Source organism: Pseudophryne corroboree, chromosome 8, assembly GCF_028390025.1.
Source record: "Pseudophryne corroboree isolate aPseCor3 chromosome 8, aPseCor3.hap2, whole genome shotgun sequence".
NCBI classification, from domain to species: Eukaryota; Metazoa; Chordata; class Amphibia; order Anura; family Myobatrachidae; genus Pseudophryne; species Pseudophryne corroboree.
This window is the reverse complement of record NC_086451.1, coordinates 40281023-40425201: the sequence shown is the minus strand read 5'-3', so window position 1 is coordinate 40425201 and position 144179 is coordinate 40281023. Positions and strand designations below refer to the sequence as shown.

The following is a 144179-nucleotide window of genomic DNA, read 5'->3' as shown; positions in this document are numbered from 1 at the left end:
ATGTCGTTGGAGGCAGACTGGACAACATTGAGAGAACAATGGAGAAGATGTCAAACAGTCTGCTTGAAATGCAGAAGGCTCATGCCGACAGCACGGCCAAAATGCTACAGGCCAGAATAGACGATCATAGGGAGACGATGGACATCCTTCACATTCTGGCCCAATCCATGAGCCGGATCGTGGAGAACACATCATGCCTGGCACACAGCAATACCAACATGTCGGAGAGCCATCGACAATCCTCATCCAGCCAACAGCTCATCGCAACAACACTGCAGATGATCTATGATAAGCTCCCAGAACCAGCTCATCAACACGCTGGTGATCCACCATTTCCGCCGTCGCAAGCCACAAGGACGCCTCGTACCCTTCCTCAACTACCATCCCAGTACAGACAGTCACAGATGTACCAGGGATATACAGGGATGTACCCCACCCACCAGATGCCTCCACCACCAGCCGCAACATCTACAGTCGCATGGGCACAGAGGCCCAGTCAACGCACTACCCAGCCTCCCAGGACATCGACGCCCCACCAGGAGGAACACCAGGATCCGGACAGACTTCCACCATAAGCCCGGTCGTATTGTTTTATTTACTTATATGTTTTTCATGTATCCCTTTCTTCCCCTCCCATTAGTTTTTTTTTCTTTTCTTACTATTGTTTTATCTGTGTTGGGCTTCCCCACCCGTGACCGGGTACTACCAAGGAGCTTTGTGTAGGCATACATGCGCGGGCATGTATGCGGGCGCGTGTGGTAACGAATGAAAGCTCCTTGTGGCTACATGTATGATGGGCCAAAGAGCTATTCTGATACCACTTTTTTACCCAAAAAATCCTTTTTGTAATGGTGTACAATAGGCTTTCACTGTTGTGTGAATTTACTATTCACTAGTGTGTGTTTTTGGCTTATTCATAGGATTGGGTGGAAAATTGAAGTGGACGGCATAAGTTCGTGTTGTGCGTACCAAGGTGAGTAGAGCCATGTTTCAATGTATATATTCAAGAAACTTTGGACCGCCAGCCTTTGTGGAACCACACAGCCCAGCAATGGGTCATGCTGGGCTGTGTGGTTCCACAAATGTTAGCGTGTCAAAGTGCTGACCACTGACACCACTATTCCACTTTGGACCGCCTGCCTTTGTGGAACCACACAGCCCAGCAATGGGTCATGCTGGGCTGTGTGGTTCCACAAATGTTCTTGGGAAAGAAATGAACCTGACTTTAGTGTCTTTACTTAATATACTTTTTTTCTTTTCCCCACAGATATCTATCTACACAAGAAAAGAATGCAAAGAAGAACAAACTACTTTTTTGTTTTATTAACTTTCAATTTTTATTTCAAAAATAAAATCCAATTTTTCTTCAATAAATTTTTAAAAAGAGAAGTTTTCTGTGGTTTTTATTAAAATTATTTGTAATGCAGTTGAATTGTACATAAGTAGGTCGCACATGGAACATCAGGGGAACTGTGTTGTCTCTTCACATCCACGCCACTTGGGAAGGATACACCGCAAGACCTGTGGAAGAGAACAGTATGAGGTTCCAGCTATTGGTAAAGTGTCACCCTGGTACTGAAAAGAAGAGGTACAATCAACACGACACAAGCAGTTTACAGTGGGCTCAAATGCAACCCTCCGGCACTTGCGTAACTCATACTTGCCTACCTGACCCTCTCCATGAGGGAGAAAATGCTCTGTTCCTGGACTTTCCTGGTAATGTATGATTGCCATCACCTGTGGTGAGCTAGTTAATTGATAAGAAAGGTGTTTCACCACAGGTGATGGCAATCATACATTACCAGGAAAGTCCAGGAACAGAGCATTTTCTCCCTCATGGAGAGGGTCAGGTAGGCAAGTATGGCGTAACTACACATCCAAACATTCCCTGACAAGCATTGGTGTATCAGGGAATGTTTGCATGTGCAGTTTTGCAAATGCCGGAGGGCTGCACTTTGGACATGCCGGGGTAATTTTGGACAAGAGGGAGTTTAGGGAAATACATCTCACCTGAGGGGGGGTTGTCTGCTACATGGCGGAGGGTCAGGTCCACATCACAAGTAGGTCGCCCATGGAACATCAGGGGAACTGTGTCTCTTCACATCCACGCCACTTGGGAAGGATACACTGCAAGACCTGTGGAAGAGAACAGTATGAGGTTCTAGCTATTGGTAAAGTGTCACCCTGGTACTGAAAAGAAGAGGTACAATCAACACGACACAAGCAGGTTACAGTGGGCTCAAATGCAACCCTCCGGCACTTGCGTAACTACACATCCAAACATTCCCTGACAAGCATTGGTGTATCAGGGAATGTTTGCATGTGCAGTTTTGCAAATGCCGGAGGGCTGCACTTTGGACATGCCGGGGTGACTTGGACAAGAGGGAGTTTTGGGCAATACATCTCACCTGAGGGGGGTTGTCTGCTACATGGCGGAGGCTCAGGTCCACATCACAAGTAGGTCGCCCATGGTAGAGTTGGATAAAAGGATATTTGATATATATATAGAGTTGGATATTTGCAGAAACCCAACAACAGGAGAAAACGGGGTAATGAGTCGTCAACAGGACTAAACTTTAAAAACAGGCCTGGGAAGGTACATCAACAGGACGGAAAACTCTGAAATACATGAATAAAGAGGTTTTTTTTTTAATATTACAATGTCTGTTTACACGATAATACAAATGTATACTCACAGGCAACAGAAAAAAAGTTTTGGAACACTGTCCGCCGGGAATCATCTCCTTCGTCCATACCCACCGGTAGAGCAGAAGAACAGTTCCCGCATCGGAAAGCACTGCGACAAAGAGTCACCGGCAAACGGTTTGCGACACATGTTGTGTAAAATACAACATGCATTTACCGTGCCGCAAACCTTCGCCGGGTGACCTCACCGCTAACCGCAAAGTTCCCACCATTGAATATAATGGAGAGGCTTTGTGATGCGCTGTCTGACAGCTCAGAAGTGCAGCAAATCAGCAGAGTGCAAGGACGTTGTGCTCGCTGATTGGCTTAAGAGACCTTTCAGTGACAGCAGTCACGAAGGGGTCTCTCTGCATTCGGGGAAAGTGGTCCCATGTGTAAACATGGGTCCCCTTTCAGTCCGCTGGCCCGGGTTTGTCGTGTTATTTTTTTGCCAAGTACGTGGATTTATCTCTGGACACTAGAGATCAGATCAGGTGCGTGTTATTTATTTCACAGGTACCCCGGATCGACGGAGACTGTGGCAGTCGGCGGGTCAACATAGGTAAGTATGTGTGTGTTGGCAGCTGTGTAATAAAGTTTTACTGTCGAGGTGTGTGTCTCCTGTTTTTATTTGGGTATTTTTTTCCAGTAGTACTACAGGTACCAGCGGTCCCATTTTTCTCCCACATGCTGGTACTTGTGGTTCTCCAAGTACCAGCTTGCGGGGGAGGCTTGCTGGGACTTGTAGTACTACTGGAAAAAATAATATTCTTTCACATTTCTCAAGGCTATCAGCCTCCCATCCGCAGCTCTTGGATGGGGCGGACAGCCTCGGGCTTCACCCCTGGCCCTTGGGTGGTTGGGGGGGGGGACCCCTTGATTGAAGGGGTCCCCACTCCCCCTGGGTACCCCGGCCAGGGGTGACTAGTTGGATATTTAATGCCACGGCCGCAGGGCGCTGTATAAAAGTGACCCCCGGCTGTGGTATTATCTTTCCAGCTAGTGGAGCCAGATGCTTGTGTAAAAAATACGGGGGACCCCTACTCTTTTTGTCCCCCGTATTTTTTGCACCAGGCGCAGAGCCCGGTGCTGGTTTTAAAAATACGGGGGATTCCCTGTCAATTTTTCCCCCGCATTTTTAGAACCAGGACCAGCTCGAAGAGCCCGAGACTGGTTATGCTTTGGAGGGGGGACCCCACGCCATTTTTTTCCTGAATTTTACCATTTAACTAAAAAATAAAATAAAATAAAAAATTATTTTAAAAAATATATAAATAATACTTGTGCCTCCAAAAAAGACAAACCAAGTACCTAATCCCTCCTAATATAAATAGATATGCTATTACCAAAAAAAAAAAAACACCAAAAAAAACATGTTTTAAATTCTTTTTATTAGTTTCACCCACCAAAGTGTGGCGGATTGAAAATGACGAATTTGCTGTCTAAAAGCACTGTTGTCGAATTTCCAAACTTGAATTGAATATACTTTTGTCGAATTGCAGCATTTGTACCATTGCAGAAAAGTCGAATTTGACAAAAGTCGAATTTCCAAAAGTCGAATTTTGAATGTCCGTTTTTTGACGTAAAGTACTGTATTGCATTGTCGATTTTTTTTTTTTGGGCGAAAAAGTCCCGAAATTCGACAATTTCGGGAATTCGACAGCAATTGCATATACCCCTATAGAGGTTAAGCTAACTGGTCTATAGTTACCAGGGTTATTTTTAGTTCCCATTTTAAATAAAGGCACTACCTCAGCTATGCTCAAATCCTTTGGTACCATGCCTGATCTAATTGAACTATGGAAAATTAAGTATAGGGTTTTGCTAGCTGTGCCCTAAGCTCCATAATAATGCTCAGATGAAAACCATCTGGGCCTGGTGATTGATTAATCTTTATGTTGCTTATGGGCCCTACAGACTTAGTGATGTGCCGCTGAGCTGCCCGACCACCGATACGGCAGACGGGCGACCCGGCGGTGGGGGGGCAGTGACGGGGGGAGTGAAGTATCTTCACTGCCCCCGTCACCCAGCTCCGTAGACGTGCAGGCAAATATGGATGATCTCGTCCATATTGGCCTGCATGCACAGCCGACGGGGCACCAGCGATGAACGAGCACGGAGACGCGCATCGTTCATCGCTGATGCCTCCACACTGACAGATATGAACGTTATCTCGTTCCTTAATGAACGAGATCGTTCATATCTTGCAGTGTTATCGCCCAGTGTGTAGGGCGCATTAGTCTCTTCAGGACTATTTCCTCACTTAATTAAGCATCAAGCCAAGAGTCATTGCCTTCACTATCGTTATGCACTACTCTCACCGTCTGATCCTCCCTGGTGAATACTGAGAAAAATAAAACCAGTTCAGTATTTCCGCTTTTACTTTATCATCATTTATCAAAGCTCTCAGTTCATCTTTTAATGGGCCTACGTTCTCCTTCTTTAACCTTTTACTGTTTATATATTTATAAAACTTTTTAGGATTGGTTTTACTCTCTAAAACAATTTCCTTTTCATTTTTAATTTTAGCTGCCCTTATTACTTTTTTGCATTCTTTATTGCATTCCTTATAATAATGGAATGACTCCTTCCCTCCATTAGATTTAAATGTTTTGAAAGCATGCCTCTTATTAGCCATTGCTTCTTTGACCTCCTTATTAAGCCACATTGATTTGTTCTTAGTACTTCTGCGTTTACTGCACATGGGAATAAATTTGTGAATCTTGCTATTAAGCAACCCTTTTAATGCATCCCACATTTCCGTTGTGTCTTTACCATGAAACAAAACTTCCCAGTCAATGTCGTTTAGTGCCTGTCTCAGCTTATTGAAGTTAGCTTTTCTAAAGTTTAATGTTTTAGTTGCTCCCTTATAGCTATGTTTCTTGAAACTGATGTCGAATGAGACCATATAGTGGTCATTGTTTCCCAAGGTCTCCCCAACTTGTCACAACTGAGGGCCTGAGCTGACGGAAGGCAGCCTCAGTTGTAGGGGCTGAGATGTACCGGAACCTGGGAGGTTGTATCAGACCCCTGGACATGTAAGTAACATGAAGAGAAACCGCCCGAAGGCGTGACCACGACAACTTGAGTAAAAGTCAATGATATTTATTTATGACAAACTCCATGCATCACAGTAGCAGTAAAAAGTAACATAAAAATCAGCAGAGAAATAATAATACAGTTCCTGGGTACTACAGGGTGGCAGGGGCCACAGAGCTCTGGTGGTATGAGACAGTTCTTATTATCTGCAAGTTGGAAAGTCCTTACCAGGCTCAACTGTAGCAATGAGGAAAGCCCAGGGTCGTACCAGCTGGTGTTCCAGGGAAAGCTGGACTGCTGTAGATAAAATGCTGCTGTGGGTACTGGTTAGAACCAGACAGGTGTTGGCACGGAGTGGATACTGGCTGGAACCAGTTAAATAATAAATAAAGCTTGAGAGCGATGCAATGTAGATGAAATGTAGAATTTGAGAGCGGAGAAATAATAATACCGGTGGAGAGTGGTAAACTGCAGAAAGGACACCGGCCCTTTAAGAGAAGCTGTACACTGCTGGAAGCTGAGCTGGAAGCAGGTGATGTTGTAGCTGGAAACAGGTGAGTCCAGAATGGATCGGAGAGTCAGGCTACACCGCAGATGGAATGCTGGTGCGGGTCTCTATAGCAGAAGTCTGGAGACAGGAGCTGGAACCTGAAAGACATTCACAGAGGAGAGACAAACTGGAACTAGGTTTGACAACCAAAGCACTGACGCCTTCCTTGCTCAGGCACAGCATATTTATACCTGCAGCAAGGAAGGGGTTGGCTAGGCAATTATGCAGATTAACAATACAGACAGCAGATTGGTGGAAATGATCAGATGACAAAATCCAAGATGGCTGCGCCCATGCAGACACTTGGAGGGAAGTTTGGTTTGTAATCCATGTGAGAATTGAAACAGCAATGGCGGCGCCGGCCACAGGAGACAGGAGACGAAAGACTGATGATTGCACATCTAAACCACGCGGGCACAGCGGAGGCCGCGGCTGACGTAATCGCCACTCTGACACTCTGTATGCAGGAACTCAGGGACAGCGGCGGAGGCCGCGGGAGACGCCATTCCAGATGTAACATGGCGCCGCGGTGACCGCGTCTCAGAGTGACAGGAGAGGATGCGGGAATGTGCACATCAGGATAACAGATGGGATCCGGTCCTGGAGCGCTGAGCCAGCCTTAGGAGGCATCTGATAGGTAAGAAATGGCGTCCAGATACCCGGATCGTGACAGCACCCCCCCCCCCCCCTTTAGGAGTGGCCCCAGGACACTTCTTTGGCTTTTGAGGAAACTTGGAATGGAATCTCCGGACCAAGGCAGGAGCATGGACATCAGAAGCATTGGTCCATGAACGTTCCTCAGGGCCATAACCCTTCCAGTCAATAAGATACTGAAGTTGACCGTAACGGTGACGTGAGTCCAGGATCTTGGCTACTTCATACTCAACGCCTCGTTGAGTTTGGACTTTCGGAGTTGGAGGAAGTGAGGAATGAAACCGATTCAAGATTAGCGGTTTCAACAGGGAAACATGGAATGTCCTGGGTATTTTTAAGAAGGGAGGCAACTGGAGTCTGTAAGCAACAGGATTGATGACTTGATCAATTTTAAAAGGACCGATGTAGCGAGGTGCAAACTTCATACTGGGAACTCTTAACCTCAAATTCTTCGTGGATAACCATACCCGATCACCCACCTTGAGAGCAGGAACTGCTCGACGCTTCTTATCCGCAAACTTCTTGTACCTGAACGATGCCTTGAGCAGAGCTGATCGTACGCTCTTCCAGATATTGGCAAACTGATGCAAGGTGATATCCACTGCGGGAACAGAAGTTGCTGGAAGCGGTTGGAACTCAGGGACTTTAGGGTGGAATCCAAAGTTGGTGAAGAATGGTGTTGAAGAAGATGAAGAATGATACTGGTTGTTATGACAGAACTCGGCCCAGGGAAGTAATTGAACCCAGTCATCTTGAGAGGAGGACACATAGATGCGGAGGAAGGACTCCAAGTCCTGATTCACCCTCTCAGTTTGACCATTGGTCTGAGGATGGTAAGCCGTGGAAAACTTTAGCTTGACTTGGAGGACTTGACATAAACTTCGCCAGAATTTGGCTGTGAATTGAACTCCTCGATCTGAGATAATTTCTTCTGGAAGACCGTGGAGTCGAAAGATCTCTTGTATGAATACTTGAGCCAACTTGGAAGCTGACGGAAGACCGGTAAGAGGAATGAAGTGTGCCATCTTGGTGAACCGGTCAACTACCACCCAGATGGTATTAAACTTGTTGCACATGGGCAAATCTGTAATAAAATCCATCGACAAATGGGTCCATGGTCGACGGGGAACAGATAGTGGAACCAGTTGCCCCGCAGGCGACTGGCGGGATACTTTATGTTGAGCACACTTTGGGCAAGATGCAATAAACTCCAAAACGTCCTTTTTCAGAGTTGGCCACCAATAGGACCTAGAGATAAACTCCAGGGTTTTTTGGATACCTGTATGTCCGGCAAAGCGGGAAGCATGGGCCCAATGCATGAGCTTCTTCCTTAGTGTCGGCTTCACAAAACTTTTCCCTGATGGGGGCGTAGAGTCCATCCCTACCGTGGAGAATGCCAACGGATTTATAATAGGATGCTTGTCTGAAGACTCTGACTCATTTTCTTGCTCCCATGAGCGGGAAAGGGCATCGGCCTTGCGATTCTGAGAGCCCGGACAGAACTGGAGTTTAAAGTCGAACCTGGAAAAGAAAAGTGCCCATCTGGCCTGACGAGGGTTGAGACATTGTGCGCCTTTCAGATATAGAAGGTTCTTGTGGTCTGTAAGGATGGTGATTGAATGAGAAGCTCCCTCCAACAGACATCTCCACTCCTCTAGAGCGAGCTTGATGGCTAGCAACTCCTGGTCGCCAATGGCATAGTTGCGCTCCGCTGGGGAAAACTTCCGTGAGAAGAAACTGCAAGGATGTAAATGGCCATCTTTAGCCCTCTGAGATAACACCGCTCCTACTCCAACGGAGGAGGCATCCACCTCTAAGATGAAAGGAGAGTCGATGTCAGGCTGTTTCAGGACAGGCGCAGAGATGAACCTCTGCTTTAAAAGATGAAAAGCTTGCATGGCTTCTTCAGACCACTTGGATGGGTTAGCACCCTTCTTGGTGAAAGCAGTAATAGGCGCCACAATGGTGGAAAAGTCTCGTATAAACTTTCGGTAATAATTGGCGAACCCTAAGAACCTCTGGACCCCTTTGAGGGTTAAGGGTACCGGCCAATTCTGGATTGCTTGTAGTTTCTCAGGATCCATCTCTAGTCCGGAACCGGACACAATGTACCCTAGAAACGGAATGGACTTGACTTCAAAGACGCATTTCTCTAATTTGCAATAGAGATGATTGACACGGAGACGGGACAGAACCTCCTTTACCCAAAAACGATGTTCCTCTAAATTGTTGGCAAAAATGAGGATATCATCTAGATAGACCACGACATGACGGTATAGAATGTCTCTGAAAATCTCATTGACGAAATGCTGGAAGACAGCTGGAGCATTGCTCAATCCGAAGGGCATGACAAGGTACTCATAATGTCCGTCACGGGTGTTAAATGCGGTCTTCCACTCGTCACCCTCACGGATCCGGATGAGATTGTATGCACCTCTCAAGTCCAGCTTTGTAAAGATGGTAGCTCCGCTAACTCTGTCAAAGAGCTCAGTAATCAGGGGTAAAGGATAGCGGTTCTTGATGGTAATGTCGTTCAAACCTCTGTAGTCGATGCACGGCCGCAGACCACCATCTTTCTTTTTTACAAAAAAGAAGCCTGCGCCGGGTGGAGAAGAAGAAGGTCGAATGAACCCCTTTGCTAGGTTCTCTTTAATGTATTCCTCCATAGAATGCGTCTCAGGCAGAGACAACGGATAAGTTCGGCCTCGAGGTGGAACCTTCCCTGGAACGAGATCAATCGGGCAGTCCCATTCTCTATGAGGAGGAAGGATATCAGCAGAAGCTTTACTGAACACATCCGTGAAATCTTGATATGGAGGAGGTGGAACATCAGATGACCTGGGGGAGGAAGAACAGACAGGCAACACTTTAAACAAACATGTCTCAGCACAGGAGGGACCCCATGCCAGAATTTGCGTAGTCGTCCAATCAATTGTAGGATTGTGAAGACGGAGCCATGGAAGGCCCAGGACCACAGGATGTGTGGCTCTTGGAATCACTAAAAGTGAAATAAGTTCGGAATGAAGAACTCCCACTCTCAGACGAACTGGTAGAGTTCTTAGAGCAATAACTGTATCAAAAATTTTACTGCCATCCACGGCAGTTAAGGAAAAGGAGGAAGGAAGTCTCTCGGTGGGTAGGGACCACCGTTTAACATAGGCTTCGGTAATAAAGTTCCCAGCTGCTCCGGAATCAAGGAGGGCAATGATGTTCTGATAACGTTGAGCAACTTGAAGCGAGACTGGGAGATTACAATCTTGAGGAGATGGAGAGGAGATCATTACTCCTAGCCGGCCCTCTCCTTGGCGAGCTAGGGTCTGGAGTCCTGGACGTTTGGGACAGGCATTAATGGTGTGAGACGGAGCTGCACAATACAGACAGAGAGACTCAGAGAGACGTCTTCGGCGCTCAGCAGGAGTTAAACGGGAACGGCCAATTTGCATGGGTTCATCTTTAGTTGGTGACAGTTGGCGAGGAGGAGGAGCAGAAGATTTTGGAGCAGATGATCTTCCACTCTCAGTTGCTCTCTCTCTGAAACGTAAGTCAACTTTCGTACAAAGTGAGATTAGCTCATCTAACTTGGAGGGTAAGTCTCTGGTAGCTAACTCATCTTTAATACGCTCGGATAAACCATGCCAGAATGCAGCATACAGGGCCTCGTCGTTCCATGCCAGTTCAGATGCCAGAATCTGGAACTGTATAAGATATTGTCCTACAGTACGTGATCCCTGGCGTAAACGGAGAATCTCAGACGAAGCTGAAGTTACCCGGCCTGGCTCGTCGAAGATGCGCCTGAATGTTGACACGAATGCAGTGTAAGAAGATAGCAGGGTGTCGGACCTCTCCCATAACGGTGATGCCCAGTCGAGGGCTGAGCCACTGAGAAGAGAGATGATGTAGGCAATTTTTGTACGGTCACTGGGAAAATTGCCAGGTTGTAGCTCAAACTGAATCTCACACTGGTTGAGAAATCCCCTGCAGAATCTTGGAGATCCGTCAAATTTTGCTGGCGTTGGAAGATGAAGACGTGGAGCAGAAACGGGTAAGGTGGGTGGGGTTATAGTTGGAGTCACGGTGGTTGACGCCCCAGATGCGCCTGATCCACGGAGAGTTGTCTGAATCCCATCCAGCCGAGTAGAGAGATCCTGGAGACAGCGGATGATGTGGCCCTGTGCAGCCTCCTGATGTTCAAGTAGGGCTGCCAGTTCTTGCATCGGCCTGGCCGCTTGATCCTGGTCTCCGGCTGGATTCATTAGGTCAGTGCTTACTGTCACAACTGAGGGCCTGAGCTGACGGAAGGCAGCCTCAGTTGTAGGGGCTGAGATGTACCGGAACCTGGGAGGTTGTATCAGACCCCTGGACATGTAAGTAACATGAAGAGAAACCGCCCGAAGGCGTGACCACGACAACTTGAGTAAAAGTCAATGATATTTATTTATGACAAACTCCATGCATCACAGTAGCAGTAAAAAGTAACATAAAAATCAGCAGAGAAATAATAATACAGTTCCTGGGTACTACAGGGTGGCAGGGGCCACAGAGCTCTGGTGGTATGAGACAGTTCTTATTATCTGCAAGTTGGAAAGTCCTTGCCAGGCTCAACTGTAGCAATGAGGAAAGCCCAGGGTCGTACCAGCTGGTGTTCCAGGGAAAGCTGGACTGCTGTAGATAAAATGCTGCTGTGGGTACTGGTTAGAACCAGACAGGTGTTGGCACGGAGTGGATACTGGCTGGAACCAGTTAAATAATAAATAAAGCTTGAGAGCGATGCAATGTAGATGAAATGTAGAATTTGAGAGCGGAGAAATAATAATACCGGTGGAGAGTGGTAAACTGCAGAAAGGACACCGGCCCTTTAAGAGAAGCTGTACACTGCTGGAAGCTGAGCTGGAAGCAGGTGATGTTGTAGCTGGAAACAGGTGAGTCCAGAATGGATTGGAGAGTCAGGCTACACCGCAGATGGAATGCTGGTGCGGGTCTCTATAGCAGAAGTCTGGAGACAGGAGCTGGAACCTGAAAGACATTCACAGAGGAGAGACAAACTGGAACTAGGTTTGACAACCAAAGCACTGACGCCTTCCTTGCTCAGGCACAGCATATTTATACCTGCAGCAAGGAAGGGGTTGGCTAGGCAATTATGCAGATTAACAATACAGACAGCAGATTGGTGGAAATGATCAGATGACAAAATCCAAGATGGCTGCGCCCATGCAGACACTTGGAGGGAAGTTTGGTTTGTAATCCATGTGAGAATTGAAACAGCAATGGCGGCGCCGGCCACAGGAGACAGGAGACGAAAGACTGATGATTGCACATCTAAACCACGCGGGCACAGCGGAGGCCGCGGCTGACGTAATCGCCACTCTGACACTCTGTATGCAGGAACTCAGGGACAGCGGCGGAGGCCGCGGGAGACGCCATTCCAGATGTAACATGGCGCCGCGGTGACCGCGTCTCAGAGTGACAGGAGAGGATGCGGGAATGTGCACATCAGGATAACAGATGGGATCCGGTCCTGGAGCGCTGAGCCAGCCTTAGGAGGCATCTGATAGGTAAGAAATGGCGTCCAGATACCCGGATCGTGACACAACTATAGTGTTTGATATAATGTCCACATTATTGGTAATAACTAGGTCCAGAATAGTTTCACCCCTAGTTGGGTCTTCGACTAATTGAGTCAAGTATTGATCCTTTAACGTATTTAAGAACCTGCTGCTCCTAGTTTTTTATACATAAATCACTACTCCAATATATATCAGGATAGATAAAATTCCCTAACACTAGGATGTCCCCCATTCCCGCTGCTTTTTCAATTTGCTGCAAGAGTTGTTCCTCGTCATCTACGCTAATATCCGGTTGTTTGTAGAACGTGCCAATGAGTAGTTTCTTTGCTTCTGTGCCTCCACTAGTGATCTCAACCCATAGCGACTCCACGTTATCTCCAGTCCCCTTGTAAATACCATCTATTAAATTTGGTTTTAGAGATGGCTTAACAAAGAGACATACCCCTCCTCCCCTTTTGGTAGCCCTATCCCTCCTGAAAAGAGAATATCCCTCCAAATTCACAACCCAGTCATGAGAGTCATCCCACCATGTTTCCATAATACCTATAATATCGGGTGTAGTACGGCTGACCGCCGGTCTCCTGACCGCCGGTCAGCTTACCGACGCCAGGATCCCGGCAGCATACCGACGCCGGGATCCCGGCGGGGAGGGCGAGTGCAGCAAGCCCCTTGCGGGCTCGGTGGTGACCTGCGGTCGCCACAGGTTCTATTCCCACTCTATGGGTGTCATGGACACCCACGAGTGGAAATAGTCCCTGTTGGTCAGCATGCCGACCATCGGGACAGTGACCCGTCGGGCTGGTGGAGGAGGTCATGTGACTGTCGGTCAGCTGACCGGCGGTCACATGAATACCACCCATAATATCATACTGGGACTTTGATACAAGCCATTCAAATTCCCCCATTTTACCTGATAGGCTTCTTGCGTTCGCAAGCATACATTTTAGCGTAGCCTCTCCCTTACCTGTTTGTTTTAATGGTATCTTATCAATATTTACAAGTGCCTTTCTAGAATTACCCTTACCGACTGTTATTCTTCTCCTCCCTCCCTTTCCACCCCCATCATACTTAATACAGCCTTCCTCACCACTATCTCTATTTGACCTATTAAGACTTTCTAAACCCCCACCCACATCTGATATTTATGACGTGCTACCAACTACTCCACAGAGACCATAAATGGGTTCAGGACATGCGATAGGTCGAGAGGTAGAAAAGATGGACATAGACAAAAGATCAAAATGTAAAAGGTCAACAGTGCTTAAGGTCGATGGGTTCAAAAGGTTGACAGGTTCAAATTTTCGACATGACAATGGTCGATACACATATGGTTGACACAGGTTGTTGTTTATTCCAACTTTTTCATCCTTCACCATCCACGTGAACTACGCTGGGAATGGTAACCTGTGCCGGGCACATCGAGGCGCCTTGCCCAAAACGTGGCAAGTGGAGGTGATACACTAATAGGGGTCACATATGGTCAAACATACAAAACGACAAAAAAGAAACATGCCTCAACCTTTTTTTGCGTCGACAACTTCCATGTCAACCTTTTGCATGTGTTGACCTTTTGTACCCATCAACCTTTTCAAGTGTATACCTTTGTCATGTCGACCTTTTGACCCAGTCCTTTTGACCCATACGGGGTCAACCTATTGATAGTCTACTTTGACCTAATGATCCACACCCACCATAAACACCTAAATAACAAAAAGAGAGTAACTGTGTAGCAGGGTTGCCGATATTCTGGCTGCCTCCACTCGGCGCTGCAGAGGACGGTGCAGGCTGGCATAATGCGGCATAGGGGCATGGCGGGGGCGAGACACAGTGAAAAAGGCAATATAGGGGGCGTGGTGTTCATGGTCATGTCATCGTAGCCACACCCCCACTATACAATACCACTATTACAGGCACTGTACAGTGGGGGGCAGGGCTACAATGATGCGATTCAGCACAAATCATGTCATCATGTCACCTCAGACAGGGCTGTAACTAGGTGTGTGCCAGTGGTGCTTTGCACACAGTGCATATGCACTGTAGGCGCACCATCTGGCAGCACCACCCGCACGGCCACTCAATAGGAATAAATCTGCCAGGAGGCGCCCACCGCACTGCAACACCGCACTAGAGAAGAAACTGGAAATAAACTACAGCTCCCAGCAGCCCTTACTGCTGGTAGCTGTAGTTTATTTCCAGTTTGATCACACAGGGCGGGATGTATTAACATACATCGCCACCCATCGCAGCGATGTTGATCGCATATGTACTAACATATGCGATCAACATCGCAATGCGGTGACGGAGGCCCCCCGCGATACCTGTGAGGTGGTCTGCGGGGGGTCTCCGTCACCTACCTGGGCTTTCCACAGTCACACTCCTCCCATGCTGGGAAGCAGCAGCAGGCCTCCTCCTCCCCCCTGCAGTCTCCGGCTGTGTTGCTAGGGGGAGGAGGAGTTTGCCTTCCGGGTCCAGGCATCCAGGAGGAAGGTATGCTGGGGGGAGGGGGGGAGGCATCAGCGAGGGGGGGGGGGGTTGCGGCTGCCGATAAGAAACCTCATGGGCGAAAACGTGGCGGCCGGGTGTTAGTACATACGAAAATGCGATAAAACCCCTGAAAACAGCGTTTTTATCGCATTTTCCCTTTAGTACATCCAGCCCTCAGAGTGGGTCCGGCCATGTGATGCAGCCCCGTGCAGTTGCTGTTGTCGGCCGTCACTGCAGGAAATCTGGAGAGGAGACACAGACAGCCCTCGCTGCTGGGAGCTGAGCTCTCAGGGTGTCAGGGATTGGAGCCAAAGCTCGGGCAGAAGGAAGAGACAGAAGGTCCACACTCTGGAGGGCTAGAGATGACAGGGAGTGTGTAAGTCATACTTACCTATGTAATACCCTGTTCTTGTAATAAGTTAATTTGAGCAGTTAATAGAATGTTAATATAACTATAAAATATTAATATTAAAATATAAATTAAAAGTAATATATTAAAGGTTATGTTACCCTCACAGAGGGCAAAGAACTTATGAAGCTGTTTATAACCCTCATGGAGAGTAAATGGGACAGGCCGAGCAGTTAACGGCCCAGGGGTTAGACGGGCTCGTGACTTTCAGACTTGCTTATTAACCTGACTATAGGGGAGCTCTGGTCCCCTATAAGCCTAAGATATAGTCGGCGCGTGCAGGAAAAATAACGGCGGGACTGATCCGGGCATTTGAACAGAGCCTATAAAAAGAATGAGAACTGAAAAGGAGTGTGTGTGGTGCTGAGGTGATTGCGGGATACGGAGGTGCGGCAGCTGTCCCTGGCACAGTGTGTGGTCACAGAGCGGGCCGGTGGGATGTCCTGGCTGTCGGCGGAGGAGAGAGTGAACGCCGGAGCTGTGCTCCTGTGACCGTCAGAGAGTTAAGTAAAGAGAGAGGGAGCTTCAGCCGGTGATCGTGACGGAGAGACACCCAGACACATACCTGAGGCTGCCTCCAGGGATCCCGTGCAGCACAACGAGTCTCCTGAGATCTTACTGAAAGAGGAGGTCCGTGAGGTGACGACATAAACAGAGGAGGTACCTTGGGCGGACCGATTGGGAAAAAACGCCCTGGGGACACCCTGAGGGACGTAACAAAGGAAGAATCGGCTACCCTGCCCTGGCTAACAGGGACCCGGTGTATGTGAGTGACAGGACAAGGGAGAACGGGAGGTAGTTCATTGAGACTCCGTACCAGGTCAGAGGCGGGCACAAAGCGGAATAGAGAGGCAGTGGATTAGGAGAGCAGTACACTACAGAGAGTTATCAAGGTCAACACTAAAACTCTGATAAATTATAAGCTAGAAAAGGAAATACCTAGATTTATCAGTACAGTGCCCTAACGCATGAGAACTGGTGAGACAGCATTCACAGCTAACTCTCCCTGAAGGAACATTGCTGCAACACCTCACGACTCGACATGCATTTAATCCATGAGTGACAGATGAGGGATATTACTAACATAAACTGACTGTCAGTAAGAAAAGGAAAATAATAACCAGTGAGGAGAAGCAATAATAGTTAACTGGATATAATATTGTAATTTTGTTCGGAGTGAGATTACCTCTGCACACACAGATTTATAGTTATAAAGCCGTTCCCTTGCTATCTTGACACGCTGCTGTAGAGTCAGTGAGCCTTCCTTGCACATTGTAGAAAACTACAGTAAAGGAAACAGAAAGAACAAAATAATTTACATCAGCTTTCTTCAGGTGTTCTTCAAGGTAACCAACCCAGTACAGAGTAGACAAGAGAATTACACATTTTAAGATATACATACGACAAATAATCTAATAAATCCTACAGCTACTGAACACTTCCTAGTAGTCAAAGTTATTTAGATGACAGTAACTGCTGAGGACCGCAGCACCCGCGCATATTGGATAGGATACGAGGAATTATTAGGAGTATCTATTCAGGAATAACTCTACAATTTAAACAAGGATTCCATTCACTGAGCTTCACCTGTAATGCATTAATGCTTAAAAGACTCCATGTGCACCAACTGAATGGCCATAGTTCACTGCGCAGTATAAATACTTAAGGGTTATTAGACTATTTAGTATAGAGTATAGAATAGATACAATTGCAGATACTCAAAAGTCTTATTGGTTACAACATTGTATTGTATCTGGCACACTGCAAGGGTATTCAGGAAAAAATATATGTGGGCTTGTTTGTGGTTGATACCTTAACCTTTCTTTTACCCTCAAGGACCGAGATCTTCTGGGATGCCTAATATGCAGTAAAATAAAGCAAGAACGTGTATTCATTTCATTAAGTGTATGATGGAATGTTGTTGCATGGTACTATGATAAAAAATGTATTGTATATAATCGAACTGTATTCAATGCCATCTATTGCCTTCTATGTTTTATTATACCGTACAAGTATATGAGAGTCCTGTTATTGGGAAATAAAATACAGGTTTGTTTTATTGATAATTCATTGATTGATCCCTTATTCTTGTGAAGAGGACGAAGGTCTTAGATAAGAAGGTACGATTCTCAGAGCCCATTATACTGTACTAGTAGTTGCCCACAACGTGTAGGGAAGAAGACAGGAGGTCGGTACCGTAAGCAGTGTGTTGTTACAGAAAATTTGGCGTCTGCGAACAGGATAGAATGTCGCAATCACCGGAACATCAGACTCCGGCACCAACATCCACCCGGATGAGATTGCCCGCGTCACCTGGTCAATCTCCGGCAGGTCAGAACCAAGGGATGGCATCACCTATTACGATGCCATATTACTTTGGCGCTTCATAACTTCCTACTTACTCGGGAGACATGCGTACCCCAGAAACCAGTCAGCTGAAGGAGTTTAGGAATAAGATGCGTTCCATGTTTAGATTGTACCCGCTGAACGAGGTACAGAAAGTGGAGATAGTATTGGGACAGTTAAAAGGTTCTGCGCTGCGTGAGGCAGAGGCATGGACGGAAGAAGAGAAAGAGACTGCGGAAGGCATCTTGGAAAAATTGGGGTGCATCTTCGCCCTAAAAACAATTTCCAATTTAAAAAGTCGACTATACGCTAGAAAACAAAGAGGTGGCGAAACTTTACGGGACTTTGCGTTGGGATTGCAGGAAGCCATGAGGGCAGTTCAAGCCTTAGACCCATGTGAAGTACAACAGGCTGATGAGACATTAATTAATCTCTTTATCGAAGGGGCTCAAGGGGAAACCATTCAGGCCCAAATGAGAATGGTGCGGCGTCAACAGCCAAAGTGGTCCTTTTCTAAGTTCAAAGAAGAAATCCTTCAAATTCTTGGACTAAATTCCTGTGAAGATGCTGAGTATGAGGTGTCAGTTGAGTCAGATGAAGGGATAAAGGAAACAAGATCTCACACCAAAACTGAGGTGGTATTGCCTAAGGCAGTCACTCAACAGGCACAAGCTCCATCCAATCAGGATCCAATTGGGACCCTAAACTCTAAAATGACGGAACTTACCTTGCACCTAGCTAGAATGGATCAGAAACTCGAGGAGTTGAGTCAAGGCCAAAACGTCGGACGACGTCGGGAATGGCGACAAGATAGGGGTGCCAGAAATCGTTCTCGATGGGATACACCAAGGGGAACAGGTAGACGTTCCACCGACCAGTTTGACGCTCAAGGACAGCCTATATGCAGGGGTTGTAGGCAAGGTGGCCACATTGAGAGAAATTGTCCCAATGAAGCTTTAAACGAGGAGACCCCGAGGCAGGGGACCGACCCTCGGGAGGAAATGTACCAATAGGTCCGACGTCGCAGGAGTGGTGGCCAAGGTATGTCGGTGAGTGTCCTCGCCTGAACATTCAGATCAATGGTGTGGAGATGGCTGCTCTCCTGGATACAGGATCTCAAGTTTCGACCATTCGACTTCATGAATTCCTCCAACATTGGGAAGAGCAAAACATAGTCACCCCACCAACTACCTGGTTACATCTATTAGCCAGTAACGGACAACCTATCACATACCGTGGTTACTGGGAAGCCGACATGAAAGTGGGTAGAGCAAACTTAATCAGACAGGGATGTTTAGTGACAACGGTTCCAAATGACTTTCTGCCCCCAGTCATTCTCGGGATGAATGTCCTCAGAAATTGTCCCGATGAATTAGTCGAAGCCTTGCGCATAGAAATGAAGACAGCAGCCCCGCGGGAGCAGAGGACACTTCAACAGACTGTTCGGCTACTGGAGGGTCAGAGGAAATTCACAAATGACAGAGGGGAGGTTTGAAAGGCACGAATTGCTGACCGACGGCCTGTAACGTTAATGTCCAACTCAGAACATGTAGTTTGGTGCAAAGCTCGGATTGGCCCTGGCGGACAAGGCTATGATGCCCTCATAGAATCTTGTGACTCAGATGGTCAGCAACCATTTGTAGTAGCCCGGACATTGGCAAGGGTAGAGAAAGGTCGAGTACCCGTTCGCATCTTGAATCCTCAAAACTACCCTATACGACTCTTTCGACACTGCATGGTAGCAAGGGTGTCTCAAGTCAATTTCCAAGATGTATTGGAGGAAAACATACCATCGGCACATCAAGGAGCCACAACCAGAAACGTCTCTGCCGCCGAAAATGAGGATCTTTGGTGGAATGAAATCCAAATAGGTGACTTGAACATTTCCCAGGAGCAGCGAGCAGGGGTGCTACAACTGGTACGAGAGAATTCAGGGGCTTTTAGTCAGAACCCTTCTGACTTTGGAATGGCTGAAGGGGTGTATCATGCTATTCATACAGGGAGTACTCCGCCCATCAAGGAGAGACACCGACCCCTACCACCAGCCATGTATCAACCCGTGCGAAAAATTATTTCAGATATGAGAGCCGCAGGTGTCATCAGTGAGAGTTACAGTCCATGGGCAGCTCCTCTAGTTATCGTCAAGAAAAAGGATGGAAGTCTCCGGTTTTGCGTGGACTATCGCAAATTGAATGCTGTGACCCATAAAGATGCCTATCCGTTACCAAGAATAGAGGAGTCATTGACGGCTTTGAAGACCGCGGCCTACTTTTCTACTCTAGACCTCACTAGCGGATATTGGCAAATTCCGATGGCACCGGAGGACCGGGAAAAAACTGCCTTCACCACGCCAATGGGGTTATTTGAATTCAATAGAATGCCCTTTGGACTTTGCAATGCGCCGGCTACCTTCCAACGTGTTATGGAGCACTGTCTGGGACATCATAACTTTGAAATGGTCCTGCTGTATCTGGATGACGTTATCATCTTTTCAAGGAGTTATGAAGAGCATCTCAAACATCTAGAGGAGGTGTTCAAGCAACTCATCAAATCAGGATTGAAGCTTAAACCAGCAAAATGTCATCTACTCAAACCAGAGGTCCAATATTTGGGACATATAGTCAGCGCTGAGGGTGTTAAGCCAGATCCAGAGAAGATATGTGTCGTACAAGAGTGGCCTATACCAAAGACAGTGAAGGATGTCCGAAGCTTTCTTGGTTTTGTGGGTTATTACAGGCGATTTGTACAAGGTTTTGCTAAACTGGCAGCTCCGCTACAAGAATTGCTGCGTGGCAAGTCTGGTCAGGAAAGGAGGAGTTCATCGTTAATCCCCTGGGGTGAAGATCAGCAACGTGCCTTCGAGTTGCTTAAGACATCTATGGTCACTGCTCCTCTACTCGCCTATCCGGATTATGAAAAACCTTTCCAAGTTTATACAGATGCAAGTCATCGGGGATTAGGAGCTGTGCTATCACAAATGCAGGATGGTCGTGAAAGGGTAATAGCATATGCCAGTAGAGGCCTTCGCAAAACAGAGCGCAACAACGAGAATTACAGTACATTCAAGTTAGAGTTACTTGCTCTCGTATGGGCCATCACCGAGAAGTTCAAGAACTATCTGGCTGCTTCTCCCGTCATTATTATGACCGACAATAATCCGTTGGCTCACCTGTCCAATGCACGGTTGGGAGCACTCGAGCAACGTTGGGTATCTCGCCTAGCCAACTTTCAATACACCGTCAACTACCGTAGCGGAAAGATGAATGGGAATGCCGATGCCTTATCCCGCCTACCCATTGCCGACCTTCCCGAATAGGATAAAGACGACATGGAGGAGGTAGAGACCCCGGTGTTCCATCTCGGGGGTAAAGTATGGGTTGGGACCTCTGGTTCAGTCTCTGTTGATGCTCCTACACAATCCGAAAGTCATCATCTGGGTTTTTCTGCAGGAGAATGGAAAAAAATTCAACAAGAGAGCCCAGTTTTGAATGAACTGATGAGTCTTATTCAGCAGAAGCGCTACCTGAACAAAACACAGCGATTCGAAGCTGATCCAGAATTAAATTATTAAGACATCGAGATCGCATCCGGATAAAGCAAGGGCTGATTATACGTAGCAGCCTTGACCCCAATACACATCAAACCATTACACAAGTAGTAGTTACAAAACGTCAGGCGACTCTTCTGCTAGAGGCCTATCACGATAGGTCTGGACATTTTGGTACCCAGAAAACCGAGTCAATATTGCGAAAAAGGTACTTCTGGATCGGGATGAGGGAAGATATTGAGAAATGGTGCCGTGACTGTGTACCTTGCAATATCAAAAGGTATCCGGACAACAGTCAAAAAGATCTTCTGCATTCTATTAAAAGCCGGCGTCCCCTGGAGATCGTCGCCCTAGATCATGTGAAATTTGAATCCAGCAACACTGGGTATCAATATGCGCTAACCATGACGGATCATTACAGCAAGTTCATTGTTGTTGTTCCAACCAGAGACTTGACTGCAAGAACCACGGCCGAGCTCTTTTTAAAACATTTTGTAAGACCATATGGGTATCCTGACCGAATCCTGACCGATCAGGGCCCCGCCGTCGAATCACAGCTGTTCAATGAACTGTGTACTCTATACGGCTGTCTAAAAGTTAGGACAACAGCCTATCACCCACAGGGGAATGGGTTATGTGAAAGAGTAAATCGAACCATCATTGGAATGCTCCGAAGTCTATCCGCAGAGAAGCGTACTCAATGGCCTACCCTTCTCCCTGAACTTACCTATTTATATAACAACACCGAACACTGTTCCACTGGGTTCACACCCTACTACCTAATGTTTGGCAGGCAAGGCAAGCTGCCCCGAGATTTGGAATTGAACCCCGTTGTGATCGACCCTGTAGATCCTCGAGTTAATTGGGTACAGGAACACCAGCAGAGAATTGAAACAGCCAGACGTATTGTGGAACAAAGGATGGAGGCAGCTCACCAATGGCAGGAGAAAGCTTATAACGCCAATGCTCGTCCCCTTCCGTTACATGAAGGAGATAAGGTTTGGTTGAAAAAGAATCATCGCTATAGCAAACTTGATGCCATGTGGGAAAACGTTCCATACATCGTGGTTAGTGTTCCAGCCGGTAATATCTACACATATCGAATTCGTTGTGGTCAAAAAGGACCAGTCAGAGTTGTATCCAGAGATCAATTAAAACCCTGCACAATGGAAGCCACGAGAGTAAAGGAAGACGTGGTGGTGACAGCCGAATCACCAATCACAGAGAATATTCCACTACATGACCCTATAGAGCTCCTGTTGTTCATGGGCGGCACCGGTCCACAGAGTTCAGCAAGAAGTATGGTCCCAAAAACCAGGGTAGAGAAATTGTTTGAAGACAATGACTTTTCTTGTGTTGAGGATGGTCATGTCAATAATGGGGTACTTACCCCAACAAATAGAAGATCAAAACGAAGTACTAAAGGTATATTACCTCTAAGATATCGTGATTAAGATACTTTGGAACATACTGGTACTTATTGTGTTTGTAAATGTATACATGAGTTGATCCAAGTACAAATTTATAGGATGCGTGGGGACACGCATAGTTCCAGAGGGGAAACGTGTAATACCCTGTTCTTGTAATAAGTTAATTTGAGCAGTTAATAGAATGTTAATATAACTATAAAATATTAATATTAAAATATAAATTAAAAGTAATATATTAAAGGTTATGTTACCCTCACAGAGGGCAAAGAACTTATGAAGCAGTTTATAACCCTCATGGAGAGTAAATGGGACAGGCCGAGCAGTTAACGGCCCAGGGGTTAGACGGGCTCGTGACTTTCAGACTTGCTTATTAACCTGACTATAGGGGAGCTCTGGTCCCCTATAAGCCTAAGATATAGTCGGCGCGTGCAGGAAAAATAACGGCGGGACTGATCCGGGCATTTGAACAGAGCCTATAAAAAGAATGAGAACTGAAAAGGAGTGTGTGTGGTGCTGAGGTGATCGCGGGATACGGAGGTGCGGCAGCTGTCCCTGGCACAGTGTGTGGTCACAGAGCGGGCCGGTGGGATGTCCTGGCTGTCGGCGGAGGAGAGAGTGAACGCCGGAGCTGTGCTCCTGTGACCGTCAGAGAGTTAAGTAAAGAGAGAGGGAGCTTCAGCCGGTGATCGTGACGGAGAGACACCCAGACACATACCTGAGGCTGCCTCCAGGGATCCCGTGCGGCACAACGAGTCTCCTGAGATCTTACTGAAAGAGGAGGTCCGTGAGGTGACGACGTAAACAGAGGAGGTACCTTGGGCGGACCGATTGGGAAAAAACGCCCTGGGGACACCCTGAGGGACGTAACAAAGGAAGAATCGGCTACCCTGCCCTGGCTAACAGGGACCCGGTGTATGTGAGTGACAGGACAAGGGAGAACGGGAGGTAGTTTATTGAGACTCCGTACCAGGTCAGAGGCGGGCACAAAGCGGAATAGAGAGGCAGTGGATTAGGAGAGCAGTACACTACAGAGAGTTATCAAGGTCAACACTAAAACTCTGATAAATTATAAGCTAGAAAAGGAAATACCTAGATTTATCAGTACAGTGCCCTAACGCATGAGAACTGGTAAGACAGCATTCACAGCTAACTCTCCCTGAAGGAACATTGGCCCTCATTCCGAGTTGTTCGCTCGCAAGTGAATTTTAGCAGATTTGCTCATGCTAAGCCGCCGCCTACTGGGAGTGAATCTTAGCATCTTAAAATTGCGAACGATGTATTCGCAATATTGCGATTACACACCTCGTAGCAGTTTCTGAGTAGCTCCAGACTTACTCGGCATCTGCGATCAGTTCAGTGCTTGTCGTTCCTGGTTTGACGTCACAAACACACCCAGCGTTCGCCCAGACACTCCTCCGTTTCTCCAGCCACTCCTGCGTTTTTTCCGGAAACGGTAGCGTTTTTTCCCACACGCCCATAAAACGGCCTGTTTCCGCCCAGTAACACCCATTTCCTGTCAATCACATTACGATCTCCAGAATGATGAAAAAGCCGTGAGTAAAATTCCTAACTGCATAGCAAATTTACTTGGCGCAGTCGCAGTGCGAACATTGCGCATGCGCACTAAGCGGAAAATCGCTGCAATGCGAAGATTTTTACAGAGCGAACAACTCGGAATGAGGGCCATTGCTGCAACACCTCACGACTCGACATGCATTAAATCCATGAGTGACAGATGAGGGATATTCCTAACATAAACTGACTGTCAGTAAGAAAAGGAAAATAATAACCAGTGAGGAGAAGCAATAATAGTTAACTGGATATAATATTGTAATTTTGTTCGGAGTGAGATTACCTCTGCACACACAGATTTATAGTTATAAAGCCGTTCCCTTGCTATCTTGACACGCTGCTGTAGAGTCAGTGAGCCTTCCTTGCACATTGTAGAAAACTACAGTAAAGGAAACAGAAAGAACAAAATAATTTACATCAGCTTTCTTCAGGTGTTCTTCAAGGTAACCAACCCAGTACAGAGTAGACAAGAGAATTACACATTTTAAGATATACATACGACAAATAATCTAATAAATCCTACAGCTACTGAACACTTCCTAGTAGTCAAAGTTATTTAGATGACAGTAACTGCTGAGGACCGCAGCACCCGCGCATATTGGATAGGATACGAGGAATTATTAGGAGTATCTATTCAGGAATAACTCTACAATTTAAACAAGGATTCCATTCACTGAGCTTCACCTGTAATGCATTAATGCTTAAAAGACTCCATGTGCACCAACTGAATGGCCATAGTTCACTGCGCAGTATAAATACTTAAGGGTTATTAGACTATTTAGTATAGAGTATAGAATAGATACAATTGCAGATACTCAAAAGTCTTATTGGTTACAACATTGTATTGTATCTGGCACACTGCAAGGGTATTCAGGTAAAAATATATGTGGGCTTGTTTGTGGTTGATACCTTAACCTTTCTTTTACCCTCAAGGACCGAGATCTTCTGGGATCCCTAATATGCAGTAAAATAAAGCAAGAACGTGTATTCATTTCATTAAGTGTATGATGGAATGTTGTTGCATGGTACTATGATAAAAAATGTATTGTATATAATCGAACTGTATTCAATGCCATCTATTGCCTTCTATGTTTTATTATACCGTACAAGTATATGAGAGTCCTGTTATTGGGAAATAAAATACAGGTTTGTTTTATTGATAATTCATTGATTGATCCCTTATTCTTGTGAAGAGGACGAAGGTCTTAGATAAGAAGGTACGATTCTCAGAGCCCATTATACTGTACTAGTAGTTGCCCACAACGTGTAGGGAAGAAGACAGGAGGTCGGTACCATAAGCAGTGTGTTGTTACACCTACATTCTGGCTGCTCTCTGCGGGAGAGAGCAGCCAGGTCGTCTCAGAGGGCGGGCAGGGGAGGCTGTGACGTGGATGAAGGGGTGGACCGGAGGCGGAGCGGAGTCACGATGACACTGCCTTTAAGCCACGCCCCCACACTGTAATGCCGCGATCACCGGCATTACACTGCAGGGGGCGTGGCTATGATGACGCGATTCAGCAAGAATCGCGTCATCAACTGCCCGGACCGCCCACTTTACACACTAAGTGGGCGGACGGGCAGGGGGACCCCGCGAATCGGGAGACTTGCCTGCTCTTCCGGGGGGCCGGGAGGGTCACCCGATTTTCGGGAGCCTCCCGGCCATTCCGGGAGAGTAGGCAAGTATGGTGTAAGTCTGTCACTCTCTTCCTCAAATCCCTTTGTATAACTCCTTCATCTCTACCTCTGTATAGCACTCTCCCCTCTCTATCTCTCTTTCTCTATAACACTCTCCCCTATTTTATCTCTCCCCCTGTATAACACTCTTCCCTACCTTATCTCTCTCCCTGTATAACACTCTCACCTATCGTATCTCTTCCCCTGTATAACACTATCCACTATCTTATCTCTACCCATGTATAACACTCTCCCCTATTTTATCTCTCCCCCTGTATAACACACTCCCCTACCTTATCTCTCCCCTGTATAACACTCTCCCCATTTTATCTCTCCCCCTGTATAACACTCTCCCCATCTTATCTCTCCCCCTGTATAACACTCCCCCCATCTTATCTCTCCCCCTGTATAACACTCTCCCCATCTTATATCTTCCCCTGTCTAACACTCTCCCCTACCTTATATCTCACCCTGTATAACACTCTCCCTATCTTATCTATCCCCCTGTATAACACTCTCCCCTACCTTATCTCTCCTCCTGTATAACTCTCTCTATCTTATCTATGCCCCTTTATAACAATCTCCACTACCTTATATCTCAGCCTGTATAACACTCTCCCCATCTTATCTCTCCCCCTTTATAACACTCTCCCCTACCTTATATCTCACCTTGTATAACACTCTCCCCATCTTATCTCTCCCCTGTATAACACTCTCCACTACCTTATATATCACCTTGTAAAACACTCTCCCCATCTTATCTCTCCCCCTGTATAACACTCTCCACTGCCTTATATCTCACCTTGTATAACACTCTCCCCATCTTATCTCTCCCCCTGTATAACACTCTCCACTGCCTTATATCTCACCTTGTATAACACTCTCCCCATCTTATCTCTCCCCCTGTATAACACTCTCCACTACCTTATATCTCACCCTGTATAACACTCTCCCCATCTTATCTCTCCCCCTGTATAACACTCTACCCTACCTTATATCTCACCCTGTATAACACTCTCCCCATCTTATCTCTCCTCCTTTTTAACACTCTCCAATACCTTATATCTCATACTGTATAACACTCTCCCCATCTTATCTCTCCCCCTGTATAACACTCTCCCCATCTTATCTCTCCCCCTTAATAACACTCTCCACTACCTTATATCTCACCCTGTATAACACTCTCCACTATCTTATCTCCTCCCTGTATAATACTCTCCCGTTGTATCTCTTCTTCTGTATAACACACTCCCCATCTTATGTCTCCCCCTGTATAACACTCTCCACTACCTTATATTGGGTGTGGTTCATCAAATCAACAGTGTCTAGGTCGACAATGTTTAGGTCGACCACTATAGGTCGACAGTCACTAGGTCGACATGGATGGAAGGTCGACAGGGTTTCTAGGTCGACATGTGCTAGGTCGACAGGTCTAAAGGTCGACATGAGGATTTTTTTTTTTGGGGTGTCGTTTTCTCCGTAGAGTGACCGGGATCCCAAATTAGTGCACCGCGTCCCCTCGCATGGCTCGCTTCGCTCGCCATGCTTCGGGCATTGTGCCTTCGCTCCGCTACCGCTTCGCTCGGCACACTTTACCGTTCCAATCGTAGTCCACGTGGATCGTTAAGTATGAAAAAATTCAAAAAAAGAAAAAAAATGTGAAAAACTCATGTCGACCTTTAGACCTGTCGACCTAGCACATGTCGACCTATAAACCCTGTCGACCTTCCATCCATGTCGACCTAGTGACTGTGGACCTATAGTGGTCGACCTAAACATTGTCGACCTAGACACTGTCGATCTTCAGACCGGATCCCCTTATATCTCACCTTGTATAACACTCTCCCCTTCTTATCTCTACCCCTGTATAACACTCTCCCCCACCTTATCTCTCCCCCTGTATAACACTCTCCCCATCTTATCTCTCCCCCTGTATAACACCCTCCCCATCTTAACTCTCCCCCTGTATAACACTCTCCTCTACCATAGATCTCACCCTGTATGACACTCTCCACTATCTTATCTCCCCCTCAGTGGTGTAAGTTCGTCACAGTCGCCCGGAGGCAAGATAAATATTGGTGCCCCCCTATTTCCTATATTAAGATAAATATATGTATGTATGTATGTATGTATGTGTGCATATATATACATATATATATATACGTGTGTGTGCGTGCGTGCGTGCATGCGTGTGTGTGTGTGTGTGTGTGTGTGTGTGTGTGTGTGTGTGTGTGGAGTGTTCTGAAAAAAATTATATACTGTATTTATTCATTCAATTGTCTTTTATTTTAAATCAAACATTTCTTAGCAGTCATACCCAGGATTAGAAGCCATGACCTGTTACACTGACAGCAGACACTTTACTGATGGAGCTATTTGCTCCTGTAGAGGAAGCATGAGAATTCTAACTATATGAAGTTACGTGTAATTGTCAGAGAAGTATCTTCATATAGTTAAAATTCTCATATTTCTTATACAGGAGCAAACGGCTTCATCAGTAAGGTGTCTGCTTCCAGTGTAATAGGTTGTGGTTTCTAATCCTGGGTATGACACTTGTAAAATGTGTATATTCAGTATAATAAAGTGGGTTTGATTTGTAAGGTGCAGGGACCAGTGAGGAAGTCGGCCACTGAAAAGACAGCGGCAGCTATTAATTAACTTAATTCAATGGTGTCACAGAATGGAAGAAGAGGTGCCCCCCTTCAGAGCAGGAGCCCGGCGGCAGATGACTCCGTTGCCTCCCAGAGTTCTGCCGCTGCTCCCCCTGTATAATATTCTCCCCTGTTGTATCTCTCCTTCTGTATAACACTCTCCCCAACCTTATCTCTCCCCCTGTATAACACTCTCCCCATCGTATCTCTCCCCCTGTATAACACTCTCCCCATCTTATCTCTCCCCCTGTATAACACTCTCCCCTACCTTATATCTCACCCTGTATTACACTCTCCCCATCTTATCTCTCCCCCTTTATAACACTCTCCCCTACCCTATATCTCACCCTGTATAACACTCTCCACTATCTTATCTCCCCCTGTATAATACTCTTCTCTGTTGTATCTCTCCTTCTGTATAACACTCTCCCCATCTTATTTCTCCCCCTGTATAACACTCTCCCCATCTTATTTCTCCCCCTGTATAACACTCTCCCCATCTTATCTCTCCCCCTGTATAACACTCTCCACTACCTTATATCTCAGCCTGTATAAATAACACTCTCCCCATCTTATCTCTCCCCCTTTATAACACTCTCCCCTACCTTATATCTCCCCCTGTATAACACTCTCCCCATCTTATCTCTCCCCCTTTATAACACTCTCCCCTACCTTATATCTCACCCTGTATAACACTCTCCCCATCTTATCTCTCCCCCTTTATAACACTCTCCCCTACCTTATATCTCACCCTGTATAACACTCTCCCCATCTTATCTCTCCCCGTTTATCACTCTCCCCTACCTTATATCTCCCCCTGTATAACACTCTCCCCATCTTATTTATCCCCCTTTATAACACTCTCCCCCACCTTATATCTCACCCTGTATAACACTCTCCCCATCTTATCTCTCCCCCTTTATAACACTCTCCCCTACCTTATATCTCACCCTGTATAACACTCTCCCCATCTTATCTCTCCCCGTTTATCACTCTCCCCTACCTTATATCTCCCCCTGTATAACACTCTCCCCATCTTATTTATCCCCCTTTATAACACTCTCCCCTACCTTATATCTCACCCTGTATAACACTCTCCCCATCTTATCTCTCCCCCTTTATAACACTCTCCCCTACCTTATATCTCACCCTGTATAACACTCTCCCCATCTTATCTCTCCCCGTTTATCACTCTCCCCTACCTTATATCTCCCCCTGTATAACACTCTCCCCATCTTATTTATCCCCCTTTATAACACTCTCCCCCACCTTATATCTCACCCTGTATAACACTCTCCCCATCTTATCTCTCCCCGTTTATCACTCTCCCCTACCTTATCTCTCCCCCTGTATAACACTTTGCCTTACCTTATCTCTTACCTGTATAACACTCTCCCCATCTTATATCTCACCCTGTATAACACTCTCCCCTACCTTATCTCTCCCCCTGTATAACACTTTGCCTTACCTTATCTCTTACCTGTATAACACTCTCCCCTATCTTATCTCTCCCCCTGTATAACACTCTCCTTCCTCCTCACTCCATCTGTATAACTAACTCTTCTTCCCCATATCTCTCTCTGTATAATACCCTCTCCTTTCTCTTCTCTCCCTCTGTATAACACCCTCTCCTTCCTCCTCGCTCCCTCCGTATAACACTCTTCTTCCTCGTATCTCTCTCTGTATAACACTCACTCCTTCCTCTTCTCTCCCTCTGTATAACACCCTCTCCTTCCTCCTCACTCCCTCTGTATAACACTCTCGCCTTCCTCCTCGCTTCCTCCATATAACACTCTCTTTTTCCTCATATCTCCCTCTGTATAACACTCTCTCCTTCCTCTTCTCTCCCTCTGTATAACATCCTCTCCTTCCTCCTCATTCCCTCCATATAACATTCTTCTTCCTCGTATTTCTCCCTGTATAACACCCTCTCCTTCATCTTCTCTCTCTGTATAACACCCTCTCCTTCCTCCTCTCTCTCTGTATAACACTCTCTCCTTCCTCCGCGCTCCCTCTGTATGACACTCTCTTCCTCGTCTCTCCCTCTCTATAACACTCTCTCCTTCCTCCTCGCTCCCTCTGTATAACAGCGCCACCTTTATCCCGGATTGGATGCTCCACCCTCCTGCAGTGTCTCCAGGGAGAGACATGATGACATGGGGGTTTGCATAAGAGGCATTCCAGCTCCCAGTGCAGCAGCAGCCCAGCAAGTCTGGAGTCAGACCTCCGGTGACCTTTTGCCCACCTGCCGTCAGTCACAGAGCTTGGGTTGGTGAGTGATGCTTAAACAAAAATGTTATTTTATATTTCTCTAATTGGCGGAATGTGTAAAAGGGTGCGCTACCTGGCGTAATGTGTAAAAGGGGGCTCTACCTGCTGCAATTTGTAAAATGGGGATCTACCTGGTGTAATGTGTGAGAGGGGCTCTACCTAGCGTAATGTATAAAAGGGGCTCTACATGGTGTGATGTGTGTAAGTGGCGTTACTGTGCGGCATAATTTGAGTAATGGAGACTACTGTGCAGCGTAATATAAATTGGTATATTTTTGTGGTCAAGTCCCTTCCCCATTAAGCCATGCCCCTATATTTTTGACATGCGCCTACGACGTGCACTGGACCTGTTTTAAATATTGGCGGACAGGCGGCGATGCTGCTTCTTGCACACAGCGCTAAAATGTCTAGTTACGGCACCGGCCTCAGACCGTCCACTTGTGCTCTAAGGTTGCGGGGGCTGCGCCGCTTTGGGAGACTTGCCTACTTTCTGGAGTAGGATGACGAAGCAGTTTCACCCGATTTTCGGAAGCCTCCTGGCCATTCCGGAAGGGTTGGTTCTATATTGGAGTGGGAGAAGGGACCTTCTGACGTATCTAGGGGAGGAGACACGTCACCAGGGGGAGGAGCTACGGGCGAACAGGGTACCCAAAAAGTACCCTCGCGGGCTCGCTTCGCTCGCCACGCTTCGGGCTCGGTGGCTCGCTTCGCTCGCCACCTGATTACTAAAGGTAATAGTTGGTGGCGTGGATAGTAGAGGAACTATCCCGCTGGCATAGCTCCTCCCCCTTGCGTCGTAACCCCTCCCCCTTACGGAAAAGGTCCCTTAGCCCACTTGATTCTAGCATCTACCATTGCGGAAGGGCAGGCAAGTATGCTGTGTAGGTGCAGTAAAGACCTGAATGCTAAATTAAATACATTTATGTTTATTGGTATGCTTTAAAATGACATGTACAGTACTGTATCTCAAAAAAGGTGAAATATATTACAATATAGAGAGTGTGAAAGAAATACTGTATGTAGAATATGTGTATTAAAATGGATTACAAACCCTGTGAGCACTGCATGTTTCCGAAACATGTAATTTGTGTTTTTTTTTGTATACTTCCTTTAATAAAAACTTCTGTAAATAACATTTCCCTGCCGTGTGTGCAGAGCCATCCATAGCAACGCATACAATACATGTGAGTGACACACAAAAGACCATGTATAGAGGAGTATTCAGCCTTTATTGCACAGAAATACACAGAGGAAGCAGGCAGCGCCCACAAGTTCTGTATCCCATTTCCATACCTCCCAACATGACCCTCTCCAGGAGGGACACAATGCTCTGCTTCTTGACTTTTCCTTAATTTATGATTGCCGACACCTGTATTGAACAGGGTAATGGATAAGAAAGGTGTTTCAGAACAGGTGATGGCAAGCATAAATTAAGAGGGAAGTCCAGGAGCAGAGCATTGTGTCCTTCCTGGAGAGGGTCATGTTGGGAGGTATGCATTTCAGTACACAAATTCTATTTTCTTTCACACTCTATATTTTTATATATCTCACCTTTTTTGATACACTGTATATATCATTTTAAAGACTACAAATAAAAATGTATTTATTTTCTTTAGAATGTAGGTCTTTGGTGCACCTACACAGTTACTCTTTATATTGTGTTTGTGTTTTATTATACTCAGATACCACACCCACCATTCAGCAGTTCATGCATGCAGAATAGACTGGGTGTCGGCTGTGGATGCTCCCAGCTCTGTTACTTACCATGCAGCTGGACAGACGTAAGTACAACTTATAACTATTATACTGGGGTTTCTAATGGGGGCATTCTGTGGGATTTATACTGCACATGGGATGGTGCAAATAAAGTCTGGAAAAGTCTAAAATGTTAGTGCTGCTTAGGAATAATATATCTTATCCAGAGTATGACTTGTGTATTGTATTCCAATGCACTCCCACCCTGTACCAAATACTCTATCACAAGCTTATCACTTAGTTTACTATTGCAGTTATCTGGGCTGACTTAATTACAGTATCTCAAGGGGTCATGTTGGAATGTCAGAAGTCTGTGCTTTCCTTATAACTCTAATTTCGTTCAGAACAGAAACTGTTTCAGAACCGTGAATTTTATTGACTCTAAACTTAATGATAACTGACTGATTTATATAAAATTCCTGTGCTTCATTTCATTTTTTAATCATTTTTGTTGCATTGTTTGTGTAAAACACAAAGCCAAACAAGGATTACTAACAACTACAACCGTGATTCCAGTTACTTTTCACCTGGGTGCCCCCTGGCAGTCAATTTGCATTATTTATACTCCCAACACTTGCAAAACAACACATTTGTGCTGAATTTTAGATAGGAATGTTTAAGTGTAGTCTTACCATACTATCCCTTTAAACTGGGACACTAATTACACAGGTTCTGTGGCTGGCTGACGTCAAGCTTACATTTCACTTGGTTTTAATCAGCCACAGAATTTATGTAATCCATGAGAGTCCCAGTTTAAAGGGATAGTATGGTATGCCTATTAAGTGTAGCACAGTAGCGGATCTTGCCACGGGCAAGCAGGACTTTTGCCCGAGGCGCCGCCTTCCGGAGGGCGCCGGCGCCATCCGGAGGGCGCCGCACCATGGCAAGATCCGCTGCTGCTGTGCTGTGCCCCCCGCTGCCCGTCTGTCCCGCTGCCCGCTGTGAAGGGAAACTAGCCGCTACGCGTCTAGTTTCCCTTCGTGGGCTGCCCGCTGTGAAGGGAAACTAGACGCTACGCATCTAGTTTCCCTTCCTGGAGAGGACCTTAACTGTAATGATGTGCGGTGCGCGTTGACGTCATCGCGCACCACACAGCAAAGGTCCTCTCCACGAAGGGAACTAGATGCTTAGCGTCTAGTTTTCTTTCGTGGAGAGGACCTTTGCTGTGCAGTGCGCGATGACGTCATCGCGCACCGCACTTCCTACTACAGTACAGGAGGCGTAATTGACCACGCCCCCTGCATGAAGCCACACCCCCTAATGCCGCCCGGGGCGCAAGAAGCCCCGGAACCAGCCCTGGTGTAGCTATATATAAAGGCAATATGTGTGCTAGACTTGAAAGAAGTGACACAAGATTAGAGTAAATTTACCCATACTTTCCTACTTTTGAAAAAGCATTTCAGGGAGACTGTGAAAGTAACACCTATCAGCGCGGATATTTACTGCTACATCTGAGAGTTGTGTCATAAACATGACTTACCTCCAAATGTAAATCTGAGCCCCAAAGTTAGTAAGTTCTACTAGTTGAAGAAATGACACTGATATTTTGCAGGATTTGTTTGTGTATTGTGCTTTACAAGAGGTTCCATATACTGTAAGTGGCTACAAATTTAAAATGCATGTAGCTATAGGGATCACTGTGCCTTATAACCAATGCAGGGAAATGGCACCGATGAGCCCATCTGAACGTATGTATCTCTTATTATTTTTTTTTTTTTTTTACCCAAGAATATAACGGCTACATAATGGGGATAAGGCGTAATCAGGGAGATTGCTGGTCTATTCAGGGAGTCGGGGAGATTGCTGCTATTTCAGGGAGTCTCCTGCAGAATGAGGGATGGTAGGCAACTACAGTATGCTGCATAATGGGGGGTAAGGGGCAATCAGGGAGATTGCTGGTCTATTCAGGGAGTCGGGGAGATTGCTGCTATTTCAGGGAGTCTCCTGCAGAATGAGGGAGGGTGGGCAACGATGACTTTACCTTGATGTTCACTTTACCATTACAGAGTGTTTTTCAAGTAGTCCTGAAAGCCACAGCAAGTACACCTGGGGGTACTAGTACCCTGGGTTGAGAACTACTGAACTACACCACTGCTATTTGCCATATTGATGCCGGCATTAAAAAAAAAAAATCACATGACCGTTTACTGCTTATCAAAAACCAAAGCAGAGATTCTTCCTAGACGTATAACATTTCATTTCCTGTAAGAGGAACTGTATTTTTAAGTTAATAACGTGGAGGAAAATAAAGACACCTGATCTATTTTGCACAGTTTATCATAACACTACTTAAGTGTAGGTAATTATTGTATTCACTGTGCAATTGAATAAACCCCTTTATGATATGCAAATGTTAGTATGTAAAGGGCAAAGCGGATTCCATTTCTGGGTGTGATTTAATCCCAAACCAAATAAACTGAAAGATCACTTTCATCTTTTGACTGTTTGGCTTTTTGTGGCAATGTGTATCTATGGAGCACTGCCGCTGTAACCAGAGAACAGAATTTCCGGACAAGGCCGGTCCCATGCCAGCCCTTTCAGCCTCCGAGTCTTGAGCACACAAGCTTGTACTGAGTGCAAACAGTCACTGATTATTAATGTAGTTCATTTGTCAGACGCCATAGTGCTGGCTTGTGGGTGTAACAGGACTTACATAAAACAGGGACGTACAAGCAGGGCCGGTTCTAGATCTCGAGGCGCCCAGGGTAAGAGTTTCCTTTGGCAACCCCCCCCCCCCCCCCCCCCCGCCCCAACAGGCAACGTAGGGCTAGTATGCGCCGGAGGCGCGCGTCAAAAATAAGGGGCGTGGCTTCATAGGGAAGGGGCATGGCCACAGAATAGTACCGATTCACATTACACCACACAGTAGTGTCCGTCAGTCACATTACACCACACAGTAGTGTCCGCCAGTCACATTACACCACACAGTAGTACCCCTTATACCATGTTAGAACTCCTTACACACATTACACCACAGTAGAGAAGAGCCCCTTATACACGTTACGCCAGGTAGCCCCTTATACACGTTACGCCAGGTAGCCCTTTATACACATTGCGCCAGGTAGCCCCTTATACACATTGCGCCAGGTAGCCCCTTATACACATTGCGCCAGGTAGCCCCTTATACACATTGCGCCAGGTAGCCCCTTATACACATTGCGCCAGGTAGCTCCTTATACACACTGTGACAGGTAGACCCTTAGACACATTGTACTTATTAAGTGCCCCTCCTATGCAATGCCCTCATTAGTAATGCACCCAGTGGTAATACCTCAGTGTAGTTGTGCCCCCTGTAGATTTGTCTCCAGTAGATGTGCCCCCTAGTAGCGCCGCTTACACACACACACAGAAAAAAAACAGCAACACACAATACTCACCAGCCCCGCTCCTGCTTTCCGACCGCTACTGCTCCGTCTCTGGCCGCCTGCTCCTCAGATCTATAGGAGAGACGTCATGGCGTCTCTCCCATAGCACCACACAGACACTAGAGGTCAATTAGCTGTGGTGCGGGAGGGCCGGGCGCCTGTGGGGTGTCTGCGGGTGCATCTGCAGGCCGCAGTGTCCCAGGCACCCACCCAGCTTTCCCGCGCCTAAAACCGCTCCTGCGCACATGGTAGACAATAAATGGTGACATGACTGGCTTGCAATCTATTGGCAAAAGGGCACAGGAGAGACTGCGGCTCAGAGTGAAAATGGGGATGGTGGGCCAGGGGAGACTCGCACCACACACCCTGCTCCCTGAACCCAGAGTATACTTGCATGATGCCAGCAAGCAGGTCCCTCCTCCTTCACCACTTTCTCTTCCCAGTTGCGTCTTCAGAAAAAAGGCACTGTACCAGAGCCATTGCTCGCATGTGAGCATACTCCATCTTCTCGAATATCACTAAGAAGTTGGCGCTGTGGAGGTGGAGGGAAAAACTTGCCAGCACCAGGCCAGATGTGAAGGGACCCGTTGCTAAGAGGAGGGGAGCCGCTGCACACAGGCCCCCCTTAGACATTAATACGCCTCTGTGCTGGAAGAAGAAGTGGTTATCTGCGAGTGTCTGAGAGGCAGGACAGAGGGAAAAGGGAGCATGGGGCCGCACTTCTGGGAGCAGCGAGACGGGAGTAGCAGAGTCATAAACAGTGGCGCACGCAGGGGGGGTTTCCGAGTACCTGGAAACCCCTCCTGAAGACCTGATTTTTTCATTTTAGAGACGGAGACAGCTGTGTCTCCGTCTCAGCAATAGCCGCGGCAGCGATCGCGGAGCTGCTTTAACAGAGAGCTCCATAGCTCTCTCTGCATAGTGCACACAGGAAGAGAAAGTCCGGAGGGAGCTGTTAGCTGCACATTCTCAACCACAGCAGCTCCCTCCTTCTTAGTGCTGCTGGTCTGCTCTACGCCCCTGGCTGGTACTGTATGTATAAATGTGTAACTGTATGTAAGTTTGTGCATGTATGCATGTACGTTTGTGTGTGTGTGTGTGCTGGTATATGTATGTATTAATGTGTGATATATATATATCCCCTGCTACTTTCAGCGTATTGCACTTGGGTGGTCATTCCAAGTTGTTCGCTCGCTAGCAGTTTTTAGCAGCCGTACAAACGCTATGCCGCCTCCCACTGGGAGTGTATTTTTGCTTAGCAGAAGTGCGAACGAAAGGATCGCAGAGCGGCTACAAAATTTTTTTGTGCAGTTTCAGAGTAGCTCCAGACCTACTCAGCGCTTGCGATCACTTCGGACTATTCAGTTCCTGTTTTGACTTCACAAACATGCCCTGCGTTCGCCCAGCCACGCCTGCGTTTTTCCTGGCATGCCTACGTTTTTTCGAACACTCCCTGGAAACGGTCAGTTGACACCCAGAAACGCCCTCTTCCTGTCAATCACTCTGCGGCCAGCAGTGCGACTGAAATGCTTCGCTAGACCTTGTGTGAAACTACATCGTTCGTTGTAATAGTACGACGCGCGTGCGCATTGCGCCGCATGCGCAGAAGTGCCTATTTTTTACCTGATTGCTCCACAGCGACCGAAATCTGCTAGCGGACAACTCGGAATGACCCCCTTGGTGCCTTACTATTTAATCATAAGCACAGGAGAAAATGTACATGCAGTACACACACACACACACACACACACACACACACACACACACACACACACACACTAATATAAATCCTTACACTCATAACTTAAGACATAAATGACAATAAAATTGAGAAGTAGGATAGTAATTAATATAATAATAATAATTAGCGAGAGAAAAGAAAACGGCAATGAGAAAAGGGCACGCTCCAACAATAGTAATAGACAGGACTGTAATGCAGTAATTTTACTGTTCCTATTACACTGTATAAAGTGGTTTGGGCAGGAGATTCAGGAGGGGAAGTGGCTACACAGGACTCATCAGGGGGCGAGGCTACACAGGGCCAGCCCAGCCAGTGAGACACTGCTGTTTATAAGATACAGTACTGTAATAGAGCGTGGAGGAAAGCCTGTGTGCAGTGCAGGGATGTGCGCTGAGCTAAATGGCACTTTCTACAGTCAAAACTCTGGCACAAACGTTACTCAACACAGGAAAGGTTCTGCCTCACCCCACCACACGTCACTGGTGCAGTGGCAAAACTATATAGAGTGCAGGGGATGCAGTTGCTATGGGGCCCAGCGGCTAATGGGGGAGGGTGGGGGGGCAAAAGGCAACCCCAATGCACCCTTTTTTTCTCTTAATTTTTTTTTTATATTTAATTACTGTTGCCATGCCGGGTTCGGGGCCAGCAGTGTAATTACTGGTAGGGAGGAGGACGGCTGAGGGACGTGTACTAATTGTGCATATATACTGTCACTTCCGTCAGCCGCGCACCGCCGGAGCCGCTACTGCAGGTGCAGCCACGCTTCTGGATTCTCTAGAACAAGCGGCTCACCTCCCTCCTCCCTACCAATAAGTATACTTGCTGGTAGTGCCCCGAACCTGGTGTGGCAGCAGTAAGTAAAAATAAAAAAAAATGAATAAAAATAAATGAAATTAAATAATAAATACATTTTAGAGAGTGAAGTGGGATGGCCTTCAGGACCCCCTCAAGCCAATAAGCCTCATTATAGCTGCATCCCCTACACCTTGTATAATTAGAGGATCCAGCCATGTCTGTCCATCTATGCACCCTCCCGTCCATTTGTCTAAACCCCATATGGTGCTCTATCTGTCCATTTGTCTGTCTATGCCACCTCCTGTCCATCTGTCCGTCTATACCCCAACATTGTGCTCTGTCTGCTCGTCTCTCCCTCTATTTCTCCTCCCATCCATCCATCCATGTGTCTATCTATGTCCCCTCCTGTTCATCCGTCTATACCCCCATATGGTGCTCTGTCTGTCTATGCCCCCTTCTGTCCATCCATGCCCCCATATTGTGCTCTATCCATTTATCAATGCCACCAACATCTGTCTGTGCCCCCATATGGTGCTCTCTGTTCGTGTGTCTATGCCCCCTTCTGTCCATCCATGCCCCCATATTGTGCTCTATCAATGCCACCAACATCTGTCTGTGCCTCCATATGGCGTTCTGTCCGTCCGTCTGTCCACCCATGCCCCCGTCCGTCCATCTCCCTTGTCCGATTCGTCCATCTATGTCTCCACCCACGTCCTGTGCTGTAGTCAAGTAGTGTCTCTCTTGCTCTCTCTCTCACCCCCCTCTCTACCTAACACACTCTCTCGCTACTCTTTCTCTCTCTCTCTCCCTGATATTGTTTCACTCTTTCTCTCATTCCCTCTTTTTTTTTTTTTTTTTAATGAAAACCCTCCTCTATCTAATCTATCTAATCTATCTAATCTATCTCACTCCTTTGTCTTTCTCCCCCTGGCACCCTCTTTCTCTCTACTCCCCTCTCTCTACTGAGATTTTGCTATGGAGCCCATAAAGTTCTAGTTATGCCCCTGCCGGTATCCGGACTCCAGGTCGACAGCACAAAGGTCGACGCCAATTGGTCGACACACCTTAGGTTGACATGGACAAAAGGTCGACAGGAACAAGGTCGACATGAGTTTTTCACGATTTTTTTCTTTTTTTGAACCTTTTCATACTTAACGATCCACGTGGACTATGATTGGAACGGTAAAGTGTGCCCGAAGCATGGCAAGCGAAGCGACGCGGTGCACTAATTGGGGTTCCCGGTCACTCTACGAAGAAAACGACACCAAAAAAAACATAAAAAACTCATGTCGACCTTTTTCCATGTCGACCTTTTGTCCACGTCGACCTAAGGTGTCGACCAATTGGCGTCGACCTAAGGTGTCGACCTTTGTGCTGTCGACCCTCAGTCCCAGACCCCCCCTGCCTGTGTGTCTATGTGACTATGTGTGACTTAAATGTGAGTGTTTATTACTTGCATGTGAGCTTCTGTTTGTGTGTGAAGTGCATGTGAGCATCTGTCTGTGTGTGTGACTTGTATGTCAGGAGACCGTAGGTCAGTAAACCACAGGGGTGGTAACGGCCGGCTTTGTACTGGTTCTCACAGCCTGCTGCTGCCGTATTGGGAATTGTGCCTGTATTTAATAATCATTAGCTACTCTGTGGTGCATGTACAATAAATCAGGGGTGTTGAATTGATGTGGATAGTGACCAAAGGACACGCAGAAAGTTCTACATGAAACAGTAAATATTTGGAAATGGATTAAAACAATTTTCCTCTTTATTCAAGGTGCACAGCCATTTACTCATATACTTATTATATTAAGGACTGAACTGAGGTGGAGTGTGCGCCTGTGTGTGTAATACAGTCAGAGCAAGGGGAAGAGTTTAATACATTGCAAGGGTGAGGGAATGTGTGTCAGTGATGCGGGGGTGTGTGATGCAGCGCAGGGGGAGGGAGTGTGATGCAGCGCAGGGGGAGGGAGCAGAGCCGGCCATAGGCATAGGCAAACTAGACAATTGCCTAGGGCATTTGATATACCTAGGGGCATCAGCATCTTCTGCTGATTAAAATGATATGCAGCATGCCTATATTCTATGTGTAGCATTTCATATGCAGATACAGCCACAGTCTCACACAGTATATAGGCATGCTGCATATTTTAATCAGTAGAAGCTGCTTGTGCATCCCAGCCACATAGCAATGCAAATAAGATGCATTTTCATTAAAAAAAATGTGCCCGACATTAGCATTGAGGCAAGATTTATGAGGACACATCTGTATTCAAGCAGAGGCAGAGGTCACAGTGTTAGTGGCAGTGTGAGTGCTGTGTGCATGTGAGTAGGTTGGTTGTGCAGTAGTGTTCGGAATATGTGTAAGGAGCATTATGTGTGTCATGTAAAAATGCATTAATAATGTACAACATATGTGTAAGGGGCACTATGTGTGTCATTATGTGTATAAGGGCATTAATAATGTGCAGCATATGTGTAATAGGGTACTACTGTATGTGTATAGGGGCACTAATAATGTGCAGCAAATGTGTAGGGGGCACTATGTGTGTCATTATGTGTATAAGGGCATTAATAATGTGCGGCATATGTGTAAGGGACATTACATGTAAAAGGGCATTAATAAAGGTTGTCATAATGTGTAAGGCGCATTATGTTTATAAGGACATTAATAATGTGTCTCATATGTGTAAGGGGCATTACTGTGTGGCATTATGTGTATAGAAAGGGCACTACTGTGTCGTCTAATGTGAATAAAGAGCAATAGGGTGTAGTGTAATGTGAATAAGGAGCAATTCAGTGTGATGTAATATGAACAATGGGCTCTACTGTGAGGAGTAACGTTTATAAGGTAAAGTGACACTACTGTGGGATGTAATATGAATTATGGACACTATCACATGATCAAATGTGAATAAAGTTGCAGTACTGTGTGGTGTAATTGGAATTGGGGTTACTATTGTGTGGCCATGCCCCTTGCCAGCAAAAACACACCCCTTTTTGGGCTGTGCACCAAATGTGCTAACTGTTCCTATTTAAAATATAGGGGGTACAAACCCCAAAATAAGGACTGCTGTGGGTGAGGGGTGATGGTGCTGGGAAAGAGGTGCAAGGTCAGAGGCGGAACCAGCGGTGGTGCTAGGGGGCACCAGACAAAATCTTGCCTAGGGCATCATATTGGTTAGGGCCGGCTCTGGGAGGGAGTGTGATGCGTGAGTGTGATACAGCGCAGGTCAAGGGGAGGGGGCGTGGTACAGCGCAGGTCAAGGGGAGGGAGTGTGATGCCGCGCAGGGGGAGGGAGTGTGATGCCGCGCAGGTGGTGGGAGTGTGATACAGGTGTCACGGACTCCGTGCCCAGCTGGCTCGTGAGGAGTACTTTTGCCAGCCTGTTTCTACATTCAGTGCGTATAGTGGGAGACTATAACTGTACATTATAGTATGCCGCACACTACCTGCAGTGACTATGGAGCTTTGCCTTGCCTAATGTGGCGGACATTAACTGGACAGTATATGGTTAATCTCTGACCTGTCATTTACTAGATACATTACAGTTTGCTATATGCCTTAGATGTGAGAAATAATCCCTCTTCCTATATAAGTATTGTGCCTATCAGTGAACAATATCTCTAGCCTGATATGTGTGTTATAGAATGTCTGAGTGTTTATACATAGGTATTGAATATTGGGGGTCATTCCGAGTTGATCGCTCGCTAGCTACTTTTAGCAGCCATGCAAACGCATAGTCGCCGCCCACGGGAGAGTGTATTTTCGCTTTGCAAGTGTGCGAACGCCTGTGCTGCCGAACTCTGCAAAAACATTTTGTGCAGTTTCTGAGTAGGTCTGAACTTACTCAGCCCTTGTGATCACTTCAGCCTGTCTGGTCCCGGAATTGACGTCAGACACCCGCCCTGCAAACGCTTGGACACGCCTGCGTTTTTACAAACACTCCCAGAAAACGGTCAGTTGCCACCCACAAACGCCCTCTTCCTGTCAATCTCCTTGTGATCGGCTGTGCGAATGGATTCGTTAAATCCATCGCTCAGCAATGATCCGCTTTGTACCCGTACGACGTGCCTGCGCATTGCGGTGCATACGCATGCGCAGTAATGAATTGATCGCTGTGCTGCGAAAAACGCCAGCGTGCGATCAGGTCAGAATGACCACCAATATATCTAGCCTGATATGTGTGTTCTAGAATGTCTGAGTGTTTATACATAAGGTATTGAATATGGGCCCTCATTCCGAGTTGTTCGCTCGTTATTTTTCTTCGCTTCGGTGCGATTTGTCGCAAACTGCGCATGCGCAATGTTCGCACTGCGGCTGCGCCAAGTAAATTTGCTAAGAAGTTTGGTATTTTACTCACGGCATTACGAGGTTTTTTCATCGTTCTGCCGATCGTAGTGTGATTGACAGGAAGTGGGTGTTTCTGGGCGGAAACTGGCCGTTTTATGGGAGTGTGTGAAAAAACGCTGGCGTTTTCGGGAAAAACGCGGGAGTGGCTGGAGAAACGGGGGAGTGTCTGGGCGAACACTGGGTGTGTTTGTGACGTCAAACCAGGAACGAAAAGGACTGAACTGATCGCACTGGAGGAGTAAGTCTCGAGCTACTCAGAAACTGCTAAGAATTTTCTCTTCGCTAATTTGCGAATCTTTCGTTTGCAATTCTGCTAAACTGAGATTCACTCCCAGAGGGCGGCGGCTTAGCGTGTGCAATGCTGCTAAAAGCAGCTAGCGAGCGAACAACTCGGAATGAGGGCCATTGTGTTATAGTTTGTAATACAATGTTTATTTGTTAGTATAAAATGTGTGAGACTGGGACATTCCACAAAGCCAGCCTCAGATTACCAGCACATACACCCCCCTCATTCTCCCCCACAATGGATTCCAAAGCCATTTTGTAGACCTAATTAAATGTCCATTGTTGTGGAAGGGCCCTTACCAGACGTGCAGGCACTGATTTTATCAGGGATTAAGGCTATACCTGGACACATTTACAGGCTGGATTGAAATGTCATCCAATCCCTGTAAAGGGCTGATCTGTTAAAAGCAGCTGCTTCATTTACCAATGCAGTTCATTTGCTGGAGGCCATTTGTTGGCGGTGGAATTGCAGTTACTTCCAGCAGCGGTGGGCCCATCCCCAAGCAGGAGAAGCCCACAGACCAGTGACCCAGTGTACCCACAGGAGGTGGATGGGCTGACTGGTAGCTGGTTACTACCAAGATTGGTAGGCAACTATTGGGCCAGATCAGCAAGACGTACCAGGAGAAGCTATCCCATCTAGGGGGCCCAGCAGTGTCTCACAACCGTGGAATGATTCAAGCCAATATACTCCCAGGAGGTGAGTATGGCCCTCATTCCGAGTTGATCGCTCGCTAGCTGCTTTTAGCAGCAGTGCAAACGCTAAGCCGCCCCCCTCTGGGAGTGTATTTCAGCTTAGCAGAAGTGCGACCGAAAGGTTAGCAGTTCTGCTATTAAATATTTTCATGCAGTTTCTGAGTAGCTCCAGACCTACTCCTGCAATCACTGCAGACCATTTAGTTCCTGTTTTGACGTCACAAACACGTCCTGCGTTCGGCCAGCCACTCCCCCGTTTCTCCTGGCACGCCTGCGTTATCTGCTGACACGCCTGCGTTTTTTAGCACACTCCCGGAAAACGGTCAGTTGCCACCCAGAAACGCCCATTTCCTGTCAATCACTCACCGATCAGTAGAGCGACTGAAAAGCGTCGCTCGGCCTTGTGTAAAACTGCATAGGTTTTTGTGAAAGTACGTCGCGCGTGCGCACTGCGGCCCATACGCAGAAAAGCCGATTTTTAGCCTGATCGCTGCGCTGCGAACAACGGCAGCTAGCGATCAACTTGGAATGACCCCCTATGACTGCTAAGGGGGGGAAGGGTTTCTGAGTGTGGTTTTGCCTAATTAATATATTCTTAACTGTATTGATATTAATGCTACCTGTAAATATTGTAGATATTGTGGTTACTGGTTTACATTTATAGTTAGGGGGAGATTCAATTGTTTGAAATGTCAGTTGGGTGTCTGTTTTTTTTTTTTTCCTGTCTATTAGATAGGAAATAACAGACACCCAACTGACATTTCAAACAATTGAATCTCACCCTTAAGTCCTGTACACACTGGCCGATATATCACGGGTCCATCGGCCAGTGTGTATAGCCGATACGTCTGTGAACTCCGTCGTTCACAGACGTATTGCGTCGGCCCCGCAGCACAGCCGACGGCCAATATATCTACCGATATATTGGCGCGTCGCTGTGTGTGTACGGCGGTCGGCCGACCGCCCGTACACATGCTGCGGCGGCCGGCGGTGATTGACAGCTGAACTGGGCATGCGTGTGAACACGCCCGCCCAGTTCATGACGTCAGTCCCCGACGGATCGGGCAGTGTGTATGCTCAACACACTGCACGATCCGTCCAAAGATATATCTGCTGATCAATTGATCTGCAGACAGGGCCAGCTCCAGGCATGTTCGACTAGAGTGGCCGCGCGGGGCGCCACCCTTAATGGGCGCCGCCATAGTTGTACCTGGAGCAGGCCCTGTACACTGCAGCTCTCCCCGCCGTCCCCGGCCTTTCACTGTGTGCGCGCGGCGCCGGCGTCTGATGTCAGAAGCCGGCGCCGCCCAGCACGCATGGAGCGCTCGGGAACAGACAGTCGGTGCCCTCAGACAGCAGCACTCCCCCCGCCCAGCGCCTCTGCAGGTTTTGTGGGGATCATCGGGCACTGTGTGGGGGCACATCTGTCACTGTGGGGTCATATCTGTCACTGTGTGTGTGGTCATATCTGTCACTGTGTGTGTGGTCATATCTGTCACTGTGTGTGTGGTCATATCTGTCACTGTGTGTGGTCATATCTGTCACTGTGTGTGTGGTCATATCTGTCACTGTGTGGGCATTTATGTATCTGTCACTGTGTGGGGGCACATCTGTCACTGTGTGGGGGCACATCTGTCACTGTGTGGGGGCACATCTGTCACTGTGGGGGCATTTATGTATCTGGCACTGTGGGGGCATTTATTTCTCTGGCACTGTGGGGGCATATCTGCACTGTTGGGGCATTTATTTCTCTGGCACTGTGGGGGCATTTATTTCTCTGACGTCCTAGTGGATGCTGGGAACACCGTAAGGACCATGGGGAATAGCGGGCTCCGAAGGAGGCTGGGCACTCTAAAAAGATTTATGACTACCTGGTGTGCACTGGCTCCTCCCACTATGACCCTCCTCCAAGCCTCAGTTAGATCTTGTGCCCGGCCGAGATTGGATGCACACTAGGGGCTCTCCTGAGCCCTTAGAAAGAAAGTATATATTAGGTTTTTTATTTTCAGTGAGACCTGCTGGCAACAGGCTCACTGCAGCGAGGGACTAAGGGGAGAAGAAGCGAACTCGCCTGCTTGCAGCCGGATTGGGCTTCTTAGGCTACTGGACACCATTAGCTCCAGAGGGATCGACCGCAGGCCCAGTCCTTGGTGTTCGGTCCCGGAGCCGCGCCGCCGTCCCCCTTACAGAGCCAGAAGCAAGAAGAGGTCCGGAAAAACGGCGGCAGAAGACATCAGTCTTCACCAAGGTAGCGCACAGCACTGCAGCTGTGCGCCATTGCTCCTCATACACACTTCATACTCCGGTCACTGAGGGTGCAGGGCGCTGGGGGGGGGCGCCCTGAGAAGCAATAATAACACCTTGGCTGGCAAAAATTCCACAATATATAGTCCCAGAGGCTATATATGTGGAAAATACCCCTGCCAGAATATGGAAAAAAGCGGGAGAATAGTCCACGGAAAAGGGGCGGAGCTATCTCTCACCGCACACTGGCGCCATTTCTCCTTCACAGATCCGCTGGAAGGAAGCTCCCTGGCTCTCCCCTGCAGTCTACACTACAGAACAGGGTAAAAACAGAGAGGGGGGGCACTAAATTTAGGCGCAGTATATAATATATAGAAAAAGCAGCTATAGGGGACATAACTCAGTTAGTCCCTGCATTATATAGCGCTCTGGTGTGTGCTGGCATACTCTCACTCTGTCCCCCCAAAGGGCTTTTGTGGGTCCTGTCCTCATTCGGAGCATTCCTTGTGTGTGTGTGCGGTGTGTCGGTACGGCTGTGTCGACATGTTTGATGAGGATAATGATGTGGAGGCGGAGCAGATGCCTTTAGAAGGGATGTCACCCCCTGCGGGGCAGACACCTGAGTGGATGAGCTTATGGAAAGTAATGAGTGCACGTATTGACTCCTTACATAAGAAAATTGACGACATGCCAAATGTGGGACAGCCGACTTCTCAGCTCGTGCCTGCCCAGGCGTCGCATGGGTCGTCAGGGGCTCTAAAACGCCCGCTACCGCAAGCAGACCCAGATGTCGACACTGATACTGACACCAGTGTCGACGACGATGAGTCTAACCTGATGCCCACTAAGGCCATTCACTGCATGATTGAGGCAATGAAAGAGGTGTTACACATTTCTGATATAACTACAGGTACCACTAAAAAGGGTATTATGTTTGGAGAGAAAAAACTACCCGTAGTTTTTCCCCCATCAGATGAATTAAATGAAGCGTGGGCTTTCCCTGATAAAAAATTGGTAATTCCTAAGAAGGTACTAATGGCGTTCCCTTTCCCGCCAGAGGATAGGTCACGTTGGGAAACACCCCCCAGGGTGGATAAAGCGCTCACACGTTTGTCTAAAAAGGTGGCACTACCGTCTCCGGATACGGCCGCCCTCAAGGAACCTGCTGATAGAAAGCAGGAGGCGATCCTGAAGTCTGTATATACACACTCAGGCATTATACTTAGGCCAGCTATTGCGTCAGCTTGGATGTGCAGTGCTGCCGCTGCGTGGTCAGATAAACTGTCAGAAAATATTGACACATTAGACAGAGACACGATCCTGTTAACCATAGACCATATAAAAGACTCAGTCTTATATATGAGAGATGCACAGAGGGAAATCTGCCGACTGGCATCTAAAGTAAGTGCATTGTCCATTTCTGCTAGGAGAGGCTTATGGACTCGCCAGTGGACAGGAGATGCAGATTCTAAAAAGCACATGGAAGTGTTGCCATATAAGGGTGAGGAATTATTTGGGGATGGTCTCTCGGACCTAGTTTCCACAGCAACGTCTGGGAAGTCAGCATTTTTACCCCATGTCCCCTCACAGCCTAAGAAGGCGCCGTTTTATCAGGTTCAGTCCTTTCGGACCCAGAAAAACAGGCGTGGAAAAGGCGGGTCCTTTCTGTCCAGAGGCAGAGGTAGGGGAAAAAGGCTGCAACAAACAGCAGGTTCCCAGGAGCAAAAGTCCTCCCCCGCTTCTTCTTCCAAGTCCGCCGCATGACGGTGGGGCTCCACAGGCGGAGCCAGGTACGGTGGGGGGTCGCCTCAAGAATTTCAGCGATCAGTGGGCTCGCTCACAGGTGGATCCCTGGATCCTGCAAATAGTATCTCAGGGGTACAAACTGGAATTCGAGGCGTCCCCACCCCACCGGTTCCTAAAATCTGCCTTGCCGATTGCTCCCTCAGACAGGGAGGCGGTGCTAGCGGCAATTCACAAGCTGTATTCCCAGCAGGTGATAATCAAGGTACCCCTACTTCAACAAGGCCGGGGTTATTATTCCACACTATTTGTGGTACCGAAACCGGACGGTTCGGTGAGACCCATTTTAAATTTAAAATCCTTGAACACGTACATAAAAAAATTCAAGTTCAAGATGGAATCGCTCAGGGCGGTTATTGCAAGCCTGGACGAGGGGGATTACATGGTATCCCTGGACATCAAGGATGCTTACTTGCATGTCCCCATTTACCATCCTCACCAGGAGTACCTCAGATTTGTGGTACAGGATTGCCATTACCAATTCCAGACGCTGCCGTTTGGCCTGTCCACGGCACCGAGGGTATTTACCAAGGTTATGGCGGAAATGATGATACTCCTTCGAAAAAAGGGAGTTTTAATAATTATCCCGTACTTGGACGATCTCCTAATAAAAGCGAGGTCCAAGGAACAGTTGTTGGTGGGAGTAGCACTATCTCAGGAGGTGCTGCACCAGCACGGCTGGATTCTGAATATCCCAAAGTCACAGCTGGTTCCGACGACACGGCTACTGTTCCTGGGTATGATTCTGGATACAGTCCAGAAGAAAGTGTTTCTCCCGGAGGAGAAAGCCAGGGAGTTGTCATCTCTAGTTAGAGACCTCCTGAAACCAAAACAGGTATCAGTGCATCGCTGCACACGGGTCCTGGGAAAGATGGTGGCTTCTTACGAAGCAATTCCCTTCGGCAGGTTCCATGCCAGAATCTTTCAGTGGGACCTGTTGGACCAGTGGTCCGGATCGCATCTTCAGATGCATCGCTTAATAACCCTGTCTCCAATACAGGACTGGGTCCTGGTGACCACGGATGCCAGCCTTCGAGGCTGGGGGGCAGTCATACAGGGAAGAAACTTCCAAGGACTATGGTCGAGTCAGGAGACTTCCCTTCACATAAATATTCTGGAACTAAGGGCCATCTACAATGCCCTAAGTCAAGCAAGATCCCTGCTCCTACATCAGCCGGTGCTGATCCAGTCAGACAACATCACGGCAGTCGCCCATGTAAATCGACAGGGCGGCACAAGAAGCAGGATGGCGATGGCAGAAGCCACAAGAATTCTCCGATGGGCGGAGAATCATGTACTAGCACTGTCAGCAGTGTTCATTCCGGGAGTGGACAACTGGGAAGCAGACTTCCTCAGCAGACACGACCTCCACCCGGGAGAGTGGGGACTTCACCCAGAAGTCTTCCAGATGCTGGTAAACCGTTGGGAAAAACCACAGGTGGACATGATGGCGTCCCGTCTCAACAAAAAGTTAAAAAGATATTGCGCCAGGTCAAGGGACCCTCAGGCGATAGCTGTGGACGCTCTAGTGACACCGTGGGTGTACCAGTCGGTTTATGTGTTCCCTCCTCTGCCTCTCATACCAAAGGTATTGAGAATAATAAGAAAGCGAGGAGTAAACACAATTCTCGTGGTTCCGGATTGGCCAAGACGAGCGTGGTACCCGGAACTTCAAGAGATGCTCTCAGAGGACCCGTGGCCTCTACCGCTCAGACAGGACCTGATACAGCAGGGGCCCTGTCTGTTCCAAGACTTACCGCGGCTGCGTTTGACGGCATGGCGGTTGAACACCGGATCCTAAAGGAAAAGGGTATTCCGGAAGAAGTCATTCCTACGCTTATTAATACCAGGAAAGATGTTACGGCAACGCATTATCACCGCATATGGCGGAAATATGTTGCATGGTGCGAGGCCAATAAGGCCCCAACAGAGGAATTTCAACTAGGTCGATTTCTGCATTTCCTGCAAGCAGGAGTGGATATGGGCCTAAAACTAGGCTCTATTAAAGTACAGATCTCGGCTCTGTCGATTTTCTTTCAAAAAGAACTAGCTTCAGTACCTGAAGTTCAGACATTTGTGAAAGGAGTGCTGCATATTCAGCCCCCGTTTGTGCCTCCTGTGGCACCTTGGGATCTCAACGTGATGTTGAGTTTCTTAAAATCACATTTGGTTTGAGCCACTAAAAACCGTGGATCTGAAATATCTCACGTGGAAAGTGGTCATGTTATTAGCCTTGGCTTCAGCCAGGCGAGTGTCAGAATTGGCACAATTATCATGTAAAAGCCCTTATCTGATTTTCCATATGGATAGGGCAGAGTTGAGGACTCGTCCCCAATTTCTCCCTAAGGTGGTGTCAGCGTTTCACCTGAACCAGCCTATTGTGGTGCCGGCGGCTACTAGTGAATTGGAGGACTCCAAGTTGCTAGACGTTGTCAGGGCCCTGAAAATATATGTTTCCAGGACGGCTGGAGTCAGAAAATCTGACTCGCTGTTTATCCTGTATGCACCCAACAAGCTGGGTGCTCCTGCTTCTAAGCAGTCTATTGCTCGCTGGATTTGTAGTACAATTCAGCTTGCACATTCTGTGGCAGGCATACCACAGCCAAAATCTGTAAATGCCCGTTCCACAAGGAAGGTGGGCTCTTCTTGGGCGGCTGCCCGAGGGGTCTCGGCTTTACAACTTTGCCGAGCAGCTACTTGGTCAGGGGCAAACACGTTTGCTAAATTCTACAAATTTGATACCCTGGCTGAGGAGGACCTGGAGTTCTCTCATTCGGTGCTACAGAGTCATCCGCACTCTCCCGCCCGTTTGGGAGCTTTGGTATAATCCCCATGGTCCTTACAGAGTTCCCAGCATCCACAAGGACGTCAGAGAAAATAAGAATTTACTCACCGGTAATTCTATTTCTCGTAGTCCGTAGTGGATGCTGGGCGCCCATCCCAAGTGCGGATTGTCTGCAATACTTGTAAATAGTTATTGTTAACTAAAGGGTTATTGTTGAGCCATCTGTTGAGAGGCTCAGTTGTTTTTCATACTGTCAAACTGGATATAGTATCACGAGTTGTACGGTGTGATTGGTGTGGCTGGTAAGAGTCTTACCCGGGATTCTAAATCCTTCCTTATTATGTCAGCTCGTCCGGGCACAGTGTCCTAACTGAGGCTTGGAGGAGGGTCATAGTGGGAGGAGCCAGTGCACACCAGGTAGTCATAAATCTTTCTAGAGTGCCCAGCCTCCTTCGGAGCCCGCTATTCCCCATGGTCCTTACGGAGTTCCCAGCATCCACTACGGACTACGAGAAATAGAATTACCGGTGAGTAAATTCTTATTTTCTCTGGCACTGTGGGGGCATATCTGCACTGTGAGGGGGCACTGGCACTGTGTGGGGGGACTGGCACTGTGTGGGGGCACATCTGTCACTGGGGTCATATCTGGCACTGTGGGGTCATCTGCACTGTGGGGGCATTTGTGTATCTGGCACTGTGGGGGCATTTGTGTATCTGGCACTGTGGGGGCATTTGTGTATCTGGCACTGTGGGGGCATTTGTGTATCTGGCACTGTGGGGGCATTTGTGTATCTGGCACTGTGGGGGCATTTATTTATCTGGCACTGTGGGGGCATTTATTTATCTGGCACTGTGGGGGCACTGGCACTCTGTGGGGGCATATCTGTCACTGTGGGGTCATATCTGCACTGTGGGGGCATTTATGTATCTGTCACTGTGGGGGCATTTATGTATCTGGCACTGGGGACATTTATGTATCTGGCACTGTGGGGGCATTTATGTATCTGGCACTGCTGAGGGGCATATCGGCACTGTGTGGGCATTTATTTGGCACTGTGGGGGCATTTATGTATCTGGCACTGCTGGGGGGGCATGTCACGTGTAGCTGGCACTGCTGGAGGGCATGTCACATGTATCTGGCACTGCTGGGGGGCATGTCACGTGTTGCTGGCACTGCTGGGGGGCATGTCACGTGTTGCTGGCACTGCTGGGGGGCATGTCACGTGTTGCTGGCACTGCTGGAGGGCATGTCACGTGTATCTGGCACTGCTGGAGGGCATGTCACGTGTTGCTGGCACTGCTGGGGGGCATGTCACGTGTTGCTGGCACTGCTGGGGGGCATGTCACGTGTAGCTGGCACTGCTGGGGGACATGTTACGTGTTGCTGGCACGGCTGGGGAGCATATCATGTAGTGTTCCCGCTAGGCGTCTGTGGCTAGGCAATGTGTCTCGGTGCTCTACCTGGCGCAATGTGTCTCGGTGCTCTACCTGGCGCAATGTGTCTCGGTGCTCTACCTGGCGCAATGTGTCTCGGTGCTCTACCTGGCGCAATGTGTCTCGGTGCTCTACCTGGCGCAATGTGTCTCGGTGCACCTTCCCCACGAAGCAACGCCCCTAAATTTTTGCTGAGCGCCTTCGGCGCGCACTGTCCATGCTCTGGCATGTGGGAAGGTGAGCACCAAGCATTACAGTATGTACATAATTTCGCCCTCCTAACTTAAAAATGTGCCCTCCCTGTGATCAGCACCCTGCCCTAAAAAGTGAGCACTATCATGTGTAGCTGGCATTGCTGGGGGGCATATTGTGTGTAGCTGGCACGGCTGCGGGGCATGTCATGTGTAGCTGGCACGGCTGCGGGGCATGTCATGTGTAGCTGGCACTGCTGGGGGGCATGTCATGTGTAGCTGGCACTGCTGGGGGGCATATCATATCTATCTGGCACTGCACATTATGTGTATCTGGCACTATACTGGAGACGTGTGTAAGGAACACTACTGTGGCTGTTAGGTGTAAGGCTGCTAATTGTGTGCGTAGAGGGGGTGTGAAAATATATTTATAGACTGATAATGTACGAGGCCACGCTCACTTTTCCAGGAGGCCACACCCAGGGGTTTGGGGGGGGGGGGGGGGGCGCTTTTATATTTTCTCGCTCAGGGTGCAGGTAGACCTGGAGCCGGCCCTGTCTGCAGATATATATTTCCAGTGTGTACCCACCTTTAGTGTTTTATGTATTAAAGGGGGTGGTCTTCTGTATGCCGGCGGCCGGCCAGCCGTAGTGAATCCATTAAAGGTGCCTTTTGTACCTTGCTATTGCGTTGCTTACTGTGTGATCGCTGAACTCATAAAGGACCCAGGGTACCGTGCGAGAGCTGTGACACTCTGCCTTTCTCAAGCCGGTGTAGGGCGATAGGTAAAATATCACACATATTGGGATCCTCACAACAGGTCAGGGGTAGGGAGTGTGATGCAGCGCAAGGTGGCGGGGGTGGGAGTGTGATACAGCACAGGGGGAGTGTGATGCAGCGCAAGGTGGAGGGGGTGGGAGTGTGATACAGCACAGGGGGAGTGTGATGCAGCGCAAGGTGGAGGGGGTGGGAGTGTGATACAGCACAGGGGGAGTGTGATGCAGCGCAAGGTGGTGGGGGTGGGAGTGTGATACAGCACAGGGGGAGTGTGATGCAGCGCAAGGTGGAGGGGGTGGGAGTGTGATACAGCACAGGGGGAGTGTGATGCAGCGCAAGGTGGAGGGGGTGGGAGTGTGATACAGCACAGGGGGAGTGTGATGCAGCGCAAGGTGGAGGGGGTGGGAGTGTGATACAGCAAAGGGGGAGTGTGATGTAGCGCAAGGTGGAGGGGGTGGGAGTGTGATACAGCACAGGGGGAGTGTGATGCAGCGCAAGGTGGAGGGGGTGGGAGTGTGATACAGCACAGGGGGAGTGTGATGCAGCGCAAGGTGGAGGGGGTGGGAGTGTGATACAGCACAGGGGGAGTGTGATGCAGCGCAAGGTGGAGGGGGTGGGAGTGTGATACAGCACAGGGGGAGTGTGATGCAGCGCAAGGTGGAGGGGGTGGGAGTGTGATACAGCACAGGGGGAGTGTGATGCAGCGCAAGGTGGAGGGGGTGGGAGTGTGATACAGCACAGGGGGAGTGTGATGCAGCGCGAGGTGGAGGGGGTGGGAGTGTGATACAGCACAGGGGGAGTGATGCAGCGCAAGGTGGAGGGGGTGGGAGTGTGATACAGCACAGGGGGAGTGTGATGCAGCGCAAGGTGGAGGGGGTGGGACTGTGATGCAGCGCAGGGGTGTGATGCAGTGCAAAGGGAGGGAGTGTGATGCAGCGCAGGGAGAGGGAGCGTAATACAATGCAGGCTGTGGGGGTGGGAGTGTGATGCAGGGTAGGAGGTGGGAGTGTGATGCAGGGGGTGGGAGTATGATGCAGGGCAGGCTGTGGGGGTGGGAGTGTGATGCAGTGCAAGGTGGAGGGGGTGGGAGTGTGATATAGCACAGGGAGAGTGCAGGCCAGTGGGAGGGAGTGTGATGCAGCGCAGGGAGAGGGAGTGTAATACAGTGCAGGCTGTGGAGGTGGGAGTGTGATGCAGCGCAGGGGGTGGGAGTGTGATGCAGGACAGGGGGTGGGAGTATGATGCAGCGCAAGGGTGTGATGCAGGGGGAGGGAGTGTGATGCAGGGCAGGGGGAGGGAGTGTGATGCAGGGCAGGGGGAGGGAGTGTGATGCAGGGCAGGGGGAGGGTGTGTGATGCAGGGCAGGGGGAGGGTGTGTGATGCAGGGCAGGGGGAGGGTGTGTGATGCAGGGCAGGGGGAGGGTGTGTGATGCAGGGCAGGGGGTGGGAGTGTGATGCAGGGCAGGGGGTGGGAGTGTGATGCAGGGCAGGGGGAGGGTGTGTGATGCAGCACAAGAAGTATAATATAGTGCAGGCTGTGGGGGAGGGAGTGTGATGCAGTGCAAGGTGGAGGGGGTGGGAGTGTAATACAGCACAGGGAGTGTGTGACTGTGATTCACGGCAGGGGGAGGGTGTGTGATTCACGGCAGGGGGAGGGTGTGTGATGCAGGGCAGGGGGAGGGTGTGTGATGCAGGGCAGGGGGAGGGTGTGTGATGCAGGGTAGGGGGTGGGAGTGTGATGCAGGGCAGGGGGTGGGAGTGTGATGCAGGGCAGGGGGAGGGAGTGTGATGCACGGCAGGGGAAGGGTGTGTGATGCACGGCAGGGGGTGGGAGTGTGATGCGGGTCAGGGGGAGGGAGTGTGATGCGGGTCAGGGGGAGGGAGTGTGATGCGGGTCAGGGGGAGGGAGTGTGATGCGGGTCAGGGGGAGGGAGTGTGATGCGGGTCAGGGGGAGGGAGTGTGATGCGGGTCAGGGGGAGGGAGTGTGATGCGGGTCAGGGGGAGGGAGTGTGATGCAGGGCAGGGGGAGGGTGTGTGATGCAGTGCAAGGTGGAGGGGGTGGGAGTGTAATACAGCACAGGGAGTGTGTGACCAGGGCAGGGGGAGGGTGTGTGATGCAGGGCAGGGGGAGGGTGTGTGATGCGGGGCATGGGGTGGGAGTGTGCGGGGCATGGGGTGGGAGTGTGCGGGGCAGGGGGTGGGAGTGTGCGGGGCAGGGGGTTGGAGTGTGATGCAGGCAGGGCCGGACTGGCCATCTGGCACTCCTGGCACATGCCAGAAGGGCCGATGGCCAAGTGGGCCGATTTGCCCATCCATTTAGAGACTGGGCTGGCCTGGCAGCACAGCCTCCTGGGCGGCACTGTGCTGAGCGGTGCGTCATTTGCATAGTGACGTCATGACGCGACCGAGCGGCGAGTATGAGCGGCGCGGGCAGGGGGAGCTGAGTGGGCGGAGTTCCATGTGCTGTCGCGCTGGGTATGAAAGGCGCGCGAGGGCCGGGAGCTGAGCAGCAGGTCCAATGCTCAGATGAAAGTGTCTGCCTGCCTGTGCTCCTGCATCCTGCTCACCATGTGCACCGGCTCCTGCCTGCTCCACTCACCTGCCGGGTGCACAGCTTCCAGTCTCATTCCAGGCCCGCACACCATTCTGGGAGCGGCCGAGGTGGTGGGAGAAGACGAGCGAGGAGCATTAAAAGAACAAGGAGCAGCAGACCCAGCGCGGCGGCACGCAGCCGCCTGCCACAAGCATCCAGTCTGCATGCCTGAGCCCCTGTCCCAGCACAGCAGACAGACAGCTGCAGCATCAGCACTGCAGGGAGAGTGCTGCCCCCCAGCCAGGGTGAGTGCAGGTGTAGACATGCCCTTGTTGACTCTCTCTCTCTCTCTCTCTCTCTCTCTCTCTCTCGGTCTGTCCTCTCTGCGCTCTCTCTCTCTCTCTCTCTCTCTCTTTCTCTCTCTCTCTGTCCACCCCACTTTCTCTCTGTCCTCTCTCTCTGTATCCTCACCCCCCTCTCTTCCTCTCCCTGTTCTTTCTCTCGCCCTCCGCCCCCTCCCTTCACTACTTTTGGTATAATTTGAATTAGGGTACTATTGTGTGGTCATGCCCCTACCCAGTGAGACCAAACCCTATTTTTCGGTGTGCGTCTGTGGCGCGCACTCTCCCTGCCTAAGGTATGGACAAGGACACCAATGGTCTTTATCTACTCAGGGCACCAAAATATATACTTACTTACAGCTCTGCTTTGGTATGCACAGATGTGTCCTCCTCTGTGGTCAACCCCACTGGCATAACTACTGCCCCTGCAGACCCCGCCGTGGCGTGTAATGGGCATTGTGGTGTGTGGCATAATGTGTCACAGGCATGACGGTGTGTGGTATACTGAATCACAGGCATTGTATGTGCTATAATGTCTCGGGGGCATTGCAATGTGTAGCATAATGTATAACGGGCATTGCGATTCCTGTCATAATGTGTCACAGGCATTACGGTGTGTGGCATAATGTGTCGGGGGCATTACAGTGTGTGCATATTGTGTCATGTGCATTATTGTGTGTGGCATAATGTCTAAGGGCCATTGCAGTATGTGACATAATGTATACTGGGCATTACTATAAGGAGGAAAAATGACAAATAATGTAAGGGGCATGAATCAGGATTATTTTTCTTTCCTGTGGTGGCTAACGTCTGGGCGTGCAGGTTGCAAAACTGGGGTATAAGGTAGTCTTTCCCTGCAATATCACGCCCCTTTATGCAAAGCCACACCCACTTCAGCATGGCCACGCCCCCTTTTTTCGGCACGCGCAAATTCATCCATTTTCTGATAGCACTTGTGGGGGGGCATCAGAGAATGTTTTGGCTTGCGGGAGAAAAATTTCTAGTTATGCCGCTGGTCAACCCCCTGCCCTAAATAATTCCTACAGTGAGGACTACTAATCCTCTACATCAGCTAAGGCAGGCCTTGGTCAATTGGGGAAATGCATTCCCTTTTCTTTTTGTGTGATCTACACCAATGAAGTCTCCGCTTTACCTAACAGAACCGTCCAAATGTCTGACTTTGGCACATGTTGGAATCCCCTGCAAGACGAGCTTTGTTGTGTGTATTTTAATAGAGAACGATGTACGCTTGTATGTTATAATATTAATTATATTTGTAAGAGCATAGACTAAGTAGGAGGAGTCACGAATAGTAAGGGGAGGAGTCAGATGCTGGCATCGGGGTGGGCCTGTCTGCTTAAAAAATACCAGGGCCTATTTTTGCTCCCAGTCCGGCCCTGGATGCGGGGCAGGGAGTGTGATGCAGCACAGGGAGAGTGTGATGCAGGGCAGGGGGAGGGAGTGTGATGCAGGGCAGGGGGTTGGAGTGTGATGCAGGGCAGGGGGTTGGAGTGTGATGCAGGTCAGGGGGTTGGAGTGTGATGCAGGTCAGGGGGTTGGAGTGTGATGCAGGTCAGGGGGTTGGAGTGTGATGCAGGTCAGGGGGTTGGAGTGTGATGCAGGTCAGGGGGTTGGAGTGTGATGCAGGTCAGGGGGAGGGAGTGTGATGCAGGGCAAGGTGGTGGGAGTGTGATGCAGAGAAGGGAGAGGGAGTGTGATGCAGTGCAAGGTGGAGGGAGTGTGACACAGCACAGGGAGAATGTGATTCAGTGCAAGGTGGTGGGAGTGTGATGCGGGGCAGGGGGTTGGAGTGTGATGCGGGGCAGGGGGTGGGTGTGTGATGCAGGGCAGGGGGAGTGTGTGTGATGCAGGACAGGGGGTGGGTGTGTGATGCGGGGCAGGGGGAGGGAGTGTGATGCGGGGCAGGGGGAGTGTGTGTGATGCGGGGCAGGGGGAGTGTGTGTGATGCGGGGCAGGGGGAGTGTGTGTGATGCGGGGGGCAGGGGGAGTGTGTGTGATGCGGGGGGCAGGGGGAGTGTGTGTGATGCGGGGGGCAGGGGGAGTGTGTGTGATGCGGGGGGGCAGGGGGAGTGTGTGTGATGCGGGGGGGCAGGGGGAGTGTGTGTGATGCGGGGGGGCAGGGGGAGTGTGTGTGATGCGGGGGGGCAGGGGGAGTGTGTGTGATGCGGGGGGGCAGGGGGAGTGTGTGTGATGCGGGGGGGCAGGGGGAGTGTGTGTGATGCGGGGGGGGCAGGGGGAGGGTGTGTGATGCGGGGGGGCAGGGGGAGGGTGTGTGATGCAGGGGGAGGGTGTGTGATGCGGGGGGGCAGGGGGAGGGTGTGTGATGCGGGGGGGCAGGGGGAGGGTGTGTGATGCAGGGGGAGGGCGTGTGATGCGGGGGGGCAGGGGGAGTGTGTGTGATGCGGGGGGGCAGGGGGAGGGTGTGTGATGCGGGGGGGCAGGGGGAGGGTGTGTGATGCAGGGGGAGGGAGTGTGATGCAGGGGGGCAGGGGGAGGGAGTGTGATGCAGGGGGAGGGCGTGTGATGCAGGGGGAGGGCGTGTGATGCAGGGGGAGGGCGTGTGATGCAGGGGGGCAGGGGGAGGGCGTGTGATGCAGGGGGGCAGGGGGAGGGCGTGTGATGCAGGGGGGCAGGGGGTGGGAGTGTGATGCAGGGCAGGGGGAGGGAGTGTGATGCAGTGCAAGGTGGAGTGAGTGTGACAGCACAGGGAGAATGTGATGCAGGGTAGGGGTAGAGAATGTGATGCGGGGCAGGGGGTTGGAGTGTGATACGGGTCAGGGGGAGGATGTGTGATACGGGTCAGGGGGAGGGGGTGTGATGCGGCGTAGGGGGAGGGTGTGTGATGCAGCGCAGGGGGAGTGAGTGAGATGCAGTGCAAGGTGGACGGGGTGGGAGTGTGATACAGCACAGGGAGAGTGTGATGCAGGGGGTTGGAGTGTGATGCGGGGCAGGGGGTTGGGGTGTGATGCGGGGCAGGGGGTTGGGGTGTGATGCGGGGCAGGGGGTTGGAGTGTGATGCGGGGCAGGGGGTTGGAGTGTGATGCGGGGCAGGGGGAGGGTGTGTGATGCGGGGCAGGGGGTTGGAGCGTGATGCGGGGCAGGGGATAGGAGCGTGATGCGGGGCAGGGGATAGGAGCGTGATGCGGGGCAGGGGGAGGATGTGTGATACGGGTCAGGGGGAGGGGGTGTGATGCGGCGTAGGGGGAGGGTGTGTGATGCAGCGCAGGGGGAGTGAGTGAGATGCAGTGCAAGGTGGACGGGGTGGGAGTGTGATACAGCACAGGGAGAGTGTGATGCAGGGGGTTGGAGTGTGATGCGGGGCAGGGGGTTGGGGTGTGATGCGGGGCAGGGGGTTGGGGTGTGATGCGGGGCAGGGGGTTGGAGTGTGATGCGGGGCAGGGGGTTGGAGTGTAATGCGGGGCAGGGGGAGGGTGTGTGATGCGGGGCAGGGGGTTGGAGCGTGATGCGGGGCAGGGGATAGGAGCGTGATGCGGGGCAGGGGATAGGAGCGTGATGCGGGGCAGGGGGAGGGTGTGTGATGCGGTGCAGGGGGTTTGAATGTGATGCGGTGCAGGGGGTTTGAGTGTGATGCGGTGCAGGGGGAGGGTGTGTGATGCGGTGCAGGGGGAGGGTGTGTGATGCAGCGCAGGGGGAGTGAGTGAGATGCAGTGCAAGGTGGAGGGGGTGGGAGTGTGATACAGCACAGGGGGAGGGAGTGTGATGCGGGTCATGGGGAGGGAGTGTAATGCAGAGAAGGGAGAGGGAATGTGATGCAGTGCAAGGTGGAGTGAGTGTGACACAGCACAGGGAGAATGTGATGCAGGGTAGGGGTAGAGAATGTGATGCAGGGCAGGGGGTTGGAGTGTGATGCAGCGCAGGGGGAGGGTGTGTGATGCGGCGCAGGGGGAGGGTGTGTGATGCAGCGCAGGGGGTGGGAGTGTGATGCAGGGGGAGGGAGTGGGAGTGTGATGCAGGGGGAGGGAGTGAGATGCAGTGCAAGGTGGAGAGGGGGTGGGAGTGTGATACAGCACAGGGAGAGTGTGATGCAGGGCAGTGGCGTTACTACTGCCCCCGCAGCCCTCGCGGTGGCTTGGGGGCGAGGGGCTGAGGGGGCGCCACTGATTTAGTGCAGACTGACATGCGGACGAGCGTCCGCATGTCAGTCTGCGGTCTCGTTCCCTCCGCTGCTGTTAGGAGGGACATGGAGGGCACAGCGCGCGCCTCTCCCATGTCCCTCCTGGGTCTCCGGCGGCCGCGGGTCTAATAAAGGAAGTGCCGTTCGTGAGCTTTTCCTTTATTAGACCCGCGGCCGCCGGAGACCCAGGAGGGACACAGGAGAGGCGCGCGCTGTGCCCTCCGTGTCCCTCCTTACAGCAGGGGAGCAGGGAGCGGCGGCGGAGGAAGCGGGGGAGGGGGGCACTGAGGGGGCATATCTGGCACTGGGGGGGAATATCTGGCACGGGGGGGCATATTTGGCACGGGGGGGGGAATATCTGGCACTAAGGGCATATATGGCACTGGGGGGGAATTCTGGCACTGGGGGCATATATGGCACTGGGGGGGGATATCTGGCACTGGGGCATATGTGGCACTGTGGGGGAATATCTGGCACTGGGGGCATATGTGGCACTGGGGGGGTATATGTGTACCTGGCACATGGGGGGGCGCTATATTTGGCACTGGGGGCATGTGAGTACCTGGCACCATGGGGAAATATCTGGCACTGGGGACATATGTGGCACTGGGAGCACAGCCCTAGCAACAAGGACTACCTCCTAGCAACGAGCATGACACCCAGTGCATGAAACACCTGGCAACGAGCATGACACCCAGTGCATGAAACACCTGGCAACGAGCATGACACCCTGAGCATGAAAACCCCTGGCACCGTGCATGGAACCAAGAGCATGAAACCCCTGGCAACGAGCATGACAACCAGTGCATGAAACCCCTGACAACGAGCAGGTAATTGAAAAGTAATTAGAAGCCTTACTGTAGGACTTAATGTGTAATGGGCATTACGGTGTGTGGAATTATGTATCACGGACATTGCGGTGTGTGTCATAATGTGTCACAGGCATTACGGTGTATGGTATACTATATCGCGGGCATTGTGGTATGTGGTATAATGTCTCAGGGTCATTGCAGTGTGGCATAATATATAACGGGCATTGCGGTGTGTGGCATAGGGTATAATGGGCATTGCGATATGTGTCACAGGCATTATGGTGTATGGTATACTATATCACGGGCATTGCGGTATAATGTCTCAAGGTCATTGCAGTGTGTGGTATAATGTATCACGGACATTGCAGTGTGTGTCATAATGTGTCACAGGCATTGTATGTGCTATAATGTATCAGGGACATTGCAGTGTGTAGCATAATGTATAACGGGCATTGCGATTCCTGTCATAATGTGTCACAGGCATTATGGTGTGTGGCATAATGTGTCGGGGGCATTATGGTGTGTGGCATAATGTGTCGGGGGCATTATGGTGTGTGCATACTGTGTCATGTGCATTATTGTGTGTGGCATAATGTCTAAGGGCCATTGCAGTATGTGGCATAATGTATACTGGGCATTACTATATGGAGGAAAAATGACAAATAATGTAAGGGGTATGAATCAGGATTATTTTTATTTCCTGTGGTGGCCAACGTCTGGGCGTGCAGGTTGCAAAACTGGGGTATAAGGTAGTCTTTTCCTGCAAAACCACGCCCATTCCAACAAAGCCACGCCCATTCCAACAAAGCCACGACCTTTTTTGCTGCGCGCCCTTTATTGCTCCCAATTATGGGGGATAGGAGGGGGGTGGGGGTCGGGGCGCCGAAGAATTTTTTGGCTTGGGGGAGATAAATTTCTAGTTACGCCACTGACCTTGTATCATTAAAAGTACATGATGAAAGAGAGTGACCTGATGGACACAAGCAAATGCACGTAGTAGTCTTGTATATAGATAGGTAGATAGATATATAGACTCATATATATGTGCACAATATGGCGGCACTCATATTTTTTCAGAGAGGGTCAGGGAGACCACTACTTTTTGCTCTACAGTTTGTTTATTTAAAACTTCCTCAGGATCACAAAAACCCTATAGGTCCAGTGGGTGGAGCTGCGACTACCCATTTGCTAGGCTTTACCATAGGGAGCTTTGCCTACTGACTGTTACACGGACAGCTGATTTCAGCTGGCCGCCTGGCCGATCCGCACAGCAGCTGCCACCAGGCAGTGAGACTGTGTTTATACCACGTATACCCCCCAACAATTTTCCTTTTCAATTCAAGTGTCTGCAATTTCCTGTAAGCGTCTGCTTTGCTATGACGACCAAGAAGTCCCAGGAAAAAACCCTTAGGGCTGCAGGCGTAGATCTCAGGACCAGCTGCTTCTCCAATGGGCAGCTTTTTGTGTTAATCCATGAAGGAAAAACTGCAAATAGATGGAGCCACGCTAATCGTGGCTCCATCTGTGCCTGGGCGCACCTGCCTAGGCGCACCTACCGCCACGTCTGTAGCGCGCCCGAGACGCGCCCGCGCCCCATTCACTTTAATGGGAGCATCTCTGTACACTCCCGTAGTGGGGCTAGGAGCCGGATCGCCTAGTCCCACCGGGAGTACACGTCTGCGATGGAGCCGCAATAGAGTGCGGCTCCATCTCTATTGTTTACAAACACATTTTGTGATCAATGTGTACAATATAAATTCAAATGTTTGAAAAATCGGTTGGGTGTCTGACTATTAGATAGGAAAAAACAGACACCCAGCTGACTTTTCAAACAATTGAATACCCCCCATGATGTTCAGTTGGGGTTCAGCCAACTGACTTTAACAGTAAAAGATCAACAGCAGATACTGTTAAAATCTGCAAGAGTGATTAAGTATATCTTGGATATCAACACCCTGGTGCCATCAAAGTATCTACAGCCTTCAGCAGTTAAACTAGAAACTTAAAATAAGTAAAGAGAAAATAAGAATTTACTTACCGATAATTCTATTTCTCGTAGTCCGTAGTGGATGCTGGGAACTCCGTAAGGACCATGGGGAATAGCGGCTCCGCAGGAGACTGGGCACAAAAGTAAAGCTTTAGGACTACCTGTGTGCACTGGCTCCTCCCCCTATGACCCTCCTCCAAGCCTCAGTTAGGATACTGTGCCCGGGCGAGCGTACACAATAAGGAAGGATTTTGAATCCCGGGTAAGACTCATACCAGCCACACCAATCACACCGTACAACCTGTGATCTGAACCCAGTTAACAGCATGATAACAGAGGAGCCTCTGAAAAGATGGCTCACAACAATAATAACCCGATTTTTGTAACAATAACTATGTACAAGTATTGCAGACAATCCGCACTTGGGATGGGCGCCCAGCATCCACTACGGACTACGAGAAATAGAATTATCGGTAAGTAAATTCTTATTTTCTCTGACGTCCTAGTGGATGCTGGGAACTCCGTAAGGACCATGGGGATTATACCAAAGCTCCCAAACGGGCGGGAGAGTGCGGATGACTCTGCAGCACCGAATGAGAGAACTCCAGGTCCTCCTCAGCCAGGGTATCAAATTTGTAGAATTTAGCAAACGTGTTTGCCCCTGACCAAGTAGCTGCTCGGCAAAGTTGTAACGCCGAGACCCCTCGGGCAGCCGCCCAAGATGAGCCCACCTTCCTTGTGGAATGGGCTTTTACAGATTTTGGCTGTGGCAGGCCTGCCACAGAATGTGCAAGCTGAATTGTACTACAAATCCAACGAGCAATAGTCTGCTTAGAAGCAGGAGCACCCAGCTTGTTGGGTGCATACAGGATAAACAGCGAGTCAGATTTCCTGACTCCAGCCGTCCTGGAAACATATATTTTCAAGGCCCTGACTACGTCCCACAACTTGGAGTCCTCCAAGTCACTAGTAGCCGCAGGTACCACAATAGGTTGGTTCAGATGAAACACTGAAACCACCTTAGGGAGAAAATTAGGACGAGTCCTCAATTCCGCCCTGTCTGAATGGAAGATCAGATAAGGGCTTTTACAGGATAAAGCCGCCAATTCTGACACGTGCCTGGCCGAGGCCAGGGTCAACAACATGACCACTTTCCATGTGAGATATTTTAACTCCACAGATTCAAGTGGTTCAAACCAATGTGACTTTAGGAACCTCAAAACTACATTGAGATCCCAAGGTGCCACTGGAGACACAAAAGGAGGCTGTATATGCAGTACCCCTTTTACAGACGTCTGAACTTCAGGTAGTGAAGCTAGTTCTTTCTGGAAGAAAATTGACAGGGCCGAAATTTGAACCTTAATGGACCCCAATTTTAGGCCCATAGACACTCCTGTTTACAGGAAATGCAGGAATCGACTTAGTTGAAATTCCTCCATCGGGGCCTTACTGGCCTCGCACCACGCAACATATTTTCGCCAAATGCGGTGATAATGCTTTGCGGTTACATCCTTCCTGGCTTGACCAGGGTAGGGATGACTTCATCCGGAATGCCTTTTTCCTTCAGGATCCGGCGTTCAACCGCCCTGCCGTCAAACGCAGCCGCGGTAAGTCTTGGAATAGACAGGGTCCTTGCTGGAGCAGGTCCCTTCTTAGAGGTAGAGGCCACGGGTCCTCCGTGAGCATCTCTTGAAGTTCCGGGTACCAAGTCCTTCTTGGCCAATCCGGAGCCACGAGTATAGTTCTTACTCCCCTCCGTCTTATAATTCTCAGTACTTTTGGTATGAGAGGAAGAGGAGGGAACACATACACTGACTGGTACACCCACGGTGTTACCAGAGCGTCCACAGCTATTGCCTGAGGGTCCCTTGACCTGGCACAATACCTGTCCAATTTTTTGTTTAGGCGGGACGCCATCATGTCCACCTTTGGTTTTTCCCAATGGTTTACAATCATGTGGAAGACTTCTGGGTGAAGTCCCCACTCTCCCGGGTGGAGGTCGTGCCTGCTGAGGAAGTCTGCTTCCCAGTTGTCCACTCCCGGAATGAACACTGCTGACAGTGCTATCACATGATTTTCCGCCCAGCGAAAAATCCTTGCAGCTTCTGCCATTGCCCTCCTGCTTCTTGTGCCGCCCTGTCTGTTTACGTGGGCGACTGCCGTGATGTTGTCCGACTGGATCAGCACCGGCTGACTTTGAAGCAGAGGTCTAGCTTGGCTTAGGGCATTGTAAATGGCCCTTAGCTCCAAAATATTTATGTGAAGTGATGTCTCCAGGCTTGACCACAAGCCCTGGAAATTTCTTCCCTGTGTGACTGCTCCCCAGCCTCGCAGGCTGGCATCCGTGGTCACCAGGACCCAGTCCTGAATGCCGAATCTGCGGCCCTCTAGAAGATGAGCACTCTGCAACCAACACAGGAGAGACACCCTTGTCTTTGGTGACAGGGTTATCCGCTGATGCATCTGAAGATGCGATCCGGAACATTTGTCCAGCAGGTCCCACTGGAAAGTTCTTGCGTGGAATCTGCCGAATGGAATTGCTTCGTAGGAAGCCACCATTTTTCCCAGGACCCTTGTGCACTGATGCACTGACACTTGGCCTGGTTTTAGGAGGTTTCTGACTAGTTCGGATAACTCCCTGGCTTTCTCCTCCGGGAGAAAACACCTTTTTCTGGACTGTGTCCAGGATCATCCCTAGGAATAGAAGACGTGTCGTCGGGATCAGCTACGATTTTGGAATATTGAGAATCCAACCGTGCTGCCGCAGCACTATCTGAGATAGTGCTACCCCGACTTCCAACTGTTCCCTGGATCTTGCCCTTATCAGGAGATCGTCCAAGTAAGGGATAACTAAAACTCCCTTCTTTCGAAGGAGTATCATCATTTCGGCCATTACCTTGGTAAAGACCCTCTGAAACTGATAGTGACAGTTCTGTACCACAAACCTGAGGTACCCTTGGTGAGAAGGGTAAATTGGGACATGTAGGTAAGCATCTTTGATGTCCAGAGAGACCATATAGTCCCCTTCTTCCAGGTTTGCAATCACTGCTCTGAGTGACTCCATCTTGAATTTGAACCTTTGTATGTAAGTGTTCAAGGATTTTAGATTTAAAATTGGTCTCACCGAGCCGTCCGGCTTCGGTACCACAAATAGTGTGGAATAGTACCCCTTTCCCTGTTGCAGGAGGGGTACCTTGATTATCACCTGCTGGGAATACAGCCTGTGAATGGCTTGCAATACTGTCTCCCTGTCTGAGGGAGACGTCGGTAAAGCAGACTCTATGAAACGGCGAGGGGGAGACGTCTCGAATTTCTTGAGACGGGCCCCCACCGTGCCTGAGACCACTTGTAAAGCCCCAGCGTCATGCTGAGGACTTTGCGGAGGCGGGAGAGGGCTTTTGTTCCTGGGAATTGGCTGTTTGCTGCAGCCTTTTTCCTCTCCCTCTGCCACGGGGCAGAAATGAGGCGCCTTTTGCCCGCTTGCCCTTATGGGGCCGAAAGGACTGCGCCTGATAATATGGCGTCTTCTTAGGTTGAGAAGCTACCTGGGGTAAAAATGTGGATTTTCCAGCCGTTGCCGTGGCCACCAGGTCTGTTAGACCTACCCCAAATAACTCCTCCCTTTTATAAGGCGATACTTCCATATGCCTTTTGGAATCAGCATCACCTGACCACTGTCTTGTCCATAACCCTCTTCTGGCAGACATGGACAGCGCACTTACTCTTGATGCCAGTCGGCAAATATCCCTCTGTGCATCACGCATATATAGAAATGCATCCTTTAAAATGCTCTATAGTTAGTAATATACTGTCCCTATCTAGGGTATCAATATTGTCAGTCAGGGAATCCGACCAAGCCACCCCAGCACTGCACATCCAGGCTGAGGCGATTGCTGGTCGCAGTATCACACCCGTGTGAGTGTATATACATTTTAGGATATTTTACTGCTTTCTGTCAGCAGGTTCCTTAAGGGCGGCCGTATCCGGGGACGGTAGTGCCACCTGTTTAGACAAGCGTGTGAGCGCTTTATTCACCCTAAGGGGTGTTTCCCAACGTGCCCTATCCTCTGGCGGGAAGGGGTATGATGCTAATAACTTTTTAGGAATTAACAGTTTTTATCGGGGGAAACCCACGCATCATCACACACTTCATTTAATTCCTCAGATGCAGGAAAAACTACAGGCAGTTTTTTCTCACCCAACATAATACCCTTTTTAGTGGTACTGGTATTATCAGAAATGTGTAAAAACATTTTCCATAGCCTCAATCATGTAACGTGTGGCCCTACTGGAAGTCACATTCGTCTCTTAATCGTCGACACTGGAGTCAGTATCCGTGTCGGCGTCTGTATCTGCCATCTGCGGTAACGGGCGTTTTAGAGCCCCAGGTGGCTTTTGAGACACCTGGACAGGCACAGGCTGAGTCGCCGGCTGTCTCATGTCATCAATCTTTTGTAAAGAGCTGACACTGTCACATAATTCCTTCCATAAGCTCATCCACTCAGGTGTCGACTCCCTAGGGGGTGACATCTCTGTTACAGGCAATTGCTCCGCCTCCACCTCATTTACCTCCTCATACATGTCGACACAACGTACCGACACCCAGCACACACAGGGAATGCTCTGATAGAGGACAGGACCCCACTAGCCCTTTGTGTGAGAGAAAATGGCGCCAGTGTGCTGAGGAGATAGGCTCCGCCCCTTTCTCGGCGGCCTTTTCTCCCGTTTTTCTGTGGAATCTGGCAGGGGTTAAAATTCATCCATATAGCCCTGGGGGCTATATGTGATGTATTTTCGCCAGCCAAGGTGTTTTTATTGCTGCTCAGGGCGCCCCCCCCTAGCGCCCTGCACCCTCAGTGACCGAAGTGTGAAGTGTGCTGAGGAGCAATGGCGCACAGCTGCAGTGCTGTGCGCTACCTTGGTGAAGACAGGATGTCTTCTGCCGCCGATTTTTCCGGACCTCTTCTTGCTTCTGGCTCTGTAAGGGGGCCGGCGGCGCGGCTCTGGGACCGAGCTCCGAGGCTGGGCCTGTGTTCGGTCCCTCTGGAGCTAATGGTGTCCAGTAGCCTAAGAAGCCCAATCCACTCTGCACGCAGGTGAGTTCGCTTCTTCTCCCCTTAGTCCCTCGATGCAGTGAGCCTGTTGCCAGCAGGTCTCACTGAAAATAAAAGACCTAAAACTGAACTTTCACTAAGAAGCTCAGGAGAGCCCCTAGTGTGCACCCTTCTCGGCCGGGCACAAAAATCTAACTGAGGCTTGGAGGAGGGTCATAGGGGGAGGAGCCAGTGCACACCAGGTAGTCCTAAAGCTTTACTTTTGTGCCCTGTCTCCTGCGGAGCCGCTATTCCCCATGGTCCTTACGGAGTTCCCAGCATCCACTAGGACGTCAGAGAAATCCCTTTGAGACAACCTGAGTTAACAATTCCTTACTGTAAGAGTTGGGAGTCAAGAGTCGGTGCATAAATGTTGAAAAAACAATATGGAAGGGTTTTGGGGCATAGTACATAGACCTGTTAATCATCTGGGGCCACCACGGCCCTAACTGTGTGGAGTTTGTATATTCTCCCCGTACTTGCATGGGTTTCCTCCAGTTACTCTGGTTTCCTTCCACACTCTAAAAATATACTGGTAGGTTAATTGGCTAAAAATAATTACCCCGTGTGTGTGTGTGTGTGTGTGTTTACATAGGCAAACTGGATGGGCCAGGTGGTTATCTGCCGTCACATTCTATGTTTCTATGTTACTGTCCATTTCAGCACATACCTCACACAAACCTGAGAGCGACACATAAGGTAATAGGTGGTCATACAATAGTTTAACCTCTACTGTCCTGCTGCATTCCTCCATCTTACTTACTGCAGCCAAAGATATCATCCCCAGTATTGGACAGCCATCGGTGGGTTATTCATCAATGGTCACCATCAATAAGATAACCTTGATGGTGTGAATCCATCTGCAAGGTAACCATCAACAGTTTCAAGTATCGATGGTCACTCCTGCTTTAGTGTGCGATGAGCCATGGGCCAATCAGAGCATGTGAGTGGGACTTAGTGTGTGTCTGGGGCGGAGCTAATCTCAGTGTCCTTACACCTTGGAGGAAAAAATGAAAGAAAATTCAGTAGCTCCATATCATCGATGACGGGAAACCATCTGGTTCTCCTCCATCGATGGTAAAAGTAGTTACCATTGGTCATAAACCAGTTTCAAATTATGAACAGCCATGACCGTCCAAAACACACGTAGTCACAAAAGTCTCATATTTCCATTCATCGTATTTAAAAAAAAAAAGTTAAATGGTAAATGTAGGTCTGCCAAATGAAATTTAATAACAGGAAAAAAAAAAATGTTTAACTGCATATCTACTATGTATAATAATGACTGTGGGGCAGATTGGCCACAGACTGTACAGGGATTTCTCCTGGTTGGCTGCGGTGTGACCAAGACCTCCTGGAAGCCGTATGATGCTTCTAATTTTTTTTCATTTTTCTTCTAACTCTTAAAATGTTTTTCACTCAGCCCAGGCTCGTTCATCTGGGCAACCGCGCCAGTGAGCATTCCACATGCTAGGCAGCTGCATTCTGATTGGCTGCCGCACAGGCTGTATTCTGCTGAGGAACGCAGTCCAGCGATGTAAATTCTCATTTTAGGGGAGATATATCAAACCTTCGAAAGAGATAAAGTGGAGACTTTGCCCAAAGCACCAATCAGCTTCTAGATGTTATTTATCTAGCTCAGTCTATAAAATTACAGAAGCTGGTTGCTATGAGCAACTTCTTCACTTTATCTCTCTGAGGTTTGATAAATCTCCTTGTAAGAACTCACAGGAACTCTTCTCTGGATTGGTGCACCCACCTATATAACCAATGTGTGTGCTTCACTCACTGGTGTGCCGACTTCACCTATTTTCTTCCTGTTTCCTCCCACAATCCAAAAACATGCTTGTAGGTTAACTGGCTCCTTACAAAATGTAACCTTAGTGTGCACGCGTATATCATACTTGCCTACATTTTCTGTCTCCTCTCTGGTAGAAGCCCGGAGAGTAGACTAGGCTGGAGGCCCTGCCACAATCTGAGAAAACCACCATGATTCGCAGGTCTGCAGGAAGGGGATATGGCTAAATGCTGCAATTTGTCACTTAGCCCTGCCTCCTCCACCAGACGCCACAATTTTGGTGACTTTCACCCCATTTTGCCCATTTCATGAGAGGATTTTCCTACTCTTCCTTGGGTGCCGGGGAAAACCCCAAAAATCATGAGTCTCCCGCAACATCCGGAAGAGTAGGCAAGTGAGGCATGTATCTATGTGACAGGGAGTATAGACTGTAAGCTCCACTGGTACAGGGATTAATGTGAATGATCAAATAGTCTCTGTAAAGGACTACACACTGGTGGTGATGGGTGCGCTATATAAATAACTTGTAATAAATAAAATAAATGCCCAGATTTTTTGCAAGACTACGTTAAGTTCCCAAACTGCACTTTAGATACAGTAACAGGAAACTAGGAGTCAGCATGGAGTCCCTTTTACTGTAGAAGATAATGAGCCCTTTACTGAATATAATTATAGATCTCCTCTATGACTTCTATTAACCATGTAATTCACAGAGCATTATAACGTATTTTGTTTATCTTTTCTTCCAGTTAAAATGTGCATTGAAAGAAAATGGCGTTGTATTTTGATCTACATCACGGTTTTCCTACTGATTTCCTCATTCTGCTGGTAAGGTTGTGAAACTGAATGATAGACACAGAGGTGCAGGACATTGTGTCAACAAAATGGCAAAAGTGTACGAGTTCCTTCAGGTCACCACAAGTATAAATATGGCTATTATGGCCATTGCACTATAGTGCTTCTCCATTTTATCCCCCTATGTGTTCTAATATCCTTACATCAACCTACAAACTAGAGATGTGGTTCAGATTTTTTTTTTCTATCTGAACACCCCCAAACTTAGGGGATCCAAGTATTTCTGAGTCCCACTACACTCAGATCCCCGAATGAGGCAAAACATTATGGGGCTAATTCAGACTGGATTACTGCAGCGGCAGCGATTGCAGTCTGAATTTTTTTCGTGGAGTGCACCCGCGCGCTTCCCTGAGAGCCCAGTGAGATGCTAAAAGCATCCCTGGGCTGCAATCGCCTCTGCCTGATTGACAGGCAGAGGCAGTAGCGGGGCGGGAGGGGGCGTGGCAAGGAACGGTCCGGACAATGGAGGCGCACCTGGACTGTTGCAGGGGCGGACTGCGGCGGCTGTATGATGTCACACTCAGCCGCTGTGACCTGGGGAGCGCCGAGTAGGGGCCTGCCAGCGTGCAGGAGCTGCGCTGGCTAACAAGGGCGCCCAACCCTTTACGTAGCTAAACCTGATTACTATGGGTGCAATGGGCGCGATAACGGGGATCACTTTATAAAGGAGATTGTGGGCGGGATGTATTAACATACATCGCCGCCCCTCGCCGGTTACCGCAGCGATGTTGATCGCATATGTACTAACATATGCGATCAACATCGCGATGCGGTGACGGAGGCCCCCCGCGATACCTGTTAGGTGGTCTGCGGGGGGTCTCCGTCACCTCCCCGGGGTCCCCACACTGGCTAGATGCCGGGAAGCAGCAGCAGGCTGCCCCCGGCACCTCCTCCTCCCCCCTGCAGCCGGAAGGACGTCCGGCTGCGTTGCTAGGGGGAGGAGGACACTACCTTCCGGGTCCAGGGCAGCCTGGAGGAAGGTAAGCCAGGGGGAAGGGGGGTCGGCGTCTGCGGCGGGGGTCGACGGTGTCGGCGGGTTGCGGCGGTCGGCGAAAAGAAGCCCATAGGCTTCTATAGGGTTTCGCCATCCAGAGATGGCGAAACCCTGGACGCCGAAAACGCTGCGGTAGGGTCTTAGTAAATATGAAAATGCGGTAAAACCCCCGTTTTCGGGGGTTTTACCGCATTTTTGCTTTAGTACATCCCGCCCTGGGCGTGATATATCATTTGAATACTGCCTTGAGAGAGTTATTACATCCTCATGCTCTGATTTCTTTCTTCAGTAGTTTGTTCTTTTTCTGCAGTTATTTTACCTCTCATGGAAAAGGGACACACGTGGTAGGAATAAATATCAGACTATGTTCACTCATGATTCAATTTAATGTGATTTGTTGTTTCAGGTACAACCCAAAAATCAACACATGGCGCTCTGGATTTACATTTCTCCATCACCCACTGTAAGAGGATTTCTTTTTCTTCTGATCTCCATATTATCTAATATTAATAAATGAATAGGTTATTTGGGACCATTTCACTTATTTTTTTTTTTTTAGAAGATAAGGACTTTGGGGCTTATTTATTAAGCAATTCTGTCCTTAAAGTATACAGAAACTACTCAGGTCTGAACAAAGTGTACCCTAAATGTAAATGCACAGAGAGAGAAAGGTATATCTGCACTCTACTAATACTGCATACTGATAGTAAGCCCACATTTCTTGGTTTATACCTTAAATGTACCAAGATGGAAAGTGATACCTGTATCTCCTGCTTTTCAGTCGCCAGCCCTCACATCAGCTGTCCCCATAGTTATTTGTGTTGGCAGTATGTAATGAGATCTGCATTTTAAGATCTTGGAGGCCTGGGTTGAGGCCATCATCACATGACCTTAGCGCTTTAACTGCAGTAGGGCAGCCATGCTGGAGAAGGATCTTGTGAACCCGGAGAGGGATCTGGAGTTATACATGGTTCTAATATTTTCCACATTGTGTATGCACCGCTACATACAGTGGTTACGCATGTGTAGTAGTCTGGCCAGGGTTCAAATTTGGAAGTCAAGTTAATATGATCGTGTATGTTGTGCTGACTTTACTTCTTAATGGTCACCAGGATGGGCTCTAAGAATGGTGCTTCCCCCCCGAAATAGGAATCCTTACTACGTCTATCAGGATTCTTCATTTTCAGGGACTGGCTGCAATGCCTAATAAAAATGGGATCCGGTCTGAAAGTCGACACTGCCTAGGTTGACAATGTTTGAGTCGACCACTGAAGGTCGACAGGCACTAAGTCGACAGTGATGGAAGGTGACATGGTTCCTAGGTCGACATGTTGTATGTCGAGAGCTCACAAGGTCGACATGAGTTTTTTTACTTTTTTTTTTTTTAACTTTTTCATACGTAACGATCCACGTGGACTACGAATGGGAATAGTAACCTGTGCCGATCGCAGCGAAGCACCATGGCCGAAGCATGGCGAGCGCAGCGAGGGGACACTGTGCACTAATTCGGCTTCCCGGTCACTGTACGGAGTAAATGACACCAAAAAACGTTAAAAACTCATGTTGACCTTTTGAACTGTCGACATAGAACATGTCGACCTAGAAACCATGTTGACCTTCCATCCCTGTCGACCTAGTTCCTGACGACCTTCAGTGGTCGACTCAAACATTGTCGACCTAGATAGTGTCGATTCTATGATCCACACCCAATAAAAATACCCCTTTGTTCTACTGTATGCAAAATGCATTTGACTTAATTCACACATCCAAACATACTTTATTAGCATGGTAAATCCAGTGCAAAGAACCATTGAGCTTACTTTATTTTGGGTTATATAACCTGATCTAAGATCCCTGCCCAGTGTTGCTTACAATGAGGGTCACTGTATTTTGTGGCTAGAACTGGGGGTCTCTGTTATTGCAGAGGTTTCCAAATGGTTTATTAATGGGGCCTGTACAATGGGGCTAGTCATAGGGTATATGAATTGTCACATACCTCCCAACAGTCCTAATTTCCGTGGCGCTGTCTTGATTTCAGGAGACTGTCCCACTGTCTTGAGATTAGAGGGGAGATGTACTAAGCAGTGATAAAAGTGGAGAAGTGAGCAAGTGGAGAAGTTGCCCATGGCAACCAATCAGCTTTGATGTAACATTTATAATTGGCATACTGTAAAACTATACAGAGCAGCGGATTGGTTGCCATGGGAAACTTCTCCACTGGCTCACTTCTCCACTTTTATCACTGCTTAGTACATGTCCCCCTAAAAGACATTCCTTCTGATTTACAGTGGGTTGTGTGGTATTTCCATAAAATTGTGTATTCTGTGAAGAAAACAAAATCTTAACTGCCCCCCCCCCCCACCGCTAACCCCTGCCCCCCATTCCGAATTACCATTGATGATAGGAGGCATGCAGTTTTGGCAGAATTACTTGCAAGGACATCATTAGTATCAAAGCCGTAGCAGTGTGATAGGGGGCCCTGAGCTCTCACCTCCCACACCAACCACATGTAACATCATGAATAGCGCCGGTGGAGTCAGGTACTGTTAGTGAAGCAACTGTGTTGCCCCCCCATTGACCTTATGCTTATCCTGGATGGTTGCACTGGTTGAACACCCCTCGTTATGTCTCTGGTTAGTATATTCTTGTGCAAAAGCATAAAGGAGACTCAATAAATGCTACCCTACCAACTGGCCCATATAGTTTTTATCTGGTTCTGCAGTATGGTGACAGGGGAAACCCTCGGTGGGCCCCACTGCACGTGAATTATGCATTTGTATGTACTGCACAGGACTATGGAGTATTTTCTACAGTGCAATGCTGTAATAGTACGATGCTGTAATTCTACTATGGAGTATTTTCTACAGTGCAATGCTGTAATTAATCTGGTACATTGTCATGCATACACTATCTGTAGTTACTATATGTAAAGGGGCCCAGACCATGCATTATCTAATGATTAGCCAAGCCTCTATCAGGTCTGCCCACACCCCCTCTGGTGGTTGGCCACACCTAATGGGTCCCTAAAACCAGGGCTGTCTTAACAGCAGTGTAGGGCCCTGGGCACAGCAATGCACTGGGCCCCCTACCCATCCTCCAGCGGTAGGGGTGTGGGGGGTGCTATCAGCAGCAGCATTGATGTCCTGTGGGTGGTAGGGGGTGTTCTATATTCCACTCAGTAGGTAGGACCTGGAGCAGTAATTTCTGCTAATTACTCCTTTACTGCACAGATGGTGTAAGATGGGGCGGGAGGGAGAACACTAACCTGTAGAAGAGGCATTGGGATGAATGAAGGGGCTCCAGTACATAACTTCCAGGGTGGTAGGGGGGGTGTAATACGCAGTGGAGGGGTGGATAATGGAGTGGACTTAATATTCATAATTTTCCGGTGGGAGGGCAGCTTGGTTGACTGCAGATATCTCCAGTTCCTGGAAATAGATTTCTTAGCTTTGAATGTGATAAAAAAACGAGAGAGTCCCACCTTTCAAGAGGTTCTGGGGACTTGGGGTTCAGAGTTCAGGAGTCAGATCAATCCACCAGCAAAAATATAAAACTGCAAACCAGATGTGTGGAGCTGGAGCAGGGATCAGCTGCTTGAAGGCTTATATCTCCGGTTCTGGGCATAGTAGAGACAAGCTGCCAGTGTCCACTGGAAGGGGGAGTCCCATCTTTTGGAGAATACCCTAAAAAAACCCTCTAAGTCAGACAGAACCCGAGATATCTGGCTGGGAAGAGCAATTAACCGTCTTGGATGGGGACCACTGCTTCGAAGTCAGATATCTCCGGTTCCCCAGGGCCGATTTTCAATAATCTGGTACCCCTGGAAAGAGGAGACCCTCAGCTATCAGTGTAGGGCCCTTAGACTCCTGTGGCCCTTGGGCAAGAGCCCATTGAGCCCATATGAAAAGACGGCCCTGCCTAAAACGGCGTTCCCCTGGTAGGCCCTTCATGCCCCAGTCCGACACTGTCCGCTTTCCTTCCCCTCGCTGATGTAGAGTGTATATGAAGTGTATGTGTATTAATATACTTCTCCAACATTTCAGATTCAGGAATCAGGGCATGGAAGCTCAACTGTGTCAAGGCAGGTCAGTGATTACCGAACACTCATAATGTATTAAGCTGACCCTTAACCACTTTCGCTCCAAACTCCTGCTCATTGCCAATTATACCAGGACAGCAGTGAACAAGAGATACCTCTCAACTTTCCCATCATGGTACAGACATGGTGGGAAAGTTTGTTATTGTATTTGCTTTTGCAAATACAATAACAAATTGGAACAGGTTAGGACTATTTAAAAAAAAAAAAAAAAAATCTGAGACTCTACACTGGGTGATCTTATGAGCAACCAGAAAAAAAAGTTTTTGTTTTTTTTTAAATAAAAATTTCAAAAGCTTTCTTTGTCTTTAGTTTCTGTAAGGAAATGTGTTCCAATATCATTATACCACCCTGGATCCGTGAGAATCCTAGCGGATATTATCGCTGTGTGAAAATAAAAACAAAAGAAAGAAAACTGAGAATGTAAAAAGACCCCAAAGCATAATAGGTCAGAGTTTAACGTTACACAATACATTAATTACGAAACAGTGTTCATAATTTGTGTTACGTTACACCTGCAGCTTATAGTACAGTATATCAAGCGAACGCCATGTCCCCTGAAGGGGAAATTCAGAGAGCACAGAATAATATTTAAAATCACACAATAGGGTAAATTTACTAAGGTGGGAGTTTTTTTTTTTTTTTAGAACTGGTGATGTTTCTCATAACAACCAATAAGATTCTATCATCTTCTAGAAGCAGCTAGATAAATGTTAAGTAGAATCTGATTGGTTGCTATGAGCAATATCACCAGTTCTAAAAAAACTCCCACCTTAGTAAATTTACCCCAGTGTCTCTCGTCATTTTGCTCTGAAATATAATCAGGATCTTCACATTACGGACTCTACCCTCAGAAGGCCTTCACAAAACTCTAGAATTTAATGATTGACAGGTCTGACATTGAGCATAGAGTTCTGGAAAGATGGATAATATGCCAACACGGTTAAAATAATTTAACATTACAAATGTGTCAACATGATTCCGTCATCATTCTCCTGTTTTATTTTTAAAGAGTAATTGTCTTTTTAGGCCAACTTTTTTGGTGGAATAACATCAACATGATTGAGTCACTATATTTTAGAATATGGGGGGTGATTCAGAGCTGATCGTAGATGTGCTATATGGTATCCGGACTCCAGGTCGACGACAAAAAGGTCGACACACCTTAGGTCGACATGGACAAAAGGTAGACATGGACACAAGGTCGACAGGAACAAGGTCGACATGGAAAAAGGTCGACATTCATTTTTTTTATTTTTTTTCCGAACCTTTTCATACTTAACGATCCACGTGGACTACGATTGGAACGGTAAAATGTGCCGTGCGAAGCGGTAGCGGAGTGAAGGCACCATGCCGAAGCATGGCGAGCGAAGCGAGCCATTCGAGGAGACACGGTGCACTAATTGGGGTTCCCGGTCACTCTACGAACAAAACGACACCAAAAAAACTCATGTCGACCTTTTTCCATGTCGACCTTTTTCCATGTCGACCTTTTTCCATGTCGACCTTTTGTCAATGTCGATCTAAGGTGTGTCGACCAATTGACGTCTACCTAAGGTGTGTCGACCTTTTTGTTGTCAACCCTGAGTCCCAGACCCGTGCTATATATAGCACATCTACGATCAGCTTCCCTGACATGCGGGGGGACGCCCAGCACAGGGCTAGTCCGCCCTGCATGTCAGGCTCTACCCCATCGTGCAAGTACAACAGCATCGCACGGCGGCAATGCTATTGTACTGTAGGAGTAGCTACTCGTCGCTGCCCGGGTCGCAACGGCTGTGTTGAAAATAGGATTTTAATACCTACCGGTAAATCCTTTTCTCTTAGTCCGTAGAGGATGCTGGGGACTCCAAAAGGACCATGGGGTATAGAAGGGGTCCGCAGGAGACATGGGTACTTTTAAGACTTTGAATGGGTGTGAACTGGCTCCTCCCTCTATGCCCCTCCTCCAGACTCCAGTTATAGAACTGTGCCCAGGGAGACGGACATTTCGAGGAGAGAATTTAATGTTTAAACACGGTGAGTGTCATACCAGCTCACACCTCAAACTTGCCACAGAACCTGGCATTCAATAGAACACCAGCTGACGGCATGAAAAAATATACAGCATACGCTGACCCAAAATGTAACACAACCTCTGTGTAAACACGACCAATAATATCCTACCGCATGCCATGGCATGAATAACGTCAGCAACAGACGCACTGAAAAGAAAACACAACATGTGTAACCATAACCAATAACTGCAGATACAGTACGCACTGGGACAGGCGCCCAGCATCCTCTACGGACTAAGAGAAAAGGATTTACCGGTAGGTATTAAAATCCTATTTTCTCATACGTCCTAGAGGATGCTGGGGACTCCAAAAGGACCATGGGGTCTATACCAAAGCTCTAGAACAGGTGGGAGAGTGCGGATGACTCTGCAGCACCGATTGCCCAAACAAGAGGGCCTCAACAGCCAGCGTATCAAACTTGTAGAATATTTGCAAAATTGTTTGAACCCGACGAAGCAGCTGTTCTGCAAAGCTATAAACCCGAGAACCCTCGGCAGCCGCCCAGGATGAGCCCACCTTATTGGTAGAATGGCCCTTCACCGATTTCGGTAATGGCAATCTAGCCGTAAAACGAGCAAGCTAAATCGTATTACAGATCCAGCGTGCAATAGTCTGCTTGGAAGCAGGAAACCCAATCTTGTTGGGAGCATATAGGATAAAGAGAATCCTCCGTTTTCCTGATCTGAGCCAATCTGGCAACACAAACTTTCAAAATTCCGACCACATCGAGATACTCCGATGTCGCCCAGGCGTCCGTAGCCACCGGCACCACAATAGGTTGGTTCAAGTGAAATCGATGAAACCACTTTTGGCAGAAACTGCTGCCGAATTCTCAACTCCGCTCTATCTTCATGGAAGATTAAACAGGGCTCTTGTGAGACCAAACCGCCAACTCAGACACCTGCCTTACGGATGCGAAGGTCAACCTGCTGACCACTTTTCCAAGTGAGGAATTTCAACTTAACCATACTGAAAAGTTTAACCAAAGAAATTGCAGTAAAGATCCCATGGTGTCACAAAGGGCATAAAGGGAGGATGGATGTGTAAGACTCCTTTTACGAAAGTATTAGACTCTGGAAAGGAGGCCAATTATTTTTCGGAAGAAAACCGATAAGGCTGTAAGCTGTACCTTAATCGAGCCCAACCTAAGATCGCCTCCACACAATCTTGTAAGAAAAGAAGGGAGAAAACGATCCAACTGGAATTCTTCCGCAGGAACCTTCTTGGATTCACACCAAGACACAAAATTTTCCCCAAGTATGGCGGTAATGTTTTGACGTTACTTCTTTTCAGACTGAAGAAGAGTAGGGAAGACTTCACTGGAAAATACCCTTCCGGGCTGGGATCCGACGTTCAATCTCCAAGTCGTCAACGGAAACCGCGGTAAGTCTTGGAACACACACGGCCCCTGCTATAACAGATCCTCTCGCAGAGGAAGAGTTCAGGGATCTCCTATAAGTAATTTCTGAAGATCCGGATACCAGCCCTCCTTGACCATTCTGGAACAAGGAGGATCATCTGAACTTTTGTTGTTCTTATAATCTTTTGGAAAGAGTGGAAGTGGAGGGAACACATACACCGACCAAAACACCCACGGTGTCACTAGGGCGTCCACTGCTATTGCTTGAGGGACCCTCGACCCGTAACAAAATTTCTGAAGTTTCTTGTCGAGGCGAGACGCCATCTTGTCTATTATCAGAATTCTCCAAAGACTTAACACTTCTGTGACAACCGCTTGATGAAGACTCAACCCTCCTGAACAGAGAACACGTCCGCCGAGGAAGTCTGCTTTCCAGTTGTCCACTCTTGGAACGAACACTGCTGATAGAGCGCATAAATGTTTTCGTCGCCCAGCGGAAAATCTTTCTGGCTTCTGCCATTTCTTCTCCGGTTTTTATGAACGGCCCTCAACTCTAGGGCGACAAGGGGCGACAAGTATCCTAACATGACACTTGTCACCAGTGAGAATTGCGCTGCTACCACATGAGCGAGATACTGGTCTTGAAACCATGATTATACCAGGTGGGATCCGGACCACTTGTCCAACAGGTCCCCCTAAACACTCAGGCCTGCAACCTGCCCACTGAATGGCCTTGTAGGCCCCAACCATCTTTTTCAGCAACTGAATGTATCGACGGATCGACACCGTTGCAGGTCTGCCAGACTCTGAATTCTCAGAGCTTCCCCCTTCTTTTTTTTTTTTTTTTTTGGAAGCAAATAATCTCTTCTAGTACTGCCTCTAATAATATTGCCCAAGCCGATCACCGCGTCGTTGGAACCAACAGGGATTCTGGCAAGTCCTGTTGTTGAAGAACTGTCAAGGAGAAAACAACTTTTTGCACCATTTGGCTTCTTGAACTCTGTGATTTGGAGAGCGATCCAGTACAGAATAAATATGACTCCTTACCATCGAAGGAAACCAATCATACCGCCATCACCCTGGTGAAATGGTAACAACAAACCTGAATCGCAAACCTCCGGTAAGCCTAATGCGGAAGAAACCGTAATTAGACCTTCTTACTCCACAGAGTGGAGAACCCTGCCATGAGAGATTCCCTCATGGAGTTTAAGTAGGAAAATTGGGATTTGTCTGGCCTCGAGATCAAGAAAAAGCTTGAACAGCTAATTCTTTTTTTTTTTTTTTTTTTTAAGACCTGATCCAGACGCAACTCTTGTATTGCGTCACATACTACCTCCCTGTCATGAGGAGGATCGGTAAGGTTGATTTGAAAAAATCAGTGAGGGGAACGTCTGGAACTCCCGTATGTCCCCCTAGGGACTCTATCCTTAACTCACTGTTCCAAGTCCTTTCCAGGACTGACTGAAGAGTTTTAGATGAGGTCCTACCTGTGTGGGCCGCAAGATAGACCCAACGTCCTACGGTGGACGTGGCAGAAAAAATGGATGATTTCTGCTCCTGTGTACCTGAAAAGGCAGCTGACCTCTTACCTTTTTTTACCTTCCTTTACCTGCAAAGAAAGGTGAATCCTTATCTATTCGGTCGAAATGACTGCATCCTACCATAATGCGTCACCAACCGTTGTGAGGGAATATATGGCAAGAAGGTAGACTTACCCGTGGCACCTGCCAAGAGCATAGTAACAAGGCCATCACCAAACCAGTCTTCAGCTGTATGGGGAAGAGACTCCACTTCATTTCGGAGTCAGCATTTGCATCACTTTGGTGAATTCACAATGCCCTCCTAGCCGAGACCGCCATGGAAGTGGCCCGCGCACCCAAGAGTCTCATCCCTTGTAGTCGCACGGCAGTATGTTGCAATGTTCTAGACATGACCCAACTTAAGGAGTATCACATCTCTCCTCAGGGTAATTATATTGGAGGACCAAGTAACCGAGCATTTCTTAATACAAGCACTCCCCCCTGCGCATGCAATGCCAGTATAATCAAAGCATATAATTAAAAGATCACTTCGCTTCCTGTATACGATCCTTTGTGACAGGGCCCCGTGCAGAACAGGGGTTGACTCTCACTTTATTCTGTCCATGGCGGGAAAAGAATAACACTGACTCCTCGTGATGATTTGAAACCATCTTGTCACGGCTGACCTAGAGTTATTCAACAGAGCGACCAGCACATGAAAAGGAAAAGTTTACTTCAGCATTCATTATAAAAAATAATTTTTTGTATAAATATACACATTTAAATACACATATACACACACACACATATATATATATATATATATATATATACAGTATATATGTATGTATATATATATGTATATATATATATATATATATATATATATATATATATATATATATATATATATATATATATATATATATATATATATTTTTTTTTTTTTGTCAGGAACAGCAGGGTCCCTAGTGACATTAATGCGTTCTTAATGTGTATGAACATGTACTGAATGCCGATGTTGTGGATCTAGTCAGGAAACATTATGGTCGACATAAGACATAGTATTCGTGTCGACAACAGGGAGTAGTAACTGGGCAAAATAACAAGTTTGCGACCCCGAGGGGTCTGAGGGAAATATATACATATTTTTAATATTACGCCCCCACACATATTATAACATCTGTGCTCAAGCTACAGCCCAATGCAACAGTACCATACATACACATATATATTGAAAATGTAAGGTATGTTCCTGCGCACTCTCTTTGCTGCCCAGTGTAAGGTCCTTTCCTGATGTGTCACCACACACCTGTAGAAGACTATATAAACAAGAAAAGGTAGGATGGAACCTACTGTTGGCGCAAAGTTAAGATGATAGTTGTATTTCACCGTGGGATCACTGTCCAAGAATGATGGTGAGGAAGTTCATTAATGCTTCCAAAACGTGTTCTTCGTGGAAATAGCTTTCAATCGATGTTGCATGTAGAGAGAACACAAATAATGTACAAGGGTTCAGTGGGATTCCCCAAAAAAGTTAATTTGAATGAGGGTGACTTCTGCCCGGACTCTATGAACTATGGTGATACGGGGAAGTGTGCAGGTATCCGTAAGGGTTCACCCTGGTGTTTCAAGATAGGCGTGGCTCCTCACATGTGTGCTTACTTTCATACACTTGGAGAAAGCCTATAAAGGTTTCTTTAAAGCCTCTAAGTAAATACTCCTGGTGCCAAAAATGGGTGTGCCCCAAATATTCACATGCAGATACTTCTAGATGATGCTCACATCTATGCTTACTTCAACAGACGCCGTACTTTCATGTAACGGTTTCTTTATTTCAGCAGGCTGGATGATCGTCCTCGTTCACTCCCTGACTTCGTATTGGGCTCAGTATAAAGCACAAACACGAAGGGGTGTGTGAGGTTTCATATACATTTATTATAAAAATTAATAAAAACAAATTCTGGATTGCATACCACAACAAACAGTCTCATGGATGTTATTCAGCAAAATCCAACAGTGAAAAAATGATGTTAACCCGGGATATCTCACCGTTTTCCTGCTGTTAGAACTGGTTGGAGTTGTACCTCAAATCCTCACATGCTCCACCAACGCGTTTCAACTATTGATAAAGACATGAAAGTACGGCGTCTGTTGAAGTAAGCATAGATGTGAGCATCATCTAGAAGTATCTGCGTGTGAATATTTGGGGCACACCCATTTTTGGCACCAGGAGTATTTACTTAGAGGCTTTAAAGAAACCTTTATAGGCTTTCTCCAAGTGTATGAAAGTAAACACACATGTGAGGAGCCACGCCTATCTTGAAACACCAGGGTGAACCCTTACGGATACCTGCACACTTCCCCGTATCACCATAGTTCATAGAGTCCGGGCAGAAGTCACCCTCATTCAAATTAACTTTTTTGGGGAATCCCACTGAACCCTTGTACATTATTTGTGTTCTCTCTACATGCAACATCGATTGAAAGCTATTTCCACGAAGAACACGTTTTGGGAGCATTAACGAACTTCCTCACCATCATTCTTGGACAGTGATCCCACGGTGAAATACAACTATCATCTTAACTTTGCGCCAACAGTAGGTTCCATCCTACCTTTTCTTGTTTATACACATATATATATACTAGGTGCTTCATCGCGCCCTACGGGCGCTCTTCACACCGTCGCAAGGGGCTACGCCCCCTTAACCCTTGCATGCCTTTCTGGGGTTTAATATTTGTATTATATGGAGTATTACCTGCATTCCTTTGTTAGTGGTTAAATATTGCACAATGAAAGGGCGTGCGATGGTGAAGGAGGCGCAGCCCCTTGCGACTGCGTGAACAGCACCTGCAGGGCACGATGTACAGAATGTAGCGGGTGCGGGGGGGACTGCGGATGGTGTCTGTAGATGCTGCGGGTGGAGGGGAGGCAGAAGTGGGGGTGGGGCCCGGATGGGGAAGGTTCGGGAGGTGCTGCGCGTGGGGGAGGGGCAGAGGAGTGGGGGATGCAGATGGGGGAGGGGTCCGGAGGCACTGCAGGTGGGGGAGGGGCAGGGGTGCCACGGGTGGGAGAGGGGCAGGTGTGGGGATGTTGTGGATGGGTGAAGGGTTCCGGAGGTGCTGTGGGATGGGTGTGCCGGGGGTTGGGTAGGGGACCGCAGGCACCATGGGTAGGGTAGGGGCAGGTACGGGTGTTGCGGCGGATGGGAAAGGAGGTCCGGAGGTGCTGCAGGTGGTGGAGGGGCAGGTGCAGGGGTGCCATTGGTGGGGGAGGGGTGGGTGAGGGGGGGACCGCTGATGGAGGAGGGTGTCTGCAGATGCTGCGGGTGGAGGGGGGCAGGTGTGGGGGGAGACGTATAAGGGGGGTGAATGGTGGAAGGGGCCTGGAGGTGCTGTGGGTGGTGAAGGGGTGGAGGAGTGGGAGCCACGGGTGGTGTAGGGGGTCTGGAGGCACAGCATGTGGGGGAGGGGTGGAGTGCCGCATGTGATGGAGGGGAAGGTGCGGAGGTGTAGTGCATTGGGGAGAGGTCTGGAGGCGCTGCGGGTACTGTACATGCCATAAAAGGTAGTTGGAGGGTATGCAGTAACAGGGCCAGGACAGGGGTGACAGGGTCAGTACAGGGTTGACGGGGCCAGGACAGGGGTAATGGTGCCAGGACAGGGGTGACGGTGCCAGGACAGGGGTGACGGTGCCAGGACAGGGGTGACGGGGCCAGGACAGGGGTGACAGGGCCAGGACAGAAATGATAGGGACAGGATAGGGGTGACAGGGCCAGGGTAGGGGCGGCAGGACCAGGACAGGGGTGACGGGGCCAGTATAGGGTTGACAGGGCAAGCACAGGGGTGACAGGGCCAGGATAGGGGTAACAGGGCCAGCATAAGGGTGACAGGGCCAGGATAAGGGTGAAAGGGCCAGGATAAGGGTGAAAGGGCCAGAATAAGGGTGGCAGGGCAAGGCCAGGGGTGACAGGGACATGACAGAACACAGGGCACGGGAGAGATTGGTATTAGGGACAAAACAGTGGTGACAGACAGATGTGTCTTACCGGAGTCACTGCTGCTGGCTGCTGCTGTTCCATTCCAACCTGTTGGGATCTGCTGCTGCTGGAGACTTGGCATGGCTGACTCTCTCAGGCTGGAGTCCTGCTTTCTCTGCCAGTCCGCATCCCTCCCCCCCTCCTCAGTCACACACCGCAGACCTCGCGCAGCTGCCGGGCACTGTGGTAAGGTGAGACTGGAAATGACTGGTTAGCCCCCCAGGAGATGCTGTGGCTGGAGGGAGGAGGGGGTCATAGCATGCACGTGGCGCGGACCTCACGGCTTCCGGGCACTGTGGTAAGGGGAGACTGGGAGTGACTGGTTAGCTCCCAGGAGACGCTGCGGCTGGAGGGAGGAGTGGGTCAGAGCCTGCAAGCAGCTCGGATTTCTGCAGCGCTACCCGCCAGCTAAAGTGTGTGAATGAGCTGGGCGCACTCCACTGCGGGTGGCAGCGCTGCAGCTAGCGGTGGGGTTGCCGGGGCTGGAGATAACAGAGGCAGTATGGAACCTGCACAGCGGCAGGTGCCCCACAAAACTGCAGCTAAGAAGTGTGGAGTGTGCCAGAAAGTGACGCTCCTCCGCACCAGAGAGACCCTGCTGAGTATGCCGATGTGGGGGGTCAAGCACACAGTGAGCCGGTGCCCGTCTGTCTGTATGACATACCCCTCACACACCCCCATACCTCCCAAATGTCCCGATTTTCGCGGGACAGTCCCATTTTTTGGGGTCTGTCCCGCTGTCCCACCCGCGGGTCGCAGTGTCCGGCGGTGGGGGGGGGGGGGGGCAGTTGGAAAGCTCCTGTACTCGCTGTTCTGCTTAGCAGAGCAGCGGTGAATAGTGGAGACAGAGGGAGAGGGGGCATCAGGGGGTACTGATTATGGGGGGGGGTTCCAGCAGCAGAGCCGGATTAAGGGGGGGGGGGGGGGCAGGGGATACGTACCGTTGGCCCCACAGTTTTAGGGGGCCCCCGAGCTGGAGTAGCTCTGTCCCAGCTCAGAAGCTCCCCCCGTCCTGCCAGCAACAGCGGCAGCATTGTGCTACAGTCAGCACACGCTGCATATTGGCAGGTCTGTGGTGTTGCAGGGAGGCAGCAGTCTCCCTGCTTTCTTCTCCCTGTGCGGGTGTGTAGGGGGAGCGACGACGTCCTCTGGATTTAGCCCTAGCTGAGGGGCCAAAATCCCATAAAAAAAATAAAAAGCGAAATTTGCATAAGGGGGCGTGGCCGCGCGGGCCGCGATTAGGCCACGCCCCCAACCCACAGCAGGCACAGCAATGAGATAGGGCTTCCCTGTCTCAAGTGCCCTGTGCCCCCCGGACTCATAATCAGCCCCTGGGGGCATGCCAGCAGCTCACAGAGCGCTGGGCAAGCCCCCTCACTGACGAAAACGGGGGCCCTCCCGTGAAGCCACGCCCCCTTTTCGCCGAGTGTGTTTCCCTCCTTCTGCCTGGAGAAAGCTCCTGCAGAAAGCTGGGAGGTATGCAGCCCTGTCTGTGACATGCCCAATGCCCATGCTATCTGCTTCTGCTCCTAGTCTCCTGTAGATTTGGCCAGATCTCTGTGACTCATTTGAATAACTCCGCCCACTGTTGTGACTCCGCCCAGCGTTAGCAAATGAATCACAAGGTCACAGAATAGGGCTATTATATAGGAGATATATACACACACACAGGTATAGCTTTTTTGAAATGCATCACATTACCATGTTAATTTATACCCAGTCATATCAGTTGGTGCCGACAGGGTCACCCACATACGTCTGTGTCTCCCAGATTTTATCTTTGGAAAAGCATACAACTACAGACATGCTGACAGTTAATCTCATGAATCGAGTACCATCAGGAGTCGGCGGTGCCGACAGAGGGATTCCCATAGCCGTTTGTGGCAGAGTAATCACACATGCCGACACACGTGTACTAAACACTGACTATAATGGGTAGATCCCAGTATCTGACAGGGAAAACACAGGAACCGTTTACCAACTCATTTACCACACACTCCTTATATATATTGCTTTATTTTTGTACATATACTGCACTAAACACTGCCCCCCACCCCCACCCCCCCGGTTATTCACTGTGAGCTGTTCATCAGTGTTTTGGCGGGGCCAGCGTCTCTGTGAGGAGAAAATGGCGCTGGATAGAGTTGTGAGGGCTAAGCCATGCCCCCTTATCGGCACGCTGCAGTCCTGCTAGTTTTTCACATTTTTATACTGGCGGGGGTCAGTATAAAGTGCCTGTGCACTGTATACCTCTTTGCCAGGCTATATAAATGAGGTATATTGCTGCCCAGTGCGCACCACCTGCACCCTTGTAGTGCCGCTTGTGTCTGGGAGCAATGGCGTGCAGCGCAACCACTGCGCGGTACCTCAGAGACTCTGAAGTCTTCTGCCGTCACTGAAGTCTTCTGTTCTTCTTTTACTCACCCGGCTTCTTTCTTCTGCCTCTGTGAGGGGGACGACGGCGTGGCTCCGCGAACAAGCAGCTAGGCGCACCAAGTGATCGAACCCTCTGGAGCTAATGGTGTCCAGTAGCCTAAGAAGCAGAGCCTTGAAACTCACAGAAGTAGGTCTGCTTCTCTCCCCTCAGTCCCACGATGCAGGGAGCCTGTTGCCAGCAGCGCTACCTGAAAATAATAAACCTAACATAAAGTCTTTTCCGAGAAACTCAGGAGAGCTCCTCAGTGTGTGACCAGTCTCTCTGGGCACAGAAGCTAACTGGAGTCTGGAGGAGGGGCATAGAGGGAGGAGCCAGTTCACACCCATTCAAAGTCTTAAAGTGCTGATGTCTTCTGCGGATCCCGTCTATACCCCATGGTCCTTTTGGAGTCCCCAGCATCCTCTAGGACGTATGAGAAAATTGTATATGGGGTGGTCTGATGGCAAAGATGGGACACTTGGAGGGATATAATGGCATAGAAGGGACACTTGGTAAGATCTGAATGGAATAGAAGGGATATTTGGTGGGATCTGATGGAATGGAAGGGACACTTGGTGGGATCTGATGGAATAGAAGGGATACTTGGTGGGATCTGATGGCACAGAATGGATACCTGGAGTGGTCTCATGGCATAGAATGTGCACCTGGAAGGTCTGATGGAATAAAGTGGGCACATGGAAAAAGTCTGAGAACATATAAAAGTCTTATGGCGTAGGAGGGGTCTGATGTTGTATAGGTACATGTGAAGGAGTGTAAGACCATATAAGGGGCATGTGGAGGAGTGTGATGGCATACTAGGGGCATGTGGAGGTGTCTGATAGCATATAATAGGCATGTGGAGGAGTATGGTGACATACAAGGAGGATGTGAAGGAGTGTGATGGCATGTAATGGTCTTGTGGAGGGTTTGATGACAGAACAGGGTGTGTATGCAACTGGCACACACAGCTTAACTAGTTTTGTCGACAGGTTAAGCTCAGAGGGAACCTTACTAGCACTCACATGTTACAAGCTATGTGTTTTTAGTATGAAGAAATTCTTCCATTGCCAATACTGTCTATTGTATGTGACTCATGTATTTCTCATTTATTTCTGCTGAATTGAATTGAGAATATATATCTTGTGTTTGCTTTATTTATTTTAGTAGTATCCTTTGTTCATTACTGAGATTGTTTCTATATTTTATTAGTTATAAAGATAATTGCAAACTTCATTGGTTCTATGTTAATGCCTCCAACTAGGGCCATTCTAATTTTTTGTTTCATATTGGGAAGGAAAGGGGGGTGTTTGGTTTTGAGGGCAAGGACCATCTTAATGTATAGGTAAAATGGGCGGCTGCCCAGGGCTACACAATTCTGCAGTATGCTGTTAGTAGATAATTGGAGCTATCCACCAATCATATTGCTGACAGTCATTCACTGTATGGAAGCCTGTGGAGAGACCGTACTGGACCACAGGAGAGGCATGTTATGATTTTTTTTTATAGGTTTCCATCAATGGGTGTGTTGGGGCCCCTGTGCGTTGCTTTGACCAGAGCCTACAAAGCTCTTAAGACTGCTCTGTGAGCTGCCGCTGGTGGGTACAGTTCAGTCTATATACTAAGCCTTGAAGAAAGTTAAAGTCGATGGAGATAATGTACCAGCCAATCGGTTCCCAACTGCCATCTTACAGGTTGTATTTGAAAAATGACAGTTAGCTGATTGGCTGGTACTTTATTTCCATCCACTTTATCTCTTTCTTAGAAAATAGACCCCATAATCCATTGTCTGCCAGTGTCTTTGTTAAAAGTTCTGCTAATTTAATGTTCACTTCCTCCATACAGATCAACAATGAATCCTGTCACCAACCCCTCGCATGTGAAACCATTGGAACAACTGGACCAATTAGAACAAGTCTCGCTTGAGAGGTAAAGACTCTTACCTAAGAGACAAAAATGAACAACCTGGTGTATTTCAGATGTTCTAATCACAGCCATGGTTATTTAAATACTTTGAAACAACGGATTCTCTCATCAAATATAATAATTATATGTTTCAGTAGCGCATTTCCAGAAATATTATTCTATTTTATTTTTTTTATGTGGGAAGAGCCATGGTGTTACCTGATAATTTGGTCTGTCTTCTCTTTCAAAGTCCAGAACTTCTCCTTTTGAGCCTTGTGTAGCCTTAATATAATGAGCTACAGATGTGTACACATACCCTCAAATTGCATCAAATTGTTATTTGGCGCACCATGAAAAATGCAACTTTCCCTCAATATTTTACTCAATTTACATATTTTTCACACTGCTAGTGCAACAAAGCACAAGTTATACACACTCTATACACTACTAGTGCATAGCTGTACATACAGAATCTACTCGGAGAAAAGGCAGGAGACCAAGGACCAATATAACTGAACCACGCCATGCTTAAATGCAAAGGTCTCTCTGTGGTGCATCTATGTTGCGCCAAGCGCCGTATAGTGCAGAAATACGGATTTTGATACCTACCGGTAAATCCTTTTCTCCTAGTCCGTAGAGAATGCTGGGGTCCACTTAATGACCATGGGGTATAGACTGTTCCGCAGGAGCTATGGGCACTATTAAGACTTTTCAATGGGTGTGAACTGGGTCCTCCCTCTATGCCCCTCCTCCAGACCTCAGTTATAGGAACTGTGCCCAGGGAGACGGACATTTCGAGAAAAGGATTTACTTTAAACTAGTGGTGAGATACATACCAGCTCACACCTCAACCATGCCGCACAACATGGCATTCAACAGAACACACGCCAACAGGCATGAACCAATTACAGCAACATGCTGAAACTAATATAACACAACTTGTGTAACGCTAATAACAAAACTGCAGGTAAAGTACGCACTGGGACGGGCGCCCAGCATCCTCTACGGACTAGGAGAAAAGGATTTACCGGTAGGTATCAAAATCCTGTTTTCTCATACGTCCTAGAGGATGCTGGGGTCAACTTCATGACCATGGGGTTTATACCAAAGCTCCAGTACGGGCGGAATAGTGAGGATGACCCTGCAGCACCGATTGACCGAACTTGAGGTCTTCATCGGCCAAGGTGTCAAACTTGTAGAATTTAGCAAATGTGTTTGACCCTGACCGAGTAGCTGCTCGGCAAAGTTGCAATGCCGAGACCCCCCGGGCAGCCGCCCAGGATGAGCCCACCTTCCTAGTTGAATGGGCCTTCACTGACGTCGGTAACGGCAATCCCAGCCGTAGTATGAGCATGCTGAATCGTACTTCTGATCCAACGCGCAATAGTCTGCTTGGAAGCAGGACACCCAATATTGTTGGGAGCATACAGGACAAACAAAGACTCTGTTTTTCGTGTACGAGCTGTTCTAGCTACATAAATCTTCAAAGCCCTAACCACATCTAGAGACTTTGACTCAGTGTACGTGTCAGTAACTACTGGCACCACAATAGGTTGGTTTATGTGGAAAGATGAAACCACCTTTGGAAGAAAATGTTGACGAGTCCTCAACTCTGCCCTATCTTCATGGAAGATCAGGTAAGGGCTCTTGTGAGACACGGCCCCCAATTCAGACACGCGCCGCGCAGGTGCCAATGCCAAAAGCATCACCATTTTCCAAGTGAGAAACTTCAACTCTATCTCTTGTAGAGGCTCAAACCAATCTGATTAAAGGAACTGCAACACCACGTTAAGGTCCCATGGTGCCACTGGAGGCACAAATAGTGGCTGGATGTGCAGAATTCCTTTCACGAAGGTCTGAACCTCTGGAAGAGAGGCCAATTGTTTTTGGAAGAACACTGACAAGGCCAAAATCTGGATCTTGATTGATCCCAATCGTAGGCCCGCTCCACACCAGCCTGCAGAAAATGGAGAAAACGTCGCAACTCAAACTCTTCCATAGGAGCCTTCTTGGATTCACACCAAGACACACATTTTCTCCAAATACGGTGGTAATGTTTCGATGTTACTCCTTTTCTGGCCTGAATAAGGGTGGGGATGACTTCCTTGGGAACACCCTTTCGGGCTAGGATCCGACGCTCAACAGCCATGCCGTCAAACGTAGCCGCGGTAAGTCTTGATACACGCACGGCCCCTGCTGCAGCAGGTCCTCGTGAAGAGGAAGAGGCAATCTTCTATGAGCAACTCCTGAAGATCTGGGTACCAAGACCTCCTTGGCCAGTCTGGGGCAATGAAGATTGCTTGAACTCTTGTTCTTCTTATGATCCTGAGCACTTTTGGGATCAGCGGAAGTGAAGGGAAGACATACACCGACCGGAACACCCACTGGGCCACCAGCGCATCCACTGCTATTGCTTGAGGGTCTCTCGACCTGGAACAATATTTCTGAAGCTTCTTGTTGAGACGAGATGCCATCATGTCTACTTGAGGAACTCCCCAAAGACTTGTCACCTCTGTGAAGACTTCTTGGTCTCCTGGATGCAGATCGTGTCTGCTGAGGAAGTCTGCTTACCAGTTGTCTACTCCCGGAATGAAAATTGGCGACAGAGCCTTTACATGTCTTTCTGCCCTGAGGAGGATCTTCGTCACCTCTTTCATTGCTGCTCTGCTTTTCGTTCCGCCCTGCCTGTTTATGTACGCGACTGCTGTTACATTGTCTGACTGAATCTGCATGGGATGATCTTGAAGATGTACCGCTTGTTGAAGGCTGTTGTAAATGGCTCTCAATTCCAGCACGTTTATGTGAAGGCAGGCTTCCTGACTTGACCATTTTCCCTGGAAGCTTTCTTCCTGAGTGACAGCTCCCCAGCCTCTGAGACTTGCATCCGTGATTACCAGGAGCCAGTCCTGAATCCCGAACCTGCATCCCTCTAGTAGGTGAGAACTGTGTAGCCTCCACAGGAGCGAAATCCTGGCTTTTGACGACAGGATTATCTTCCGGTGCATGTGTAGGTGGGATCCCGACCACTTGTCCAACAGGTCCCACTGGAATACCCTGGCATTGAACCTGCCAAACTGTATGGCCTCGTAGGCCGCCACCATCTTCCCCCAACAACAACGAATGCACTGATGGATCGACACACTCGATGGTTTCAACATCTGTTTTACCATCTTCTGGATTTTCAGAGCCTTTTCCACCGGAAGAAATACTCTCTGAACTTCTGTGTCCAGAATCATCCCGAGAAAAGACAACCTTGTCTTGTCACAAGTTGCTGACAGGAGAAAGCCTCAGTTGTAGGGGCTGAGAGGAACTTAAACCGGGGAGGTTTAATCAGACCCCTGGACATGTAAGTGTTTAAATGAAACCCGAAGGTGTGACCATGACAACCAGGTAAAAGTCAAAATAAAAGTTTATTCACAGACTCCGTGTAAACAGACCGCATTCAAGGTTAATAATGGCAATGATGAATAATATAATTCCTGGAGCACTCTGACCATGAAATGGTTTCACAGGGCACTGGTAGATTAAGAACAGCTGTTAAAGTCCTTAGATGGAATAACCTTACCAGGCCTGGCTGTAGTAGTGAAGATATCCGAGGAACATGCCAGTAGATGGAACAGATGAAGTTGGTAACTTGAATCCGCTGTTGTATTTGCTGGATAGAACCAGCCAGGTGGTAAGACACGGAGTGGATGCGGAATGGAATCAGCCAGATGATAAAGTCACTGAGTGAATGCTGGGTGGAACCAGCCAGGTGATGAAACACGGAGTGGATATAGTAAGATGCTAGGGAGCGTGGAAACAGAGGAGTTGAAGGATGACCGGTGGTAGTGGATATTGCTGGAAGCAGATGCAATAGCTGGAAGCTGGAAACTGGATCAGCCACGGAGGACTGCAAAGTCAGGCTGCACCGCAGGATGGTAGGCAGGTGCGGGTCTCTTTAGTGGATGCTGGAGACAGGAGCTGGAACCTGGAGAAACAACCACAGGAGAGAGACTGGAACAAGGTATGACAAACAAAGCACTGACAACTTCCTGGCCCAGGCACAGGATACTTGTACCTGCAGCAATGCAGGTATTGGCTGGGCAATTATGCAGATTTCCAGGCAGTGGATTGGAGGAATTGAAGCATGTGATTGAATCCAACATGGCTGCGCCCATGTTAGAACTTGGAGGGAAAACTGGTTTGGGAATCCATGTGGAAACATAACTGTAATGGCGGCGCCGGCCGCAGAGGACAGGAGACGCCAGACTGCTAATGTATGCTGAGACTCGTGGATGACAGCGGAGGCATGGAACACCACACTGACAACCTGCACTTATAACATAGGAGCGGCGGCGGAGGCCACGGAGGACGGAAGACGCCATGCAGGATTCAAACATGGCGCCGCTGTGACAGCATCTCAGCGTGACAGGAGGGATTTGCAGTATGTGGACACAGATGAGATCCGGCCCTGGAACGCTGAGCCAGCCTCAGGAGACATCTGAAAGGCAAGTAATGGCGTCCAGATACCCGGATCGTGACACGTCTGTTCCAACTGTGACTTTGGATAATTTGTGATCCAACCGTGTTTTTAACAACTGCTCCCTGGATCTTGCCTTTATCAGGAGATTGTCTAGATAAGGAATTATATTGACTCCTTTTTGACGCAGGAGAACCATCATCTCCGCCATCACCTTGGTGAATACCCTCGGCGCCGTGGAGAGACCGAAAGGTAACGTCTGTAATTGGTAATTGCAATCCTGAACCGCGAATCTCAGATAAGCCTGGTGAGGAGGATAAATGGGAACATGCAGGGGGGACACCATGTAGTCCCCCTCCTCCAGACTGGAAATCACTGCCCTCAGTGATTCCATTTTGAACTTGAATCGTTTCAAGTAGAGATTCAGATTTTTCAGGTTTAAGATCGGTCTGACCGAGCCGTCCGGCTTTGGAACTACAAAAAGGCTTGAATAAATCCCCTCCCCTTGTTGTGACAAAGGTACCAGGACTATGACCTGATCCTGACATAATTTTTGGATTTGCGCTGTTACTGCTTCCCTTTCTGGAAGAGAAGCTGGCAAGGTCGATTTGAAAAATCGGCATGGGGAAACGTCTTTAAACTCCAGCTTGTATCCCTGAAATACTATTTGCAACACCCAGGGATCCAGGCCAGACAGAATCCAACCTTGGCTGAACAGTTTGAGACATGCCCCCACCCGAGCGGCCTCCCGTAAAGGAGCCCCAGCGTCATGCTGAAGATTTGGCAGAAGTAGGGGTAGACTTCTGCTCCTGGGAACCTGAAGCTGTTGTGGACTTCTTTCCCTTTCCCCTTCCCCTACCCGCAAAGAAGGGGGAACCTCTCGCTTTTTTGTAATTATTGGCCCGAAAAGGACTGCATGTGTGGGTGATATGTCTTTTTTGCCGGTGCAGGCGCAGAGAGCAGAAATGTTGACTTACCTGCGGTAGCCGCCGAGACTAGCACATCCAGTCCATCGCCAAATAAGTAGAGATGTGCACCGGAAATTTTTCGGGTTTTGGGTTCGGTTCCGTGGCCGTGTTTTGGGTTCGAACGCGTTTTGGCAAAACCTCACCGAAATTTTTTTGTCGGATTCGGGTGTGTTTTGGATTCGGGTGTTTTTTTTCAAAAAACCCTAAAAAACAGCTTAAATCATAGAATTTGGGGGTCATTTTGATCCCAAAGTATTATTAACCTCAAAAACCATAATTTCCACTCATTTTCAGTCTATTCTGAACACCTCACAATATTTTTAGTCCTAAAATTTGCACCGAGGTCGCTGGATGACTAAGCTCAGCGACCCAAGTGGCCGACACAAACACCTGGCCCATCTAGGAGTGGCACTGCAGTGTCACGCAGGATGGCCCTTCCAAAAAACACTCCCCAAACAGCACATGACGCAAAGAAAAAAAGAGGCGCAATGAGGTAGCTGTGTGAGTAAGCTAAGCGACCCTAGTGGCCGACACAAACACCTGGCCCATCTAGGAGTGGCAGTGCAGTGTCACGCAGGATGGCCCTTCCAAAAAACACTCCCCAAACAGCACATGACGCAAAGAAAAAGAGGCGCAATGAGGTAGCTGTGTGAGTAAGCTAAGCGACCCTAGTGGCCGACACAAACACCTGGCCCATCTAGGAGTGGCACTGCAGTGTCACGCAGGATGGCCCTTCCAAAAAATACTCCCCAAACAGCACATGACTCAAAGAAGAAAAAAAAGAGGCGCAATGAGGTAGCTGTGTGACTAAGATAAGCGACCCTAGTGGCCGACACAAACACCTGGCCCATCTAGGAGTGGCACTGCAGTGTCACGCAGGATGGCCCTTCCAAAAAACACTCCCCAAACAGCACATGACGCAAAGAAAAATGAAAGAAAAAAGAGGTGCAAGATGGAATTGTCCTTGGGCCCTCCCACCCACCCTTATGTTGTATAAACAGGACATGCACACTTTAACCAACCCATCATTTCAGTGACAGGGTCTGCCACACGACTGTGACTGAAATGACGGGTTGGTTTGGACCCCCACCAAAAAAGAAGCAATTAATCTCTTCTTGCACAAACTGGCTCTACAGAGGCAAGATGTCCACCTCATCATCATCCTCCGATTCATCACCGTGTACATCCCCCTCCTCACAGATTATCAATTCGTCCCCACTGGAATCCACCATCACAGCTCCCTGTGTACTTTGTGGAGGCAATTGCTGCTGGTGAATGTCTCCAAGGAGGAATTGATTATAATTCATTTTAATGAACATCATCTTCTCCACATTTTCTGGAAGTAACCTCGTACGCCGATTGCGGACAAGGTGAGCGGCGGCACTAAACACTCTTTCGGAGTACACACTTGTGGGAGGGCAACTTAGGTAGAATAAAGCCAGTTTGTGCAAGGGCCTCCAAATTGCCTCTTTTTCCTGCCAGTATACGTACGGACTGTCTGACGTGCCTACTTGGATGCGGTCACTCATATAATCCTCCACCATTCTTTCAATGGTGAGAGAATCATATGCAGTGACAGTAGACGACATGTCCGTAATCGTTGGCAGGTCCTTCAGTCCGGACCAGATGTCAGCATCAGCAGTCGCTCCAGACTGCCCTGCATCACCGCCAGCGGGTGGGCTCGGAATTCTGAGCCTTTTCCTCGCACCCCCAGTTGCGAGAGAATGTGAAGGAGGAGATGTTGACAGGTCGCGTTCCGCTTGACTGGACAATTTTCTCACCAGCAGTTCTTTGAACCCCTGCAGACTTGTGTCTGCCGGAAAGAGAGATCCAAGGTAGGTTTTAAATCTAGGATCGAGCACGGTGGCCAAAATGTAGTGCTCTGATTTCAACAGATTGACCACCCGTGAATCCTTGTTAAGCGAATTAAGGGCTCCATCCACAAGTCCCACATGCCTAGCGGAATCGCTCAGTGTTAGCTCCTCCTTCAATGTCTCCAGCTTCTTCTGCAAAAGCCTGATGAGGGGAATGACCTGACTCAGGCTGGCAGTGTCTGAACTGACTTCACGTGTGGCAAGTTCAAAAGGTTGCAGAACCTTGCACAACGTTGAAATCATTCTCCACTGCGCTTGAAGACGGGTGCATTCCACCTCCTATATCGTGGTCAGTTGTATAGGCTTGAATGGCCTTTTGCTGCTCCTCCAACCTCTGAAGCATATAGAGGGTTGAATTCCACCTCGTTACCACTTCTTGCTTCAGATGATGGCAGGGCAGGTTCAGGCGTTTTTGGTGTTGCTCCAGTCTTCTGTACGTAGTGCCTGTACGCCGAAAGTGTCCCGCAATTCTTCTGGCCACCGACAGCATCTCTTGCACGCCCCTGTCGTTTTTTAAATAATTCTGCACCACCAAATTCAAGGTATGTGCAAAACATGGGACTTGCTGGAATTTGCCCAGATTTAATGCACACACAATATTGCTGGCGTTGTCCGATGCCACAAATCCACAGGAGAGTCCAATTGGGGTAAGCCATTCTGCGATGATCTTCCTCAGTTGCCGTAAGAGGTTTTCAGCTGTGTGCGTATTCTGGAAAGCGGTGATACAAAGCGTAGCCTGCCTAGGAAAGAGTTGGCGTTTGCGAGATGCTGCTACTGGTGCCGCCGCTGCTGTTCTTGCGGCGGGAGTCAATACATCTACCCAGTGGGCTGTCACAGTCATATAGTCCTGAGTCTGCCCTGCTCCACTTGTCCACATGTCCGTGGTTAAGTGGACATTGGGTACAACTGCATTTTTTAGGACACTGGTGAGTCTTTTTCTGAGGTCTGTGTACATTTTCGGTATCGCCTGCCTAGAGAAATGGAACCTAGATGGTATTTGGTACCGGGGACACAGTACCTCAAACAAGTCTATAGTTGGCTCTGCAGTAATGATGGATACCGGAACCACGTTTCTCACCGCCCAGGATGCCAAGGCTTCAGTTATCCGCTTTGCAGCAGGATGACTGCTGTGATATTTCATCTTCCTCGCAAAGGACTGTTGGACAGTCAATTGCTTGGTGGAAGTAGTAAAAGTCGTCTTACGACTTCCCCTCTGGGATGACCATCGACTCCCATCAGCAACAACAGCAGCGCCAGCAGCAGTAGGCGTTACACTCAAGGATGCATCGGAGGAATCCCAGGCAGGAGATGACTCGTCAGAATTGCCAGTGACATGGCCTGCAGGACTATTGGCATTCCTGGGGAAGGAGGAAATTGACACTGAGGGAGTTGGTGGGGTGGTTTGCGTGAGCTTGGTTACAAGAGGAAGGGATTTACTGGTCAGTGGACTGCTTCCGCTGTCGCCCAAAGTTTTTGAACTTGTCACTGACTTATGATGAATGCGCTGCAGGTGACGTATAAGGGAGGATGTTCCGAGGTGGTTAACGTCCTTACCCCTACTTATTACAGCTTGACAAAGGCAACACACGGCTTGACACCTGTTGTCCGCATTTCTGTTGAAATACTTCCACACCGAAGAGCTGATTTTTTTGGTATTTTCACCAGGCATGTCAATGGCCATATTCCTCCCACGGACAACAGGTGTCTCCCCGGGTGCCTGACTTAAACAAACCACCTCACCATCAGAATCCTCCTTGTCAATTTCCTCCCCAGCGCCAGCAACACCCATATCCTCCTCATCCTGGTGTACTTCAACACTGACATCTTCAATCTGACTATCAGGAACTGGACTGCGGGTGCTCCTTCCAGCACTTGCAGGGGGCGTGCAAATGGTGGAAGGCGCATGCTCTTCACGTCCAGTGTTGGGAAGGTCAGGCATCGCAACCGACACAATTGGACTCTCCTTGTGGATTTGTGATTTCGAAGAACGCACAGTTCTTTGCTGTGCTTTTGCCAGCTTAAGTCTTTTCATTTTTCTAGCGAGAGGCTGAGTGCTTCCATCCTCATGTGAAGCTGAACCACTAGCCATTAACATAGGCCTGGGCCTCAGCCGTTCCTTGCCACTCCGTGTGGTAAATGGCATATTGGCAAGTTTACGCTTCTCCTCCGACGATTTTATTTTAGATTTTTGAGTCCTTTTTTTACTGATATTTTGTGTTTTGGATTTTACATGCTCTGTACTATGACATTGGGCATCGGCCTTGGCAGACGACGTTGATGGAATTTCATCGTCTCGGCCATGACTAGTGGCAGCAGCTTCAGCACGAGGTGGAAGTGGATCTTGATCTTTCCCTATTTTTGGAACCTCAACATTTTTGTTCTCCATATTTTAATAGGCACAACTAAAAGGCACCTCAGGTAAACAATGGAGATGGATACTAGTATACTTATGGATGACGAGTGACTGACGACACAGAGGTAGCTACAGCCGTGGACTACCGTACTGCGTCTGCTAGTATAGAGATGATAATGATATAGAAAATATATATATATCACTACTGCAGGTATATATAATATAATGACGGACCTGCTGGACACTGTCATCAGACTCCTAAACTACTAGTATGAAGAAGATAGAAAAAAAACCCCCACCACAGGTAGGTATACAATTATGGACGAGCACTGACGACACAGAGGTAGCTACAGCCGTGGACTACCGTACTGCGTCTGCTAGTATAGAGATGATAATGATATAAAAAATATATATATATCACTACTGCAGGTATATATAATATAATGACGGACCTGCTGGACACTGTCAGCAGACTCCTAAACTACTAGTATGAAGAAGATAGAAAAAAAAACCCCACCACAGGTAGGTATACAATTATGGACGAGCACTGACGACACAGAGGTAGCCACAGCCGTGGACTACCGTACTGCGTCTGCTAATATAGAGATGATAAAGATGATAGAGATGAACAAAAAAAATATAACACTACTGCAGGTAAATATTTATATAATATAATGAATGACGGACCTGCTGGACACTGTCAGCAGAATGCGTTTATAGAATAAAAAAAAAAAACACCACAGGAGTGTTTAACTTTTTCAGGCAGACAATATACTGGTGGTCACTGGTCAGTCACACTGGCAGCAAAAGTGTGCACTGTACTCCTGCTATAACTGCACCCCAGTCTCCCCCACATTCAGCTGTGTGAGCAGTGAGCACTCAGCACAGTCAGATATACATAGATGATATTATCATGCAGCACACTGAGGCTGAGCACAGATATGGTATGTGACTGTGTATCGTTTTTTTTCAGGCAGAGAACGGATTATATTAAATAATAAATAAAACTGGTGGTGGTCACTAGTAACTATCAGCAAAACTCTGCACTCTGAGTACTCCTAATGCTCCCCAAAATTACTAAGTTAGTAGTAAATCAACTCAAGTGTCTCTATCTATTCTAACGGAGAGGACGCCAGCCACGTCCTCTCCCTATCAATCTCAATGCACGTGTGAAAATGGCGGCGACGCGCGGCTCCTTATATAGAATCCGAGTCTCGCAATAGAATACGAGCCTCGCGAGAATCCGACAGCGGGATTATGACGTTCGGGCGCGCTCGGGTTAACCGAGCAAGGCGGGAAGATCCGAGTCTGCCTCGGACCCGTGTAAAAAGGCTGAAGTTCGGGGGGGTTCGGATTCCGAGGAACCGAACCCGCTCATCTCTACAAATAAGGCCTCACCTTTATATGGGAGAGCCTCCATATTTCTTTTAAAATCTGCATCCACGTTCCACTGGTGAATCCACAATGCCCGCCAAGCCGATACTGCCATGGTAGTGGCTTGTGAACTCAAGAGTCCAATATCTTTCATAGCTTCTAGCATGTATGCGGCAGCGTCTTTGATATTCCCTAACTTAAGGAGTATCTCATCTTTATCAATCGTGTCAATTTCTGATGACACGCTTTCTGACCATTTTTCAATAGCGCGACTCACCCACGCGCAAGCAATTGTGGGCCTGAGCAGCATACCATTGGCAACATAAATGGATTTCAATATAGTTTCCATCTTTCGGTCTGCCGGCTCTTTTAGTGAAGCCGTGCAAGGTGCAGGGAGAATTACATTCTTTGTCAACCTGGACAGTGCACTGTCTAACACAGGGGGTGACTCCCATTTTTTCCTGTCCTCCACCTGGAAAGGATAAGCTATCTGAATTCTCTTGGGAATACGAAATTTCTTTTCGGGATTCACCCACATCCCTTCAAAGAGTGTATTAAGCTCGTGGGAAGGAGGAAAAGTGACCTTAGATTTAATTTCTTTATAGAAATAAGCCTTCTCCTGATGTACAGGAGTGGCTTCCGTGACTTCCAGAACTTCCCTTATAGCCACAATCATATATTGTATATTTTTTTGCCAATTTCTGACCTATTTCTCTGGAGTCACTATCGTCGACACAAGAATCAGTGTCCGTGACGGTATCAGTATTCACAATATTCACAGATGGTCTCTTATGTGACCCAGAGGGGTCGACTGCGGATGGAAGAACAGAGCCCTGAAAAATCACATCACCCACAGATTTTCTACAGAACTCAGCATGAGATTCAGACTTGCCTAATCTCCTATTGATATGATGCATACTATCACGTATTTCTTTCACCCATGCAGGCTCTTGGTGTGCTGGCAGCGCCACCACATTACACTTCTGTGTCCCTAAAATGGTTTCCTCCGGGGAGGAACTCCCTGCCTCAGACATGTCTTACACACGTGTACAACACACACAGACATACTGGGACTTATAGGGGACAGACCCACAGTAAAATCTGTCAGAGGGACACAGTTTAGGAACAGCCAGTTCACAACCCCAGCGCCAGTATCTAATGCCTGTGAACACAGAATGCCCACTGCAGTGGCGGAACTAGCGAGCGGTGGGCCCAGGTGCGACAACATGCTTTGGGCCTGCCCCATCCCATCCAAGTCCACCCCCTCACCCCTGGAGAGGATTTGGTGAGGGGGACCTACTCAGGGCCAGAGAAATGGATACCTAGCAACGGTGCCGTAAGTAGACATTTTAGCACTGTGTGCAAGAAACGGCATCGGAGCCCCACCCCTGCATGCAAAATAGGGGCAGTGCGTGGTGCGTGCAAAAATACATAGGGGCGTGGCTTCGTGGGGAAGGGGTGTGGCCACAAAATAATACCAATTCATAAAACGGTGCACAGTTGTCTCCATTATTCAAATTACGCCGCACAGTAGCACCACTACACCAGGTAGAGACCCTTTTACACCTTACGGCGGACAGCGTCCCCTTTTTACACATTATGGCGGACAGCGTCCCCTTTTTACACATTACGGCAGACAGCGTGCCCTTGTTACACAATACGGCAGATAGCGTGCCCTTGCTACACATTATGGCAGACAGCGTGCCCTTGTTACACATTATGGCTGGCAGATTCCCCCTTTTTACACATTGCGGCAGGCAGATTCCCCCTTTTCACACTTTACGGCAGACAGCGTGCCCTTGTTACACATTACCGCAGATACCGTCCCCCTTTTTACACATTACGGCAGGTAGATTCCCCCTTTTTACACATCACGGCAGACAGCGTCCCCTTTTTACACATTACGTCAGGCAGATTCCCCCTTTTTACACATTGCGGCAGACAGCGTTCCCTTTTTACACATCACTGCAGGCACATTCCCCCTTTTTTACACATTACGGCAGACAGTCCCCCTTTTTGTACAGGAAGGAAGGAAGAAAGAGAAAAAGAGAGAGAGAGAATGAAAGAGAAGGGAAGAAAGAGAGAAGGGAAGAAAGAGAGAGAAGGGAAGAGAGAGAGAAAGAAGGGTAGAGAGAGAGAAGGGTAGAGAGAATGAAAGAAAGAGAATGAAAGAATGAAAGAAAGAGAGAGTGAAAGAATGAGAGAGAGAATGAAAGAGAATGAAAGAAAGAAAGAGAGAAAGAGAATGAAAGAGAGAGAGAGAGAAAAAGAGACAAAGAGAGAAAGAGAGAGAGAGAAAGAGAATGAGAGAGAATGAAAGAGAATGAAAGAGAGAGAATGAAAGAAAGAGAGAATGAAAGAGAGAAAGAAAGATAATGAAAGAGAGAGAGAAAAAAAGAGACAAAGAGAGAGAGAAAGAGAATGAGAGAGAAAAAGAGACAAAGAGAGAGAATGAAAGAAAGAGAATGAAAGAAAGATAATGAAAGAGAGAGAAAAAGAGACAAAGAAAGAGAGAATGAAAGAAAGAGAATGAGAGAGAAAGAATGAAAGAAAGAGAGAGAATGAGAAAGAAAGAGAATGAAAGAGAGAGAGAGAGAATGAAAGAAAGAAAGAGAGAATGAAAGAGAGAGAAAGAAAGAGAATGAAAGAGAGAGAGAAAAGGGAGAAAGAAAGGGAGAGAAAAAGAGAAAGAAAGAGAGAGAGAAAAAGAGACAAAGAAAGAGAGAATGAAAGAAAGAGAATGAAAGAGAGAAAAAGAGACAAAGAAAGAGAATGAAAGAAAGAGAATGAGAGAGAGAGAGAATGAAAGAGAGAGAATGAGAGAAAGAGAATGAAAGAGAGAGAGAGAATGAAAGAAAGAAAGAGAGAATGAAAGAGAGAGAGAGAAAAGGGAGAAAGAAAGGGAGAGAAAGAGAGAATGAAAGAGAGAGAATTAAAGAAAGAGAGAATGGGAGAAAGAAAGAGAGAGAGAATGGGAGAAAGAAAGAGAGAGAGAATGGGAGAAAGAAAGAGAGAGAGAATGGGAGAAAGAAAGAGAGAGAGAATGAAAGAATGAAAATGAATGAATGAATTATACTTACCCTCTCTGCTGGCTCATGCTCCTCGGTGCAGCTTCTGGCAGAGATCCCGGGCAGGAGAGGAGGAGGAGGAGGGAGCCGCAGCAGCGCTGTGTTATTGGTGGAGGCGCTGCTGCTGCTGTCCCTCTGCTTCACTATAGGCTGTTCTCCGCCGCTGTGAATGCTGGGGTGCGCTTCACAGCGGCGGAAGACAGCCTATAGTGAAGCAGAGGGACAGCAGCAGCAGCGCCTCAACCAGTAACAAAGCGCTGCTGCGGCTCCCTCCTCCACCTCCCTCCTCCTCCTTCCCCTGTACCGCTGCGCTGTGCTCCTATCCTGTGTCCTGCGGGCGGCTGTGTGCTGCAGGCAGCGTTTGCCTGCAGCACACAGCGGCATGTAATGAGTCAGTTTGACTCATTACATGCTTTTGGCCCCTGGACAGTGGTGGGCCCCAGTGCAACGCACCGGTTGCACTGGCGGTAGTTCCGCCTCTGGCCCACTGACATGCAGCGCTTTTTACACAGTAAAACACACTTGTAAAGCACCAAACTCGCTTGTGCCCCCCCCCCCTGTTTTGCACCCTGATACTTGTAGTCAGAAGTAAAGGAGGACCAGCTATGTCTCTGCAGCCTGAGGAGAGAGAGAACATGGCACTGAGCAGTGTGCTGGCTGCCTGAGGAAGAAGCTTTGCCCTTTTTACCTCAGAAACCTTTCCTAATATTTATACTGGCGGGGGTAGGGCCGTGCCTGGGCATCTTATGCCTTCTTTTTGCCAGTTTATAGAGGTGTCTTTGCTGCCCAGGGTGCCCCCCCCCCCCCGCGCCCTGCACCCTGCAGTGCCTGTGTGTGTGGGCAGCAATGGCGCACTGCGCGCTCCCGCCAGCCGAGCTGTACCTCAGCCATCACTTTTCTTGATAGAAGATCTGTCTTCTTCTACTCACCTGTCTTCTGACTTCTGGCTCTGTGAGGGGGGTGATGGCGTGCTGTGGGAGTGAGCATCTAGGCACGGCTAGCGTTCAGTTCCCTTCAGGAGCTAATGGTGTCCTGTCAGCCAGAAGCAGAGCCATAAAACTCATCAGGAAGTTGGTTCCTACTTCTGCCCCCTAAGTCCAACGAAGCAGGGAGTCGGTTGCCAGTAGATCTCCCTGAAAATAAAAAACCTAACATAAGTCTTTTCAGAGAAACTCAGTAGAGCTCCTCAGAATGCATCTAGTCTGCCTGGGCACATTTCTAAAACTGGGGTCTGGAGTAGGGGCATAGAGGGAGGAGCCAGTTCACACCCATTGAAAAGTCTTAAGAGTGCCCATGGCTCCTGCGGAACCGTCTATACCCCATGGTCATGAAGTGGACCCCAGCATCCTCGAGGACGTTTGAGAAATGCAAGTTTATGAGGCCACATCTGTATTTATGCTTGTATGGTATCTAGTGCTTTTTTAATATTAAAACAATATCTGCACTAGAACCCGCCAAAACTTCTGAAGGTCCTGTGACCAAGTTAGTATCTCACTAGTCTATTAAGTAGCTGGAATGGAGTAATCTAGTGAAATACTGTAAGTTCCAAGAAGGAATATAAAAATACACTAACAATGACATAGAAGAACTGCCTGTTTCCAGACATAAAAAAGAGGTCTTTACTTAAGGCCTAATTAAAGGTTGGTTGCTAAGCAAGATTTTCCTCCAATGGGCAAAACCATGTGCACTGCAGGGGAGGGGGGGGGGGGGGGGGGGGGCAGGCAGAGGTGACATGTTCAGTTTGAACACACCCCACCCAAATCTAACTCTCTCTGCACATGTTACATCTGCATCACCCACATGGTTTTGCCCATTCAAGTACAATTTTGCTGCTGCGATCATGTCTGAATTAGGCCCAAAGAACGGAGCCCCAAAGGATAATTTGTATAAAGGATAATTCAGACTTCGAAAGCATTAGTCTGATCACCAATTGTACTAGTGGACTGGAGGGGAAACTTTCATCATTTTAAGGGTGGGGAAACAAAAACATACATAGAAAATTATAGTGTATCTAGATTTGGAGATTTAGGCAGGTTTATTCTGGATTCAGACGCTGGATTTTTTCGCAGTTTGGCCGTGCGCATAACGATCCGTACGGATGCACAGTCGTTCGATAATTGTCCACCTTGCGATTTCGCACTACAGCGATTGGATCTGATTTTGGCCCTTAATTAATTGTCTGAGAGATCATTGTCTGTTTTCCAGTGTTTGGGAGCAAATGGTTGATTGTCATTTGCTCTCATACATTCCCAGATTTTTGTTCCCACAAGACTAATTGGACATATCTTTTAGGTGTGTACCCTGCCTTATTAGCATAGCTAGATTAAGGGGGTGATGTAAGACATACTGTACCCCGGGCCCCCCTTTGTCACGGGGTCCCCCAGCCAGAACACACTAACATCACTAGCTTTCCCTCTTAAGCAGCAGCAGAACCAGCAGCCAGAATGCGAGCAGGACAGTATGCACTATGCAGTACAGGCAGAGACACAGGAATATGATGTTTCATGAATTACTGACAGAACTATTTGACCAGATGAGAGTTAGGAGAGAGCTGTAAGTGACACAGGGATCCCAGATTCTCCTCCTCCTCACCTGGGTGTCTGAGTCCTATGTAAACTGTTATGCAACTAAACCATTTGGGTCTAGAGAGAGAACTACACACACACAGAGTCCTCCTGAGTCCTGTCCCAGTGTGTAAGTAGTGCAGAGGCTGCTGCTATTCTTGCATGTGACAAGATAAGTGATTTTATTTTTCTATGGGTATTTTAAGGAGAAGTTATCTTTGTTCCACTACAAGAAAAGTTTATAAAATAGTTGTCTTTCAATTAGGGGGAGCTAGAAACAGTGCCCAGGCATTATTAAACTATTAGTTAAAACTAATCTATACCTCCCACCATGACGCATTCCAGGAGGGACAAAATGCTCTCAACCCTGACTTCCTTCTTAATTTATGATTACAATCACCTGTGTTGAAACACCTTTCAATTAAATAGTTAAACACAGTGACGCCAATTGTGTATTAAGTGGGAAGTCCAGTGAGATAGCATTTTGTCCCTCCTGGAATGGGACATGTTGGGAAGTATGCGCAATATAATGTACATCCCCCACGTTCCATCGGGCCCTCCTGCCTTCAGTGCCCCGGGCACCCCCAAGGCTTAATCCGGCCCTGCTTATCAGGTCTTCCAACAAGGGTTTGTTCTGCAGATACATGGCAACCTGAAAGCTTTTACAGCTTTATAAATTCACATGTTATATTAAATTTTTTCCTTGAAAGATCCTTATGTCCCAAATTGATGATATAATTTATATTTTCTTCTTCTCTTACAGAATGCTGTATGTAAAGCCGGATGCCATGAGACCCCCGTGAGTGTTTTCATTTAGTCCATGTATCCCTTTTAAAGCAATCAATATACAATATATACTGTATGTTTCCCTTTCCTAAAATTTCCATCTGGATTTTCTAGTCCCCTGACGGTGCCGGTCATCGAGAGAACCCCCACTAGTAAATCCTAATTTCTCTAACGTCCTAAGTGGATGCTGGGGACTCCGTAAGGACCATGGGGAATAGCGGCTCCGCAGGAGACTGGGCACATCTAAAGAAAGCTTTAGGACTAACTGGTGTGCACTGGCTCCTCCCCCTATGACCCTCCTCCAAGCCTCAGTTAGATTTCTGCGCCCGACGAGAAGGGTGCACACTAGGGGCTCTCCTGAGCTTCTTAGTGAAAGTTTTAGTTTAGGTTTGTTATTTTCAGTGAGACCTGCTGGCAACAGGCTCACTGCATCGAGGGACTAAGGGGAGAAGAAGCGAACTCACCTGCGTGCAGAATGGATTGGGCTTCTTGGCTACTGGACATTAGCTCCAGAGGGACGATCACAGGCCCAGCCTGGATGGGTCCCGGAGCCGCGCCGCCGGCCCCCTTACAGAGCCAGAAGAGCGAAGAGGTCCGGAAAAATCGGCGGCAGAAGACGTTCCTGTCTTCAATAAGGTAGCGCACAGCACTGCAGCTGTGCGCCATTGCTCTCAGCACACTTCATACTCCGGTCACTGAGGGTGCAGGGCGCTGGGGGGGGCGCCCTGAGACGCAATAAAACATGATAAAAATACCTTGCATGGCAAAAAATACATCACATATAGCTCCTGGGCTATATGGATGCATTTAACCCCTGCCAGAATATACAGAAAAACGGGAGATAAGGCCGCCGAAAAAGGGGCGGAGCCTATCTCCTCAGCACACTGGCGCCATTTTCCCTCACAGCTCAGTTGGAGGGAAGCTCCCTGGCTCTTCCCTGCAGTCACTACACTACAGAAAGGGTTAAAAAAAGAGAGGGGGGCACTAATTAGGCGCAGTATTAAAACATACAGGAAAAACACTTATATAAGGTTATCCCTGTATATATATATATATATAGCGCTCTGGTGTGTGCTGGCATACTCTCCCTCTGTCTCCCCAAAGGGCTAGTGGGGTCCTGTCCTCTATCAGAGCATTCCCTGTGTGTGTGCTGTGTGTCGATACGTTTGTGTCGACATGCATGAGGAGAAAAATGATGTGGAGACGGAGCAGAGTGTCTGTAACAGTGATGTCACCACCTAGGGGGTCGACACCTGAGTGGATGTACTGTTGAAAATTACGTGACAGTGTCAGCTCTGTATAAAAAAAAACAAAAAAAAAACAGTGGTTGACATGAGACAGCCGGCTACTCAGCTTGTGCCTGTCCAGACGTCTCATAGGCCGTCAGGGGCTCTAAAGCGCCCGTTACCTCAGATGGCAGATACAGACGCCGACACGGATACTGACTCCTGTGTCGACGGTGAAGAGACAACCGTGATTTCCAGTAGGGCCACACGTTACATGATTGAGACAATGGAAAATGTTTTATACATTTCTGATAATACGAGTACCACCAAAAAGAGGTATTATGTTCGGTGAGGGAAAAACTACCTGTAGTTTTCCTGAATCTGAGAAATAAAATGAGGTGTGTGATGATGCGTGGGTTTCCCCCCGATAACAATTGATAATTTCTTAAAAAGTATTGGTGTATACCCTTTCCCGCCAGAGGTTAGGGTGCGTTGGGAAACACCCCCTAGGGGGGATAAGGCGCTCACACGCTTGTAAGAACAAGGGCTCTACCCTCTCATGAGATGGCCGCCCTTAAGGATCCTGCTGATAGAAAGCAGGAGGGTATCCAAAAATGTATTCACACACATACTGGTGTTATACTGCGACCAGCAATCGCCTCAGCCTGGAGGTGCAGTGCTGGGTTGGCATGGTCGGATTCCCTGACTGGAAATATTGATATCCTAGATAAGGATAGTATATTATTGCCTATAGAGCATTTAAAAGATGCATTTCTATATATGCATGATGCACAGCGGAATATTTGCCGACTGGCATCAAGTATAAGTGCGTTGTCCAATTCTACCAGTAAAATGGTCAGGTGATGCGGATTCTAAACGGCATTTGGAAGTATTGCCTTTGAAAAGGGACATTTGGGGTCGGTCTTTTAGACCTGGTGGCCACGGCAACAACTGGGAAATCCACGTTTGTACCCCAGGTCGCCTCTCAAAATAAGACGCCGTATTATCAGGCGCAGTCCTTTGTTGGCAAGCGGACAAAAGGTCCCTCTTTTCTGCTCGTGACAGAGGGAGAGGAAAAAGGCTGTAGAGATTAGCCAGTTCCCAGGAACAGAAACCCTTTCCCGCCTCTGCCAAGCCCTCAGTATGACGCTAGGGCCTTACAAGCTCAGGCACGTTGGGGGCCCGTTCTCAATGAATTTCAGTGCGCAGTGGGCTCACTCGCAAGTAGACCCCTTGATCCTTCAGGTAATATCTCAAGGGTACATATTGGAATTCGAGACGTCTCCCCCTCGCCGTTTCCAAAAGTCGGCTTTACCGACGTCTCCCTCTGACAGGGAGGCAGTTTTGGAAGCTATTCACAAGCTGTATTCCCAGCAGGTGATAATCAAGGTACCCCTCCTGCAACAGGGAATGGGGTATTATTCCACACTATTGTGGTACTGAAGCCAGACGGCTCGGTGAGACCGATTCTAAATCTAAAATCTAAAATCTTTGAACACTTACATACAGAGGTTCAAATTCAAGATTGAGTCACTCAGAGCAGTGATTGCGAACCTGGAAGAAGGGGACTACATGATGTCTCGGGACATCAAGGATGCTTACCTTCATGTCAAAATTTACCCTTCTCACCAAGGGTACCTCAGGTTATGGTACAGAACTGTCACTATCAGTTCAGATGCTGCCGTAGGGATGGTCCACGGCACCCCGGGTCTTTACCAAGGTAATGGCCGAAATGATATCCCTTCGAAGGAAGGGAATTTTAGTTATCCCTTACTTGGACGATTCCCTGATAAGGGTAAGATCCAGGGAACAGTTGGAAGTCGGTGTAGCACTATCTCAGGTAGTGTTGCGGCAGCACGATTGGATTCTCAATATTCCAAAATCGCAACTGGTTCCGACGACTTGTCTTCTGTTTCCTAGGGATGTTCCTGGACACAGTCCAGAAAAAAGGTGTTTCTCCCGGAATAGAAAGCCAGGGAGTTATCCGAGCTAGTCAGGAACCTCCTAAAACCGAACCAAGTCTCAGTGCATCAATGCACAAGGGTTCTGGGTAAAAATGGTGGCTTCCTACGAAGCAATCCCATTCGTTAGATTCCACGCAAGAACTTTCCAGTGGAACCTACTGGACAAATGGTCCGGGTCGCATTTTCAGATGCATCAGCGGATAACCCTGTCACCAAGGACAAGGGTATCCATCCTGTGGTGGTTGCAGAGTGCTCATCTTCTAGAGGGCCGCAGATACGGCATTCAGGACTGGGTCCTGGTGACCACGGATGCCAGCCTGCGAGGCTGGGGAGCAGTCACACAGGGAAGGAATATCCAGGGCTTAGGGTCAAGCCTGGATACATCACTTCACATAAATATCCTGAAGCTAAGGGCCATTTACAATGCTCTAAGCTTAGCAAGACCTCTGCTTCAAGGTCAGCCGGTGTTGATCCAGTCGGACAACATCATGGCAGTCACCCACGTAAACAGACAGGGTGGCACAAGAAGCAGGAGGGCAATGGCAGAAGCTGCAGGGATTCTTCGCTGGGCGGAAAATCATGTGATAGCACTGTCAACAGTATTCATTCCGGGAGTGGACAACTGGGAAGCAGACTTCCTCAGCACGACCTCCATCCGGGAGAGTGGGGACTTCACCCAGAAGTCGTCCACATGATTAAAAAACTCGGCAGGTATTGCGCCAGGTCAAGAGACCCTCAGGCAATAGTTGTAGACGCTCTGGTAACACCGTGGGTGTACCAGTCAGTGTATGTGTTCCCTCCTCTGCCTCTCATACCCAAGGTACTGAGATTGATAAGATGGAGAGGAGAAAGCACTATATTCGTGGCTCCGGATTGGCCAAGAAGGACTTGGTAACCGGAACTTCAAGAGATGCTCACGGAGGATCCGTGGCCTCTACCTCTAAGAAGGGACCTGCTCCAGCAAGGACCCTGTCTGTTACAAGACTTACCGCGGCTGCGTTTGACGGCATGCCGGTTGAACACCGGATCCTGAAGGAAAAAAGGCATTCCGGATGAAGTCATCCATATCCTGATCTAAAGCCAGGAAGGATGTAACCGCAAAAACATTATCACCGCAATTGGCGAAAATATGTTGCGTAATGCGAGGCCAGTAAGGCCCGACGGAGGAAAGTCAACTGGGTCGATTCCTACATTTCCTGCAAACAGGAGCGTCTATGGACCTGAAATTGGGGTCCATTAAGATTCAGATTTCGGCCCAGTCAATTTTCTTCCAAAAAAGAACTAGCTTCAGTCCCTGAAGTTTAGACGTTTGTAAAAGGGGTACTGCATATACAGCCTCCTTTTGTGCCTCCAGTGGCAATTTGGGATCTCAATGTAGTTTGGGTTCCAAAAGTCACATTGGTTTGAACCACTTAAATCTGTGGAGTTAAAATATCTCACATGGAAAGTGGTCATGCTGTTGGCCCTGGCCTGGGCCAGGCGCGTGTCAGAATTGGCGGCTTTATCCTGTAAAAGCCCTTATCTGATTTTCCATTCGGACAGGGCGGAATTGAGGACTCGTCCTCAGTTTCTCCCTAAGGTGGTTCCAGCGTTTTCACCTGAACCAACCTATTGTGGTGCCTGCGGCTACTAGGGACTTGGAGGAATCCAAGTTGCTGGATGTTGTCAGGGCCCTGAAAATATTTCCAGGACGGCTGGAGTCAGGAAATCTGACTCGCTGTTTATCCTGTATGCACCCAACAAGCTGGGTGCTCCTGCTTCTAAGCAGACTATTGCACGTTGGATTTGTAGTACAATTCAGCTTGCACATTCTGTGGCAGGCCTGCCACAGCTAAAATCTGTAAAAGCCCGTTCCACAAGGAAAGTGGGCTCATCTTGGGCGGCTGCCCGAGGGGTCTCGGCTTTACAACTTTGCCGAGCAGCTACTTGGTCAGGGGCAAACACGTTTGCTAAATTCTACAAATTTGATACCCTGGCTGAGGAGGACCTGGAGTTCTCTCATTCGGTGCTGCAGAGTTATCCGCACTCTCCCGCCCGTTTGGGAGCTTTGGTATAATCCCCATGGTCCTTACGGAGTCCCCAGCATCCACTTAGGACGTTAGAGAAAATAAGAATTTACTTACCGATAATTCTATTTCTCATAGTCCGTAGTGGATGCTGGGCGCCCATCCCAAGTGCGGATTGTCTGCAATACTTGTACATAGTTATTGTTACAAAAATCGGGTTTTTATTGTTGGGAGCCATCTTTTCAGAGGCTCCTCTGTTATCATACTGTTAACTGGGTTCAGATCACAAGTTATATGGTGTGATTGGTGTGGCTGGTATGAGTCTTACCCGGGATTCAAAATCCTTCCTTATTGTGTACGCTCGTCCGGGCACAGTATCCTAACTGAGGCTTGGAGGAGGGTCATAGGGGGAGGAGCCAGTGCACACCAGTTAGTCCTAAAGCTTTCTTTAGATGTGCCCAGTCTCCTGCGGAGCCGCTATTCCCCATGGTCCTTACGGAGTCCCCAGCATCCACTACGGACTATGAGAAATAGAATTATCGGTAAGTAAATTCTTATTTTCTCTACACTCATTCTGACCCTCGTTTGGCTCATTAGATGTGTGCTAGCGTGTGGCTATAGAGCTAACAATCTTCACTGTCCATTCTCTCCCAGTTTATCGACACTGAGTTAGCGGGATGCAAAGCTTGGCTTCACTCCACTTGCGTATCTTTAATTGGTGCAGTGTGTGCGGTGCACACAGGCCCTCGGGGGTCCATGGGGGCCCACACCGCACACCCTGCACCCATTAATAGAAATACTTACCCTCCGGAGTCTCCGACGCGGCACCATATTCCCAGTGTTTTGGGCATGCGCAGTAGGTAAATCACTAGGAAAATGGCCACCACGCCATTTTCCTGGAGATCTGTGCATGCACTGTAGACTCTGGGACAGCGCTAGGGTCCCCTAGGGACCCTAATGCCCAGAATCTACACAGCGCTGCCGGCTGGAGAGGAGACGGCCCAGCTGGAGCCTGCACATGGGCCTCCTCCTCGCTAGGAACGCCCCTGCTTCACTCATTACCTGGGCAGATGCTATTATATTACTGGGTATGGATCAATGGGTAGACCCATATTAGGGCGACATGAACATGACTGACAGGGTCAAAAGTTTGACAGGTTAGTTAGGTTCACATGTAAAAGTTCGAAAGGGTCTATCTATGGTCAACAGGTACAAAAGGCCGCCAGGACAAAAAGGTTGACATGAAAATGGTCGACACACCAGATTTTTTGGGGGGTGTTCTTTGTCCAAAAATTTTAAAAAATATATATATATATTTTTTACACTTAACACGCCAATAACGGGTATATCTAATAACCGCAGGGAATTGTATCGCCGGGGGCTATTCTCCTCCCCCAATGCCGGCACTTATTGGGGAATATGCTTTGGGTGCCTCAGTCTCCCGAAGTATAATCTGCGATAAGCGGGCTGCTGGAGCCGCGATAACATATGGGATTGGGGATTTATCCCAGACCGATCCCATGTGTTATCGCATGTTCGTGGGTCCGTTTTCAGACAATGAAAAAGGCCTGTAATAGGATACTGCAATAATGACCATCGGTCATTAATTGTGATATCTGGCTGTTTTTATCGTCCGAAAATGGATTGGGGCTAATTTGATAGTGCCCCAATGCCCTGATTCAGCTTTAACCGCTGAACTGCGTAAATCGCTATTCGGCAACTTCTGCGCATGCGCGGGAACATAAATTGCGATGGCAGTCTAAGTGCTGGCGGGGGTGCAGTGGCGGGGTGGTGTTTTGTGGGTGTCAATGCGGCCTTAGGGGGGCGTGGTCCGGACAATGGAGGATCTGTCCAGACTGTTTGCGGGGCTGGCTGCGGTGGCTGTGTGACGTCACACGCAGCTACTGCGGCCCGGCGACTGCCTTCGCAGCTAGACTGCAAAAGCAGGGGACTACTCTACAAATGCCAGCGCTTCGCTAAACAGCGCTCGCATCTAGCAAGGGGAAGGACCCGGCATGCTAGCGGAATGAAATGTAGTTTTACGAACACGCAAGGCCAAACTGCAAAAAAAATTGGCGTCTTTTTTGATCGCTAGGCGTACGCAGGTTGATTGACAGGAATCAGACATTTGTGGGTGGTAACTGGCCGTTTTCTGGGAGTGTCAGGAAAAAACGCAGGCGTTCGAAAGCGTTTTCAGGGAGGGTGTGTGACGTCCGCGTCGGCCCCCGATCAGCCTGATTCTCATCGCACTGTAGGAGTAAGTCCTGGGCTACACACAGACTGCACAGACTGGAAAAAACATTAGATGGTGAGAGAGTTGCAAACGGATTTGCCGCTGGGTGGCGTTTGCACAACTTTTCACACGGCGTACGCAGACTTGCACGGGGCGGATTTTCACTCTGTCTGGGCGGCGACTATCTGATCGCAAACTTCTGCAAATTCACAGAGGAGCTATCAGGTCTGAATCGGGCCCTTTGTCCCCTGGCGTGTCTTACTTCGCTAACCAGGCTTCGGTCATGGTGCCTCACTCCGATACTGCTGTGATCAGCGCAGGTTACTATTCACAATCGTAGTCCACGTGGATGGTATAGTATGAAACGAGTAAAATAAATACATAAAATGTTGTCTTGATCGTTGTTATGTCGACCTTTGTTTGCACCTGTCGACCTAATGTGTGTTGACCATATGGAGTTGACCTATTACAGTAACTGTTGTCCTAATTAGGATTGACCGATCATCTGAAAACCATTTTACTGCAGGTCATCTACATAATGTGTCTTTATTATCAGACAGGGAGTCATGGCATGGTAGATGCTAGATTCAAGTGGCCTAAGGGACCTTTTACGTCAGGGAGATGACACATGACACAAGGGGGAGGAGCTAGGCCAGTGGGATAGTTCCTCTACTATCCACACCACCAACTATTACCTTTAGTAACCCGGTGGCGAGCAAAGCGGAGTGGAGCCCGAAGCGAGCCCGCGAGGGTACTTTTCGGGTACCCTATTTGTCCGTAGCTCCTCCCCCTGGTGATGTGTTTCCTCCCCTAGTGACGTCAGAAGGTCCCTTCTCCCACTCCGATTTAGAACCAACCGTCATGGCATGTTACTTATATCTCCTAGTGGAAGTAATACACCTTTGTATGTGTGTGTAACCTCTACAATACAATTAAGGGAGATGTCTACACAAATGTAATTTTTTTAAATCTATGGGGGATATTCAATTATCCGCAAATTCACGGCAATTTTGCGCTCCGTTTTTCGACCTACTCAATTCCGACCGGGTTTCACATGAAAATTCTTGCAGTGAAAAGTGCAGGTGAAAATGGGGAAATCAGCCTGTACCCCAAAAAATGCTAAACTAACATAGGAAAACAGAAGAGAAGTGTGTTAGAGATCACATTAGAGCGTTTTTGGGGACTTAAATTGTGTGAAATGGCTGTTATATGCATTTTTTTAAAAATGCAAAAAAATTATAGAAAGCAATTTTCTCTATCGTCCTAGTGGATGCTGGGGTTCCTGAAAGGACCATGGGGAATAGCGGCTCCGCAGGAGACAGGGCACAAAAAGTAAAGCTTTACGATCAGGTGGTGTGTACTGGCTCCTCCCCCTATGACCCTCCTCCAAGCCTCAGTTAGATTTTTGTGCCCGGCCGAGAAGGGTGCAATCTAGGTGGCTCTCCTAAAGAGCTGCTTAGAAAAGTTTAGCTTAGGTTTTTTATTTTACAGTGAGTCCTGCTGGCAACAGGATCACTGCAACGAGGGACTTAGGGGAGAAGAAGTGAACTCACCTGCGTGCAGGATGGATTGGCTTCTTTGGCTACTGGACATTAGCTCCAGAGGGACGATCACAGGTACAGCCTGGATGGTCACCGGAGCCTCGCCGCCGGCCCCCTTGCAGATGCTGAAACGAGAAGAAGGTCCAGAATCGGCGGCAGAAGACTCCTCAGTCTTCTTAAGGTAGCGCACAGCACTGCAGCTGTGCGCCATTTCCTCTCAGCACACTTCACACGGCAGTCACTGAGGGTGCAGGGCACTGGGAGGGGGGCGCCCTGGGAGGCAATGTAAACCTATTTTTTGGCAAAAAATACCTCACATATAGCCTCCGGGGGCTATATGGAGATATTTAACCCCTGCCAGAATCCGTTAAAGAGCGGGAGACGAGCCCGCCGAAAAAGGGGCGGGGCCTATCTCCTCAGCACACAGCGCCATTTTCCTCACACAGCTCCGCTGGTCAGGAAGGCTCCCAGGCTCTCCCCTGCACTGCACTACAGAAACAGGGTAAAACAAGAGAGGGGGGGGCAAAATTGTGGCAAAAATATATATATTAAAGCAGCTATACAGGGAGCACTTATTATAAGGCTATCCCTGTCATATATAGCGCTTTTGGTGTGTGCTGGCAAACTCTCCCTCTGTCTCCCCAAAGGGCTAGTGGGGTCCTGTCTTCTTTAAGAGCATTCCCTGTGTGTCTGCTGTGTGTCGGTACGTGTATGTCGACATGTATGAGGACGATATTGGTGTGGAGGCGGAGCAATTGCCAAATATGGGGATGTCACCCCCTAGGGAGTCGACACCAGAATGGATGGCTTTATTTATGGAATTACGGGATAGTGTCAACACGCTAAAGCAGTCGTTTGACGACATGAGACGGCCGGACAATCAATTAGCACCTGTCCAGGCGCCTCAAACACCGTCAGGGGCTGTAAAACGCCCGTTACCTCAGTCGGTCGACACGGACCCAGACACAGGCACTGATTCCAGTGGCGACGGTGACGAATCAACCGTATTTTCCAGTAGGGCCACACGTTATATGATTTTGGCAATGAAGGAGGCGTTACATATTGCTGATACTACAGGTACCACAAAACAGGGTATTATGTGGGGTGTGAAAAAACTACCTATAGTTTTTCCTGAATCAGATGAATTAAATGAGGTGTGTGATGAAGCGTGGGTTGCCCCCGATAAAAAACTGCTAATTTCAAAGAAGTTATTGGCTTTATACCCTTTCCCGCCAGAGGTTAGGGCGCGCTGGGAAACACCTCCTAGGGTGGACAAGGCGCTCACACGCTTATCAAAACAAGTGGCGTTACCCTCTCCTGAGACGGCCGCACTTAAAGATCCAGCAGATAGGAGGATAGAAAATATCCAAAAAAGTATATACACACATACAGGTGTTATACTACGACCAGCTATAGCGACAGCCTGGATGTGCAGTGCTGGGGTAGCTTGGTCAGAGTCCCTGATTGAAAATATTGATACCCTGGATAGGGACAATGTTTTACTGTCTTTAGAGCAAATAAAGGATGCATTTCTTTATATGCGTGATGCACAGAGGGATATTTGCACACTGGCATCACGGGTAAGTGCTATGTCCATTTCGGCCAGAAGAAGTTTATGGACGCGACAGTGGTCAGGTGATGCGGACTCAAAACGGCATATGGAAGTTTTGCCGTATAAAGGGGAGGAGTTATTTGGTGTTGGTCTATCGGATTTGGTGGCCACGGCTACAGCCGGGAAATCCACCTTTTTACCTCAAGTCACTCCCCAACAGAAAAAGACACCGACTTTTCAACCGCAGCCCTTTCGTTCCTTTAAAAACAAGAGAGCAAAGGGATATTCATATCTGCCACGAGGCAGAGGAAGGGGGAAGAGACTGCAACAGGCAGCTCCTTCCCAGGAACAGAAGCCCTCCCCCGCTTCTACAAAAGCCTCAGCATGACGCTGGGGCTTCCCAAGCGGACTCGGGGGCGGTGGGCGGTCGTCTCAAGAATTTCAGCGCGCAGTGGGCTCACTCGCAGGTAGATCCCTGGATCCTGCAGATAATATCTCAGGGGTACAGGTTGGAACTAGAGACGGATCCACCTCGCCGTTTCCTGAAGTCTGCTTTACCAACGTCCCCCTCCGACAGGGTGACGGTCTTGGAAGCCATTCACAAGCTGTACTCTCAGCAGGTGATTGTCAAGGTACCTCTTTTACAACAAGGAAAGGGGTATTATTCCACTCTATTTGTGGTACCGAAGCCGGATGGCTCGGTAAGACCTATTCTAAATCTGAAATCCTTGAACCTGTACATAAAAAAGTTCAAGTTCAAGATGGAGTCACTCAGAGCAGTGATAGCGAACCTGGAAGAAGGGGACTTTATGGTATCCTTGGACATCAAGGATGCGTATCTCCACGTTCCAATTTACCCCTCACACCAGGGGTACCTCAGGTTCGTCGTACAGAACTGTCACTATCAGTTTCAGACGCTGCCGTTTGGATTGTCCACGGCACCTCGGGTCTTTACCAAGGTAATGGCCGAGATGATGATTCTTCTTCGAAGAAAAGGCGTATTAATTATCCCATACTTGGACGATCTCCTAATAAGGGCAAGGTCCAGAGAACAGCTAGAGATGGGATTAGCACTGTCTCAAGAAGTGCTAAAGCAGCACGGGTGGATTCTGAATATTCCAAAATCCCAGTTAATTCCGACAACACGTCTGCTGTTCCTAGGGATGATTCTGGACACGGTTCAGAAAAAGGTTTTTCTCCCGGAGGAAAAAGCCAAGGAGTTATCCGAACTTGTCAGGAACCTCCTAAAACCAGGAAAGGTGTCTGTACATCAATGCACAAGAGTCCTGGGAAAAATGGTGGCTCCTTACGAAGCAATTCCATTCGGCAGATTCCACGCAAGAATTTTCCAGAGGGATCTGCTGGACAAATGGTCAGGGTCGCATCTTCAGATGCACCAGCGGATAACCCTGTCTCCAAGGACAAGGGTATCTCTTCTGTGGTGGTTGCAGAGTGCTCATCTATTGGAGGGCCGCAGATTCGGCATACAGGATTGGATCCTGGTGACCACGGACGCCAGCCTGAGAGGCTGGGGAGCAGTCACACAAGGAAGAAACTTCCAGGGCGTGTGGTCGAGCCTGGAAACGTCTCTTCACATAAACATTCTGGAACTAAGAGCAATCTACAATGCTCTAAGCCAGGCAGAACCTCTGCTTCAAGGAAAACCGGTGTTGATCCAGTCGGACAACATCACGGCAGTCGCCCATGTAAACAGACAGGGCGGCACAAGAAGCAGGAGTGCAATGGCAGAAGCTGCAAGGATTCTTCGCTGGGCAGAGAATCATGTGATAGCACTGTCAGCAGTGTTCATCCCGGGAGTGGACAACTGGGAAGCAGACTTCCTCAGCAGACACGACCTTCACCCGGGAGAGTGGGGACTTCATCCAGAAGTTTTCCACATGCTTGTAACCCGTTGGGAAAGACCAATGGTGGACATGATGGCGTCTCGCCTCAACAAAAAACTGGACAGGTATTGCGCCAGGTCAAGAGACCCGCAGGCAATAGCTGTGGACGCGCTGGTAACGCCTTGGGTGTACCAGTCGGTGTATGTGTTTCCTCCTCTGCCTCTCATACCAAAAGTATTGAGAATTATACGGCAAAGAGGCGTAAGAACGATACTAGTGGTTCCGGATTGGCCAAGAAGGACTTGGTACCCGGAACTTCAAGAGATGATCACGGAGGATCCGTGGCCTCTACCTCTGAGAAGGGACTTGCTTCAGCAGGGTCCCTGTCTGTTTCAAGACTTACCGCGGCTGCGTTTGACGGCATGGCGGTTGAACGCCGGATCCTAAAGGAAAAAGGCATGCCGGAAGAAGTCATTCCTACCTTGATTAAAGCAAGGAAGGAAGTAACCGCGCAACATTATCACCGCATTTGGCGAAAATATGTTGCGTGGTGCGAGGATCGGAGTGCTCCGACGGAGGAATTTCAACTGGGTCGATTCCTACATTTCCTGCAATCAGGATTGTCTATGGGTCTCAAATTGGGATCTATTAAGGTTCAAATTTCGGCCCTGTCGATTTTCTTCCAGAAAGAATTGGCTTCAGTTCCTGAAGTCCAGACCTTTGTTAAGGGAGTACTGCATATACAGCCCCCTGTGGTGCCTCCAGTGGCACCGTGGGATCTCAATGTTGTTTTGGACTTTCTCAAATCTCATTGGTTTGAACCACTAAAAAATGTGGATTTGAAATATCTCACATGGAAAGTGACCATGCTACTAGCCCTGGCTTCGGCCAGGAGAGTGTCGGAACTGGCAGCTTTATCTTACAAAAGCCCATATCTGATTTTCCATTCAGACAGGGCAGAACTGCGGACTCGTCCACATTTTCTCCCTAAGGTGGTGTCAGCATTTCATCTGAACCAGCCTATTGTAGTGCCTGCGGCTACAAGCGACTTGGAGGACTCCAAGTTGTTGGACGTTGTCAGAGCTTTAAAAATATACATTTCAAGGACAGCTGGAGTCAGGAAATCTGACTCGCTGTTTATACTATATGCTCCCAACAAGTTGGGCGCTCCTGCGTCTAAGCAGACTATTGCTCGCTGGATTTGTAGTACGATTCAGCTTGCACATTCTGTGGCAGGCCTGCCACAGCCAAAATCGGTAAAAGCCCACTCCACAAGGAAGGTGGGTTCTTCTTGGGCGGCTGCCCGAGGGGTCTCGGCATTACAACTCTGCCGAGCGGCTACGTGGTCGGGGGAGAACACGTTTGTAAAATTCTACAAATTTGATACCCTGGCTAAGGAGGACCTGGAGTTCTCTCATTCGGTGCTGCAGAGTCATCCGCACTCTCCCGCCCGTTTGGGAGCTTTGGTATAATCCCCATGGTCCTTTCAGGAACCCCAGCATCCACTAGGACGATAGAGAAAATAAGAATTTACTTACCGATAATTCTATTTCTCGGAGTCCGTAGTGGATGCTGGGCGCCCATCCCAAGTGCGGATTATCTGCAATAATTGTACATAGTTATTGTTACCTAAATCGGGTTATTGTTGTAGGGAGCCATCTTTCAGAGGCTCCTCTGTTATCATACTGTTAACTGGGTTTAGATCACAGGTTGTATGGTGTGATTGGTGTGGCTGGTATGAGTCTTACCCGGGATTCATAAATCCTTCCTTATTGTGTACGCTCGTCCGGGCACAGTATCCTAACTGAGGCTTGGAGGAGGGTCATAGGGGGAGGAGCCAGTACACACCACCTGATCGTAAAGCTTTACTTTTTGTGCCCTGTCTCCTGCGGAGCCGCTATTCCCCATGGTCCTTTCAGGAACCCCAGCATCCACTACGGACTCCGAGAAATAGAATTATCGGTAAGTAAATTCTTATTTTTTTTTTAGCAAAATAAATGCTCTCATTAAATTTTGGGTACATGAAAATGGGTATAAGTATATATTTGGGTCATTTTAGGGTACTTTAAAAAAAAGTGGAAACAGAACGATTACTCCCATCTGCAAGCCTAAAAAACACCTGTCCCACTCATAGAGCACCCCAATATACCTGTCCCATACCTTGAACCCCAATTTCCATGACTTTTTACTTTTTCACCCCAAAAATGACATGTCATTATTGGCCAATTAAAAATAATTAAAAACTTCAACGTGCCTAATTAGTCATTAAGGGGGGTGTCCCAGGAGTTCTGTACCATATCCAAACATTTTTACCTTAAAATAGTGACTTTTCCCAACTTTTCACCTGCTTCAGAGAAGGTGAAGTGAAATTAGTGAAAAAATGATCACCGATAAGTTTTCACGGAAAATTGAATAGGCTGTAATTGCGTTTCACGTGAAAAGTCCGTTTTTTCACCCGAAAACCGGACTTTTCACGTGAAAAGTTCGTTATCACTGCTAATTGAATATACCCCTATGTCTGCTTTATATCACAAGTCAGCAAGATAGCAGTAATAATAATAACTTTTAAAAAAGTAATTTCACATTTGTGGTGCATAATAAAAATACTTTCATGCACTTTCGGAGATCAAAGTGGGGAGTGTGACAGGGGAGGTATCTGACACCATGGAGTAGGAGAGTGACTGATTATGCATCTGGTAGCAGGAAAGGAGAATGTACAGTATCAGTTGTAGGGCCTGATAACAGGGAGTTGGAGTGTGACAATTGGAGTGATTGACATCAGAAAGGGTGGTGTAGCGGCTAATTGCCTATTTTCAAACATCTTGGTCACCCCAATTACTGGACTTCACCCCATATGACCTTTGGTTGTGAATTGTTTTTGGAAAACCAGTTGTCCGATTAGAAAGACTGCTATACATGCTGCTCTTTGAATGGAAACTGTTGTTGATCATAACGGAGGACACATTGAACAGTGATGCTATTCAAGTGATTTGTATTGCAACAGCCTACTTGGTGACAAAATGTGAAACTTTTTTTTCAACAAATGGCTAGGCATCCTCCTGAGGTACCTGCAGTCTAATACCCCTTTTCCACTTACGATCACGGGTCGCAGCCGGGAGCCTGACACGGGAGCTGCCCCCTGCTGCGACCCGTGCTCGTCCCCTTTCCCATCAGCAGTCACAACCCGGCATATGCCGGGTTGGTGACGCTTCTAGTGACGTGGCAGGGGCGGCGCAGGGAGATCACATGATCTCCCAGCGCCGCCCTTCCATACAGTGTAAACGGGAGCCGTGTCGCATCGACACGGCTCCCGTTTACACTAGAACCCTACCCGGATCATTCCCGTGTCCTACCCAGGTAAATAGCCAGGTAGGATTCACGGGTCACTTGATCCGGGTTGACCCTTTTCCACTTGCCAAAAACACGGGTAAATGCGCGCCCCCGTGCATTTACCCGTGTTTTTTGAGCTAGTGGAAAAGGGGTATTAATTGGTCTCTATTATAAGCCTTTGAACTTGTTCCATAATGCTCTAAGTAGGGATACTTGAATTTTAACAGCCCTGTATGTATCTTAGGAGTTGCTTTCACAATGGTTTTCTTTCCCAAAAGTAGGCAGGTATGCCCTGTGCAGTTGCAGCATACTTTAGTGACCTATTATTTTATTTTTGTATTTTATGCCATTAACTTGATTGCTCTAATTTCCATGTATAAACTAATCAAATGAATATTTTTGTTTCTTTAAGGAGATCTGACGTCTCGATGATGACACCTTGGTTTGCTCCAATTGTATGGGATGGCAGCTTTAATATTGACATCCTGAATGCGCAATTCCATCTGAAAAATGTCCGCATTGGCCTCACTGTGTTTGCTATTAAAAAGTAAGTTATGAAATGTTCTGCATCATTATGTTGTGTAATAATCTCCAGACTAAACTCCAAACGAGAATGCGTAGGGATAATAGCTAATGATGTCTGTATCACATGAAAAATTGACCAAGATGAAGTTGTTTGGTGAGAAGCTCTAGGACACTGATGATGGTGGAACTAGAAAGAAACCTTTATCTATCTAACCATGGTGAAGTATTAAGAATGTTCTCAATGCTAAACCAGCTCATAACCAATCAGAATATTTAACTCTTCACAGGATTACACAACCTGTACCTGATAAATGTGCAGGGTCACATGGTTTGAACCAGTTGGTAAAGGAGTAGAGCCGGCATGTCCAAACTGCTGCCCTCCAGCTGTTGTGAAATTACACATCCCAGCATGCCCTGACACAGCTTTAGCATTCTCTGACAGCAAAACTGTGTCAGGGCATGCTGGGATATGTAGTTTCACAACAGCTGGAGGTCCGCCGTTTGGACATGCCTGGAGTAGATTAGAACATGCATAGGGCTACACCAAGCTACAGCCAATCAGATCATTAGAACATTCCTACATCTAAAGTATACAGATATGTGGCCAGACACAAGTGTAACGGTATTTTCACATAAAAATCCAAAACCATCTCCTTTTTCCCAAGTTAGGAGACCCGTTTGGTGCCTGCTATTGTCTCTGGCATTTCAGGGAAATTCTTGGCTAATTCAGAGGTGGGTGCACTGAAAGTGCGGCCGTTGTGCAAAATTGTGCTAATGCCACAGGTGGTGTCTTGTAAAAAGAGCCACTCACTGCAAAGCATCTCAGATCCAATGCTTATATCCGAAAATGCAGCAATGGATCACCATCACGACCATTGGTCGCGGCATCAGTCATCGGTGTCCTAAGGTTTTCCAGAATGGCCGCCACTTCTCTGCTGCTGAGGCCAGTATATCTGCATCAGAAGATGCAGTCATTGGCTCCCGGTGCTCCCAAAAAACAGGGGCGACATGCTCATCTCCTCCCTGAAATGGCTGCAGTCTGCAATCATGTTGCGGCAACCCGCACACTGCTGTCGGAGCCTGACCAATAGCTACCAATGCACCTATTGCGTCTGGATCTGAAGCAGGCGTTCGACAAGTGTTTAAATCTGAGTCACAGAACGATAATGTGCTGCGAGGCCTTGCTCCTTTTGAGCTTCGTCCCTGTGTGACACCACAAATCAAGACCCGATTCGCAATTTAATATCCTTTGGTTCTCCAGCTCGTTTGACTGACTCCTCATTTGTTCCCTGGAGCTCACCTGACTGGACCTTATTCCCCATCTCTCCTCAATCATGACCTCTGCAGTCTCTAATTTGTGGCTACTGTATTTAGAGCAGCCCAATGTCATTGAGTCCAAGCTCAGGATAAGACGTCCCCTTCCTTAAAACACCCTCACCCATTCATCACTGCCACACATCAGTCACATAATGCCAGGGGAAGTCTAACTTCTTGGTATAAAGGTTTCTTCTCTCCTGCTGACGATTAGAAAATATTGATCCAAATGGAAGTCAAACTTACAAATTTCCATGTATGGCTGATTGGGGGAAAAAATGTTCAAGATGTTTTTAAAATGTCCAAATATATGAACCATTCTGACATGCTGGTTAAGCTTATACACAGATTATGGGCTGGATGTATCAGGCGTTGCATTTTGAATGTGGTACATCGCACCACTTACCGCATGCATAGTGGTGTTTCTTAATGCAATATGCATGAAGAGTTGCACCTATTTACACAAAGGACAGCTCTTCCAGTAAGAGCTGTCCTTTGCAATTTAATGACTTGCGGTTTTATCACCCGAGAGTCCTTCTCAGTGTCGGACTGGGGTATGAAGGGCCACCGGAGAAATGCAGTGGTAGGGGCCCATACTGCATGGTTTGGCCCTTTTTATAAATATATACTGTATATAGTAAATACTGCTAGTGCACGGTAATGTACCAGAACAGTAACAGCAGAACAGTACATTTCCGAATACAGCAGTTTTCTGAGTTTTGACCACTTTTTTTCCATGAGTGTATCCGACCTTGTACCTGATGTCAGACAAAACCCATAATATCTGACCTTCTGCAACTGAATTCTGTTGGAGGGTTTGTGATGAGGTTGGGTGTCTCATTCACATGCTTTAGAACCACCTAACAATACAAAATGTCTGGTTTGATAGGTTATTTGGGGGTCTGTTTACTAAAGGCTTGGAAGGAGATAAAGTGGAGAGAGATAAAGTACCAGCCAACCAACTCCTGTCATTTTTCAAACCGAGGGGTGTATTCAATAGCTGTCAGAAGCTGCCGTCTTGTCAGAAAGACGGCAGCTTCCGACAGATTTCGGTCGGAAGAGGTTCCGACCTATTCAAAATGTGCAGTTTTTTTCCGACAAGTTGGGAATTCCCGACTTGTCGGAAAACACATGGATCGGCGGAATAGCCGCTGATCCGCGTGCTTCTGTTGGAAATGGGGCCAAATCCGACAGGTTTTGGCCCCCTTCCAACAAACTCAATCCGACTTAAAAACAAGTCAGATTGAGGTGAGGAGACGGGGAGCGGTGCGGCGGGCTACGGGGAGCGGGGCTGTCAGGTACCTTGACGGCCGTCCCCCGGCCAGGCACCTCTCTCCCTGTAGCACCTCCCCCCGCCGCAGACATCACCTCCGCCTGCCGCCACTGGCAGCTCCCGCCGCCGTCCAGTTCCGCACGCCGGCCACCGCTCTCTGCTCCCTCCGCCGGCCGCTGCCGTCCAGCTCCCCCCGCCGCCGGCCTGCTCTCCAGCAGCCCGCCGCCGGCCTGCTCCTCCCACCGCCGCTGTCAGCGCACCCGGAAGCCGCTGACAGCAGCAGCAGGACAGGACCCCGGGTACGGCCAAATACGACAGTCTGATTTGCCCGTCCATTGACTAGCTCTTGTCGGATCCATTCCGACAAATGCATGTCGGAATGGATCTGACATGTATTGAATACACCCCTTAGTCTGTAACAGGGCAGTTAGGAACTGATTGGCTTAGTAAATACACCCATTAATTTTTAATTACAGTAGTATAGATGATTTTTCCCCTTTCACCAGAGGTTTCACAAATTTACCATTAACATATTCACCTTCAAGTTAGGGCAACATATGTTGGGAGATAAGATTCAGTACAAAGAACATCTTCACAATCTCTTCAACTTTAATAAGCACCTGGTCCCTTAGAGCTCAGTAGGCTAACAGTTGGGTGCTTCCAGATTTATCTCGGGGTATTGTGGAAAAAACATGGTGTACGGAACACTGAAGGAGGTAACTCACATGGTGTTTGTAAATATGCATTGAGGCCTGGATTCTGATGGATTAAGAGATAAGTGATACAGCAAAAAGTCCAATTGATCTTCCTTTAGAGCAAACATACTTTACTCTAAATCTTTCTTTACAGTAAACATACTTTAGAAAAAATCTTATTTAAAAATAACCTTTATTTGAAACAAAATGAATACATCCGTTATTACAGTGGTTCCAAAACTGTGCACTGCGGGGCACTTGCAGGAGTGCCACGGGTTGGTGGTCCAGGACCAAATAAAATAAGTGTGTTTGACTATGGTCCAACGTAACAAATACCAGCATTACACAAATAATGCAGGAGATGACATGGGAGGGGCCACAATATCTTACAGCCAATAATGATCAATATGATAGGCAAAACCAAAACTGGTGGCTGCCAATTATAACATGTGCACCAACAGAAGAGCGACCACCACATAACTGAACCAGAGGATGACGGGTTAGCACAATTTGCTTCATTTAATATTTTTCCTGAATTTCTCAGTAATGAACTTTTGGCCATACACTGGGTTACTGAGATTTAAGAAAGTTTTAGAACCACTGGGTAATATTACCTAAACTTGCTTGCGACAGTTATGACGAAATAGTCAATATTAAATAGCATCTGCTTGTTTTTCAGGTATACGGTCTTTGTCCAGACTTTTATTAACACCGCTGAAAAGTTCTTAATGGTAGGACATAAAGTCAACTATTACATATTTACGGACCGCGTTGGTGACATTCCCAATATCACTCTCGGTGAGGGCAGACACATGTTCATCTTGGAAGTCCCCAGTTACAAAAGATGGCAGGAAGTGTCAATGAGGCGCATGGAGATGATCAGAGATCATTCCCTTCGACGATTTATCAACGAGGTGGACTACTTGGTGTGCGTAGACGTAGACATGGAGTTCAGTGACCATGTTGGAGTGGAGATTTTAAGCGATGTGTTTGGCACGTTGCATCCTGGCTTCTATGGATCATCTCGTGACCACTTCACCTATGAGCGCAGACCAGAGTCTACAGCTTACATTCCTAGAGATGAGGGCGACTTTTACTATGCAGGAGGATATTTTGGTGGTACGGTGGAAGACGTCTATAAACTGACCAACTTCTGCCATGACGCTATGATGATGGACAGGGAAAACCACATTGAAGCCATCTGGCACGATGAGAGCTATTTGAACAAGTATTTTCTTTATCACAAGCCAACGAAAATTCTCTCTCCTGAATATCTGTGGGACAATCATGCCGGGGTCCCAGCATTCCTTAAAAGAAGAAGATTTATTGCAGTTACCAAAAACCATAATGCAATACGGAACAAACGGGCATTGCTGGGCCATTCAAGAAACAAGAAATATTTTTAGAGCTTGGTCTCCATTTGGCAGGCTTACCATTTTCCATAAACTAGACCTTTGGAAACTAAACTGAATGCTCCTAGAGTACCATTTTCTTGCTGATATTTATGATGTACGGACAAAGGGACAATTTGTTGACACTTCAGCTTTCGGAAACATGCGTCAAAAAACCAAAACCTATATCCCGGTATAGTTCCTTTCCAGGACTGCTCTCTGCTCTGGTGTAAGACCTTAGAAATCAGGCCTCCACTAGCAGACCTGATGTGCAGAGCAGTTACAAATTATATGAATGACCTTTCGTTAGACTGCCCTTAGGCCAAAATGTGTTAAGCCTTAACAAGAGATAGAGTAACAAGAGATAGAGTGGAGATGGATAAAGAGTGATAAAGTACCAGCCAATCATCTTCCTAACTGCCATGTAACAGGCTGTGTTTGAAAAATGACAGTTAGGAATCTAATTGGCTGGTCATTTATCACTCTATGGAGTCTATTCATGAAGCAGTGAAAAGTGTGGAGAAGTTGCCCATGACAACCAATCATCTGCTCCGTACAATTGTTTAGTATGCAAATTATAAATGTTACTTCAATGCTGATTGGCTGCCATGGGCAACTTCTCCACTGGCTCACTTCTCCACACTTTTCACTGCTTCATGAATAGACGCCTTTATCTGTCTCCACTTTATCTCTTGTTAAGGCTTAGTACATTTGGGCCTAAGAGTTTCCAGTGATTACCCTTTGTATTATTGTGAATACTTGACACTGAAGTTAATGGGGCCGAAATTGACAAAGTATGGTTTTCTGTAAGCATCTATTAACACAGGCACTTTTGCCAGCTTATTATACCAGCCAGCGAGCCACAAATGCCCCACTTGCTTGTTGATATTTAAAATAGCTGAAATAAGGTATCAGGGCAGCCATTTTGATTCTATACAGTACTCAGTTGATAAACTTTTTCAGCTAGGGTTTTTCGCATAAACAAAGCAGTAGCCGATGGCAGCAATGTCCTGTTATAAGTGTGTTTGACTATGGTCCAACGTAACAAATACCTTCGTTATACAAAAAATGCAGGAGATGACATGGGAGGGGCCACAATATCTTACAGCCAATAAAATCCACATGGGAGAGGCAATGAAAACGTACAGCCAATCAAATAAGTAAAATGGTAACTGAGTGTTTCTGCGAAGCTTGCTCGTGCCGCCAGTCTCGATGAACGCATGTTGAATAGGAGAGGCTAGGCCAACATAAAGTCAGTCCGAGCAATTTACTATTTGCAGCAACACTGAGTAATAAATAATGTCTGGTTCCTGTGAAACTGCTGTAGGACAAAGTTCAATTATTGAAACTTTTTTATTATTATTATTATTATTATTTTTTTGTTATGTTTTCCTAAACTGTGTTATATTTTTTGCGTTAACACTACCTTCAGCTTGAGAAATCTTCGCACCTGATTACATCTGATCAGCGCCAGCAGTCACCATCTAGCTGTTCCTTGATTCCTTTTATTTCTTTTTCTGGGGACGGTGCACTGAGAAAAATGGAGACCTTGATGGTACACATTACGGTGCCCAAGAATTGCACATTTGCAGTATTTTAAGTCCGTTTGAAACCCTGTTTTGGGGTGCGGGTCACCTTCAATTTTTACACCTCGTTGTAGTGTTTATTAAAGGTAAATATTAAATTTTCACTGTTCTTTAATTTTACCAAGCCTTGATATTCTGTACTATTTATTTAAAAATATATTTTTTCTTAATGGAAAATAACCATTAAGATATTGATGAACATTGATAAAGAATTCTTATGGACATTTTCCATCATTACTTCTCCTTGAACTTGTCTTGACTTTGACACATTTGTAAAAAAAATAATAATATTTAATAAATACTTTCTACTGTTTTTTCAGTGCTTCTGTCTGTAGCCTAATGGTGTGCCGGCCCCGGTGCTAGAGTGGGGGGCATTGGCAATCTCTGGGGAGTAACCAAACACCGCTCAGCAAATGGGCCCTCATTCCGAGTTGATCGTTCGCTAGCTACCTTTAGCAGCCGTGCAAACGCATAGTCGCCCCCCACGGGCGAGTGTATTTTCACTTTGCAGGAGAGTGCGAACGCCTGTGCAGCCGAGCGGCAGCAAACACATTTTGTACAGAACAAGACCAGCCCTGTAGTTACTACTTCTGTGCGATAATTGCTGCAACGAAGGTCCCGGTAATGACGTCAGATACCCGCCCAGCAAACGCCCGTCCACGCCTGCATTTTTCCAAACACTCCCCCAAAAAAGTCAGCCTTCTTCCTGTCAATCTCCTTGCGTCCGCCAGTGCGACTGGAAGCGTCGCTAGAACCTGTGCAAAACCATAAAGCTCTTTGTACTTGTATGACGCGCCTGCGCATTGCGGTGCATACGCATGTACAGATTAGCCCTGTTCTACCATAATCGCTGCCTGCGAAAATCTGTAGCGAGCGATCAACTCGGAATGACCTCCATTGTCCCAATGAGAGATGTTGTTCCATCTCCCCAGCTGACTTGAGCACACGCGAGGACCCCACGCAATTTTGGGCCCTGGTTATCTGTGCACACCCTACCCCGCTATCTGCTTCATGGAGGACGCAAGGTGTAGGGTTGAGTGGCACTCTGATAGAGGGGGGGGGGGGGTGTACTATACAATAGCCAGGACCAGGTTAACAATTAGGGTGGCAGCCTACACATAAATAACGGCCCATCATTATGACAACGTGATGATGACAAGCCATCCAGTAAGTACAAGTAATTGGATTTCATTTTTTCCTCAAGTGATGCAATGTTTCTACTTTTACGTATTAGGGAGACATTGAGGCTAATAGTGTAAGGAATGTACACGCCCACCTGGTACTGGTCACACTCACACACTACTGGTCACACCCACACATTACTGGTCACACCCACACAGCACTGGTCACACCTCTTCTGTTTCCCACAATAGGCCCTTGATCATTTTAAGACCCAGACCCATGTGGTCCTTAATCCGGCCCTGTCCTTACCATGGAATTGCCACAATTACAACAGGGTAAGCTCGAAAGAGCAGGGCCTCCTCCCCTCATGCGCCTTTCCTTCTCTTACTTACAGATGTAGCCATGCTCCTCTTACTGCAATGCGGCATGTTGCATCACGGCATGCTGCATGGAGTGTCAGGCTGCGCCTATCCGCAACCGGCGATCGCTTCAATAATTCCTTTAGGAATGGCGTTATTCATGGCCTGAGAAGTAAGCAGTAACTTTGGATAGGCCAGGAGGCGGAGCACTGATTGATATGGGCAGAGCTTCAGATGGGTATGGGGGCAGAGCCAGAGCCGGATTAAGGCTATGGGGGGGCCCCTACTAAAGAGGTAGGCAGATTAAATATATATATTTGATTCTACTATTGAACTTTGACAGATACACGTCAGGCTCCTATCACCTTTTTGCTCACTTAGTGAATGCCACCGTACCATCTAGTGGAACCAGTATAAGTTCAGTAGTGTTCCTTACGTTTATCCATTTTCTTGGCCCAACATAATCGTTGGTTATCATATATAGCAGTTCCTTATAAGGATATTATTTTTAGGAAGAATTATCTGTTCAATTTTAAATCAATGTTTTTACTGATATCCCATATGGGAAATCCAATATGTTTTCAGATTGTTCCAAACCGGTACTTCTAGTGACATTTCTCTGTACATCATGTTTTCCATAATTATTGATACTTACCCCTGAAGAAATCCTTGGGACGAAACGCGTCTGTGTGTTTTTTCGATATCTGTATCACCATTTGAACAACTTTTCGGCAAAACAATTTGCCCCACTCAACTAGAACAATTTCCCATGCAAATATATGTTTATGTATATGTCCTTTTCCTGTGCGGAATTGCAAAACATTTTTTATTTGTATCTATTACGTTGTTTTCATATTTCACAATATTATCTATGTAGTTATTGTAGATATACGGTTTACTAACAACACGATTAGTGCCTTCAGAATTGTGTTTTTTTATATATATATATATATATATATATATATAAAGCCGTATATAGACATTTGCACACTTTTAAACACTAATAAATCCAGGTGCTCCCTATAGTCTGTTCCTTAAAGGTCCAGTAGAAATACAATTTAAAAGAAGAGGCACTCAATCAATAATGATATATGAAAAAAAGTCTTATGATTTTATTTTCACCCAACAACGGGCATTTCAGGTAGAATCACACTGATGGTGGTGGCTCAGCAAAAAATCTTGTGTATAAATTACAACCAATGCAGCACTATAAAGTGCTTTTTGATAAAAAATATATTTGCTTATTGAGAGGACATGAAAAGATCAAACCAGTACGTCCGTCGACCTCGGTCCCATGTGGACCGTTCAAGACCCGCACACCATGTTACAGTCACCCTCCATCATCCAGAGCGGGTCTTGAACGGTCCACATGGGACCGAGGTCGACGGACGTACTGGTTTGATCTTTTCATGTCCTCTCAATAAGCAAATATATTTTTTATCAAAAAGCACTTTATAGTGCTGCATTGGTTGTAATTTATACACAAGATTTTTTGCTGAGCCACCACCATCAGTGTGATTCTACCTGAAATGCCCGTTGTTGGGTGAAAATAAAATCATAAGACTTTTTTTCATATATCATTATTGATTGAGTGCCTCTTCTTTTAAATTGTGTGTGTGTGTGTGTGTGTGTGTGTGTGTGTGTGTGTGTGTGTGTGTGTGTGTGTGTATGTATGTATGTATGTATATATATATATATATATATGTGTGTGTGTGTATGTATGTATGTATGTATGTATATGTATATATATATATATATATATATATATATATATATATATATATATATATATATATATATATATATATCTCTCTCAAAAAAATGAAGGGAACACTAAAATAACACATCCTAGATCTGAATGAATGAAATATTCTTATTAAATACTTTGTTCTTTACATAGTTGAATGTGCTGACAACAAAATCACACAAAAATTATCAATGGAAATCAAATTTATTAACCCATGGAGGTCTGGATTTGGAGTCACCCTCAAAATTAAAGTGGAAAAACACACTACAGGCTGATCCAACTTTGATGTAATGTCCTTAAAACAAGTCAAAATGAGGCTCAGTAGTGTGTGTGGCCTCCACGAGCGTCCGCATGTCAATCTGCTGTCTCCTCTCCCTCCCTGCTGTAACGGGACACGGAGGGCACAGCGCGCCGCGCGCGCCTCTCCAGTGTCCATCCTGCGTCTCCGTCCGTCTGGTCTAATAATGGAAGTGCCGTTCGTGAGCTCTGATTGGCTCACAAACCGGCACTTCCTTTATTAGACCAGAGAGACGGAGATGCAGGAGGGACATGAGAGAGGCGCGCGCTGTGCCCTCCTTGTCCCTCCTTCACAGCAGCAAGGGGGGGGACGGGACACTGAGGGGGCATGTATGGCACAGGGGACACTGAGGGGGCATGTATGGCACTGAGGGGGCATGTATGGCACTGAGGGGGCATGTATGGCACTGAGGGGGCATGTATGGCACAGGGGGCACTGAGGGGGCATGTATGGTACAGGGGGCACTGAGGGGGCATGTATGGCACTGAGGGGGCATGTATGGCACAGGGGGCACTGAGGGGGCATATATGGCACTGGGGGGGCACTGAGGGGGTATATATGGCACTGGGGGGGAAGTGTGGGGGCTTATATGGCACTGGGGGGGTACTGAGGGGGATATATGGCACTGCATGTGTACCTGGCACTGGGGGGGCTATATTTGGCACTGGGGGCATATGTGGCACTGGGGGAGGGGGGGGGGGGGCTATATTTGGCACTGGGGGCATGTGAGTACCTGGCACCGTGGGGGAATATGTGGCACTGGGGACATATGTGGCACTGGGAGCACAGCCCTAGCAACAAGCACTACCCCCTAGCAACGAGCATGACACCCAGTGCATGAAACTCCTGGCAACGAGCATGACACCCAGTGCATGAAACACCTGGCAATGAGCATGACACCCTGAGCATGAAAACCCCTAGCACCGTGCATGGAACCAAGAGCATGAAACCCCTGGCAACGAGCAGGTAATTTAAAAGTAATTAGAAGCCTTACTGTAGGACTTAATGTGTAATGGGCATTACGGTGTGTGGCATAATGTATACCGGACATTGCGGTGTGTGTCATAATGTGTCACAGGCATTACGGTGTGTGGCATACTATATCACGTGCATTGTGGTATGTGGTATAATGTCTCAGGGGCATTGCAGTGTGGCATAATGTATAACAGGCATTGCGGTATGTGTCACAGGTATTATGGTGTATGGTATACTATATCACGGGCATTGTGATATGTGGTATAATGTCTCAGGGTCATTGCAGTGTGTTGCATAATGTATCACGGACATTGCGGTATGTGTCATAATGTGTCGGGCATTACTGTGTGTTGTATACTATATCACGGGCATTGTGGTATGTGGTATAATGTCTCAGGGTCATTGCAGTGTGTGTCATAATGTGTCACAGGCATTGTATGTGCTATAATCTATCAGGGGCATTGCAGTGTGTAGCATAATGTATAACGGGCATTGCGATTCCTGTCGTCATGTGTCACAGGCATTACGGTGTGTGGCATAATATGTCACAGGCATTACGGTGCGTGGCATAATGTGTCACAGACATTGTATGTGCTATAATGTATCAGGGGCATTGCAGTGTGTAGCATAATGTATAACGGGCATTGCGATTCCTGTCGTCATGTGTCACAGGCATTACGGTGTGTGGCATAATGTGTCACAGGCATTACGGTGTGTGGCATAATGTGTCACAGGCATTACGGTGTGTGGCATAATGTGTCACAGGCATTATGGTGTGTGCATATTGTGTCATGTGCATTATTGTGCGTGGAATAATGTCTAAGGGCCATTGCAGTATGTGGCATAATGTATACTGGGCATTACTATAAGGAGGAAAAATGACAAATAATGTAAGGGGCATGAATCAGGATTATTTTTCTTTCCAGTGGTGGCTAACGTCTGGGCGTGCAGGTTGCAAAACTGGGGGTATAAGGAAGTATTTTCCTGCAATACCACGCCCCTTTATGCAAAGCCACGCCCATTCCAACGAAGCCACCACCCCTTTTTGGAGGCGCGCGCCGAAGGCGCGCACATGTTTGTCCCTTCCATAGTGCCAATTATGGGGGATGGGAGATGGGGGATTGGGGGGGGCGCCGAAGAATTTTTTGGCTTGCGGGAGAAAAACTTCTAGTTACGCCACTGATGTGGGCATTATACACAGGTGTAGCAGTATATTCATGTGGGTGATATACACAGGTGCAGCACAGTATATACTTGTGGGCATTATACACAGGTGCAGCACAGTATATACTTGTGGGCATTATGCACATGTGCAGCAGTATATACATGTGGCATTATACACAGGTGCAGCAGTATATACATGTGGGTTTTATACACGGGTGCAGCAGTATATACATGTAGGCATTATACACGGGTGCAGCAGTATATATATATATATATATATATATATATATATATATATATATATACACATACATGTGGGCATTATACATAGGTGCAGCAGTATATACATGTGGGCGTTATACACAGGTGCAGCACAGTATTTACTTGTGGGCATTATACACAGGTGCAGCAGTATATACATGTGGGCATTATACACAGGTGCAGCAGTATATACATGTGGGCATTATACACAGGTGCAGCAGTATATACATGTGGGCATTATTCACAGGTGCAGCTGTATATACATGTGGCATTATACACAGGTGCAGCAGTATATACATGTGGGGGTTATACACAGGTGGAGCGGTATGTAAATGTGGGAATTATACACAGGTGCAGCGGTATATACATGTGGGAATTATACACAGGTGCAGCAGTATATACAGTACATGTGGGAATTATACACAGGTGCAGCAGTATATACATGTGGGCATTTATACACAGGTGCAGCAGTATATACATGTGGGCATTATTCACAGGTGCAGCTGTATATACATGTGGCATTATCCACAGGTGCAGCAGTATATACATGTGGGCATATGCCCCTTACACATTATGCCACACACCGCAAATACCCCTGAGACATACTACATACTGCAATGCCCGTGATACAGTATACCACACACCGTAATGCCTGTGACACATTATGCCACACACCGTAATGCCTGTGACACATTATGCCACACACCACAATGCCTGAGACATTATACTACATACGGCAATGCCTGTGATACAGTATACCACACACTGTAATACCTGTTATACATTATGCCACACACCACAATGTCCGTGAAACAGTATGCCACACACCGCAATGCCCATTTCATATTATGCCCCACAGTAAGGCTTCTAATTACTTTTAAATAACCTGCTCGTTGCCAGGGGTTTCATGCTCTTGGTTCCATGCTTATTGTCAGGGGTTTTCATGCTCGTTGCTAGGGGGTAATGCTTGTTGTCAAGGGTTTCATGCGCTGGGTGTCATGCTCATTGCTAGGGATTTCATTCGCTGGGTGTCATGCTCGTTGCCAAGGGGTAATGCTTGCTGCCAGGGGTTTCATGCGCTGGGTGTGTAATGCTCGTTACCAAAGGGTTTTCATGCTTGTTGCCAAGGGGTAATGCTTGTTGCCAGGGATTTAATTCGCTGGGTGTGTAATGATTGTTGCCAGGGGGTAATGCTTGTTGCCAGGGGTTTCATGCACTTGTTGTGTAATGCCCATTGCCAAGGGGTTTTCATGCTCGTTACCAAGGGTGTAAGGCTGCTGCAGCCACCAGCACTACCCAGCACTACGCGCTCCTCCATGGTGGCAGACATTTTGGGAGGGGCATTTAGCAGATTGACATGTGGACAGCTAGTCCAATGTTTAGGCAGACCTATGAGGTGGATGGCCACACCCCCTCTGGAGACTGGCCACACCCCTAAACATGGGCCCCTACACTGCATACAGTAGGATACTTACTAGTGAGTGAATGGATTGGAGTATACCTATAGGAATTTCATACATCTTCCTTGTGACTTCTGTGAATTTGCATAAGGAATTCATAGTATCATGCAACTAAATACATTTTCCCTATATCCAAATGCCACTTCTGCATTCCTTTCTAGAATATATAAAATCCTCAGGCACTGGCAATACACACTCCTGCAATAATATTGCAATAAGGGGGACATTTACTAAGCAGTGATAAGAGCGGAGAAGTGAGCCAGAGGAGAAGTTGCCCATGGCAACCAATCAGCACTGAAGTAACATCTATAATTTGCATACTATAAAATTATACAGAGCTGCTGATTGGTTGATGGGGCAACTTCTCCACTGGCTCACTTCTCCGCTCTTATCACTGCTTAGTAAATGTACCCCTAAGGCTGCTGTTTCAACAATGGAGGTCACTGAACCTCTTATTAGACACTCCAGAAAATATAGAAAAAATTATGCGCTGCCTGATTCAATGTAACATTTAAAACATTTAGGGGCAAATTCAGTAAGGATTGCAAAAATTACAAATTAGCAAAAATTGGGAGCAAAAGCAAAATTGGGAGCAAAAGCAAAATTGCGAAAAGCACGCCCAAATGGAAAAACTGCAACATTAATTTAATTTAACAAAAAGAAGGTGGCCTTGTGAAATGTGCAAATATTGCGAAAACCATCCTAATAATCGCAATTTTTGCGTACATGTTTCTGATGTTGCATTTATTTTGCTAACAACAGTGTTTTTCCCTTAAAACTTGCACAACCTACTTTCCTGCACCCAAATTAAAGAAACTACTCAACAATTGTAAATCAATTCAATCATCACTTAATTGGTCAAATGATCTTGTGGTAATTTAGCAATTATTATCTTAAAGACACTATAGTGTTTTTCTTCAAACATTGACTAATGGCCCTCATTCCGAGTCGGACGCTCGGTATTTTTCATCGCATCGCAGATAAAAATTCCGCTTAGTGCACATGCGCAATATTCGCACTGCGACTGCGCCAAGTATCTTTGCTATGAAGAAAGTATTTTTACTCACGGCTTTTTCATCGCTCCGGCGATCGTAATGTGATTGACAGGAAATGGGTGTTACTGGGCGGAAACACGGCGTTTTATGGGCGTGTGGCTGAAAACGCTACCGTTTCCGGAAAAAACGCAGGAGTGGCCGGAGAAACGGGGGAGTGGTTGGGCGAACGCTGGGTGTGTTTGTGACGTCAAACCAGGAACGACAAGCACTGAACTGATCGCACAGGCAGAGTAAGTCTGGAGCTACTCTAAAACTGCTAAGTAGTTTGTGATCGCAATATTGCGAATACATCGGTCGCAATTTTAAGATGCTAAGATACACTCCCAGTAGGCGGCGGCTTAGCGTGTGTAACTCTGCTAAATTCGCCTTGCGACCGATCAACTCGGAATGAGGGCCAATGCCCATAACTGTGTTCAAAAATATTCAACTAGAGAGAGTGTGAATTCTAGCCTCTAAACCCTACACAACAGCAATTATTGGTATATATTTTAACAAACACTTTTTTGGAGTCAAAATATTTTAATTCGGAAACAACAGTAACATTTTTATAAAAAAAAAAGTGTTTTTTTTATTATGAAGTGGTCAAAGATTACATATAATTGTTTCTTTGCTTTTATTTACATACCTTACTTTAAGGAATTATGTGTAAATATTTGTTTCAATAAGTATTTGCAGAATTTGCAAAACTTGAAAATAAAAAGATGGTATTGCCGTTCTTCAACATATGTTTATGCCCAAATAAAATTTAAAAAAGAAAAAAAATGTATGTGGGTATGTTTTGTTTAACAAAAAAATGTTGGTTGTTTAAAAAAAAAAAAATGTTAGGAAGCTAAATGTCATTCAGCAGATACTACTAAGCAAAATGCTTGTAAAGGTTATTTTACATTTGCTTCTATCAAATAGTGTGGTTGTCCAACCTCGATTGTTAGTAAGTGTAAACACATCGGTTAGTAACATATATTTTCACAATCAACATGTGTTACAGAGTTAAACAATACCTTACATGTTTCTAAGTTCCAATACAGCTGAATGAAGTGATTTGTGGTCTGAGGAGTGAGCTTCTTCAGGTGGGTGTAATGAAGCAATGATTGCAGTATACATACAGTCTACAACTGAGGTCAGCTTGTGCAATTTTTAAGGTAGACCTGTAGTCACTCAGAAACTGAACATCAGAAATGTGCGATCTGAAGTAAAAATTGCGAATGCACCGCCCACCGACCATCAGCATACGCCCGCAACACGCCCCTGATCATAGTTTTTGCAAGTCCAGCCCTTTTAGTACGCCCCTACACGCCTACTTTTCGTAGTGCATGCGCAGTTTTTGCTAAGTCTCAGAAATTGTTTTTTTTTCTTAGTTCTTGCTATTTAAGTTGCAGAATTTGTGTTTTTACGGTTTTTTTTTGCTAATTTTGCTGATTTGCGATCCTTGCTGAATTAGGCCATTGATACATATATTACATACAGTACAACAATTGCAATACCACACGGCCAATGATTAAGTTAATCAATAAAATGAATTCACATATACTATTAATATCGCAGCCACTTCTGACATGAATTAGATGCTGTTAGCAATATATTAATGATGGTAGTATGTGTCCATTAGTCCAACAAGTCCATGTTATAAGGCATGCTATTAACAAGCACTAATGGTTCAGCATAGTCTGTATTAGTATGCAAGCTCACAAGCACAGTCCGTTTGTAAGTATTGAACCCATACATTGGAAATACTTGCGTGGCCACGTTGTAATTTTTTAGCACAGCTCTGCAAATATCAGACCGGTGTACAGCTATTAGTCGGGTGACGTCTCATCCTTTTTGTAAGCCTCCGGTCCTCACGCCACCAGTGCAGGAATCTATAAAGGAATACTGCCGCCGCGGGTAATGCTCCACATCCTCTACGCGTTTCTCCGCCTTTGCAAGTCAGCAGCTTCATCAGAAGGATATTAGCACCTGACTGTCACTCTCCTTTTAAAGCCGGGTATCATTCCACTTCCGGTTGTGCGTCTGGTTGCACATGCGCACTTCGTGTGTTCCAGTATGCGGGTCACCATTTAGACCGCTTCCGGTTATTCGTCTATCAACCCATGTTTGTTGTATGCGTTCCAACATGCAGGTCAGAATCTCTTGCACATGCATACTGTTTGCTCTCCATAACAATTTTACATTGTATCATTGGGGGTAATTTAGACCTGATCGTAGCTGTGCTAACTTTAGCACAGCTACGATCAGGCACACTGACATGTGGGGGGACGCCCAGCACAGGGCTAGTCCGCCCCGCTTGTCAGGCCTAGCCCCACTGCACAAATACAAAAGCATCGCACAGCGGCAATGCTTTTGTACTTGAAGAGTAACTCCCAGCCAGCGCAGCTCCTGCGTGCTGGCCGGTAGTTACTCGTTAGCCAGACCGTGCTCACATAATGGCATCCAAATGCTGCCGTGCCACCCCCTCCCGCCCATCGCTGGGCATACGACAGCAGTCGGCTGTCTGGCATGCGCCGGCGCACTGCGGTGCCGGCGCATGCGCACTTCTGACCTGATCGCTGCACTGCGATGAACGGCAGTGTGCGATCAGGTCAGAATGACCCCCATTGTTCTTACATACATTGTATCTGCAATCCATTCTGTAGATCAAACAATTATTTGTGGTATTGCAATAATTGTATTGTATGTAATATACTGTATGTATTAATGTTTTAAATATTACATTGAATCCGCGCATCATTTTTTCTATCCTTTCTAGAATACTCTCTGCACCTGCCCATTTGTGAAAAGCAATGTTAAATTAAAATCATATTATCCCAACTTTTTTTTTTATTGAACAAGGACTATACAAACAGACAAATTCACCAGTTCCATTTTATCTCAATGGGAAGTGCTGGCAGCAGCTCTGTATCTTGCATGTGGGCAGAGGTATTATCACCCACTCCCCTCCTGCCGGAGCCGCGGGCGTTCAAAAGGGGGCGTGGCCTCGCAGATCTTTTCTCCTTCGTTCCGGGGGCATGTTCAGCTTCCCCGAAGATGCTGGCTGCCCCCGGCGATTGCTCAGCGTGCAGTGCCGACTCTTATTTGTGACAGGAGCCGAGTGCTGCGGCACTCGGCTCCTGTCACTACAGAAGAGCTGGTACTTTGGTGTCACCCCTTCCGAGAGGGACACCCGGGTGCGGGCCGCACCCGCCTTCTGGCGCCACTGCATGTGGGTTTCTCGTAAGGTATCAGCTGGCCCTCATTTTTTTTTAACTCTGTTGATCATATATTATAGAGCATTCCCGATATACTTTGCTGAACAGATGAGTGGATTTTGAAAGGAGGTAAGCTATACCGTTCAGTACATGGGAAAAGTCATTATTTTATATTTATAGTGCTAGGTATACCGAAACGGTATCCGGTCTCTAGGTCAACCACACTTAGGTCGACAATGTCTAGGTCGACCACTATTGGTTGACAGTAAGTAGGTCGACAAGGTCTCTAGGTCAACATGTTCTAGGCCGACATGACAGAAGGTCGACATGATTGTTTAAAAAAAAAATGTCTTCATTTTTTTTAACTTTTTCATGCTTTATGATTCACGTGGACTACAATTGGGAACGGTAACCTTGCCTGAAGCATGGTGAGGGGACACTGTGCACTAATTGGGGTTCACTCTATGGAGAAAACTACACCAAAAAAAAAAAACCTCATGTCGAACTTTTGTCCCGTTGACCTTGTACATGTTGACCTAGAAACCATGACAACCTACTTACTGTCAACCAATAGTGGTCGACCTAGACACTGTCGACCTAAGTGTGGTTGACCCTATGATCCACACCCACTGAAACTGACATAACTGATTAGTGCAGAGAAAGTATTGTGGGATTGCTTTATAAATTGGGAGGGGTTACATACCGTATGTTATCCCGGTGGGCGGGATCCCGGCTGTCAATATCCTGACAGCGGCATTCTGCCAGGCAGAATGCCGGCAGAGGGGCCAGAACTGACTCCCCTTGCGGGCTGGCTGCGCTCACCATAGGATCTATTCCCACTCTATGGGTGGGAATAGCCCTGGTGCACCGGGGTTCTGTCTGCCAGCATTGTCGGGTTTTCGGCGTCGGTATTTGGAACAATGGGAACCGGACAGCCAGCATTTTAACTGCATCCCATTGAGGGCTGATCCGTCAGCAGCACACCAGCTCTATCCCCGAGGCCAGATTATGGGGCAGATGTACGAAGCCTTGGAGAGTGATAAAGTGGATAGAGAGTACCAACCAATCAGCTCCCAATTGTCTTTTTTTTTTTTTAACACAGCCTGTAACGTGGCAGTTAGGAGCTGATTGGCTGGTACTTTATAACTCTTCCCTTTATTACTTTTTCTCCCCGCTATTCTAAAAGCGCAAAGAATAAAACAATATAGATGAAAATGCTGGAGCACCTCCCGTGGTGTCAGTTCTCACCTGTGGAAGAGAGCCATAAGGGACAGAGATGGCTGCTCTCACTCCCTGGGATGTAGGCTGCTCTTCAGGCGCGTGTCTTCTATGTTCTCCAGTGGCAGAGAGCAACAGGCAGCAGCCAGCTGGTGGTAGGACAAAAAATACCCTGAGATTTGCGGTAAGTGGATTCGCAGGGCAAGCTCTGTCCCGACGTGCGATAATTCATACACCCCTGAGATGTATTCACTTATTGCATTGCGGATTTTGGGTGTATTTATCACATCCTAGCCGCATCTGAGATGAGAACTGTGATAAATATTTGTATTATGTCACCTTACAGTGCTCCCACTTAATACTATTCCACACTATAGTGCCTCCACTTACAGTGCCCCAGTTCTTATTATGTAACATTATAATGCCTTCCAGTTCATTTTATGCCATATTACAATGGCAGGTCCAGGGCCATACCTATATGTATTGTAGGCCCCAAGGCAAAAGTTTGTAAGTGACCCTATGTACCACCCAATGGTAAAAAATGTATTTAAGGGGTGGGGCCTAGTGGTGATCCGGAGCGGCTGTGTGTTTTGTGAGCTGCTGCACAGCCGCCCTGTGTGTCCCTGTGGTGGCTCTTGGTTGACGGGTGAGCGCTACGGAGCCGGGGGGCCTTTTTGAAGGCTCCTTCGGGTTGCAGCCTTCCCACTATCGGAAACCACGGACTAAAGTTAGAACTTTCTGCCCGTCAGAAGTGATATACTGGCGCAGTTGTGCTGAAACCAGCCCCAGCCCGTGTCTCTCGCAGCTGTCAACTTACCTGGCCCTCCTTGAGTCATCTGCTCCCTGGTCCTCCCCCTGACAGCCCTGAAGGTAGATCCAGAAGCCATCTGTGGGTTCCACCAGCGCAGTGATTCAGCTGAAGAGTGAGTTCCCACAGCCTTGTCACCTCTCCCCTCCTGCCTGCTCTTACCCTCCTGGGAGTCGGGGGGACTCTCTGGCATCCCACACCTTTCACCGGGCCTACTGTGGGGTTTGTTGGTTGGTTGTCCTGAAGGCTCCCCTGCAAGTTTCTGCCCTGTCGACTCACTTTACATTGCTGGGTGCGAGGCTGTTCATTCCATAAATAAGGGGTCATTGGAGTGTCACGTACCTGTGCAGAATCACTTTGACCTACCTCATTTCCTCACCATCCTTCTGAGCTTTTCAACCACCTCAGCTATTATGTAACTGGATCTACACACCTCCACCACCCATGTTTTTTATGCTTACCTGAACCTGTCACTTGATCTACGCATCCTTCTCGTTCGTTGTTTTGACTCCCCATCCCTGGCACCGTGAAATATCGTTATGCCTCCGAAGAAGTATAAGGATATACTTCCTCCGAAGGTAACCTACCCAGCCCGGGGAGCTGCATTCCCCCCCCCCCCCCCCCAACTCTGTTGAGATCTCCTAGCCCTCCCTCTCCGGCACATAAATCTCAAAGCCCCCTCTCAGTTCCTGGGTTTGATCCACAGTCTGATGCCCCTCTTACCGTTGAGATTCTCTATCAGGCGCTATCTGCGTTCAAAGCTGAGTTAACGCATGACCTCACAGCTGCTATACGGGAGGTTAAGACGGAACTTGGCACCATTGGAGACCACACAGACCAGCTGGAATGGAAAATGGGTGAACTGGTAGCATCCCATAACGACCTCATCACTGCTCATGATCGACAGCAGACTGACCTTGAAGCATTAAGACAAGATCGCTGATATTGAGAATCGTTCGAGATGTAATAATATTAAAATTAGGGGCATTCCTGACTCTGTGTCGAGCCCTCAACTGGAGGGGTATGCCCTCTCCCTGTTCCGGAAACTTCTACTAGACGCGGAGTCCAGAGATCTACTTATTGATAGAATCCACCATCTGCCCAGGCCACGCACCGTCTCCTCACTGCCAAGAAATACGCTTTTGAGGGTCCATTTCTTTACCACCAAAGAACGAATCCTTAGAGCCACTAGATTGGCCGGAGACTCTGACTCTGATGTCTTGGGTGGGTTGCAGCTATTCCCAGACTTTTCTGCATTAACTATTGCCAAACGTAGATTGTTCGCCCCAATTACCTCAGCTCTACGGGATCAAGAGATCACCTACAGATGGGGATTCCTGGCTATGTTGATTATATCCAATGAAGGCTCTTCATACACAGTTTCTTCCCTGGATGCTGGAGTCAAGTTGTTGCTGGAATGGGACATTTCTGTTGCTGTGCCTTCTGGTTCGAAGAAGTAACCTGCCATGCAAACCGACTGATCGGCTACTTGACATTGTCTCTTTTCATTATGGTAGGACTTTTGGACTCTATAATCCGATGGCCTTC

The 144179-nt window shown here is 47.8% G+C and overlaps 1 protein-coding gene across 2 annotated transcripts; it reads left to right on the top strand.

Annotated features, from left to right (window-relative positions):
* Window positions 1-32306: 32306 nt before the first annotated feature.
* LOC134948351 (histo-blood group ABO system transferase-like) lies at window positions 32307-129374 on the top strand. Of its 2 annotated transcripts, XM_063936277.1 has the most exons (9): window positions 32308-32366; window positions 32559-32657; window positions 70563-70641; window positions 72069-72125; window positions 75706-75747; window positions 88994-89077; window positions 106480-106515; window positions 122611-122745; window positions 126685-129371. In XM_063936277.1, exons 2-9 carry the CDS (start codon window positions 32618-32620, stop codon window positions 127409-127411), a joined length of 1200 nt encoding a protein of 399 aa, XP_063792347.1. In that variant the 5' UTR covers window positions 32308-32366; window positions 32559-32617; the 3' UTR covers window positions 127412-129371. The 2 variants fall into 2 exon arrangements, with proteins under 2 accessions (XP_063792348.1, XP_063792347.1); XM_063936278.1 differs by lacking the exon at window positions 75706-75747 and having other exon boundaries at window positions 32307-32366; window positions 126685-129374.
* The last annotated feature ends 14805 nt before the right edge of the window (window positions 129375-144179 follow it).

Excerpts from the sequence above, each read along its gene's own strand:
- LOC134948351 (XM_063936277.1), top strand. The coding sequence starts at position 32,618 with ATGCTCCCAGCTCTGTTACTTACCATGCAGCTGGACAGAC. Across the intron at positions 70,642-72,068 it reads CTGATTTCCTCATTCTGCTG|GTACAACCCAAAAATCAACA; the intron begins GTAAGGTTGTGA and ends TTGTTGTTTCAG. Across the intron at positions 89,078-106,479 it reads GAACAAGTCTCGCTTGAGAG|AATGCTGTATGTAAAGCCGG; the intron begins GTAAAGACTCTT and ends CTTCTCTTACAG.